This window comes from Lissotriton helveticus, chromosome 1_2, assembly GCF_964261635.1.
Source record: "Lissotriton helveticus chromosome 1_2, aLisHel1.1, whole genome shotgun sequence".
Classification (NCBI taxonomy): domain Eukaryota; kingdom Metazoa; phylum Chordata; class Amphibia; order Caudata; family Salamandridae; genus Lissotriton; species Lissotriton helveticus.
This window is the reverse complement of record NC_136058.1, coordinates 344,905,579-345,049,757: the sequence shown is the minus strand read 5'-3', so window position 1 is coordinate 345,049,757 and position 144,179 is coordinate 344,905,579. Positions and strand designations below refer to the sequence as shown.

The 144,179-nt window shown below is 43.9% G+C and overlaps 1 long non-coding RNA gene across 1 annotated transcript; it reads right to left on the bottom strand.

Annotated features, from left to right (window-relative positions):
- Nucleotides 1-45,580: 45,580 nt before the first annotated feature.
- LOC144807898 (uncharacterized) lies at nt 45,581-136,522 on the bottom strand. Its single transcript, XR_013606512.1, has 4 exons — nt 136,480-136,522; nt 110,950-111,042; nt 79,327-79,428; nt 45,581-46,209 (listed from the first exon to the last, which is right to left on the bottom strand). It is a non-coding gene; the product is annotated as an uncharacterized LOC144807898 (long non-coding RNA).
- Between the last annotated feature and the right edge of the window lie 7,657 nt (nt 136,523-144,179).

Sequence of the window (144,179 nt, the reverse complement as noted above, 5' to 3'; positions counted from 1 at the left end):
CTTCTCCAATTTTCCCTGGGCAAAGAACTGTTTTCCTGCCTGGGTTCATTTGTTGACAAGTTAAGCATCTCTGGCAAAGAATCTCTGCGACATTCCTGAACCTTGCATTAAACCAATCTTGTCGGAAATGTCTAATCATAGCATCTCTGCCCATGTGTGTGTCTCCATGATACATTCTAGCCATTGATGCAAGTATACAGCCAGGTAACACAGGTCTTCCATCTAGGTAAGTCCACACCCCATCATCAGCTCTTCTCTGACAACCTATTTTTTCAGACTCTTCCTTTTCTTTTGTATCGGCTTCATTTTGTAATTCTCTCACTTCCTCCCATGTTTCTATGCCCCCTAGTAGCATAAGTTGGCAGCTGATTCCACAGGTACGAATTAACTTGTTTACTGCTATTTTGTATTTAGCTAAATGTTGGGCAACTCGGTCAGCATAACGGTTCCCAGCTGTCACCTTATCATTTCCTGACTGGTGAGCAGCGCACTTGACCACAGCCACTTCTTTTGGCAATTGAATTGCTTCAAATAATTCTTTTATGAGATTTCCATTTTTAATAGGGGTTCCTGAAGAAGTTATGAAATACCTTTGCATCCAGAGCTGGGCAAAGTCATGCACAACCCCGTAACTATACTGGCTGTCAGTGTAAATGGTTACTCTCTAATTTTTCCCAATTTTGCAAGATTCAATTAAAGCCACCAATTCAGCTATTTGTGCAGACATGACTCCTGGTAAATAGGATGCTTCGACTATTCCAGTTAATGTGCATACAGCATAAGCAGCGCTCAATCCTCCTTCCTCGTGGCACATACTTGAGCCGTCTGCAAACAGTTCAGGTTCTGCATTCTCTAAGGGTTCTTCCTTTATGTCTGCACGAGGCTTGGTTCTTAGTTTAGTGACATCAAGGCATTCATGTTTCAACTTCATCTTTTACATCTTCGAAATGTGAATCAGGCAACAGAGTTGCAGGTTTTAAGACAGTACATCTGACTATCGTACATTTTCTGCACCAAATATAACTCGCTCATATTTAGTCAGCCGACTAGGAGAAAGATACTGAGTTTGAGTTCGTTTTAGCAGAATTACGACTGCATGTGGGACATATTTACAAGGCTATGCTCTCGCAACTACAATAAAGTATCACAGAAACAGTACAATGACTAATGAGAATCAAAGAACAGAAGCAGATTCTTTGGTGTGTTCCTAGTCACAGCAAGATGATGGTTTATTTTCTCCAGACTTGAGGAATATCACAAAAAGCCGACACGTGTTTCGTCGTGTACAGTTCAGTCAACACGACTCTTCAGGGCTTAGAGCTCAACTCAAAAGTATGGGTTGAAAGTTAGTCTGGACTTCGTGTTCGTGTTCTATATAAGTAGATAGGAGAGAGACACTAGTTTTTCAGAATCAGTTTGTGACTGATTAGGAAGCGTATGTCCAAAAGAGTCACGTGCAAAAAGCACTTTTTTCTTATATTCTGCCTTATTGGTTAGAAGAAAATCTTCGAGTGTTAGCACTCTGAATACTGGTGTGTATCAGGCGGTAGCCGGGAGGGGATCCATCTGTTGAGATGCTCGCAGGGAACGGGTGCGTTTCCTCTGTGGCGGTGCGCCGTGGTATGGTATCCCTCCTCCTTTGGTTCCCGGTCGTCGTCTCTCGTGTACGAACCATGTGGGACATACACTGTTACAGGGTGTCCCATTACAAGAGATTCACTTTGTTCCAGACTCATGCATGTTGCAGCTACAGCTTTTAGACACCCTGGCAATGCAGATGCCACTGGGTCCAAAGGAGCAGAGAAATATACCACAGGACGTCGCATTAGGCCATGTCTCTGTGTTAAGACTGAGAGTACACAATTGTCTCTCACATCACAGTATAATTCAAATTCTTTTGGAATAATCCGGCATACCTAACGCAGGTGCTTCACACAGACAGTTTCGTAATTTCAAGAAAGCTGTCATGCTTTCATCATCCCACTCCCGATCTTTTGCTCTTTTCTTTGTCAATTGTATCAATGCTTTGGCTAGTACTGCAATCCACTGCCTGCAATATACTACAACTCCAAGAAACATCCTTATTTCTTTCTGAGTTTGTGGTAACTGGATATTTCTTATTATTTTGATTCTTTCTGAAGTCACTCTTCTGACTCCTCTTTCTATTTGGTGTCCCAAATATTTGACCGAAGTTGTGCAAAATTGTAATTTTTCTGGGGACACTTTATGTCCACCTTCAGCCAGGTAATTCAATAATGCAATTGAAACAATGATGCAATCACTTCAAGTTTTTGATGCGACTAATAAGTCATCAATTTATTGTACCAAGACAGACTGTGTTGGGCAACACCAGAGATTCAAGACATTTTTTCAAAATCTGATTAAAGATCGGTGGACTTTCAGTTTACCCTTGTGGAACACGATTCCAAACATAAACATGCTTGTCAAATTTGAACGAAAATAAAAACTGGCTATCTGGATGCAATGTAATGGAGAAAAAGACATGGCATAAATCAATTACAGAGAACCATCCTGCGCTCCATGGTATCTGATATAAGATTACTGCTGGATTCGGACAACATGGTACAACAATTTTATAAATTGTCCTCAAATCTTGGACCACCCTATATTTGCAGTTAGTCTTCTTTATACCAATTATAGGCGAATTACAGGGACTACTCATATTTTCTTTTAATAAGCCTTGCTCAATGAATCGTTCAATCTCTGCTGCAATACCACCTTTAATTTCTGGACTCATTTTGTACTGTCGGGTATTCAGGTAGACTGCACCTTCTTTTACAGTTACTTTTACTGGGCCTACATTTGCCATTAATCCTACTCTTTTGCGGTAAAATCCCACACATCAGGATTTACTGTGGTTCTGGATCTCAACGTGTCATTCACTTCTGTTCCCTGCTTAGCTAACATGATCTTGTATACTCTGTATTCATCAGGAGGCTGAATTGTAACACCATCCAGTGTGCAAAAATATTGTGCAATTCATTTTGCAAAATACATTTATTTTATTTATTTATATGCTTATATAGCGCTAGAATCAACCACCGAAGGGGTATCTCTGCGCTTAAGCTTAACATGAGGTAGATGTGTGGCCCCAGCAAGCTAACAGGTACCGCAAAGAGTAGTTTTAAGCACCTTCCTAAATTGTAAATGGTCTAACCATTGTCTCAGATGTAGGGGTAGCTCATTCCAGTAATGGCCAAGATAGGTGAGAGCCCTTCCTCCCAGTCTTGCTCTTCTGACTCGCGGTACCATCAGCATCTGTTTAGTGCTTGAGCAAAGAGATCTCCGGGGGCTTGAATTTCTCAGAAAGATAAGAGGGGCCTGAGCTATACAATGCCTTATGTATGGTGCAGCAGATTTTAAACTTGACCCTTTGGCGGATGGGAAGCCAGTGTAGTTTCATCAGAAGAGGGCGGGAGGGAGTTCTCGGGGGAGCGTTAAGGACCAGTCGTGCTGCCGAGTTCTGAACTACCTGTAATCTGGCCAATGAAGCTTCATTGGCCGAGACTAACAGGCCGTTACAGTAGTAAAGGCGACTCAATATGAGTGCCTGGACAGGGGTTTTCCAGGAGGAATCAGGGAGTAGAGGGAAGATTCGGCATAGTAGGCCCATTACATGGAAGCAAGACCCCGCAGTTTGAGCCGTATGCTCCTTCATTGTGAGTGCCTGATCTAGCCGGATCCCCAAGTGTTTGACCACTGTCTTGGGTACAGGATGGGGGCCTAGATCTGTCTGCCACCAGTCCGGTGTCAACAAGAGGGGTGCCTCTCTAAAGAGCATGATTTCTGTTTTTCACCCATTACACTGGAGGAAATTATTCCTCATCCAGTGTGATATTGCTCTCATTCCATTGGAGAAGGCCGCCCGAACTTCTGAGGTGAGTTTGTTGAATGGGAAAAGTAATTGGGTGTCATCGGCATATGATATGGGGATGAACCCATGAGACCTCAGGAGATTGGCCAAGGGAGCAACATAGATGTTAAATAATGTGGGGCTCAGGCATGAGCCCTGAGGTACTCCCTTGGACAATTTTGTTGGGGCAGATCGGTGAGGTCCTAGGTTAACAACCTGAGTGCGGTCAGATAGAAAGCTCTTCATCCATTGTAAAGCCATTTTTCTTAATCCGGCAATCTTTTAGTCCGGATGTTATGGGAGACTTTGTCGAATGCTGCAGACAATTCCAACAGCACCAGAATCATGGAGTGGCCATTATCTAGGGTCATCCTGATGTTGTCTGTGACCACTAGTAATGTTCATTCGGTGCTGTATTTGCACCTGAAACTGGACTGGGAAGGGTCTAGAAAACCAGCTTGTTCGACAAAATAGGAGAGGTAGGAGTTTACATGTTTTTCCAACAGCTTACTGGTAAACGGAAGGAGCGCGATAGGGCGGAGGTTGGAGAGTTCCGTCCATGGGAGTTTGGTATTCTTACGAATCGGCCTAACCTGGGCGATTTTCCACTCTAATGTTACGTGCCCTTCTTTTAAGGAGAGGTTCATAGGACTCTGCATGGTGGAAGACACATTTTTGGCCAGGGAAGGGAGGATCTTTGCAGGAATGTAATCAGCGGGAGAGACGGATGTAATTTTATTAATCAATAATTCAACCTCCATTAATGAAATTGTAGGGAAGGTCTCTAATGTCTGATTATCAGTAAGATTAGGCTGATATGTAATCATTTGGGTCTCTGGCATATCTCCTGCTCCAATAATTTTTTCCTAGATGAGCTCTATCTTTTGAGCAAGATAGATGGCAGTTTCATTACATAGTAATTGAGTGGGGGCCTCTATACTCTCACAGGCTTTGGGGTTCACAAAAGATTGAAGAATTTGGTATAGCGTTTTGGAACAGTTGCCGGCCATGGCTAACTGAGAAGTATATACGATTTACGTGATGCTTTTATGTTTTTATGGTAGCTAGATAGGGCGAACTGGAATTGAGCCTTGTCAGAGTCATTATGGGAAAGGCGCCACAGTCTCTCCAGCTTCCTGCAGAGTTGTATTTGAGCTCGCAATTGGCTAGAGAACCAAACTGCCTGTGGTCTGTTAGGAGGACTAGGTACCTATTTCAGAGGTGCAATATAGTCAATAGCTGTGGAGACTGCCGAATTATATTTGAACAGGGCTTCTTCAATATTATCTGATGTCACAATTTTTAGCCTCTGAAAGACAGCTTGAAAGTTCTCCTCTGTGACTTTCTTTCACTGTCTGCAGTAGGAATGATTTTTATGTTTGATTATTTCTAAGTCAATGGGATCAGAGATAGCAAATTCAATAACACAATGATCAGACCAGGTAAGTTGTTGAGGGGCTTCACAATCAATTGTAGAGGAGTTGGAAAAAATAATATCTAAGGTATGTCTGGCTTTGTGGGTTGGACCTTCGTTGAGCTTGGATAAGCCTAGCAGAGATAAGTCAGTCAGAAGTGTCTGTGCATCTGGGTTCGAAGAGCATTCACTGTGAACATTAACATCTCCTAAGAGTAGAATTTTTTTACATGAGTTTACATAAGGAACTAGTAGTTCGACCAGGTGCAGAGAGAAGTCAGCTAGGGGTCCTGGGGATGATAAACTAATGCCCCTTTCCAACTTGCTTGCAGGGAGGATTCAATTCTGAAGACCTTGATCTCCATGTTAGCATCCTCATGCTGATCCAAAACGGAGATCTGAATTTCTTCTCTATGTACGATGGCAATTCCCCCTCCCGTTTTAGAGGTTCTATCTAATCTAACCATCTTATATCCTTCTGGTATTCCTAGTGTGATGGCTGGTACGCTGTGAGATTTAAGCAAGGTCTCAGTTAAAAAGCCCAACTCAGGTTGGACCGAGGATAATAGGTCCCATACTTCTATGGCATGTTTAGGCTTAGATCTAATGTTGCATAAGAGATTTGTCCATCCCTTCCGTATGGGTTTAGCAGGGATGACGATATCTTGGTCAGAGGAGGGGTGACTTGCCTGAAATCGACAGGCCCGACAGCCAAATGGGCCTTCTGTATATGGCCAGGATTCCTGCTGACGTCCCTAAAGGGGATTAGTCTGTAAATTCATTAGTTGTTGTTTAGTGTAATGTAAACTAACAAGTTTACGGGACTCGAGTAACACACCACGAACTTGTGCATTCCTCTAAAATTGCCAATACACATCTCCATTGGTTCTGTAATTATTGTCCTAATTTGTTTATTAGAAACGCCCACTACTTGGATCGCTTCTCCCGAGAGGGGTAGGTTTGGGATGTCTGCTGTTCTCACAGTAGAACGGGTAGCACCTATAAATGGACCTGACTGATCTACTGGCAGGGATGCACCAAGTACCCATTCCTCTCCCCCCCTCTCAGGCGCCGTCATTGGGATTCTGCTTCAAAAAATGAATCCTGCGAAAGAAACTGTGGTGTTATAGAATTTTTCTTACCACTTCCCTCCCGGATTCCGGTGTCCACACTGTACTTGGTTTGACTCACAAAATCCGGCATAGGGTCAGGTGGCAATTCACTCTGTACTACCTGCTGTGGTTGCCTCATTAATACTTCATTCTGCGTCTGTGGATTTAAATTTTGAGTTTGGATATTATTAGTTTATATACGTTTATACTAGCTTTTCCATTGCCCCAATTTTCCGTACCAGTGTTAAGGGAAACTTTTTCTTTGACTCTTCTTGGCCCATCTGCCCTCTTGGTTTACCCCCACTATTGTTACCTCGTCCTTGCCCCTTCCCTGAGTTTTCTGCCTGATTGCTTAGCTGAAATTCTTGCTGTTCTGCTAATTTAACTTGGGCTCACATTACATGTTCTTCTAATTTCTTTGGTCTATTGTCAATCTCATCCCCACAATATTTTGCACACTTAAGAATTTAATCGATGGGCTTCGCTTGCCAGCACAACATGTGCTGTTTACTCATTTGTGAAATTTCCAACCTTAGCCCAGACACAAATCGATACACAAAATGTGTCATGTCTTTGTTTTCAATGTTCTCAAACCTACTGTACTGTTTAAACACCTGTAAGAGAAGTTCATAAAATGCATGTATTGACTCATCTTTTTCTTGGTGGTTCTTTCTATTTTTATCCAGTCAGTTTCTTTTGGTGGAATTTTCCCTTTTAGAAAAGTAAGTACTTGATGATATTTTTTCATCACATCGTCTGACGGGGCTCCTGTTTTTGCATCTCTTGGGTACTCATCATTAGGCCAAGCTACAGTGATTTTACATTTTGCCCATAAATCAGCAGGCACAACAATGGCAAATAAACAACTAAATGCTTCAGCAAAACCTTCAAAACGTTCGCAAACCTTTCAACTTGCCTGTACCATTCTACTGGTTTCTCTCTAAGCTTTGAGTCATTTGTGGAAGATAAAATAACTTGTCCGGTCCATGGAACATGTGCATATCCTCCTGCCGGAAATTCTCTCATTGGGCACAACCTCTCAACTTTTTATGCTTCTTTCATTAAGTATTCAGATGTCATTTTATTTGCCTGCGCTTCTTCCTTTTTCTTTGTCCACCTTACTTTCCATCTATCTAAGTCTCCCCATTTTTGCAATAATATAAATAATTCTTTTATTTGTAACTTCCTCCCTGACACATTCATATTTTCTAAGTCTTAGTCAGAGAATTCTGCTCTATATGGTTTCTGCAATACTTTAGGCTTTACCTATGTCGATTCCAATTTCAAAAGCCAAATTCTTCAGTTTTTCATGAAATATTTTCGTATTTCAGGTGATACTTCTGCATATGAATTACAATTCTTCTTCACTGAAAGTATTTAATCTTTCTATCCCTACATTTACAGCAATCATTTCTTCCAATTCTACTGGTAATATAAATATATCCAATACCTTTGGTTCTGTTTTTTGGCTTTTTTATATCTCCGGTCCATCTTTCTATTTCTTCTGGGGTTACTACAGTAGCACTTCTTGTTCCTGTGGGTGTTTCTATCGGTACCTCTTTTGAACATCCTGGTGTAACTTTTCTGAATGAATCGTTGGATTGTAATGATTTTGACGCACATGTATTAATGTGCTCCCAATGTTATAGTAACATTTGTTATACTGGGCACCCGAGAAGATATAACGGGGTGTCCTTCTAGTACATTCGTGTTTATTCAGGTTTAATTGGTGCTATACTTGAGACACTAACATGTAAATATGTTTTATATCTCTTCCTATAGAAAGCATAATTCCACTCATTGCTCCTTATCGAGAGGATCGTCTTTTGGTAATACCACTATCAATGATAAATTTGGACCATTTTTAGGTAGGTTCTTCACGTGTTCGAGAACTGTTGGGGTCTTCTCATTAACTTACTCTATGGTGGTGGTGTAACTCTATGTGACAATTTTTCGGTTAGGGAGGGTTAACCTCTACAACAATTGGTGCCCAACTCTTCGGTGTCAGGTTTCCTGTTCTGCTCTTTTCCTCCTTTCCTTCTTAAGAAAAAGTCTCAAGTGTGAAAGAAATGTAGCTTTACTCTGACTTGACTTCTGTTTTTGAATCTAGGTTCTAATACAGTGTCAATGAGAATGACTGTATTATTTCTATGTACTCTAATGTTTGAGGTGATTTTAAGGGTCTTGCTTGGAGAGATATTTTAACTTTAATATCATTGAGACATGTATTGATATCTTAAATGTATCCATTTTTGAATCATTGATGACCCAGATGGACTCTATTGATTGGTTGTATATCTGTTTTTCCAGCCTTGAAAAAGTCTCAGTACCAACATGTACAGATGAAACACGTGTTGGCTGCTTTGTTTGCTGGGAACTATTATTGAGAAGAAAATCAATAAATTACACGTTTTGCTACGATAAGAATTTTGTGGATTGCCCTTCTTGTCCTACATACCGGTTATGAAAAGTTACAGACTTGAATGGCCTGGTTAATAGGCTAATATAACACTATCTACTTGCAACAAAGATTGATTTTTGTGAGTCACTTGAATACTAATTGGTGTGCTTTTATTGGCTTTTTCTGTTTGCTATTTATGTGCATGTTTTACATGCCAATTGTACCTTTGGGTAGTGAGTGACTCAAGCCAGCTTAGCACCCTGCTGTACTTACAGAAAATTCACCTAATATCCACACCTTTTACTGTGATATATCTTTACATCATTTCTCATTGAGGTGTGGTTCTCCCGTTCAGGGAACGCTACTACCCATTTTGTGGAAATGTGCGTTAACATGTGAGGTTCAAAGCGTCCATCGTAAATACTACTGCGCAGCTGCAAAGATTTCCCACCAAAGCAAAGCATGTCATCCTACTTAGGTGCAGTAGGCGCATGCGCAGAAGAGCTCCCGCGTTTTCAGAAGCCATCTTTAGTCACTCGGGTTACTGGTTAGTAAAGCACATTTAAAAGCTTCCCCTAGATAAATTAAATGTTGTGTTGTGCATTTGTTAGTACTATAAACACCACAGAGAAAGAAAGGGTCAAAGGGATATTTAAAGACCTGCCCAGGTTTGCATCCCCTAACATTCAATTCTAATAACACAAGAAACCGGGGGTCTCAAAAAAGGGGGGGGGCAATAGATTGGTTCAATGGCCGGGACTCCTTACTAAGTGAGTCAGGACTCAAATTCCTGTCCAGACTAAATGAATGAGAAACAACAGTAGATAAAAACCACGACACAAGTGATTGCCGGTGAGACTCAAATCTAAGTCAATGGATTCCCATCAATATATCGTGATGATCAATTTTCTCATTTGGTCATCCAAAAGTTGGGATGGTATGTCTCTTGATCATAGAGACTACTTCCATACCCACTGTATCAGACTGAGATGGGTCAAACCCAAAATCACTTTCTGACCATGAGAAATAGATTACATTGGAAATAGTGCAGTGCAAAAACAAAAAAGTGTGTGATGGATAAAGTAGGGTGAAGAGACAGAAAAAAGCTTTTTATTAGAGTATTGGCTCAACCCCTAATTAGAAACAAGAACAGTGCAAAACAGCAGTTTCAAAAAATAACTGCAGACGGCCCAACATGTTCCCAGCCTGTAGGGACCAAATCCCACGGCTTTCTTCAGGGCCTCTGCTCTCCCACTCTGGTCTGAACATACTACCTCCTGTATCCATCTAAATTTTTTGAAAACATTGCTTACATTCTATCCTTTCTAAATGGGTTTCTTGCAGCAGTATTATTTGGGCCGCGCTATCCTTACAAAATTCAGCAACACGTGACACTTTTTTCCTAGATCTTAATCCATTTACGTTCCATGTTAATATATTAATTATTTTAGCTTTTTCTATGTTCATCTCATTGAATAAAGAGAATCCTGAATGCCACCCACAACATCAACTCCATCTCGTTCATCCCAATGGAAAGAATTAGAAACTACATCAATGAGGACAATTGTTTTTGTTTTTTTCTCCCACTGTACCCCACACCCATTACCCCTTACCCCCCAACCGCTAGGAAACCCCATTCTACCTTTTGGGTGATACAATCCCCCTACCTGAGCCCCCATCTTGAAAAGACCGAGACAGAGGAGACAACCAAAAAAACCAAAACAAGAAAACTAGACCAAACTACACACTACTCCTTATGTATATTTTCCTTATTTTTTGTTTTATCCTACCAAACATGCAATAGCTCATTTAACCATCTGTTGTATAAACATATCAACTTACTCAGGATCGATGATATTATGCATCTTATTCTGCCACATCATTTTCAACATGGCCGCACATTTTTCTTGAAGTTTTCCTCTCTGGGTTTAGCCTAAAAGGGTCCCGATGGGCCCTCTGAATCTCACCCTTCAGTTCAATGTCCAATCTATCAGACACAATTTCTCTGAAGAGGGTACAAATAAGGGTCTTAACTTCTCCTTTCTCAGCTCCCTCAGGGATTTTTAAACACCTCCGGTTGTTGAGATGAGATTGTGTTTCTAATCTTTCTATATCCTCTTGTAATGTTCTGTTCTGTTTCCTTAACCATTCAATGTCTTTTGAGTTTTCCAAAACGGTTACTGACAGTGATATAACCTCTCCTTCCAAAGTACTGCTACGTTGCACAATGTCCCCTTTTGGTTAGACTTCGATACCTCGAATTTCTCAAGAATATCTTGCCTTTAGTTCAGAAACAATCTTTCCATGGTTTTTTCTTCGCCTCCACCTCTTCGATCTGTCATGCCCTCTTCATAATTCTCCCCCTGTTTCAAACTATCCATCCCTCCATGGAGAGATTCTAATCTTATGTGAGCCATGCTGGGTGGGCTAGGACTAGGACCCAAGTTAGAGTTCGAATTATGGCTGGCATCAAGCTTGGGCATATACTGAGGCCAGAGCCATGCTCATTAGTTTGTTCCTTGGCATTATCAAACTGCTGCCCATCAACATTAGAAGTCAACCCAGCTAAAGCAGAGAATCTTTTATCCACAGGAAGGGGAGCTGGAATCATATGCATTGGGGCTTTCTTCCCCTTAGTTTGTGAGCTAGCAACATGCTCCATAATTTTGAAGTATGACTTCAAAGAGGGAGGTGGTTTCATTGGGGCACGCAGCTCCTTCTGCCCACACCACCGAGGTTTTCCTGTGCCCTTTAAAACATTCTTTTTGGTGAGACTGGAGTGACAACAATAGCCTCCCCAGAAAGATTATCCCGGGTCAGCCCTCCTTTCCCGCCTTTACCGTTTTTCCTCCCATCTGGTAGTGATCTTAACTGGTACCTGCTCCTCACTTGGGCCTTCGATGCTAATGGTGTGGTATCCGTTACTTTCTCCAATAATCCTTGCCCCAAACCCTGCTCAGCTAAGGGAGTTTTTAAAGGTGAATTAGTTCCTTCACCAATGTTTACTTTCTCCAATAATCCTTGCCCAAACCCAGTTTAGCTAAGGGAGTTGTTAAAGGGGAAGTAGTTCCTTCACCAATGTTTTTCCACTGTCGTGGGGAACAGTGATCCCGTTACTCCTACGTTAAAAATCGTGATCAGATTGAGTGACTTTAGGGGACAACTCTTCCATCGACCTACTCACTCTTGAAACCCCCCCCCCTGTGCCTGTATGATCTCTGTCTTCTCCAGCCAACTCCCAACCGTCCACCATTGGAAGGGTGCACTCGGTAAGTTTTGAAAGAAGAAAAAAGACTTAGCTTTGCGTTCATGACATCCGCTGCTTTTACAGAACTCTGCCAATATTTCTGCGTCTTTCCCTTGAAGCAACTCGTATCGAGGTCCAACCACGCTTTCTCTAACGACCCGGAAGCCGATCGTCAGTAGCACAGCTCTGGTCTTACGCAACAACCCGTCCGCACGATGCCAGGCGCCATGACCTACCTCCGCTGCCTCTGCTGCTTGACTCATGAAAGTCAGAACTGTAGTGCAATTCTCATTCTTACATTGGCTTGAATTAGGTCAAAGTTTCCTTAAATCATAGAGCTAAATCTCCGCACCTCACCCTGTGATAGTCTACGTAATTTTGCCTGTTTTAATTCTCCTTTGCCTCCTCCTCTCTCCTCTCTACCTGGGAGCTCCCGTGACCGGCGTCAGCCCGCCACCATGTTTCCTCCCAAATGGCATCAGAAATTATTCCGGGGAATCTAGATCCTATTTTAGGTTGTGTATCTGACGATGGTCATACCGGGAGGAAGCATAGTAAGTTCATTTACAGCTCTCTCCTCAGGCATCAAAATTAATCTCTGAAATCTGATAAATACATCAAAGGATGCTTACTCATTCCAATATGGTTTGATCACAAGTGCTCGATTGCTAACCACTGCGGTGACCAGCCTATGTAAAAGGTATCATCCCCTAGTATATGGTACAGATGTACCCAGGGCATAGGTATCCCAGAGGCCTCCCATGGGCTGAAGCATGCATTGTGTCACCCATGAGAGGCCATTCAAAGTGACACCACAGGTCTGCTACTGTAACCTGTATAAGATGGTGCTTGCACCTCTTACTTTAGATAGAGGTTCACTAAATCTATCTATATCATTACATCAGTCACCCGTATTGCAGGCCTTATGAATCCTGAAGGCAGGGTGCTGGGTTTTATGTGAGAGGGTGCCCCTGCATGAGTAGGACCCCTCTGTAGCATTCGAAGACCATTCTCCCGGTTTGTCTGTGATGCAGCCAGACATATAGGTTAAGGTGCATTATAACCTTGCAGTCAATGCTATCTTTAAAAAGGCTGCTTAGAAACATGTTGTGTTTGGTGTCAAACATCTTGGAATCATACCTCCACACCAGTACCAGTGTGCGAGGTATGATTTCACCCTCCAGATGTAAGCTGCATGGTTCACTGCAGCTTTCTCGACCTGGGCTGCACAAAATGGATGCTGCCAGTCACAGACACATTACTGCCCTCCTGCTGTTGAGCCAAGCTTGAGTAGAGGCATGCATGATAATAGGCATCCTGTCATAGGGAGGTGAAACCACCTCCTAGACAGGGTTTAGTAGATTGGGGCTGAAAGTGCCTGAAAGTCTGCACTGGGGGCACATTTGAAGTCCCTGTGCATAGTCCAGCGCAAACTAGTTCTGGGAGCCATTGGCTCCTGATCTGGTGCAAAACTGTACAAATGACATGGGTGTAGCCACCCCTGTGTCCTGTGCCTCCCATAGAAGGGACATCTGAATCTGTCCTACCCTCTCGTGTCAGTATAAGAGGGCTTGCCTGACCATAGCTCTTTGAATTTTACCTGGACAAAATTCTGCTAAGAAGATACCAAGTACTTCAACTGTCTGCAAGATGTTGGACTGAAGAATCTCCCTTGGAGTGAAGGAGTTACTCCCCTGCATCAGCTGGTACCTAAGCGCATCTGACCGGCTTGCTGCTTCCAAGCTCCTGAGGACTCCAAAGATTTCAGCAACACAGAAGGGGGGTTTCCGAAGGTTGCTGAGGTCGATCTGCCCTCTCAGCAATTCTGAGGCCAGTATCCCTCATGGGGATGGCGTGACTTGAACCCCTGTGCACCACACACATTTTCAGTTGCATACGCTTGTTGGCAATTCCCGAGCTTGTGCATTGGCCTCCGTGTAGTCTTGACCCCAAGCAGTATTTTCACCAGAGAACTCCAGCCTCCTCACACCGAGTGCTCCATGGGCTGGTACTTTGCAAACTTGCTTGACATCTCCTCGTGATCCCTGGTCCATTGGCTTGTGGGTCCTGACGATGGTCACCTTGTTTGTTCTTGGGTTTTCCTGGTTGCTCCAGACGTGCTCTGACTTTCCATTGCTTGGAGAGTCCCCTGGGCCTTGCTGGTCCACACCATAACCTGTTTGCCCTTCCTACATGGGTTGCATATGAGAATGCCTGTTGGTGCTCCAGCTGGACATCGACCCCTCAGCACTCATCATTCTTTGTGAGAAAGCCCACCTCTGGCTCCTGGTCATTTTAGATGTCTCCGGGTCCTCATGGCTGCAGAGTCAAGCAACCCCTCATCACTCCTGAAGTATCCAACATTGGTGGGCATTCGACTACCGAGCCCCTGGTCACCTGAAGTGACCCAGACTTTGTCCCCTCTGCTTTCAGGTTCCTTCCTTCCAGAATCCAGGCTTAGATTCCACCGGACACTTTTCACCTTCACGGCAGGAGTACTTCCTACCAGCACTCCATTGAAAACGACGGAGGTTTCCAACACAACTTGACCCCTATGCACCCAGCACTTCTGGGATAGGTAACTCAGGTACCTTGATATCCACAGGTGGGTTGGCTATAGAACCTCTTATGTTCAAAAGGCTTTGCTTGAATTCCTCCTAGATGTGTCCTTAAACTGTAACTTTGCAACCGTGACTTTCTCATAGATTTGTATGAAGCATGCTGTTGTGTTTCCTCACTGCACCCTTCCTACGTGGGTTCCCTGTGTAACTACCTTGAGTGGTTCTTTGGGGTCCCAGGGATTCTACGTTCTCTAGGCACTGTGTCTATTCAAGTCGTGATTGTAATGCCATTTTTAGGTCTCGGCCTGACGTCAGCAGCGCATGCGCTGCGCTCGTCATACGAAACTTCTTGGAATCTCAATGATTCCAGAAGCCTCGTCTCAGCTCTGCCTTCAGCTGTCATTCATGAGCATCCTTTGGCGTCACAAATTATGCCTAAAGCAGTGCAATGTTTGCACTGAAGGCATGCCATATCATTCCTTGTTGCCACCCTGTCTCCTTTTAGGCACGCCCACTGGGATTGGATCGTTTACGGGCGGATTTACACTCTTTCCTTTAAAGGGCTAGAAGCGCTTTTTTTCTAATTTGCAGCGCCGCCCACAAGCTTGTAATGGCCACTGACAGCCTCTCCTGCTTCAGCTCCCACTCTCGCAAAACGTGGAATTCTGCTGCATCATCAATGCACCTTATCTCTCTGGTGTTTAGCTTTTTAAAGCAATCTATTCATGCATTCATTTGCGCATTATGATGAGCTGACAAGTATATATCGTGTGAGGCGGGGTTGGACCATTGAGGTGTGTTTGAATGGTCAGATCCTTTAGAGCAAGAGAACTAGGTCAGTAGAACTGCTTTAGAGTCAGAGAACCAGGTCAGCAGAGCTGCTCTAGAGCCTAATAACCAGGTCAGCAAGGCTGCTCTAGAGGCAGAGAACCAGGTCAGCAGAGCTGCTCTAGAGCCAGAGAACCAGGTCAGCGGAGCTGCTCTAGAGGGAGATAACCAGGTCAGCAGAGCCACTTTAGAGCCATGGAACTAGGTCAGGAGAGCTGGTGTAGAGCCAGAGAACTAGATCAGCAGAGTTGCTCTAGAGCCTAAGAACCAGGTCTGCAGAGCTGCTCTAAACGCAGAGAACCAGGTCAGCAGAGCTGCTCAAGAGCAAGAGAACCAGGTCAGCAGGGCTGCTTCAGAGGAGATAACCAGCTCAGCAGAGCTGATTTAGAGCCATAGAACCAGGTGAGCAGAGCTGCTTTAGAGTCAGAGAATCCGGTCAGCAGAGCTGCTTTAGAGTCATAGAACAGGTCAGCTGAGCTGCTTTAGTGCCAGAGAACCAGGTGAGCAGAACTGTTGTACAGCCAGAGAGACAGGTCAGCAGAGCTGCTTTAGAGCCAGAGAACCAGGCCAGCAGAGCTTCTGTAAAGCGAGAGAAACTAGGTCCGCAGAGCTGCTTCAGAGCCAGAGAACAAGGTCAGCAGAGCTGTTGTAGATCCAGAGAACCATGTCAGCAGAGCTACTCTAGAGGCATAGAACCAGGTCAGCAGAGCTGCTCTAGAGGCATAAACCAGATCAGCAGAGCTGCTCTAGAGCCAGAGATCCAGGTCAGCAGGGCTGCTTCAGAGGGAGAGAACCAGGTCAGCAGAGCTGATTTAGAGCCATAGAACCAGGTCAGCAGAGCCACTTTAGAGCCAGAGAACCAGGTCAGCAGAGCTGCTTTAGAGCCATAGAAACCAGGTCAGCAGAGCTGCTTTGGAGGGAGAGAACCAGGTCAGCAGAGCTGCTCTAGAGGGAGATAACCAGGTCAGCAGAGCCACTTTAGAGCCATGGAACTAGGTCAGGAGAGCTGGTGTAGAGCCAGAGAACTAGATCAGCAGAGTTGCTCTAGAGCCTAAGAACCAGGTCTGCAGAGCTGCTCTAAACGCAGAGAACCAGGTCAGCAGAGCTGCTCAAGAGCAAGAGAACCAGGTCAGCAGGGCTGCTTCAGAGGAGATAACCAGCTCAGCAGAGCTGATTTAGAGCCATAGAACCAGGTGAGCAGAGCTGCTTTAGAGTCAGAGAATCCGGTCAGCAGAGCTGCTTTAGAGTCATAGAACAGGTCAGCTGAGCTGCTTTAGTGTCAGAGAACCAGATGAGCAGAACTGTTGTACAGCCAGAGAGACAGGTTAGCAGAGCTGCTTTAGAGCCAGAGAACCAGGCCAGCAGAGCTTCTGTAAAGCGAGAGAAACTAGGTCCGCAGAGCTGCTTCAGAGCCAGAGAACAAGGTCAGCAGAGCCGTTGTAGATCCAGAGAACCAGGTCAGCAGAGCTACTCTAGAGGCATAGAACCAGGTCAGCAAAGCTGCTCTAGAGGCATAAACCAGGTCAGCAGAGCTGCTCTAGAGCCAGAGATCCAGGTCAGCAGGGCTGCTTCAGAGGGAGAGAACCAGGTCAGCAGAGCCACTTTAGAGCCAGAGAACCAGGTCAGCAGAGCCGTTGTAGAGCCAGAGAACCAGGTCAGCAGAGCTGTTGTAGAGCCAGAGAACCAGGTCAGCGGAGCTTCTCTAGAGGCAGAGAACCAGGTAAGCAGAGCTGCTTTATAGCCAGAGAACCAGGTCAGCAGAGCTGCTCTAGAGCCAGAGTACCAGGTCAGCATAGCTGCTTCAGAGCCAGAGAACCAGGTCTGCAGTGCGGCTCTAGAGCCTAAGAACCAGGTCAGCAGAGCCTTTCTAGAGCCAGAGAACCAGGTAAGCAGAGCTGCTGTAGAGCCAGAGAAACCAGGTCAGCTGAGCTGCTTTAGAGGGAAAGAACCAGGTCGGCAGAGCTGCTTTAGAGGGAGAGAACCAGGTCAGCAGAGCTGCTTCAGAGCCAGAGAACCAGTTCAGCAGAGCGGCTCTAGAGCCTAAGAACCAGGTCAGCAGAGCCCTTCTAGAGCCAGAGAACCAGGTCAACAGAGCTGCTTTAGAGCCAGAGAAACAGGTCAGCAGAGCTGCTCTAGAGCCAGAGAAGCAGGTCAGCAGAACTGCTTTAGAGCCCTAGAAACGGGTTGACAGAGCTGCTTTAGAGCCAGAGAACCAGGTCAGCAGCTGTTGTAGAGCCAGAGAACCAGGTCAGCAGAGCTGCTCTAGAGCCAGAGAACCAGGTCAGCAGAGCTGCTCTAGAGGCAGAGAACCAGGTCAACAGAGCTGCTTTAGAGCCAGAGAAACAGGTCAGCAGAGCTGCTCTAGAGCCAGAGAAGCAGGTCAGCAGAACTGCTTTAGAGCCCTAGAAACGGGTTGACAGAGCTGCTCTAGAGCCGGAGAACCAGGTCAGCAGGGCTGCTGTAGAGCCAGAGAACCAGGTCAGCAGAACTGCTTTAAAGCCAGAGAACAAGGTCAGCAGAGCTGCTCTAGCTGACACTGACTGACTGACACTGACTGATTGACACTGACTGACACTGATTGACTGACACAGACTGACACTGATTGACACTGACTGACTGACACTGACTGACACTGACTGACTGACACTAACTGACACTGATTGACTGACACAGACTGACACTGATTGACACTGACTGACTGACACTGACTGACACTGACTGACTGACACTGACTGACATTGACTGACACTGACACTGACTGACACTGACTGACTGACAATGACTGACTGACACTGACTGACACTGACTAACTGACAATGACTATCTGACATTGACTGACAATGACTGACTGACACTGACTGACTGACACTCACTGACTGACTGACTGACATTGACTGACTGACTGACACTGACTGATGGACACTGACTGACACTGACTGACTGACACTGACTGACTGACTGACACTGACTGACATTGACTGACACTGACTGACTCTAACTGACACTGACTGACTGACTGACACCGACTGACATTGACTGAAACTGACTGACTGACACTGACTGAAACTGACTGACTGACACTGACTGACTGACTCTGACTGACACTGTCTGACTGACTGACACTGACTGACTCTGACTGACTGACAATGACTGACTGACACTGACTGACTGACTGACTGACACTGACTGACTGATAATGACTGACTGTTACTGACTGACACTGACTGACTGACACTGACTGACAATGACTGACTGATACTGACTGACACTGACTGACACTGACTGTCTAACACTAACTGACACTGACTGACTGACAATGACTGACTGACACTGACTGACTGACACTGACTGATTGACACTGACTGGCTGACACTGACTGACTGACACTGACTGACACTAACTGACACTGACTGACACTGAATGACACTGCCTGACACTGACTGACACTGACTGACTGACACAGACTGACACTGACTGACTGACACTGACTGACAAGAACTCAAACGTACACACTGACGCTGACTGACTGACTCTGACTGCCACTGACTGACTGCCACTGACTGACACTGTCTGACACTGACTGACACTGACACTGACTGACTGACAATGACTGACTGACAATGACTGATTGACACTGACTGACACTAACTGACTGACACTAACTGATTGCGTGACACTGACTGACACTGACTGAATTACTTTGACTGACACTGATTGATACTGACGAACTGACACTGACTGACTGACACTGACTGACACTGACTGACTGACTGACTGACACTGACTGACTAACACTGACTGACTAACACTGACTGACAATGACTGACTGACACTGACTAACATTAGGTCTCACTTTTCATTAAGTTAAAGCCATTTGCTTTGCTATACAACACCATTAGCAAAGCAAATGGCTTTAACTTAATCAAAGGCGAGAGCTATTGCATTTTCAATGCTTGTTTTGGTATATGGTTCGGTCTCCCCCTGGAGCCCGCTGTGTATTGTGCTACTTATGACTGTTGAATTGATCTAGTACTGTGTGCTTCCTCTTCTATTCTCATGTACAGGATTAATAGAAAGTGTTATATTAATAAATACATATTTTTATATAACTATTGAGCGGTTCTCCTTTCATTTAGTCATTCAGGAGGTGATATTCTGGTAAAACAAGCTGCTTTACATTCCTTCAAGATTAAGCCTGAAGGCTGCTTTCCACAGCTACCACTAGGATAGCTTTCCAAAGGTTATCTTTGACCTCATGCATCATAAGGCTCGTTTGAACTGGTGCAAGGTGCCCACTTCAATTCGTGGACATCATCTACCAAGCCAATTTCACACATTGGTATGTAGCGGTTGGGATTCAAGCCTGCATTGTTTTACCAGATACATCTCACTGAGTGATTAACTAAAAACCACTAAAGTATTAGGCACATATAATACTCAGGATTAGAATAAGTAAGGTTTACTGAATTTAGGGTTGGGTAAGTTAAGGGTCCAGCACACCCTTTCTCCAACCTAAAAAAGTTTAGATCCCAGTAGGTTAGGCAGGAGCATACATCACACCACACTAGTAATGTCTTTGAGAGGAGAAACCAAAGGTTCTCTGCCTTCCAAGTACAATGGGTATGGGTTCCAGGAATTCAATCTCATGTGTGTTGCTAGGAAGATAAAGACAGGAAGAAATGCAAACACCCAATGTCTCATCGAGGTGTTACTCTTGGATGACCTTTGAAAGATCTCTGTGTCAGATGAGGTAGAAAGAGTGGGTGGGGCAGGGAATGAAGACAGGCCAGCAATTCTCACCTTCTTCGGCCTAGAATCAAACCCTGACCAGGAGGATCAAAATGATTCTAAACTGGACAATCAAGATCAGGAAGAGAATGGAGAAGGCCTTGAGGGCCCTCTCTTTAATCGTCCTGGTATAGTGGCAGAGTTTGTTTTGGAGACCTAGGTCTCCCTCTGTAGAATTTCGACATTCCGGTACTTCTGTAGGGACTTCCATATCTCAAAATAGAAGAAATTCTTATGAGAGACAATGCCAATTTCTGGAGCTTGAGAAAGTCAAGTTGAGGCTCCGGCAAGAGCAATTGGCACTAGAATCCCCAGAACTCCAGAAGGCTAGGAACAGATATGGACTAGAGTTCCATGGTGGTACCAACAGTGTCCCTAGGGTTAAAGAGTACACCCATGATCATAGGCACCTGAACAAGATAGTCCCTCACTACCAGAGTGGGGATGACATCCACAATTGGATAACTGCTACAGAGAGGGCCTGTAAAGAACTGAGGGGCCCTCAGGAGCAGCGGGCAGGAGTAGTGGAGGAGTGTGGCTCACTAATTAGAGCGGCAGACCCTGATGCAGAGGTCTGGCCCGGGACCAGGGTTCCATTCCCGACGCGGCAGGTCCTGAGCCCAAAATGTCCACGGACTCGATAATTCTCGCCTCGGTGCCTATTCTAATCATGGGGTCCCACGCTGCAACTCTGGGCAATAGTTGCTTAATCTCCACTACGGCGGCCCACCCGCTGCGGGATGCCTGGCTTTCACCCTGGGGATACCCAGTAGGTGTTATCTCACAGGGAAAAAGCCGGGACGGGTTCCCAAGGCAAGCGCCTTGATGCCTTCGGGTGATACGTGCGCTATATAAGTCGCAATACATTTACATCTTGTGTCTCTCCTTTTTTGACAAAGGTACAGATAAGCTCCTCAGTGTTAGAGAAGAGGATGCTAACAACTATTCAGTCCTGAAGAGTGCTGTCATTGATGGGTTTGGCTTAATCCTATACTGTTCAGACACTGAACAGTACATGATTAAGTTCAGAGACACCAAAAAGACACAAAATCAGGACTGGATAGGCTTTGTAGATTGTGGTAGTAAGGCTCTGGAAGGCTGGTCACTTGGCAGTAAAGTGAATGATTTTAAAGGATTGTACAATTTAATTATAAAGGAGCAGATCCTTAATAATTGCCAAAATCAGTTGTTGCATCAGTACCTGGTTGATTTTGATCTGACTTCCCCCCAAGAATTGGGAAATAAGGCAGATAAGTGGATCAGAACCAAAGGTGAAGCAGAAAACTCAGAATCAAGGTGGTGACCAAAAGAAGCAAGATAATAAAACTCCAGCTAAGGGTGGGGAGAAGGGTAAAGACCAAGGGCCATATGTATCAATGTTAGGTTTTGCGATTCTCAAATAGCGAATTTTTAGGAATCGCTATTTGAAAATTGCAAAACGCTATGTATGTTGGATTTGCAATAAATTTTGCGAATCCTACATATTCCTTAATTGAGAATCGCAAATTGCAATAAGCAATTTAGGAATACCTCCCCTTTGAATGAATGGGAAGACATTCTCAATTTGCGATTCTCAATTAGAGAATCACAAATTGAGAATGCAATTTCAAGTGTGCCAGGGTGTCAAAAGGACACCCTGTTGCACCCCTGAAATGGGCATGTGTGTGCGCCACATGTTACTTTGACAAAAATGCACAAATGTGCATTTTTGAAAGAAATCGCAAATTACCACCAGCCTGTAGTTGGTGGTAATTTGTGATTCCTTTTGCCATATTTGCACAACTTGGGTGCCTCATACATTCCATTTAAGTAATGCATTTGCAAAATAAGAAATCGCAAATTTTGTCATTTCATATTTTGCGAGCCAGTTTTTTTTTTATACATACCATTAAGCCTAACTGCGATCACAAACGCCGAAATTCTGCGAATTGCGGCATTTTCAATCACAATTTTGAATGATACATATGGCCCCAAAAGTCTTCACAAGGGCCCCAAAAACCTGCATCTGTGGGGAAGTCACAATCTAACAAGAGTAAAGGCAAGAAGAAACCTTGGTGCTTCCTATGTAAGGAGAAAACCCATTGGACAAGAGATGCCAATTGTTTAAGGGCCAAGGATCCTCCCACCATCACCACCACTGACCCTAAGGTAATTGTCCCCCCTAGTTCAGCTTCAATTGGTGGTAGTGGGGACAGGGGTTTATTAGGGTTAACCCTGGGATCTGAGATCGGTTCTGAACTTCAATTCAGGCTGTTTTAGTCTGTGATGGAGGCATGGATATTGCCTCCTTATTTGTCAGTATGAGTAATCTGGGAAAATACAGACAACAGCCTTTGATAAATGGAAAGGAGACCATGGCATATAGGGACACAGGAGCAAGTGTCACAATGGTGACAAAAGATCTTGTGGGCCCTGACCAGCTCATACATGGTGATATGAACTAAGTGACCAATGTTAACAATGTCAGGATAGACCCTTCCTTGGCAGTTGTTAATTTCAGCTGGGGAGGGGTAACTGGCCCTAAGAAGGTTGTGGTTAGCTGAGACCTCCCAGTGGAATGCTTGTTGGGCAATGATTTGGAAACTTCAGTGTGGGCTGACGTGGAACTCAGGACACATGCAGCAATGTTGGGTATCTTTGTAGATGTGTTTGCAGTGACAAGGTCACAGGCAAAACTTTCTTCCACTGAACAGGCCCTGGATCCTGGAATAAGGTCCCTTCCAAGAGAAGGAGCAGTAGGGGTAAGGCAGTGTCTTCTCCCTGCCTCAGAGTGAGGATAAGTCTCCGGAGGGAGATGATCTCAGTCCCTACGGAGGTACTGTCTCAGAGGAACTTGAACCTGATCAGGTTATGTTCTTGGGGACAGGTCACCCTTCCAGGGCAGATCTGAATCAGGAGCAGTGGAGAAGTGTGGCTCAATGGTTAGAGCGGCAGACCCTGATGCAGAGGTCTAGCCCGGGACCAGGGTTCAATGCCCCGCCTCGGCAGGTCTTGGGCTCAAAAATTCCACGGACCTGATAATTATCACCTCGGTGCCTATTCCAATCATGGAGTCCCACTCTGCAACTCTGGGCAATAGCTTGCTTAATCTCCACAACGACCCCCACAACGCTAAGGATGCCTGGCCTCCACCTTGGGGGAGCCCAGGAGTGGACACCTCACAGGGAGAGCCAGGATGGGTTCCACAGCGGTATTAGTACATGTGCCTTGAGACCCTTGCGGGTGAGTAGAGCGCTATACAAGTATCAATTTACATTTACAATTTACAGAGCCCTCTCTTGAACCCTTCAGACAGCAGGCTGCTGCTGTGGCTGCTGGGAGTGCCAGTGAGTCCCACAGGATCTTCTGGGATGAAGGACTACTTTACTCAGAGGGTAGAGAACCCAAGTCTGGTACTACCAGAAGATTGCTTATACTTAAGCATGGGTGGATTTTGCGAATTGGCAATCCGCGAAATTGCGTATTTACGGATTCGCAATCCGCAAAATTCACGAGAGTTTGCGTTTTTTTGTGTTCGCAAGTGTTTCTGCCATTTTGCAAGGGTTTTTTACCAGTTCGCAAACGCGAACTTACTTGTCGGGTAGCAACGGTTGCGACCATATTGTTTCTACGTCTGGTTCATCACAGCACCCTCTGTTTCACCACTGCCACCCTCTGGCTCACCCATGCCACCCTCTAGTTCATCACTGTAGATTATGGGGGGAAAAGCACACTTGCCCTGCCTCAACTGACATGACTAAGAGCGGACTCCTGAGGCGGGAGCCGGGAGTAAGACAGCTTGTTTTAAAAATATTTTGTGTCACAGATAACTTGCATTTTAGAAATTATTGTCACAGATTCCTTGTGTGCTAATTTTACTTACCGGACTAAATAGTCGTGTACGCAGCGGAGCCAGCGCTGACGCTACACGCATTCTCCCCCTCGCGCCCTCCCGTCACGAGCGGAGGCCACGCCCCCTTCAGGACACGCCCCCAAACAAACACTCACGCATATAAGGCGCCGTGTTAGGGCACCAAGCAAAGACTAAGAGCGGACTCCTGAGGCGGAAGCCGGGAGTAAGACAGCTTGTTTTAAAAATATTTTGTGTCACAGATAACTTGCATTTTAGAAATTATTGTCACAGATTACTTGTGTGCTAGTTTTACTTACCGGACTAAATAGTCGTGTACGCAGCGGAGCCAGCGCTGACGCTACACGCATTCTCCCCCTCGCGCCCTCCCGCCACGAGCGGAGGCCACGCCCCCTTCAGGACACGCCCCCAAACAAACACTCGCGCATATAAGGCGCCGTGTTAGGGCACCAAGCAAAGACTAAGAGCGGACTCCTGAGGCGGAAGCCGGGAGTAAGACAGCTTGTTTTAAAAATATTTTGTGTCACAGATAACTTGCATTTTAGAAATTATTGTCACAGATTACTTGTGTGCTAATTTTTCTTACCGGACTAAATAGTCGTGTACGCAGCGGAGCCAGCGCTGACGCTACACGCATTCTCCCCCTCGCGCCCTCACGCCAGGAGCGGAGGCCACGCCCCCTTCAGGACACGCCCCCAAACAAACACTCGCGCATATAAGGCGCCGTGTTAGGGCACCAAGCAAAGACTAAGAGCGGACTCCTGAGGCGGAAGCCGGGAGTAAGACAGCTTGTTTTAAAAATATTTTGTGTCACAGATAACTTGCATTTTAGAAATTATTGTCACAGATTACTTGTGTGCTAATTTTACTTACCGGACTAAATAGTCGTGTACGCAGCGGAGCCAGCGCTGACGCTACACGCATTCTCCCCCTCGCGCCCTTCCGCCACGAGCGGAGGCCACGCCCCCTTCAGGACACGCCCCCCCGTTCCACAATCCTAGAGCAACATAAATTATGTGTAATCCTCGGTCGCGCAGCGGGCGAGCGCAGCGGGCGCGACGTTTGCGCGCCGAAGCGCCTAAGGCAAGCCCGTCTGCGCCCGTCCGCGACCGACCGGGACTAGGGGCTATACCCCCTACAGGCTTTAGCTCATCCACGTCCAAACCTATCTGTTATACACGCAGTGAACTACTAGCTCTCAACAAAGCCACCATGGGTGTTAGACCTCTCCCATGTATCCAAACCGGCCCTGGCCTATCCTATGGACCTATCTCTTGTCCCTCATGTCGATGGTCAAGCATGGACCAATCCTCAACTGATCACCACTCATCTTCCACTAATAATCAGTTGGAATTTAAATGCCTATATCTTAATGCTAGGTCTCTACCTAAACATGCACTGGACATCTGGGACATGTTGACATCTAGGACCCCTGACTTGGTTTTTATCACCGAAACCTGGCTATCTGACGCCAGCGCTCCAGATCTGGCCAACGCCCTTCCCCCTGAATACAAAATAATTACACAAAATAGACTAGGCAAAAAAAAAGGAGGTGGAGTCGCTGTGATTTTCAGAGACCACCTAACATGTCTCGTGGAAACGATAACTATCTACCCCGAACATGAGATACTACCATTTAAAATCCTTTTGGAGGGCCTTATCATACTAGCCGGTGCAGTTGTCTATAACCCCCCAGGGCAACAAACCAGTGTTGGTGCTAAATTATTGAACCAACTACTACCACTCTGCTTAAAACATAAAAATTATGTGGTCGTTGGCGACTTCAACGTCCATTATGAAAATACTAATGCCCCCGGATCCTCCCAGTTGAAATATGACATGGAAATCCTACAACTCAAACAGTGGGTCGAGGGCCCTACGCACTCAGCAGGGCACACCCTGGATCTTCTCTTCACGAACATTGAGTCGACCACTATGAAGGAAATCCTCCCCCTGTCTTGGTCTGACCACTCCATGCTATCTTTCTCATTTAAACTCCTCGGCAAACCCGTGAAGTCCAGACCCACTCCCTCCATCACCAATAGAGCCTGGAGACTAATCAATGACTCCAATTTTCAAAACCACTTCCTTGAGACAGATGTCACCTTGTGTGATGACTCTTCCATTTGCAGTAACGTCACTCTTCTAGAAACTGGAATTCGCCAAACGCTAGACAAACTAGCGCCCCTGCGGGTATTAAGGAAAAAAACAACTACCAGAGAAAAATGGTATACCCCTCTCCTCAAAAGCCTTAAAAAGGAATGCCAAAAAACCGAACATCGATGGAGACAAACAAAGGATTCGGAAACCAGAGCAAAATATGTCACCAAGCGGAAACAATACATCCTAGCCATTCGAGACGCAAAAAAAGTATACTTCAGTCAACGAATCCATGAAAATCAAAATTCCGCAAAAGAACTGTTCAAAATTGTAAAGGAGCTCAGCAATCCATCCAGTACCTCACAAATCCTCACCCCCTCAACTGAGGCCTGTGAACGTATTAGCACTTTCTTCGCTGATAAAATTAATAAAATATACTCTACCTTCGCCTCCTCATATACCTCTACCTTATCCGACAACCCTGATGAGAATTCGCTAACATCAGACAAAGGCAATTTCCAACCAGACACAGGCAATCCTCCATGTCTTACTAGTTTTCAACCATTCTCCGAAAACGAGGTACTATCGGTACTAAAGACAATTAAATCTGGCTCTCCTGTGGACCCATGCCCCCACTTTGTGTTTTCCAAAATTGCATCAACGCTCTGCCCTTTCATCACCAAACTTTTTAACCAATCACTCACCACCGCGTCTTTTCCGGAAGCCTGGAAACACGCATCCGTGACCCCCCATTTGAAGAAAGCCGGATCCGATATCTCCAATCCAGAGAATTACAGGCCAATCTCCCAGCTCCCTTATCTCTCCAAAGCTTTGTAAAAACTGGTTAATATACAACTGTCCCGATATCTGGAAGATAATTCACTCCTGGACCCCACCCAGACCAGCTTTAGAGCCAACAATAGTACCGAGGCAACGCTGCTGGCAGTGTCGGACAGTGTGAGATGCATCACAGATCAAGGGTGATCTGTGGCTCTGATACTGCTCGACCTGTCAGCAGCGTTTGACACGGTATCTCACGATTGCCTTTTAAACACCCTCCTGAGCAAAGGAGTGCAAGCTACAGCATTAAGCTGGATTAAATCATTTCTCAGCAATCGCATCCAAGCAGTTCACATGGGCCAATTCCATTCAAAACCCTACCCCATCTTCTGTGGAGTCCCACAAGGGGCCTCACTGAGCCCCACTCTCTTCAATGTCTATGTTTAATCTCTGGCTGACATTGGAAGAAAGTGGGGCATCGGCATATGTTCCTATGCCGACGATACACAGCTGATGGTGACAATAGATGAAGGGTCGGAGACAGCTAAAAAAAAGCTACATGGCTGTCTCTCTGAAATGGCAGAATGGATGCGCAACCATTGCCTAAAACTAAATGCCGGCAAATCGGAGATACTACTGTTCGGAGGAGCCAAACTCACATGGAACGCCACATGGTGGCCACCATCATTGGGGTCAGCCCCTATCCCGAAACAGCACGCCAGAAATCTCGGTATCATTATGGACGACGCCCTGTCCATGAAGGACCATATACGATCACTCTGGGGTAAAGGATTCGCAATACTCAAACTTCTGGCAAAAATCTTCTCTTGGATACCTCTGGACTGTCGACGTACAGTCACTCAGGCCCTCCTAGTCAGCCGCCTGGATTATGGCAATGCCCTGTTCGAAGGGATGAACGAACAACTGTTCTCCCGCCTACAGGTCCTACAAAACCAGGCGGCTAAACTAGTATGTAACAAAGGCAAGCGAGACTCAGCATCCGCATGCCTCAAAAAACTTCACTGGCTACCGATGCGCCAGAGGGCCACTTTTAAATTACTCTGTCATGCGCACAGCTCTTCATAAAACGGGCCCCACCATCCTCCAAGGGAAAATTGAATTCTATATCCCCAACAGGAACCTAAGATCGAATCACTTAGCCCTGGCCAAATCTAAGCGTATTCACAAGGCAAGGACAGGCGGACGCGCCTTCTCATAGTTGGCTGCCAAAAGGTGGAATGAGTTACCTGTAGATCTCAGACATACCACAAACTACCTTCACTTCCGCCAAAAATTAAAAACTCACCTTTTTCCCAAAAACTAATTCCCCAGCATAGTCCTCAGTAGTCTCCTTTGTTTTACAGCGCCGTGATATCTCATGGGATGAGTGCCGCGCTTTACAAATATCAGAAATAAATAAATAAATAAATGAATGAATTAGGGGCTGATTAATGTGTCACTGAATTTGAACTTCCAGACTGGCACCTGCTTCCTTATCTGTAATTGCTTTCTGTTGCAGTGTAATTTTTTTGACAGGACCTTTGTTGTATACTTGTAGCTATTCTCTGAGCCTGCTGTGAGGGTCAGAGCAGGGTCATAGAATAGTTGCAAGTAGGCAACTGAACTCTGAAGGGGCCCCTCAGGAAGCACTACAGGGAATGGTTACTAATGATAAGATTGAACTTTTGCACCTGCTGAGTGCTTTCAGTTTTGCAAAAATCCAAATATCCAGCAGCATCCACAAAAAGTAATCCTTCCAGGTCAAGATCCAAATCAAAGTGACCAGCACACGAAGAAAGCACTGGGAGGAGGCTGCTGGACAGGAACAGGAAGTTGGAGACTGTGGGGCACTTCCTTCCTCCCACCCCCCCCCAAAATGGACTCCTTGCAAAAGAAAAGTGCAGGCAAATGTCAAGCTGAGGAGTTATTCTGATAAAAATCATAATTTTCAAGGTTTATGCTGCCTGCTGGTGGATTTCTTGTGCGAAATTGCAAATTTTGCAATCTCGCAATTGCGAGATTGTCGCTGCCCGCCGCATCTACGTGTTCGCAAGTGTTTACTCCCGCGAAATTGTATAGTATTCTAGTTGGCAAGTGCGACCAAGCAAAAAATCCACTTCGCACGGATTTACGAATTTTCGGCAAGTTCGCGAGAGTTCGCGGATTGCGAATTTGCCGAAAATCCGCAAAATCCGCGAGCGGAACGGATTTTACGCCCATGCTTAGTTATACTTCTGAAGTTTATGGGCTTCCCATTGACATTGGCACATGACATCCCTTTAGTAGGACACGTTGGCCAAAGTAAGTCTTGAGACAGGCTTGTCAAACCACCTAAATTAGGCATAGTGGACTATGTACTTGGTCTCCGCTCCCGGATCGCTAAATACATGAAGAAGGCATCCACAAACCTTGAGGCTAGTCAGGAACTACAAAAAGCCTGGCATTTCCAAAAGGCTGTTTTGACTGTGTATCAGCCACGACAGAAGGTGTGGGTGTTGGAGCCCGTGACCCCAGCAGCTCTCCAAGACAAGTGGAGTGGCCCCCATACCATTCTTGAGCAGAAGGGAGAGGTTACCTACCTGGTGGACCTTGGAACACCCAAGAACCCCCACAGGGTGGTCCATGTGAACAGGCTCAAGCCAAGTCATATGTGGACATGGCAGACACAGGCTTTCTCATGGCTACTGATGAGGGACAGGAGCAAGAGAGTGGTCCACTCCCTGACCTCCTCTCACAGAACCCTTATGATGGTTAAGTCGATGGTGTAGCCTTGGCAGGCAGCCTCACTGAACAGAAAAGAAGGTCCTCAATCAGTTAGAGACACATATTTTCACTGACTCTAAGTCAGACTACCTAGTGTACACTTGAGGTGGACACAGGTGAGTATCTGCCTGTTCAAAATAAGACTGACAGACAACATGACCATGTCATGGACTGCATCAGGACTGAAGTCCAGACAGTGTTGGGACTGGGAGTAATTGAGCCCTCAGACATCCCTTGGGCTAGTTCATTAGTCTTGGTACCAAAACCTCACACCCACGGTGGTAAGAGAGAGATGAGGTTCTGTGTTGATTACAGGGGACTCAATGCAGTCACTAGGACTGATGCTCATCCAATTCCTAGGGCAGATGAGCTTATTGACACTTTGGCCTCAGCCAAGTTCTTAAGTACATTTGACCTCACAGCTGGTTACTGGCAAATCAGGTTAGCTGAGGATGCTAAACCAAAAACAGTATTTCAACCCCTAGTGGGCATATATTGTAATGCCTTTTGGATTGCAAAATGCACCTGCCACATTTCAAAGGCTGGTGAATAAAGTTTGCACAGGCCTGGAAGCCTATAGTGCTGCTTATCTTGATAATATTGCTATCTTTAGCTCCACCTGGGTGGATCACCTGGTCCACCTGAGAAATGTTCTGGAGGCCTGCAAAAGGCAGGCCTCACTATCAAGGCCACCAAGTGCCAAGTAGGGCAGAGTAAGGTTGTGTACCTGGGCCACCTTGTGGGTGGAGGCCAGGTTAAACCATTGCAGAGAAAACTCCAGACCATCATGGACTCAGTTGCTCAAACTACCCAGCCTGGGGTCAGAGCTTTCTTGGGCCTGACTGGGTACTACAGAAGGTTTGTTACGGGTTATGGATCTATAGTTAGCCCCTTAAATGGTCTTACCGCAACAAGAATGCCTAAGAAAGTTCAGTGGACAGTTAGCTGTCAAAAGGCAATTCATGACCTGAAGCAGGCCATGTGCCCTGCTTCCATTCTGCAAAGTTATGATAATTCCAAACAATTTATTGTTCAAACAGATGCATCTGATTTGGGGATAGGGGCTTGGTTATCACAATTGAATGAAGAGTGTCAGGATCAGCCAATAGCTTTCATAAGCAGAAGGCTGGCCACCAGAGAGAATCGTTGGTCAGCTATTGAGAGGAAAGCCTTGCTGTGGTTTGGGCTCTGAAGAAGCTGAGGCCATACTTGTTTGGCACTCACTTCATCGTTCAGACAGACCATAAGCCCCTCTTATGGCTAAAACAGATGAAGGGTGAAACCCCCAAGCTCTTGAGATGGTCCATTTCCCTACAGGGAATGGACAGTACAGTGGAACATAGACCTGGGAGTAACCATGCCAATGCAGATAGAGTCTCCAGATATTTCCACTTAGAAAATAAATGAAGACTCAACTGGTCAAGGTTAGTTTCATTAAATTGTGGGCGGGGTGGGGGTTATGTAGGAAAGTAGGATCTGCTTCTTATGGTTACCCCCACTTTTTGCTGATGACTCACTGTTTTTGGACAAGTCTGACTGGGATCCTGATATCCAGGACCCAGTCTATCCGCTTTCTCCCTTAAATCACAATGTATGTACTTTAGGTACACTCCTGATTGGATACTGGAGTACCTTTATCAGTCCCTACTATATGTACACATAAAGGCATAGGTACCCTAGAGGCCTCCCATGGGCTACAGCATGTATTGTGCCACCCATGAGAGACCATTCAAAATTACACCAAAGGTCTGCTACTGCTACCTGTGTAAGATGGTGCTTGCACCTCTTACTGTAGCTATAGGTTCATTATATCTATCAATATTACTACACCTAAAACCTATCAGTTACCCCTATAGCAGGCCTTATCAATCCTAAAGGCAGGGTGCTGGGTTTTATGTGAGAGGGTGCCCCTGCATGAGTAGAGCGGTACAAAAGGGAGTGGTTATGGACGGAGCATCTGCACCAATCAAACACTCATACCCAGTCAAAATGCTCCGTCCATCACCAACCCCTTTTGTACCACTTTGTTCGCCATAAGTTGGCTAGGGTATGCTCAGACGCGAGTCCTTTGCTCACTTTGCCACTGGATTCAAGCAAGCCTGGCTGAAGACGGCTGGAATGCCAGAAAACAGTCCTAGGAAGCTTGTTTCCGGTCCTGGGAAGGCATGGCTTGGCAGTTCGGGCTGGACTGTTCCCATGAGGCACAGGGTCAGACTGATTTGCATATGGCCATGTCTGAACTGAGGTGGCAGAGTGGGCTAAAGAACGGATATGGATTAAACCCAGATCTGTTGACTGGGTGTGAGTGTTTGATTGGTTCAGATGCTCCGTCCATCACCACCCCCTTTTGTACCGCCCTGCATGAGTAGGGCCCCTCTGTAGCCTTCGGAGACCATTGTCCCGGGTTGTCTGTGATGCAGCCAGACATATAGGTTAAGGTGCATTATAACCTTGCGGTAAATGTTATCTTTAAAACAGCGTGTTAGAAACTTGTTGTGTTTGGTGTCAAACACCTTGGAATCATACCTCCACACCAGTACTGGTGTGGAGGTATGATTCCACCTTCCAAAAGTAAGCTTCATGGTTCTACCCGGTACCAGCTTTCTCAACTTGGGAGGAACACACTGGATGTTGCCAGCCAAAGACACATTTCTGCCCTCCTGCTGCTGAGCCAAGGTCGAGCAGAGGAAGGCATGACAATAGCCATCCTGTCACAGGGAGGTGTAACCACCTCCCAGGCAGGATTTAGTATATTGGGGCTGGGTGTGTGCACTCTGAGAGTGCCAGAAAGGCTGCACTGGGTGCACATTTGGTGTCCCTGTGCATAGTCCAGCTCAAACCAGTTCTGGGAGCCATTGGCTCCCGCTCTGGCATGAAACTGGACAAAGGTCATGGGTGTAGGTACCCTTCTGTCCTGCCCGTCCCATAGGAGGGACCTCTGAATCTGTCCTACCCTCTCGCGTGGGCATAAGAGGGCTTACCTGACCGTAGCTCTTTGGATTTCACCTGGACAAGATTCTGCTAAGAAGATACCAAGTCCTTCGACTGTCTGCACGACACTGGATGACTGAAGAATCTCTCTTGGAGTAAAGGAGTTACTCCCCTGCACTAGCATGCACCTAAGCGCATCTGACCGGCTTGCTGCTCCAAAGATCCTGTGGACTCTGACGATTTCAGCAACACAGGAGGTGGGTTACTGAAGGTCCCTGAGGTAGATCTGCCCTCTCAGCAATTCTGAGGCCAATATTCCTCATGGGGACTGCTTGACCCAAACCCCTGTGCACAGCTTACAATTGCAGATGCATATGCTTGTTGGTGATTCCCGAGCTTGTGTATTGGAGTCCGTGTATTCCTAACCCCAAGCTGTATTTTCTCCAAAGAATCAGGCCTCATCACACCGAGCGCTCCGTGGGCCGGTACTTTGCAAACTTGCTTGAGGTCTACCTGCGATCCATGGCCCATTGGCCTGTTGGTCCTAGCAGAGGTCACCTTGTTTGTTCTTGGGATTTCCTCTTTGCTGAAAACGTGCCCTGACTCTCCATTGCTTTAAGAGACCCCTGGAGCTTGCTGGTCGACACCGTAAGCTGTTTGTTCTACCAGCGTTGGTTGCATTTGCCAAGGCTTGTTGGTGCTACAGCCTGACATCGACCCCTCAGCACTCGTCATCCTCCATGGGTCAGCTCACCTCCGGATCCTGGTTGTCCTGGACATCTCCGGGTCCTCAAGGCTGCAGAGTCAAGCAACTCCTCATCTCTACTGAAGCATCTGATATCGGTGGGCATTCGACTACCGAGCCCCTGATCACCTCCAGTGACCCAGACTCTTTCCCCTCTGCTTTCAGGTTCCTTCCTTCCAGAATCCAGGCTTCGATTCCACCGGACACTTTTCACCTTCAGGGCAATACTTCTGCACAGCACTCCATTGAAAACAACGGAGTTTTCTCACACCATTTGAACCCTATGCACCCGGCTCCTCTGGGATAGGTAACTCAGGTACCTTGGTATCCACAGGTGGGTTGGCACTAGAACCTCTTATGTTCCAAAGAGTTTGCTTGAAGTCCTTCTAGAAGTGTACTTAAAATGTCACTTTGCAATTACAACTTTCTCAAAGGGTTGTATGGAGCACGCAGTTGTGTTTCCTTACTGTCTCCGTCTTCCGAGGGCTCCCCGTGTCAGTACCTTGGGTGGTTCCTTGGGTTCCCAGCGATTCTACGTGCTCTAGGCACGGTGTCTATTGAGGTCGTGATTCTTATAACATTTTTTAGGATATGGTTCGGTCTCCCCCTGGAGTCCGCTGTTTATTGTGCTACTTGTTACGATTGATCCAGTATTGTGTGCTTTGTGTTCTATCCTCGTGTAGAAGATAGTAGAGAGTGTTATATTAATAAATACATATTATTATATAACTACTTCGTGGTTCTCCTTTCATTTAGTCATTCGGGAGATGATATTCAGGTGAACAAGCTGCTTTACATTCCTTCAAAATTAAGCCTGAAGGCTGCTCTCAACAGCCACCACTAGAATACCTTTCTAAAGGTTATCTCTGACCTCATACATGATAAGGGTCGTTTGGACTGGCCCAAGGTGCCCACTTTAATTAGTGGACATCCTATACCTGGCCAACTTTTCACACTGGTGAAGTCAGCATCAGCCAAGAGTCGCAAATCTAGTTAGGATACGGCCTCAGCTTTGATATCAATTAACAAAACTTGGACGCTGATTACCTACAACATCAGCAGTGAGGCATCGAAAGGCACATTTCCCCCGATGTATTCCACAGGGAGTCTGGACACATGTGCAAGCAAGCCAGCAGAGCCAAATCCTGCTGTGGATGGGAGCCTCCATAAGCTTGAGTTGCAATACAGCAAAGCGCAGGGGGAAAGGCACCTGGTCCAGAAGGCATACCCATCAACCTAATAAAGTGTGACACCAGTTTATGGGCGGTCCCATTGACTAATGTTTTCAATAATTAAAATTGTGCATCCTTACCAGACTCATGGGCCTCATCGACAATAGTACCAATATTCAAGAAGTGCGATCAATCTTCACCCAGCTGCTATCACCCAATTTCCATCATAGACATACAAGCCAAAATCTTTGGAAGGGTCCTATACAATAAGATTATTGAGTGGGTGGAAGACAATAAGATTTTTTGATACATGTCAATACGGCTTTCGAAAACACATTGTAATGCAGCAGCAGGGCCTGAACTTAGCTTAATTCTGGGTAAGTGTACCATGGCGAAATGCGACACCATGTATTTTGTGTTCATGGACCTCACCTTGGCCATTGACTGTGTGCATTGGTCAAGGTTATGGCAAACTGTATTGGAAGTGGGGATGGATTTGCCACTTTTACATATTTTTAGATTCAAACACACAAATACACTAGCTACAGTGAGGTTCAGACAGAGTAGAGAACTTACAAGGGAGATCCATGTTGGGTGAGGGGTGCAAAAGGGTGCGTGCTGGCTCCTTAGCTGCTCATTATGTACATAAATAAGCTTGGCACCAATTTAACAGCATTTACATCTGATGCTCCATTGGTGCTTGGCAAGCCATGCCCAGTTTTGTTAAATGTAGACAATGCGGTGTTATTAGCACACACGCCCAGAGCTTTGCGTTTATTGGTCCACTCTTTTGTGGAATCATGGGCACACTTGACCTGTTGACTATTTTTTCCAATTCTTTTGTCTTGGCTTGTGGCCCCAAGAGTATCCCACTAATATCTATATTGGTAGGAACAAAAAGCCTATCCACCACTAACGCAGTCTCTTATTTGTGGGTGGTTTTCAGCTCAACTGGTTTTTAGAGACCCAACATAGTAAAGCGGAGAATCAAGCTATCTAGGGCAGTTGGTTCACTTTACAGTTTACCAACCCCTTCCGGGGGTCGTGCATTTGCTCTTATGTTACAAATTTATTCCACACAATGTGTAACGGTCGCTAGGTGGGATGGGTATGCCCAGACGTGGGTCCCTTGCTTACTGTGCCACTGGGTTGAAGCTAGCCTGGCTGATGAAGCATGACATACCCTGAAACTGGTCCCAGGATGCTTGGTTCTGGTCCAAGGAGGACCTGGCTTGGCAGTTTGAGGCACAGTGTCAAGACTGACTTGCATATGTCTGGATCCAAACTGGGGTGGTGTAGTGGGCAAAAGAATGATGGATTTAACCCAGATCTCTTGACTGGGGGAGAATGTTGGAATCATTCAGCATTCCGTCCATAATTTTTTGCAGTCACATTGTTTGCCCTAAATTGGCAGGGTATGTCCAGACGTGGGTCCCTTGCTCACTAAAGAATGATGATGGATTCAGCCCAGATCTGTGACTGAGGGTGAGTTTCTGAAAAGTTTCAGCGCTCTGTCCATCATCTCCTTGTGTTTGGTTTGTGGGGGACTATCGTGCCAAAACAGGTAAAGCTGTGCTGAAAAAGAATGCTTTCGGGATGGATAATTCTCTGCAGAAAGACCTGCTATGGTTTGGCCAAGAAGGGCTCTCTATGAATGAAATGAAATTTGATTTATAAAGCGCATGACTGCCCGGGAGCGTCCCAGCGCTATAGAACAGAGGACGACTGAGAAAGGGCCTAGGTCTTACACATCCTGAGGAAAGAGAAATGTTTTAAGGAGCTTTCGGAATTTCAAGTAACTTGGTTCGGTTCGCAGCATAACTGGGAGGGCATTGCACAGGGTCGCAGTATTGACCGAGAATCAACGCCCTCCAGTCCGAACCTTCTTGACTCTTTGAACTATGGTCAAAATTCCATGGTCCGAACGCACGGCCCTGATAGCCTTCTACGGACGGACCAAGCTCCCTAGAATAGGGGGCCCCTTGTTCTGAAGAGTTTTATGGGCAATGCACAGGGACTTTAATTTAATCCTTTCCCGTATTGGCAGCCAGTGGAGGGCTTTGAGTGCAGGTTTGGCCGATACTCTACGAGATGTGCCAGTAAGCAGCCTAGCCGCCGAGTTCTGAGCAGTCTGCTCCATCTGAGGGCCCAGTCATCGAGGGCGAGCTTAGACCATACTCTCTCTAAGGTCTGTGGCGCCTGTGACCGCGGTTGGTCAGTATTAGTTTGCCAGGTAAATGGGACCAAAAAATAGTCAGAACAGGGTAGAGGACTGGGGGGACTTGATACTAAATGTAAAATGTTCGAAAAGATCAGGTCAAGGAGATGCCCCATGATATGCGTAGCGTCCTTGTTTTTCAGAAGGAGCTCAAACGATTTTAACTCTCATTTGAGGTCTGTTGCCACCTTATCAGATGAATCGTCAACATGGAAATTTAAATCCCCTAGTACCATAAAATTAGATGATACAGAGGTAAGAGCGATCATAGTTTCTAATAGAGATCCCCAAAATTGCCCTGGGCTGCCAGGAGGGCGATATATGAGAAGGCCAGATTGAGATTTGTTGGGGGTGATCTGCAAACTAAAATTGACACTTTCACAGTCAGCGATTCCACCCTCAAGTATTCTGCAAACAAATCTATCCCTATACACTATGGCCAGCCCGCCTCCCTCCCCAAGGGTTCTGTTGTGGAACTGCATAAGAAATCCCTGAGGCAGCGCACTAACAATATCTGCCTCTGAATTAGGGGACAGCCAAGTTTCTGTTAGAATCAATATGTCCAGTTTAACGTCCTGGATCAGTAGGTTAATTTCTACAGAGTGCTTTGTTACAGATCTGCAATTTAACAGTGCCAAATTAAGGTGTCTCTTAGTCTGTTCGATGGTACTCTCGTCTGAGATAGATTTAGCAGGACGATTACCTTTCGGGAGGGGGTCATCTGGGCTGAATGTCAGTTGCTCTGAGAAGGACGTTCTGGGTCTTAATTGAAGAAGCATTTCACGCGAGATGTGTATCTTGTGCTCAGATGAAATGGCCAAGGTTTCTGACCCTAGGCCCGGACTGTCCCGGACGGGCCCAGACGGACCCAGACGGGCTTACCTCCGGCGCGCCATCGGAGCGCCCAATTCGCCCGCCCGCTGCGCGGACGGGAGGTGACGTGCATTCTATAGTGCCTAGGCCCCAAATCGGCCTGAGCACTAGACCGCTGACCTGGTCCTCCCGCAAGATGGCGCCCGAAGTCTGCGCCAGGGGGAATAAGGCCGGTGGATGTCACGAGCCCAAACTCGGCTCGGTGCAGATGTAAGAGATCCCTGGGGGGCAGTCACGACAGTGAGTGATGCGCAGTAAGTGCACGAGTAAAATAAACAAAAAAGCACAAAGAAATGCGTGAATTAAAAATTGCAGCAGAAGCACCACAAATGTATACAATTAAAAGGTAAGAGTGCCCTGACTCCCGGCTTCCATCTCAGGAGTCCTTGTTCTATAGATACGATTCTGTTTGCAAGAGTCCAATTTATACGAGATCAGTGAGCATCCCACATGAGCCGAATCCTCCAATTTGTGCTTTTTGAGGCATTTTAATGAGAGAGATATGCAAGGCAGTGATATGGGTGTCCAAATACAGGATTCCCAAGTTTAACCATCCTTCATCCCTCCTCCAAGAGAAAGGTATTGCTCTGTAATCCACTCTTCAGGTGTGGGATCTGTAGGTAGAAGTATTCATCAGATGTAAAAATTGCTTACCGTCCCTTAACAATCTTTCTGGTAGATCCTCTTTCTACCTGCAGATTCTTCAACGATCTGCCTACCTCTTAGGTTGATGTGTTATAGGTTACTAAGATCCTAGTTTATGTTTCAGTGATTTACTACTCTCTCTATGTTAGTCCGGTCTTTCCCCTCCAAAGCAGGGAAAAAATTGATCGAAACTGACATTACTCTGCTGGGATGGGCATGATATAGATTTGGAGATGCCACCTGATACTACTTCTGGTATCATTTCGAAGTCAGCATCCCCTACCAACGATGTGAAGGCTTTGAAGTTTTATGGTTCCATTCTAACAACTGGGGATGCTCTACAGGTGAGGAATCTGCAGGTAGATAGAGTATTCACCAGAAAGATTGTTACCACAGGTATGCCACTTTTTTTGTAAAGTAGGAAGTATCAGGGTTGTGGGCAGGGCTTGGTTATTTATCCTTTTCTTCCTCCTGCTCAAGTGCGCAGGTTAAACTGCCATGTTTCCATCGACAGAAATGAAAGTGTAAATATGGCAGGCGGTATATTGGTTTTCTGTTGGACCACCCACGATTTCATAGAAGTCAACAGAGGAGGTAAGGTGACAGACTGGTGATTTTCGTTCATCAAACTGCCAAACTCTATATTGGGTTTGCAACCCACCAATGCAGGAGATGGTTGAACAGTTGTTTTGTGACAGCGTAACCACATCCACAGACTCTAAATCAGGCCTCTAATGTCCCTGGTGTTGCATCAGAGTGAAGGTCAGGTTATTAACAAAAAAAGTCAGTTGAAGAGAAAGTGAGAGTTACAGCCTTGCTCCAGGAAACCCGATCACATTGATGAGATAGTCAATCAAGTTGCAGTCCATACTTAACACTCTAATTCTTCATCCTATCATTTAGCTTTATTAAAGCCTACTCATACAAACACAGGATTCAGTCTAAAATGAGTTCTTAACAATCAGTGGGAATGAACAAGAACCATATGATATGCTTCATTCCTTTATTACGTTATCAACTGGAAAGGTTATGACCTCCTATATAGGACATAGGAAGCTGCATCACAAGTATTTACTAAAAAGGCTGAGCTGTTCCTAAGGCTGAGGAATGTACGTCTCCCTGTGGTGTGCAGGATGTTGTAGGGCCTCGTGGAGTCCTACGATTGGGCATCCATTTTGTTGGATATAATGCCCTCACACACCCTTGCAGGTGTCATGCTTCATCATCTGGGCTGCTCCTCGTTCGGGTCGGCGGTTCAATACCCAACGGAATTCTCAACAAGGGCACATTACTTAGGTTCCTCTGACACTGGGGACCGATAACGCACCTTGCTATATTAACATGCATCAGTCAGTGAAACACAAGGGCAATACGAAGGTCATACCTCTCCAACATTAGTGGGGGCACAACCACAAGGGGACACCTGTTACAAAGGGAGGGTCTCTCTGTGGTAGATCTTTATAGGGATATGGAGCAACCGCCACCTTTATCCATTTCATGAAGGTTAAGGAACTTTAGCCTGTGACAAACACTACTAGTTACAAGCCTTTAACCATGGTTTCCTCCCACGACCAGCCAGATGTCAGATGACTATACCCGCTGTATAACCCGCCGGATACTGTTGTTGTCTGTATACATAACCTTTTAGGTGAGTAAGAAGTCATACCACCCAAGTTGTTGATGTTACATTGTGTTTTTAACTAAGAGTTTTTTACAGTTGTCCACAGGAGCATGCCCACCATGTTGCTCACTAAGGATTTGCACGAACACTTGTTCATTGTTGTTGAACTCACATGCTAGCAGAACCTGATCTAGCATGACACAAGAAATGTACATTATCACCTGATGTTTTATTTTGTACCTGTTGTGATTTTCTCCTTTTCTCCCAATCTAGGTAGATGCAGCTTAACACAGGTACAACACAGGAAACACTATTTCTCTGTTAGCTATTTAACTTGAATGTATTCTGAATGTTAGATACTCATCATACTGACGTAGACAGTTGATACCTTAGATTTACTTTTTACTTGTAGGTCCTTAAGAATCGCTAGCCACTGCACTAGAGCGAGAAACATGTCGACCGATTATAGCACACACTAAATCGTGATTCGTAAATTGGAAGCATAATATTCCAGCGAGTACCGGTTAGTTTCATTTTTAATTAGAGCAGGGGACCCCCAGAATAAAGTCATTCCTGGTACTCCTAGCTTTATTTTAACCCACACTTACACGTCTACGCACTTCTGACACCACACCCGCACTTAATCTAAACGGCAGTTGGATAAAAGATCTCCACCAAAGAGCCCCTCTTTGAGGTGTCGCCCATTTGGTATTGCAAAGCTGACCCAACGAGGAGCAGCCCAGATGATGAAGCAAGACACCTGCAAGGGTGTGTGAGGGCATTACATCCAACAAAATGGATGCCCAATCGTAGTACCCCACGAGGCCCTACAACATCCTGCACTCCACAGGGACACGTGCAATCCTCAACCTTAGGAACAGCCCAGCCTTTTTTGTAATTACTCTTCATTTGAGGGTCCAAGCTGAGGCTGGACCTACCACTCACTAGGAGTGGTGATTGCCGTTCTTCAAAAGATTTCTCCCCCTTGTTGTAAACTAAGCTGCATCACTAGTCATGACAAGGTAATTAGTGAAAAACTTGGATTCCTGTGACCAGAAGACATCTCTCCTACATCACTTTGAGGAGACGGGTGATGTCAGGCCCAAGTGGTCACCAAGGGATTAGAAAGCAGGCCACCCTTATGCCAGAAATAAGCTTGTCCAGTGTGGGCTAACACATATATGAAAGTGCTTGCTTACTTCCTCTCTTGTGGAAAACATTCTACCACCAGTCCCATACAAAATGGACGTTCATCGACAACAACACTCAGATCATTGCATCTCTCCAGCTCACAAAGGCAGGCTGGTGGGGGATGCAGTGCGTCACATGGAAAGGGCATTAGTTAATTTTGTTCAGTGTATTAGGTGCCTGGGATAGTATCCTCTGTTGCATAAGTAGTTATCCTTTTTCCACTTCACCTGTCTCTCTGCCTGGAGCCTTGGCATCATAGACCTTTACTTGTGATTCAAGTCCTTGTGGTACACTTTGGAACTTCACTTACTTGATTCCTCTGCCTGGAGCATTGGATTGCTAGGTGACTATTCACAAAGATAAACGAACAGGGAGAGGTGTGGCGCACGGCGACTGACGCTGGAATCTGGGGATCATGGTTCGATCCCCGGCGCCTGGGGCAGAGACCCTTACGGGTGATTGTTCGCGCTTTACATATGTGGATTATTATTATTATTATTATTACACATGAGTAAATCTATATGTGTAAGGTTAAACATACACATTTGAATAACTTTGCTACATTAGTGAAGTCAACATTTGCAAGTGTAAAGTTAGTCAAAAGTGAAGAGGATAGAGCCTAATTTACAAGTGTAAAGTTACTCCTTGCAACTTTTCACATGTAGACATAGATATCTGCCATCGGGATGAATATTTCTCTGTTATAAATTTTAAGGGAACAATTTAAAGTTAATTAAATATAAAAAAGAAAAATAGTAAAAATATTTTCATTATAATATAAGTTGAAATTAATTTAACATATGTATTTTACATATAAAACAAAATAAAAGACTATTTAACATTGTCATACTTCTTAATCAAAGTTTATAATTATTTTGAATGCATTAAATTAAATTAAAATAATTTTAAATATGCCGGAAAAAAACACTGACATTATAACATTTATATGGATATATGGTGTAATAAAAATTAAAAAAAGTTGATAACATGTTTTTATTTATTTGTAATCACCGTTATATTCATTTTTACATTTTTACATTTAAAAAAGTTATTAACATTTTATTATTAACTAATAATTATTTTTTAATTTATATTGTTTTTTCATATCATATCAAATTACATGTATTTGTATTTTTAAAAGGTTAAAATAAGGTAATTTAATTTAGCATGAGTTCCAATGCATTTTTATTTTAAGTACTTGTACATTATTTTTAAGGACGGGTTTTGCACTACCAGTGGATGGCCATGTGTGGTGCTGGACTTACACCAGGTCTGAGCAGGAGTACATTTACTACTGTTTCTGGTTGTAATTATAGAAGTGCAGTTTGTAAATAGCAATGAGGGGAATTTTCGGTGGGTGGGTGGGTAAATGGTTGCATGTCCAACTCTAAATCCCCTATTAATCTTTCCTAAACCCCTTCGAATTCCTCCTATTTAGTAGTACGTTTTCCCCATTTACCAGCCACATCCCCCTGTCTCCCGCATTTACTGCTAAAATGAATAACTTTTGCATGTAAAAGAGGCAGAGGCATTGACCTCCAAATATAGGTTTGTGAAATGCTTTTGTTGCACGTTAGTGGTATTATTGTAGTGCCACAAAGCACCTTGCTGCACTGCCCTACACCAAATTGAAAGGGCAGAAATGCACCGTATTTAAGAAATCCAGTGCATTCCTGTCCTTTCTGCTTGTGCTGGTGCCGTTTGGGCAGTACTCACTGTTATGTGTAGTTTTTACTCTACAGTAGGAATTGCATTTGTAGACAACACAAATGTTGGAATGGTGCCGGACTGATTCCAAGCACCCCCTCAGGATATGTTGTCCGATTGGCCAGCTTGCTCACAGTGCCACTTTGAGCACCTCTAACCTAGACAGGTAGGAAATGGTTCTGGCCTCCACTGAACATATCAACCTTGATAATTCAGGAATCGTCGTAACAGATCTAGAGCCCTTTTGCATAGTCACTCGTGCTCTCTTTCTCTCAGACAAATATATACAGAGTACACATATGAACGTTGTCAATGTTTATTGAACCAACGTGATTCTTGTACAAAATATATCTGCTACAGTGATAAATAGACAGTAGCAAATGAAAGTATCAGGACAGTGAACAGAATAAAAAATTCCACCGTCGTGCCTAAACAACGTACATATGCAAGCATATAAAAAAATCACAATCTGGCGTACTCCTACTATGTGTACCTAACCTAAGCTTTTATAGTGTGTGTGTGTGTGTGTGTGTGTGTGTTCTGCCAAGAATCCCCAATCTGAATGATCCAACCCCATTACCTTATTGGAATGAATATAGACCATGTCTTGGTCACGAGCTGGACATATCAGCAGACTGCTGGGCCAAAGCATCAACGTGTAGAGACCTTGCAAATGACTACAAAATGCTCCTCTGCTAACACCTAGAAATTTATGTTTTTATAACAAAAGGTATCCTTGCCTTGGACTGAGATCTTGATCAGGCTGCCATGTTTGTGTGTTATAGATAGGCATGTTGCCAATGATTAAAAAACAATAAGAACATTTATACGTGTGAATAAGCCTTGTACATGGTGTCAAGGTAGCCTGATAGTGTTCTTGCTAAGTTGATTCTGCATGCAAGTATAGTTTCCAAGAAACTAATCCAGACTGTCATGGATGCAAATGTGTGTCAGAAATCTTAGTGAAAAAGTGAAGGAAATTTAGGGAAAGACCAGTCTCTATGTAAAATGGCAGTATTTCCTTCCAGGCCTAACTTGGGGGCGGATTAGGATGCTGGGTCAGGCTGCCAGATGTGGGGCGGTCCCGCACCGCTAATTAGGATGCGACCGACCGCCCTGGCAGTCGCATTCTGCATATTCGACATTGCGGCGGGTGCCTGACACCTTATGCATGGCAATGTAGTGGGGTACCATAAGTACCCCCAAGTGCAGCCGTCAACCCCCCACGCTCCTGGGGGCCCTGTAACGGGCCCCAAAAGCAGTGCCTGCCAGCCTTTCATGACGGTATAGCCGCCATGGAAAGTCCTGTGAAACCCAGCATCCTAGTATGCAGGCGGTGCCTGCTAGGCACCGCCACCATATTGAGGTCGGGACGATTGCCGATAGGGGGCAAAGTGGCAGACTGACTTTCTGTCCACCGCATTACCCACCGTCATTGTAATCTGGCGGTGGGTAAATCAGGTTACAATGGCATGATTGTCGCCACTGCCGTGTTACACCATCATACTCGGCCCCTAGGACACATGGCAGCACCCTTGCACCATGGTGCAAGGTGTCTCTGTGGCAGGGAGGATTGTTTTTGTGCCGAAAGGGGTACCTTCCCCACATACAAAATCCTAAGAGGCGTGTTCCTCTTTCTGTGTGTGCTGCATAGTGTAGCGCACATGGAAAGATGAAAAAAGGAGGCAAAATTCACATATTTCTCCTTGTTATGCCTCACCTTCCAAGGTGTATGTATTTGACGCTTCTGCAGGTTTACATCACTTTGTTTATCTGGGGCAGCATCAAATTCCTTGGGTGTTGCACAGGAAAACCCAATGCGACGCCCATGGAATGCCTCCTGGGTGCAGAATAAGACAACTCTGCAATTTGCGCTGCGTCACCTTACTCATGATTCATGAGGGTGGCTTTCCATGGCTTCATAAATCTTTATGAGAGCCCTGCATCGCACATGTACCACTTTACGTGCACACATGAAGCAGGGCTCTCATAAATAAGATCCCAATTGTTCTCCCACCCTAAAGTGAAGCAAAGGAGCCACAGGTTGTTGGGATGGAGTCCTGCAAACTGTGGTACTGTACAAGATAATGACACTTCAATATCACTAATGTTGTTGTGAATCTGAACAGATGCTCTAGGTTTGCCAGTCCAAATCTCAGCATTCATTCAATGTTAATTAGTTGTGGGACAAACATCAACATGCAATAATGATTACTGAGTAATGGGGGAATCGAAGAATTCTATTATGAATAATGAGTGATGGGGCGAGCATGATAATACGTGAAGGATTCCTGAGTGATGGGACAAATCTGAACATGTAATCGTGATAATCCTTGGAAAACTGTGGGCATTCTTGAGAGTGTTGCTCACCTCTTACTTATGCTTGCACATGCATCATGGTAGTAATTCCTAATATATTGTGGGCATTCTTGGCACTTTGGTGCCCTATCCTGCTAAAATTATTGAACTAACATAATATTGATAATTAGTGGTATTTTAATAATAAAATGCTGAGAGAGGCTGTCCTTATATTCACTAATCCATCCATCAATTTATGTTCACCACTTTCATCCTCCATGCATCCATGCAGTCACTTCTTCGAGAATTCATCTATGAATTAATATATGCACTCCCTCACCAAGCTCTCAGTGAGATTCTTATCCATTGACACATTCTTACATTTCCCGCTCATCCATTCATTCAACTACGTTACCATGCTCAGAGAGTCTGAATCAAGAGAATTACTTTCTTTTCAGGTTAATAATGAGGGTTTAATCACAAAAGCTAAGTTTATGGAGAAAATATAATTGGGGGAAAATACAAACCTACATTGTCTAAGCAGCTGCACAGTCAGAAAGAACTTTCAATAGTTAACACTGTTACAGAGAAGAAGCAGAAAGGAAGTCTAGAAAAATACTTTTTCAAAATGATAGAATTGGAATTTGCAGATTTCAAGAAAACAAGCTGAGGGGTCTTTCAAGAAACATGCTAGATATATTGTTGACATCCGCTTTATCAGCATTATAGGGCTTTCCATCCCACTGAAAAGGAAATGCCAGGAATAATAATACTTACAGAAAAAAAATAAGGAATACTTATTCAATAACGTAATTTCTTTGACAAAGAAAACTAGAGAATTGTATTCTTGACATGAGGGCAGAAGTATACCGCATGCTTGAGTTAAACTCAGAGACCAACTTGTTTAACTGTTGTCGTTTGCTCCGAATCTATGATGGCTGTTACTTTGGAGTCCATATTTGTGTCACCGGTGCATTGTTGCACAAGTCATCAGAACAACAGGTGAATTTGTAGCCGTAAAGCATCAAGAGTTCGACGGGGGGTTTGTGGCCTTTACAATCTGCCATCGTTGTGCATTTTTTATATTCCACTGTAAAAAACAACAATCTAATTAGTTCATTCTATTTTCATTTGTTTCAACAAGGAAAGGACATGAATTGGGAATAAAATATGGTATTTCCTCCTCTTCTCCTTCCTCCTCCCATTGTGCCCATTCTCTAGTGCTGCTCACACTTCCTACAGCTGTTTTCTCTTTCTATCCCTGGAATAGGGATTTCCCCATAAATACACAGGCTTTTCCCCAGCACTACCTATTCTTTTATGTGCCCTTGTCAGTTCCTGAGGGCTGAGGGGCTTTTCAAGGGGGTAATGAGAGGTTGATTAGGATGGTGGAAGGACCATCATAGCCAGCCATGCGGTGGCGGTCCTCCCGTCCACCGACTGCCAGTTTCCCCCTCCGCATTAGGATGGCGGGGGGAATCGTCTCTTGACCGTGGCGGACTAAAAGTCTGTCCGCCACTTGTCCGCCATAAGCAATCATTCAGATTGCCTGCAGACGGTCCAGGGACCATAAAATGGTGATGGTGCCTAGCAGGCACCGTCCACTAAATTATGATGGTGGTAATTGCAGGCCTTTCCATGGCGGCATTGAGGCATGTGGGGATTACTTTGGGGGTCCCATTGCGGGCCCTCATGTGTTGGGGGAAAGTGAGGGTGCACTTGGGGAGTACCCATGGTACCCCACTTCATTTCACAACACTACTTGGCAGGCACTGTGTGGTGCCTGCCACGTAGTGCAGTGAAATGCACAACATGGTTTTTTGCTTCGCGGCGGGTGCTGCTGTGTGGAGCATCCGCTGCAATGTTAAAAACCAAAATGCGACCGCCACCATGGCGGTTGCATCCTGATTTGGTATGTGAGACCGCAGCATGTATTGCGGGCGGTCCCAATTTACCACAGGATGGCAAACGGACTCAAATCCGTCCGCCATCCTAATGAGCCCCTGATACCCCTATATCGAAGAAATTGTTTAGTGGTAAGAATGTTCTATTTTATTTTGTTAAACTTTGCTTCTAATGTTTGTTAAGGGCTGGTTTAAATCTCCCCTCGGTGGCAGTACACCAGCTCAGGGTGCAAGATTCCTCTTCTCTCCCCTGTTGTGGCTCTGAGGGGATGGTGGGCTACAAGCGCTTCTCTTACTTATGTCAAATACTGCCTTCGTTCTTTTGGGAATTGAACAGTTTGTTTAATTATAGTGGCGCTTCATTTTAGATAGTTTCTTGATGGCCAAGGGTGCCCCGTAGTAGAACCTACTTCTCGGTAGTGTCTGAATATGTGGTCCCTATGGCTGATGTAGCTTCCTTTCTACTCTGTTAGAGTTCTAATATGCTCCTCTTGAAAAGAAAAATAAAGTCGGAAAGGGAGGGGTCAAGTAAAGACAGTTCAAATACAAACAAGCTTTATTTTGGCTACATACGGAATCATAAAAGTACATAAAAAAATCTAAAGTTAAAAAAATAAAATAAATAATTACGATCTGAACCATTGAGCAGCTACATTGCAAGAACAAGGGTGATATATGGCACAAAAAAGTGACAGTGCATCAAAACTATAGAGAGCTAAACAGGATGAGTTATTCTACAAGATCAAGTTCCAAGGTGACATAACATTAAATCAATACAGTCACGCCTTTAAACCATTACAATATACAGAATATATTATAAAGAAAGTGGCATCATGGTAGCTAAAACAATATAGATTACCTTTTTGCAAGTAATAAATGAGAACATGAAACCTTGGCTTTGAGTGCTGGACGGAATATAAGCATTAGAGTAAACCCTGCCCCTTGGGAACTTACAGAGGCCTATGGATCTCTCTTTTAAGGGAAACCTTAGGCTTCTGGATGTTTGCTTGTCTTTTAATATGGATCAGGCACTTGGTGGGCCTCTCAGTTAAGGACCCAGATGGGTATTTAAGTGGACCATCTCACCGGTGCCTACTTGAGGCTATAATGTGGAAGCATCTCAGGAAATCACACTGTTCTCCTTCCTGACACTGAGAGATACCTACATTGAGTCAAGAACAGGGAACCAGGATCTCGGGATTCCTCTGTGTCTGATAAGGATCTGCAGAAGATTGTGAGGTGCCTTTTTGAGACACATAATCGCCACTGTAAGAAGAATTAATTGCCTCAGGATTCTCCTGTCTCCAGGCAGATCCTGCTTCTGTCTCTGTCCTCCTGCGCCTCCTGGGCTTCTCCAGCGTATGATGGAGAAGTGGCAGGTTTTCTGGTTGATCTGTCTGATCCTAGACCGAAATGTATTTTGATAGAGAAGCTGAAGTCGGTGTTCTCCTACCTCTCTCACAATCTTCAGCTGCCTGTGGAGCAGGATTAGTGAAGCACAAGTGGGGAGCAGTTTCATCAGTTCCATAGGCTCTCTTCTCCCAGGGTGCCTGTAATTACTAGTTTTTAAAATATCTTGAAGAAAGAAAGGAAGGACCCTACTAGAGTCTCAGTTCCTATATTCATGGGGGAAACTTGATCCTTTGGCAAAAGGAGTGACTGTTCTGCCTCAATGACAGGTGGTGAACCTCCTTCTAGCGTATTTATTGGGTAAACCATCCCTTCTCACTGAGAATGTTGTCCTTTCAAGCCCTGCAGATTCAAAGGCTGAGGGCGCTAGCAAGAGATTTCATACAGGTCTTAGTCTTGCTTTAAGTGTGGGGATCTGTTGGATATATGTCTCTCAATCATTAGTCAAGGACTTTTAGTTTCTCTCTCTGATGCTGCATTCACGCTGGTAAGTATTTCTCAAAGCTATTGGGAAAATGGGAGAGCCAGGCCCATTTCTTGTTGGATGTTATGCTAGCATCAGTCATGGCTTAGCAAGCTCAGTTGCTGCTGGGCATCAATTGAACTGTAGGAACTGGTAGCAGCCCCCAAAAAACTGTCTGTTGAGAATCTCATTCTTGGGGACCAAACTCTCTGATGATACGTGCTAGGAACTTCAGCTTAAATCCTTTAAGAGTCAGAAGCAAATGACGCCTTTTGTCACAAACAGAAATCTTGGAAAAGGGGCAGGAAGAAGTATGAGCATGAGTCAAAAGACTGACTTCTACCAGAATAAGAACTGTTTTCACCCTAAGGAAAATCAATCAGCCGGGAGAGGCAATAAAACATTGAGGTCCTGACTATGCCAGAACCTCTACCGGGCCAGTGGGAGGTCATCTGCAGTTTTGTCATCAAATATCAGGAGATTTAATATCATATATGCATATTCAGCAGCTTGTTTCTTAGTGATACTTCATAGAATTACTTCCAGATTTTTAAGACCCATATTTTGTTCAGACGGTTTGGCCCAGGAATATGATAAAGATGGAAGCCCTCTGGGACAGTATATCCCTTGTACAGGTCAACGGAAGCTATTCACTCTGTCTCTGGATCTGCGTTGCTCCTCCAAGGATTTGCTTGTTCAGAAGGCTTCAGGAGAATTCAGAATGATTATAAACTTGCCATTACTGAACCAGTATATCATGACTATGAATTTCAAGATGAACACTCTGAAACAGGTCAGTACTCTCATATCCTAGGGAATTTTCCTATAAAAATCGACTTACAAGATACCTACCTGCATAGTCTCATAGCTCTGCCCCCTAATGTCAAAGGACACACAGATGATGGACGGAATGCAGAGCAATTCAAACATTAACCCCCAGTTAAGAGATATGCGTTAAATACATCGTTCTTTTGCTCACCTTTGAGGAAAATGAAATTTTGCCTGACCAAGATGTCCCCTACGTATACCCTATGTTACATGCGTATGTGCATGTCACCCATGCATATTTCCTTGTAGTGGCCTGAATCACTAGGCCTCTGCATTCATGTCCTGCATTATAATGCCAGTCATCAAGTTTCCCAAACATTCAGTTAGCATGAAGGCCCATGTATTTTGCATTGTGCACTTTTAAATAAATATCGTACTGAACCCTTTTTGTGGTTCAGTCTGAATCACCAGTCCCTGAATTAGTGTTTTCACAACTCCTGACACACTGAAGGCTGCAGTTACGTATCTCTGACCTCGCATGCTTCTAGCCCAGCCGAGCGAAGGGTTGCCAAGACAGTATTATGAATAACAGTTATCTGCATGCCCGGTTAACAAGAATAAACAGAACCCGTCAGCGAAGATAGGGCCTAGCCTCTCTGTCTCCATTAAAATAAATCACAGTGCTTGCATCTCCAAAAAGCTCACAGCCCCATGTAATGAACGAAGAAATATATGCCCTTTATGATCCTTAGTGATGCATTTCCCTTTGCTTCAGATAATACATCCCGGACTCAAGATATCAGATAGTACCAGATGTGCTGGTCGCCTTGACACTAAAGATCTCTCTACTAGACTGAAAGTCAGCTCTCCTCCCAGCTGCACGTCAATTGCACGTCATGACAAGTTGCACACAAGTAGGGCAAAGTTCCAGCTGGTCATGCAAACTCCTCCTCTGTGTACCACCCACCTATGACACCTACCTATCACCTACCTATGACTCATAAAGTGTACACCCTCATGTACGCCCACATGCTCTTATCTCATTTTCTGTCTTGCTCTGCCTCGAGCTCCCTATGTACAAGGAGTAAAAAGTATATATACTGTTCTTTGTTATTAAATGTTAGAAGACCCTTCCTGAACCTCAGTGGTGATGGAACAGATTCTCCCTTAACTCGAGTTATTGGAATAAAGCCCTTTTAACTTGGACACCATGGAGTCTCTGCCTCTCATTTGATACATGCTAATTGTTAATGCCTAGAAATTATGCCAGGGTAATTATTTTATTTACCACATTATTTTGGCGCCCGAATGCAGGGACTATCCCTTTCCCCATGCGCCGGCTACGTAGGTCCAGCATTTGCCCCCTTCTACAGCCGTGACGGACTCCGAAGTGCACGCAGCGGGATTTCCTTCTTACTCCCTCAGGCCCACGGAGGAGATGAACTGCGACCAGGCGTCCACACGAGGCGGTGAGGATCGCGGATCATCCCAACCAGAGCCCAACCCGTGAGAGAGCAAGGTCCGAGGTCTCCAGAGGTCCACCTGTTCCAAGGCGCATGCGTAGAAGTTCGAGGCCTTCAAGTTTCAAGTCCTGCTTCCCGGTGAGTACCACTATGGGGAATGCATAAAGTTTCAAGACGGGTCCACTGTAAAAGGTGGAAACGGTCAAGACGGGTCCACTGTAAAAGGTGGAAACGGTCAAGACGGGTTCACGTTATTCGTGAAAACGGTAGAGACGTGCCTCATTTACATGAGCGCGGTCAAGACGGGCCCATGGTAAACGTGGGCACGGTCAAGACGTGTCTCATTTCTGAGACCGGTATGGTTGTACTGTATTCCAGTGCACAACGTTTTTCAAGTACATGTTTAATTTCTCTGTATTAGTTTAGATCATGTTTGTTTTAATGTTGTGATGTTTTAGTGTGAATGATTGTTGATTGTTTCAGTTTATTTTTGTGTATTGTATTTCCATTGTGTTGGTTTCAACATGCCACTGTTTTCGAAATTGCGTCAGATAGGGACCAGAAAAGGTATACTAGAAGAGTCAGTTAACATCCCGCCTAGAGACACACCTGGTCATTATATGTATAATAAGCATGGATTAGACGCCATCTTGTTCTTAGACTTATGGGTAGACTATACAAAAGACCTGGAGGAAAAGTATAGATGGCCCCTCTCAGGAACATGGGATCCTGAATGCATTATGAGAGTAGAGGAATCGCTGTGGAAAAAGAAATCAAGACCCTCTCAGAAAGATGCCATTGAATTGTGGTGCAAAGAGTCACATAGGAGAATAGAGAAAGAATTGAATAAAGCAGATAGAACTAGACTAGCAGGGGAAAAAGCCAAAGAGTGGAGTTCCTTGTAAATAGCTCCTTGTAAATATGGTCTATGAAGAGCATGTCATTATTATGACTTGTTGAGTTTCTTGTGAATAGCGCCATGTGGTTATGGTTTGTGTAGAGCCTGTTATCATTACGTTAGGCAGGAGAGAGCTGGATCTCTTTCAAGTGCTTGGAGAAAACGTTTTGAAGATGTGCGTACGTGTTATGTGATAACGTGGAGAAATGAGTTCATGACTTTCCCATGTACTGCAGTCTTTGGGGAAAGATTGTGCTTCAGCTGCCAAAGAGTTAATATCTTGTATTTAGAAGGCTGTATTTGTTTTAACATGCTGTTTAACAAGGTGTTGAGGGATTTTGGCGTTTTTTTGGTGTTTGCGGGGGGCGTGTTTATGAGTGGAAATTCGTACCCGTTCCAGTGGATGGATTTGGTTGCTTTTTGGTGAGGATTTAGGGAATCGCTTGGACTACTGTGATGCCAAATTTGAAAAGGATCTGAGCTGTGGAAGTGGTGGAAAAAGCATGTTTTGTGCGGAGGTGCGATTTGCCATGTTATCCAATGGGCGTATTTCTGAAAAATGAGAAATTATTTTGGGGGTGTTCCAGGTGCGCTAGGGGCCCGGGGGTTGGATCAGCGGTAGAGGAGGTGGATGGCCAGATGTGCTGCATTTTGGGGATTTTTGGCTTGGGCGGAAGGGTGTGTTTGGCTAATGTGTATTTTTGGAAAATGGAGCTGTTTTGATTTGTGCGTGCTTTTAGGCCGAGATTTCGTGGTGTGCTAAATAGTTCTTAACTGAGTCTGCGGGATCGGCTGAAACTTGGGAGTGTCTAGTTTTGCGGCAAAGTAGTTTGAAGGAAATTGCTGGAGGGGAAGGTGTCTTTTTGGCGTAGTTTGGAAGTGCGTTTTAGCACGATTTCATGGCTGTGTAGCTAACAAGCATGGTTATGTGAGCTGACACTAAAAGTCAGTGTGTATTTAGTTGATTGATGGTTTGATTTTTTTACTTTTTCATTGGTTGCTGGGTCTGCCTATGTGCTTTGTCAGCTTGCTGATTGAAATGGTAACATTTTGCATGGAGAGTAAAGAAGTGTTCATTTAACATTCTATTTCAAATGCGTCCGTGTATGTGTGTAGGTTTGCCTTGGAAAACTTGATTTAATGTGTTTTGACTCAGAGGTCGGTAAGCTGTAAAATAAACCAGTCAGATTGAGATAAGGGTTTGCATGGAGGGTGCTTTAATGTTTTCGCGGTTGAGAAGAAAATATGAAACAGACCCATCATAGAAATGTGCTTTTAATTAGTGTAATGCAACAGAGTGTTTTTTTTTAAATAAGAAATTAGTTCTGAAAATATACATTATTTTTTCCCAATGCAAGCTGCCCTTTAGAATAGCGTGTGACAGTTAAACTTCAATTAGAAAACAAGGTTCATTGAAAAATAATGATTCTGGCCCTTTTTAATAGGTAGAATAGAAGAGCTTGCACACTTAGGGGCCGATTAGGATGGCGGTTTTTCCGCATCCTCCGGGCCGGCGGAAGTGTCCGCCGGCCTGGAGGATGCGGAAAAACCGCAGCGGAGACTCCAAAGACCCACCGCCAAATTAGGATGGCTGGTGGGTCTGGAATTCCGTCCGCCGCTTTTCCGCCGCGGTCGGCTTCCGACCGCGGCGGAAAAGCTATAACATGGCAGGCGGTGTCTATGAGACACCGTCCGCCATATTATGATGTTGGTGTAAATATGCTTTTCCACGGCGGCTTTTCCGCCATGGAAAAGCATACGGACATTCACTTTGGGGGCCCGTTGCGGGCCCCCTGGGTGAATGGGGGGTGGGGGGTGCACATGGGGGGTACCTATGGTACCCCCCTGCATTTGCGTACACAAAGCAGCAGGCACCGTGCGGTGCCTGCCGCTTTGTGCATGTAAATGCAACACATGCATTTTTAACATTGCGGCGGGTGCAGCTTGAAGCTGCACCCGCCGCAATGTAAAAAATAGAGGATGTGACCGCCACCCTGGCGGTCACATCCTAATTGCCATGGAGGGACCGCCGCTGCCCATGCGGACGGTCCCTCCTACTCAGGGGTGGCGGACGGACGCAAGTCCGTCCGCCATCCTAATCGGCCCCTTAATTATGAAAATCGTGGTTCTGCAATGCAAAATTATGGAGTTTTCACATGTTATTTTCAGAAAGTAAAATGTGATGTGGTTCCCATGCCATGTTGTTCTGTTTCCTTTTTTTTTCCTTTGCAGCTAGTATCAATATTTTATGATATAATTATTTTAAAATGCTAGCATGTGTCTAAGTTACGAAATAGAAAATATGTCCTTATTAATTACTGATTTTAGGATGCTTTTTATCACGTTTTAAATTTGCTTCAGTTAAAGTTAGAGAATGTTGGTTAAGCTCCCTGGCCTGGGTACAGATATGTTTTGAATTACAGAAAGTGTTTTTCGACCTTGAAGTGGCTCAGGCTGAACCATAGTTCAGCCAGGCCCTGTAGTGGCCTGGTTCCAGGGAAGATTATTTTGTAAAGGGAGGGCTTTTCCCTCTGCAGTGCCTGTCTTGTTATCATTGGCCATACTCCAATTCCTGTCCGCGAAAGAAATGTTTATATTAGGTGGGGGTCAGTTGCTCCTCCTTACAGCCAGCACTGAAAGCTTCATTGGCTTCAGATGAGGTATGCTTGCAAATGAATAGTTTTTCCTTCGTAGTGTAAACAGAATAATTGGCAGGAGTTTTGCCCTTGCAATGAGTTCAGCATTTGGCAGTCATTCAATTTTAGATCACAATGGAGCTCGGCTTCTACTTGTTATGCTTGGAGTTGATTCAAGACTCTGAGCGCGAACATCTTTCTAGAGGGAGGGGCTGCTTCTCAAAGGAGCGAGGAGTAGCTAGGCCCAAGCCCTTCTGTCTATGCAAGAAAAATCTAGATTTTATTCAAATACATTTAGGGAACATATTGTAGGTAGTATGGTCATACTATTCCCAAGTTTTAGAGTAGGATTTTTTTTTTCTAAACTAGCAGAGCTTTTGGAAAGAGGTTTCCCCAAAATAAAAATCGTGCTTTTGAATTGGAAATGTATTTTTGCTAGATTGATGACAGAGAGCCCTAGCATTTACAGTCAAGCATTGAAAGGACAGCTGGACAGTATTTATATGCCTCCCAACACAGCACTGATACAGTATGTAGGTGACATCCTAATTACAGCACGTTCAGAAAAAGAATGCGAGGGTGCATCACTGACAGTTATGCACTTTCTGACAGACAAGGGGCACAATGTTTCCCCTCAAAGCTGCAAGTCTGTGAAAAGCAAGTGGTGTACCTTGGACACTTGCTTTCCAAGGAGGGTAGACAGCTAACACAACCTTTCACAGCCAAAGACACAAAAGGAAGTACGTGCCTTTATTGGCCTCACTTCATACTGCAGGCAATGGATTCCCCAGTATGCCTTTCTAGCCAAGCCACTCCGACTGTCCTCCCTTGGACACAGGAACACACCTTGGCATTTGAGGAATTAAAAAGAGCATTATGTCAAGCGCCAGTTTTAGCGACCACATATTTTAGTGTGCCACATGCAGTGGAAGTTCTCTTAAACAGGACACAGACACAACATTTGACTGTAGCAAGACTGACAGGATATGAACTGACATTATTTCAACCACACATAGAGACACAAAGAATAGACACACTATCAGCACAAGCAGCAGAGCTCATCGCTCTGACACAAGCCTGCATAAGAGCTAAGCACTTGAGAGTAAACATTTATACAGACTCACAATATGCCTTTGGCGTAGTCTTGACCTCCCATGGGACCAAGATCCAGCACGGCTAGCTCATTCAAGCCCTGTTAGAAGCAATACATTTATATACAGCCATTTCTATCCTGAAGCTCACACCAAAGTTACAGACACCATTTCCCAGGGTAATGACCTGGCAGACCGAACAGCTAAACTTACAGCCCAGACACCAACAGACACAACAAGGACAGAGGTACCATTACTGACAACATGTATGACAGTCAGGGATCCCACTCAAGATGTACTCGACATACAGACACATGCCACTGCAGATGAGATAAAGAAATGGATGGAACAAGGAGGGGTCCAGACTGACCAAGGTTGGCTGACTAAGGGAAAAAGCACATGGTTTCTCCCAGATTCTATGGTACAAGTAATCATAAATACAGCCCATAGTCCAGCACACTTAGGAGAAAAAGCAATGTTAGACAGCTTACAGAACATCTGGTTTAACAAGCACATGCGTGCAGCAGCGAAGCAGAAAGTACGAACATGTATGATCTGTTGTCAGTTCAATCCAGGTAAAGGCATTCCGGTGGAACAAGGCGGATTTCATCCTCCTGACCACCCTTTTGAGGTCCTCCAGATGGATTATATCCAAATGAACAGATGTAGAGGTTACAAGTATGTTTTAGTAGTAGTGTGTGCACTATCTAGATGGACAGAAGCATATCCAGTTCCAGATTATACTGCTGTGACAACAGCCAGGCAATTAGTGCGCGAGTTCTTCCCCAGATATTGCCCTGTGTCATCTATTCCGATAACGGTCAGCCATTTTCCTCTGAATTAATGAAACAAGTGTCTCTTCTGTTACGATATACTTGGAAATTCCATTGTGTAAGACACCCTGAAGCAACAGGCCATGTAGAAAGACATATTCAGACAATCAAAACAAAAACTTGCTAAAAGAAAATAACTGATGTTGACAGTAACATGCTGACAGATTACCTGGCTTCCTTGATGTCTGCACTACTTTCTTGTTGTTCACAGGTTGCTGCCGCCTTCCCTGACAACACCCAGGTCAAGGAACACGCCATTGTCCCTGGTGATTTCATTCTTGTGAGGAACTTTGACCGATCTAGCCCCCTTGAGCCACGCTGGAAGACACCGAAGTTGGCGTTACTAACCACGAGGACCGGAGTGGAAGTGGAAGGACGCAAGGGGACGCGCAGCATTGAGAAAAATATCTTGGAATATCTGGAAAATTAAAAATTAAGGACAATACAGACTTTGCGCCGTTTGCGCCGCCTTTGCTAGAAAAGACTCCACAGCAGGAGTATAAATCTAAGTTAAGATCTAGTAAGTCAGACGTAGTTTAATTGTCTAAGTCCACTCGGTGGTGAATCGGTTAGACTAAGATTTCTGACATGTATAAGATCACATACGAGAATAGTAAGAAGAGAAAAATGAGAGAAAAGTACTGCAAGTTATTACGCAGTAGATGTATAGTTACTTTGATCATTCTTTTTATTCTGTGTCAGTTTATTACTACATGTTTTCTTTCCTGTTTCCTCACATATACACTCTTCCAGTAACAGCACCATAGAGCATACATTTAGTGAACTGCCACCTCATGAACTGTCATATCGACTTGCTCTGCGTAACAATACAGTCATTCGTATGTTACACCATTCTCACCAGACCAGCAATGCAACTGATTGCTGGGTATGTGGCCAACTGCCTCCTTATCAAAAGACGAAGGGGGTTCTGCCATTCTATCCTTTACCGTTCTCACACAATGGTTCATGTGGAGCATGGTTTGCTTTAATGACCTCAATAGATAGAAAGTACATAGCTTATCCAGGTGGCTGGATATATGGAAACCTGAATAAAGTACTGAATGAAGCATGCTTTCCAGACAAAGACGGATTTCCTCAAAGGAAGGGAACCGATCTAGAGAATGAAGAGTACGAGCAGGGAAATGCATCCGTTAATTTTATAATGTTAAATGTTCAGCCCAAGCAAAATACATGTCCACCGTTTATTTCAGTTCTACCAGCAAAAGGTGATTTATGTGTTAAAAAGAAAGGCTCAGTACATATGGGACACAGCGAGTGTAACGCTGTGGTAGAGTTTAATGATAAAGGACTTTCTTCTTTCAAAACATCACGCCATACCTATTTCATTTGCGGTCAGACAGCCTATGTACATCTGCCCTTAGACTGGGGTGGGACATGTTATATAGCGTTCCTGCTTCCACCCGTTTTTCTAGCCCCATCCAATTATCATAGAGATTCACGACTAGAACATGTTGGACAAAAGAGGGAGACAGATTCCGCAGGGATTGATCAGACTGAAACAGCTTGGGAGCAATATACAGATTTCAACAAAGGATTCTTTTTTTTCATAGGTCCCGTCCAAAACAGTAAACTGATATGCAGGTTAACAAGGACTCTTGAAACAGTTGTAAATATAACTGCATCTGCCCTGGCGAACTTGACCCAGGAGCAGTCTGCCATTAGACTTGTCGTTCTTCAAAACCGGCTCGTTCTAGACGTCATCTTGGCGGATAGGGGCGGAGCTTGTAGAGTGATCTGATCTAGTTGTTGCATTTTCATCCCAAATAACGCGCCATCTGTGTATGCAGCAATAACAAGACTCCACAAGATTGCTCATGATATACATCAAGACCCAGGCACATGGACTTGGTCCAGTTGGCTCTGGGGTATGATATCTGCTTGGGGATGGAAAGTGTTGTCCTTCCTAGGAATGATCCTACTCATGATATTTGGTTGCTGTCTCTGTCTGCAGTGTGGCCCGGCCATTTGCGGCCTGTGTGCAACTGCATGTGTTCCACATCCAAGTATACAAAGGATTAAGGACGAGCAAATGATGCTGTATGATCAACAATACGGTCTCATGAATATAGATGTATCCTAAAGGGTTAAGTAGGGGACAAGGAGGGAATGAGGAAAATGAAATTTTGCCTGACCAAGATGTCCCCTACGTATGCCCTATGTTACATGCGTATGTGCATGTCACCCGTGCATATTTCCTTGTAGTGGCCTGAATCACTAGGCCTCTGCATTCATGTCCTGCATTATAATGCCAGTCATCAAGTTTCCCAAACATTTAGTTAGCATGAAGGCCCATGTATTTTGCATTGTGCACTTTTAAATAAATATCGTACTGAACCCTTTTTGTGGTTCAGTCTGAATCACCAGTCCCTGAATTAGTGTTTTCATAACTCCTGACACACTGAAGGCTGCAGTTACGTATCTCTGACCTCGCATGCTTCTAGCCCAGCCGACCGAAGGGTTGCCAAGACAGTATTATGAATAACAGTTATCTGCATGCCCGGTTAACAAGAATAAACAGAACCCGTCAGCGAAGATAGGGCCTAGCCTCTCTGTCTCCATTAAAATAAATCACAGTGCTTGCATCTCCAAAAAGCTCACAGCCCCATGTAATGAACGAAGAAATATATGCCCTTTATGATCCTTAGTGATGCATTTCCCTTTGCTTCAGATAATACATCCCGGACTCAAGATATCAGATAGTACCAGATGTGCTGGTCGCCTTGACACTAAAGAGCTCTCTACTAGACTGAAAGTCAGCTCTCCTCCCAGCTGCACGTCAATTGCACGTCATGACAAGTTGCACACAAGTAGGGCAAAGTTCCAGCTGGTCATGCAAACTCCTCCTCTGTGTACCACCCACCTATGACACCTACCTATCACCTACCTATGACTCATAAAGTGTACACCCTCATGTACGCCCACATGCTCTTATCTCATTTTCTGTCTTGCTCTGCCTCGAGCTCCCTATGTACAAGGAGTAAAAAGTATATATACTGTTCTTTGTTATTAAATGTTAGAAGACCCTTCCTGAACCTCAGTGGTGAAGGAACAGATTCTCCCTTAACTCGAGTTATTGGAATAAAGCCCTTTTAACTTGGACACCACGGACTCTCTGCCTCTCATTTGATACATGCTAATTGTTAATGCCTAGAAATTATGCCAGGGTAATTATTTTATTTACCACACCTTGCCACCCCATTTGAGACCCAGCCATATGCAAACCAGTCTTGACCCTCTGACTCATGGGAACAGTCCAGCCCGAACTGCTAAGCCAGGTCCTCCCTGAACCGAAACCAAGCATCCTGGGACCAGTGTCTAGGCATCTCTCATCAGTCAGGCTAGCTTGAATCCAGTGGCACAGTGAGCCTGAGACACACACATAGGCATACCCAGTGCACTTAGGGCGAGAAAGCGAAAGACACACAGCTGATGGATGGAATACAGAGCAAATCAAACAATCACCCCATTCAAGAGATCTGGGTTAAATCCATTGTTCTTTTGGTCACCATGCCACTGCAGTTTGGACCCAGCCATATGGAAATCAGTATTTACCCTATGCCTCATGGGAACAGTCCAGCCCGTACTACCAAGACAGGTCATCCCTGGACCGGAAACAAGCATCCTGGGACTGGTTTCAGGGCATTACCCCATATCAGCCAGGTTAGCTTGAATCCAGTGGCACTATGAGCCCAGGACCCATGTCTGGGCATATCCGGTACACTTAGGGCAAGAAATCAAAAGACACACAGATGATGGACGTAATGCAGAGCAAATTAAACATGTACCCCCAGGCAAGAGAATCTGGGATAAATCCTTCGTTTTTTTGCTCACCATGCCACCCCAGTTTAGACCCAGCCACATGCAAATCAGTCTTGACCTTGTGCCTCATGGGAACAGTCCAGCCCAAACTCCAAACTGCCAAGCCAGGTCCTCCCTGGCCTAGAAACAAGCATCTTGGGACCGGTTTCGGGGCATCACCCCAAATCAGCCAGGCTAGCTTGAATTGAGTGCCATAGTGTTCCCAGGTCCCACGTCTGGGCATACCCGACGCACTTAGGGCAAGAAAGTCTGCTGCTTCAAACAGGGAATCGCTCTTTGCATACTCCAATCCTGTGGTTTCAGCAAAGTGCAAGGAAACAGCTTTTTGCAAGTTCTCCCCACTTTTTGCCCGCATTTGGACTATTAGCTGCTTTTTTTTAAATATGAGACTGCACTGCGCCTGCTAAACAGACCTCAGTGCCAGTATTCTAACCCTATACCAAATATATGTCAAATTGGCTACACCCAATTGGATGGTACTGACTTACTTATAGGTCCCTCGTAGGTGGTACCCAGGGTACCATGGGCATGTAAGTAGGCCTGGGCGGTAAATTCCGTTCAACTCTCGGAATTTGCGGAATTTGGGTAATTTGGGTAATTTCTCATTCTGCGGAGAACGCGGAATTGCCAAAAATTCTGCGAGCCGCCGTATGGCTGAATTTCTTGCTTATTTGCGCTTTCGAAATGCGTGTTTGTGAGCTATTTCTCCCAGAGCATGCAAACAGCGTTCGCGAACAGGAAAAAAGCATCGCGAACGCGCAAAACAAGCAAATCCGCATGTTTGCAGAACTTTTGTGTGCTCGCTGAGATTTTTTTACCGTTTTGCAGAGCTTTGTGTATCGCGATTCCGCAAATTCCACCCAGCCCTACATGTAAGGCAGAGTGTTCACCCAGGGCTGCAGCATTGTCTGTACCACTCTGCACGTAACATATCAGACTGAATGGGAAGTTTGACTTTGCCATTACAACTAAAGACAAAGCCACCACTACCCTTGAGAGTATATGTTGTCTCCCGTAAAGTAAGCATATGAAGCCCATGGCAGGGAGCCATATATATTTAAGTAAGACATATGATTTTTAAAACAGCCTATTTTTCAATTGTCCTTTTGCTGTGGAAATGTTAGGAGCCCCACGTGGCTAACACAGGGTTAAACGGTTAGCACCTCAACACATCTAACTCCTGATTGGGACTACATTACAGGGTCAAGTAAAGTATTACATTAATTGTGGCATTAAATTCGACCTATTTCCCAGGCTGGATTTAATGTCACTATTATAGTTAAGCAACTTTTAAAAACTTATCGCTCTCCACTCCAGCTTGTTCAGTGACTTCACAAAGGCCCTGACACTTAAAAACATTTCCGACCACCTGGGGAGATGTGTAAAGGACTCTCAGGCTCAGGAACAAAGGAAGCAGCTGCAGCGTGAGGGCTTACCTCCTCTCCCAGTATGGCCACTCAGGGTGCTAATCCCCAAGACAAGTTTAAAATGTGAAAACGCCTTTTGAAGTGCAGCTGGTAACAAAATCCCTGACCAGGATGCCTTTTGATCTTACAGAGAATTAGGAGACAGAGCTAAGTAAGGGAACCCTGTGTTCAAGCCAGTTTTGCTCTGGAGCTTGCAGCCTTCTAGCAGTCACACCCCTAGGGTGGGCTACCCTGCGACCCATGACAAAGGAAGGGTCATGCCATTTTGAAAGGGTCAATAATAGAGTACTAGGGGATTGCCAGGTGCCACACAACACAGTAACATGGTCACTAGAAAGGAGGGGAACCAGTAACCAATTGGCAAGTGACCTTGTGGTCTTCTAGGTGCTTGTTTCTGGAATAAATATGGCACCCCCGGTACCCTTCTCCTCACTTACATTGGAGAAGAAGCGAAGAGTGAAGAAGGACTGCCCTGCTGCCCTGCTGCCCTAGAACCTCACAAAGAAAGGCTGCACCATCAAGAAGACTTAAACCTACAGCACTTTTGGGCTAAGGAGAACTGTGGCGCAGCAGTCAGTATGGCTGACTCTTGTGCGCAGGACCGACAGCAGCCCAGCACCATGTGACCCTGGTCAATAGCTCACTTAATTCTCCCCGTCGCCTTGGGACCCTTAGGGGTGATTAGTTTGTGCTTTACAAATACCGGATTATGTTTTTTTTTTTATGCCAGTAGCAGGGGTTGGTTCAACAGTGGTATGGGCTGAAAAACTCAGAGTCTTTGGCAGGGTTCAGAACTGGAAAGATGCTGCCACAGGGGGAACTAACAGCTGTTTGGAGAGTAGTTCAGTACTTTGCATTTGTGTCGAAGGGAAGAACTCTGGTTGTTCATACTGCCAATACTGTGGCAAGGTCCTACTTGAACGGTCATTTAGGTTTGGGTCTCATCTCTCTGAAACAGGTGGTGCAAAAGATTTTCACATCAATCAATCAATCAAGGCATTTATATAGCGCACTACTCACCCAGAGGGTCTCAAGGCGCTGGGGGAGGGGAGTCCGCTACTGCTCGAACAGACAGGTCTTGAGTTGCTTCCTGAAGGCGAGGTGGTCCTGGGTCAGGCGGAGGTGGGTCGGGAGGGAGTTCCATGTCTTGGCGGCGAGGTTTGAGAAGGACCGTCCCCCTGTGGTGGCTCTTCGGATACGGGGGACGGTGGCGAGGGCGCGGCCGGTCGATCGAAGCTGGCGTTTGGGAGCGTAGAAGTTGAGGCGGCTGTTGAGGTATCCTGGGCCTTGGTTGTGTAGGGCTTTGTGTGCATGGGTGAGGAGTCGGAAGGTGATTCTCTTGTTGACCGGGAGCCAGTGCAGGTCTCTCAGGTGTCCGGAGATGTGGCTGCAGCGGGGGATGTCCAGGATGAGACGTGCTGAGGCGTTCTGGATCCGCTGGAGTTTCTTCTGGAGCTTGGCGGTGGTTCCGGCGTAGAGGGAGTTGCCGTAGTCCAGGCGGCTGGTGACGAGGGCCTGGGTGACCATCTTCCTGTCTCGGTGGGGATCCACCGGAAGATCTTACGTAGCATGCGCAGGATGTTGAAGCACAACGAGGAGACGGCGTTGACTTGTCTGGTCATGGAGAGGGAGGAGTCCAGGATGAAGCCTAGGTTGCGTGCGTGGTCTGTTGGTTTGGGTGCGCTGCCTAGGGCGGGGGGCCACCAGGAGTCGTCCCAGGCGGAGGGTAAGGATCCCAGGATGATACCTCTTTCATCCCTTCGTGAAGGTTGGCTCTGGCGGTGGCGGGGTCGTTGGTGAGGGAGAGAATCAGCTGGGTGTCGTCGGCGTAGGAGATGATGTTGAGGTTGTGCTGGCGTGCGATGTCTGCGAGGGGGCTCATGTAGACGTTGAAGAGGGTTGGACTGAGCGAGGAGCCTTGAGGAACTCCGCAGATGACTTCGGTGGCTTCAGATCTGAACGGGGGGAGGCGGACTCTCTGTGTCCTTCTGGCGGGGAAGGAGATGATCCACTCCAGTGCCTTCTCCTGGATTCCGACGTTGCTGAGTCGCTGCACTAGTGTACGGTGGCAGACCATGTCGAAGGCCGCAGAGAGGTCTAGGAGGATGAGGGCTGCTGTTTTTCCGTTGTCAAGCAGTGCTCGGATGTCATCGGTGGCTGCGATCAGGGCGGTCTCGGTGCTGTGGTTGGCCCGGAAGCCGGACTGCGAGAGGTCGAGGGATCCGTTCGTCTCAAGGAAGGCGGCCAGCTGCTTGTTGACGGTCTTCTCAACGACTTTAGCAGGGAACGGGAGCAGCGAGATGGGGCGGTAGTTCTTGAGGTCGGTGGGGTCCGCTGATGGTTTCTTTAGTAGAGCGCTGAGTTCGGCGTGCTTCCAGCTCTCCGGGAAGGTAGCGGTGTCGAAGGAGGTGTTGATGATGTCCCGCAGGTGGGGTGCGATGACAGCGTCGGCCTTGTTGAAGATGTGGTGAGGGCAGGGGTCGATAGGAGATCCGGAATGGATGGAGTTCATCGTGCGGACGGTGTCTTCGGTGCTGATCGGGGTCCAGGCGCGGAGGGTGGTGGTGGGGGGCGGTGGTTCAGTCATGCCGTGCGTCGGTTGAGTGCTGAAGCTGTTGTGTATGTCCGCGATCTTGTTGTGGAAGTAGGAGGCGAGGAAGTTGCAGAGGTCTTGCGAAGGGGTGATGTCATTGTTTCCGGCGTTGGGGTTGGAGAGCTCTTTAACGATGTTGAAGAGTTCCTTGCTGTTGTGTGCGTTGTTGTCCAGTCGTTCCTTGAATGCGGTTTTCTTGGTGGCGTGGATGAGTTGGTGGTGTTTTCGGGTGGCGAGCTTGAGGGCAGTCATGTTGTCCGGTGTTGGGTCTCTGCGCCATGTTCTCTCGAGGGCTCGGCAGTTCTTCTTGGAGCTCTTGAGTTCGTCGGTGAACCATGGGGCTTTCTTGCTACCGGGTCTGCTAGGCGGGGTCTTCCGAGGGGCAAGGTCATCTGCGCAGTTGCTGATCCACTTCGCGAGGTTGGTGGCCGCCTGGCTTGGGTTCGTTGCGCTGGTGGGTGGGTTCTTGCTCAGGGAAGTCGCAAGCTGGTCGGCTGTGATCTTGTTCCAGCTTCTGCGTGCAGCCTGTTGCTGGTGGTGGTGGATCATGGTCCTTCTGAAGCTGAAGGGGACGCAGCTGTGGTCCGTCCAGTTGAGTCCGGTGGCGTGGCTGAAGGCGATGTCCTTGCAGGATGAGAAGACGGGGTCGAGTGTGTGTCCGGCGTAGTGGGTGAGGGTGGTCACCAGCTGCTTGAGTCCGAGGTTTGCGAGGTTGTCCTGCAGGGTGGTGGTGTTGCGGTCGTTGTTGTTCTCCAGGTGGAAGTTGAGGTCCCCGAGGAGGATGTAGTCGGCGGAGAGGAGGGCGTGCGGGCTGATGAAGTCGGCGAGGAGGAGTTTAATCTACTTGATCTCAGAGCCAATTACATCATGGGGTGTCCATAAACACTCAGGTGGATTACCTGTGCAGAATGTTTCCTTTGACCTCAGCATCTTAATCTTCTGGCAGATTTCAGAAGGTGAGGGTGTCATATAAGTCACCTATTCATATCAATGCTCAACTCCTGAATTTTCTGTCAATGTTTCAGAATCATCCAGATATGGCAATATATGCCTTGGCCAGCTCTTGGCCCTTCAGTCAATTCAATTGTTTACAAGTCAGCTGGCAAGAATCTAGAAGGAATTATGTTCGTTCTGCCATTTCGGAAAAGGTGTTTCTGCTCTTGAGGAGGTTGGCATTTGGGCCGTAATTTATAATGCCATTGAGCACTGCTCGCCTGTTGCAGCCACAACTACCCTACATTCTCTGGCCTAATTCTGTTGGTCTGGAGAAGGAGAGGGAGGAGTTATTGAAAAAGGCCTCTCTTTTTCTATTTCCAGATCAGTGCAAGCTTCCAGACGATAATCCACTAATAAGGTTTGATTCTTCATGCAGAGAGACAGATTTTTCTCTCCAGTTAAGACTTCAGTTCCTATTATCCTCCTCCAGTTCCTCCAGTTCCTAGAGTGATTTGAGAAGAGAATGTCTGTGGCCACCCTCAGATTGCAATGATCTGCAATAAAGTCATTCAGATGTCCATGGAATGAGCTGTTTGCAGCTAAACCTTTAGTGTCTAGGCTTTCTAAAGACGTTGATATCATAAGACAAGAATTTGTAACCCACATAGAGCAGAGTCTTACGGGAGAGGTGACCACCACCTGCAAGGGCCAGGGGCCTATGGAACATGTCTTTGGCAAAAGGAGATGTAGGATGGCTGCTACTGGTAAGGGCCTGAGGACTGAGCTGGCCTCATCCACGTATGGTCAAGCTGTCCAATGTGACAGCCATTGGAGCAGCGCATCCTGGAAGAATGCTTCAAGGCACTGGACCCCAAAGCCTTTTTGGTCCACTGGCAGTTGCAATTTGGTCAGGGCAACGTGCCAATGTCTGGATCCCCATGTTACTGTACAGAGGAGAGTGTTCCGTTCCCTGAAGAAGGAGTCTAACCTGGAGATTCACAAAGTAGTACAGAAGAAAGTGCAGGACACCTATTTTCGCTAGTACGATTTTACCAATAGGTGCCTTTTGGAAGGGACCGCAAAAAGTGCAATTAGTACCGTATACCTGCAAGGCCTTGTGGAGGTTCCCCTCATAAGGGTCCAGGGGTGTTTGGTAGAGGCAGACCACCAAGTACTGCGTCGTCTGTGCGTACCAATTTAGGCAGGTGTCACCAACGTATATGTCCTGAGGCGGTTGACCATGTTTGTGCAAGTACCGGCCAATGGAATGCCCAACTCCTGAACTCTCTCATTTAACTGCACAGCCAGAGACTCCATTATCAGAACCAATAGCAGGGGGAGAGTGGACATCACTACCTCGTCCGTCAACACCCAGGAAGCAAGTCGAAACAAAATTAACTAGGCGGATCTTGGACTTTGGGTTGGGGTACAATAGTTTTGTGTAAGCTAAAAGCTATGGTCTGATTTGATTGTGAGTGAGCACTGCAAACAGGCAATGTCAGACCATGGTATTGAATGTCTTTTTTAAATCAACAATGGGGCAAGTCCCCCATGGGAACTACCCCCTTACCTGGTCCTACAAATTGAGAGGCGGCGGATATTCTGGGAAGTGCTACGACCCGGAGCGAAGCTGTTTTGAATGGGCTCCACCAGCTCCTGGAGGATCTCAGCATATCGTTCAGTTAGAATTTAGCATAGGAATTTATAATCTCTCCGAGAATAGCAATGGGTCTGAAAGAAGCTAGTTGTGTGGGGTCCTTGTCTGGCTTGGAGAGGGATACCAGGATGAACTCACAAAGCAATGGAGGAAGCTCTCCACCCCCTAGCACAGCTCTGTACATATCCGACAACTCGGTTGCTAGGAGTGATGAAAAAGTATGGTAATACTCAAGGGGGAGGCTGTCTAAGCCAGGTTCTTTGTTCCAGCCAAGGTCACAGATCAGTTTTTTTTCCGCTGTGTTTGTGGTATCCATGTCCAAAGAGAGCCTTTTGAGGATCTAGATGCGAGGAGAACAATGCCCACCAGGAACATGTCCACATGCTCTGCCGGAAGCTCTGGTGGCGCCCAGTAAATGAATGAGTAATACTCATAGAATGATTGCAGTGTACCAGCCTGGTTGTGGACTGTAACACCTGAAAGATTGACCACTTTGATTATGGGATGAGTCACTGACACCTGTCCGACTAGCAAAGCTAGGAGTTTGCCATGTTTGTTGAGTTCCCGATGGACTTTACCTGCGTGTGATGTGAAGTTATAGTTCCGTACGTTTTCAAGGAGAGCAGGGTATGCAATTTTCACATCTACTAGCTTGCGGGACTAGCATGAATCAGTGTCTATTGATTAACCTTGATTAGCTAGTGCCCACTAAGCTGCCCCTATGCCACTCTCCAAGGTCCTGTGGATTACTGCTATCTGCTGGATACAGGCTCCCCTCACGACCACCTTGAAGGCACCCCATTCTGTCCTAGTAGAAGCTGTAATTGTGGTTTTAGCAGAGTACTGCCTGATGCATACCCCCTTCTCTTCCTGGAATACCCGGTCATTAAGACAGTCTCACAGCAGTTTCCAAGTGGGTGTGGGAGGCGGGAGGGCCATTTGAGGTCCTTTGCATGCACGTATAGATCAGAGACTTTTCTTCCCAGCTAGTCCACATGCTGAATGAGGGGTAGGAGACATGGAGAGTGGAGGAAACGGTAAAACTGCATGTGCTGGCTATGCGGAATGAAATGGAAGGAATAAAGCCAGAATGTAAGAGGTCGGAACACCATGCTTCTGGAAGCACCCAGTAGAGTATGCAGGTTTGAAAATGATCCACCTGTGCATTTAGAGGGGAATGCGGCAGGGGATGATGGGATCTATATAGGGCTAGGTCAAGACTGCAGTCATAATCTCCGCCTTACACCCATGGTGACTCAGTGGTATGGGCAAATGCAGACGAGAGAGTATCCCAGATGGCCCCTGCTCGGCCTTGGGCGCATAAACACTTCTAATTAGAACTGGCTGGTAATCTAGGTGGCCCTTGAGAAGGGCGTAATGGCCATTGCTGTCTACTGTCATACCGGTTTCCGGAAAGGGGACCCCAGTATGAATCCACATGGATACGTTGAACAGGTTGTCGTCGAAAAAAGCCCCTTCAGTTCCTGTGCAAATGGTCCAACTCTCCGGCCGTGACATGTGTCTCTTGAGTAAAATACCCTGCGCCTGCTAGCTTTTGATGTAGGAGCAGACGGCATAGCATCTTCTAGTGGTGTGTATGTCATGGATGTTTAAGGTGAAGGATCGGATGTCAGTGCTGTGAGCCATATTGATGCGCAAGTGGTGCGAGCACGGGGTGCCTTATGTCAGACCCAGAATTGCCAGATCCGAGCCCTGGGAACCATGAGTCTTCTACATGCCAAAATGTTGTTGTTGTGAGAAAGGAGATGGTTAAGGGGAACTGTGTCAACTGGGGAGGGAGAACATCTCAATGCTGAGAGCTTACCACAACAGGTGGTGCACCCAAACTGAGCATATAAATCTCACAGTGAATTTTACCTCCGATAGGAATCAAGAGATTCTTCTCCATTACTTACCTCCAGATAATACCAATAAAGACCTTTGATGCATCTCCTGGAAGTAGTAAGTGCTATAAGAACTACTTTAAGAGATTTAATAAAGGGTCTCTGATGCCCACTTTGTAAATTTCAAACCTGTTAAGAGAGGGGAAAAAACAACTTCTTCCACTACAGCACAATGGGTATGATCAGTTAGCTCCACAGCTTATCTGGGTTGTGGGAAGGGGATCACTGGGAAAATGAATACTCAGTCATCTAGAGGATTGATATCGTCCTGGGCTGAATGGGCAGAGGTTTATTTTAGGGAGATTTGTAAGGCTGCAACGTAGGCCTCACCTTCAACATATATTTATCATGATAGATTGCATGTTAATCGGGACTACGAGTTACACTTTGGGTTAAAGCTTATTTTGGGTCCAATGTCCGCTTGTAAAAATTGTTTGCTTTCCTTTTTTATGTTTGTTGAGGTACCAGAGATCAGATAAATATTTGTGTTCGACACAAATTTATGTATGATTTTAATGCATCAGGAGTATGAAATGGATTTTAAGTACGTTTCTTCCAGCTTTATTCAGCTTTTATTCTTTAGTTTGTTCTTTTGACTGATGAATGGAAGGGGTAAGCTTGGTCAAACCTCATTAGGTAAGGAATGGGATGAAGAAGAAAAAGAAGAACTAATAGACAAATTACTTATGAGTAATCTTCATTACTAGGATTCTCTCTTACTCATCCTATTGCTTACAAAACCTTCATCCTGCCCTGGTGTACTTCATATCCTTTTTTCCTGAGGGCTAGATGGTAAACAGGCAGTCCTGGGAGAAAAAAGGAGATTCATGGGTAAATCCTTATCCCAAGGATAGAAAGAGAAAACATCTTTATCTAGTAGTTAGCTGTACTGGAGAACAGGCACATTCACTCATCATATATGTACTGGGAGGAGTAGGAAAGAATTGGAGTAATGAATATTACCAGTAAGTAATTTGAGCACCATATTGCATGGGAAGGAGAAGGAGTGTGTGTGTTTCACAATTCATCTCTTCCTGGCTTTGTAGGCAAATTAACCAAGGCCACAGTTGTATTTTCTAGTGACCTCTGCCTCTCAAAAATTATTTAGTATTCTTAGACTTCCTTTTAGGTCTCGCCTAGACAGCGCGCATGGGCTGTCTCTCTGAGACATTTAGTAATTAGCATGTGTGTGGAAACTTTAGCTGTTGATCTCGTATTGGTGAGTTCGCTTGTCTTTTTCTTTGTCTTTCTGTTGACAGGTTAATATGTGTGTTTCTCCCTCCTTTTTTTGTGGGGGAATGCCTAGACAGCACAGCCAAACTACTGTTTTCATGCTATCAGTGGATTGAAGTGTTTCTGTTGTTACTTTTTTTTGTTGGTGGTTGCTAGCTTACGTTAAACATGGATGTAGTGTATTTGCACTAGTCGTAATTATGAGGCCAGAGACATTGGGCGTGGCGTGGTTACAGTTGTCTTTTTAGTGGTTTATGATAAACGAAAATGTACAGTTTGCGTGTTTAATAAGTATATAGGCAACTTTGTAACACCGCGGGTACAACTTTACCATTTTCCTGTGTATACCTTTGGTGTGTTTAATAAGTCTATAGGCTACTTTGTAACACTGCATGTGTTTGTAGTTAGCTGCAATTGTTTGCACTTTTAATAGGGTATAATATAGGCAATATGAAATAAAAAAAATTCCGCTGGCGCATGTAATAAGTATATAGGCACCTTTGTAACGCTGCAAGCACAACTTTAGCATTTTTCTGTGGTTACCATTCCTGTGTCTAATCAGTATATAGGCAACTTTGTAACACAGTGAGCAAAACTTTAGCATTTAGAATAGATTAAAATGTGTGTTGTTTAGTTTGTTTACGCATAATTAGCCTGCTTTTGTTTTGTTTTTTACTTTTAGGCTGCTTTTGTTCCCTAAACATATGTTTATCTATTATATTATATTAGCACAGTAACAAACGCACCGTGAAAGCATTTTTTTTCTACTGTTTAATTTATGGCAAAGAGATGCAGGGTTTTTGATTAGGCAAAAACTTTACATAGGATTTTGTAAAAAAATTTTGAGACTAAAAACGAAAGAGGTTTCGGTGCTTTTAGCATGCGCCAGCTGTACACAAAATGTTTCTTTTTATTTAACCTGTTTACATGCGAGCACAACTTTAGCATCCTGCTGTGGTTGATTTGCATCCCACAGATGCTGCCGACGAATAGATTACAATCTGGCTCGCTCAGCTTCTTTGCCCTTAATTAACCTGTCCTGGTTTCCTTTTTGAAGTGTAGGATTTTACACCGAAACATCACACTATAGCAGATTTTCTGGCTGCTTTTTTCCCCCAAACATACGTTTATGTATTGCATTATATTAACACAGTAACAAACACCCTGTGAAAGCAATTTTTAAAAAAACTATGTTTTGAGCGTAATGTAACCAATGGATTTTGCTTTTATTTAATGCTATAAAGTTTGTTTGTGTGGAGCTGCAAGCATTTAGCTAAAGGCATTCTTTAGTGGTTGATTTGTAACTAAAGAATTGTGGGTGTTTTACTTACAAAATCTCTTTATACTGTATATTTATTCTGTTACTTTGCGTAACACAGAGCATATGATTTAAATGTTAATAGTGTTTTAGCTACAGCCGCTTTCCCACTGTTTAATTTGTAAGACAAGCGATGCATGCGTTTTTATAAGGCGGCAGATTCACATAGCGTGTTTTTTGTTTACCCTGCATAACATAAATGAGACAAACTGTAGAAATAAGGGTGGGATGTTGTTAAAGGTCCAAACTTGCAACGTACGAGTTTGGCAAACATGTTTAATTGTTTAGTTGTACTTAGTAACCTTTTATTGGGGAAGAAACATTTAGGGGCACATTAGGCGCCCGCCATCCCATCGTAAAAAGGGACCAACCGCCATAAGGGCAGGGTACCGTGGGTTCCATTAGGATGCATCCGCCACAGTGGTGAACGCATCCTGCATTCCTAACATTGTGGTGGGAGGTGCACTCAGCACCGCCCGCCACAATGCCAGGAAGGCATGTCGTGCACTTCCATGCACAACATGGCAGGTGCTGCCATGTTGTACTTGGAAGTGCAGGGGGGTACCCTCCATGTGCACCTCCCTCCCCCCAGAGTCCCTGGGGGCCTGCAACGGGCCCCCACAAGCAACGCCCATATGCCTTTCCATGGCGACAATGCCGCCACGGAAAGGCATGCTTCCACCCTTGTAGTAATATGGTTGGAGGTGTCTAACAGACACAGCCACCATATAAACTTCTTTCCTGCCCTGTAGGCAATCGTGCGGATTGCCTACCAGCGGAAAACCGACAGACGGTCTTCCCGTCCGCCGGGGTCCCCCCGCCATGGTAATGTGGCGGGGGGGGAAATAGTAGGGGGCGGATGTTGTTGCCGTGCGGAACGTCACCACCATACGGGCAGTGGCTATCCTCCTGTTCTCCTAATGTGCCCCCTAATATTTATATACACATAATGACTAAATATTAACTTAGGTGGAGTTACGCTTAAATGTATTTTTGTGTGTAGTAGGCAATACGCAGCTACTGTCACCCTTCTAGTGCTTGTGAATGGTTTAAGCAGAAGGTGTACTTTGAAAACAATATCTGTGCAGCGCGACCCTTAACATACAGACAAGGCACCGTAAATCTGCCTTATTTTTGCGTATAATTTAGTCAACGCTGACATATATTTTGGTGCTTGTTGGCCAAGTAATTTTAGTGGTCTTGCATATAGATTTACGTGTACAATGTACGCAAATGTACATTAATATTTATGCGACAAAGCTTCTGTTACCTGCAAGTACTGTGTTTTTGAACACAGGCATGTGTAGTCATTAATGAAGGTGTACAGTGGTGTTACTGACCCGGTCCCCCCACCGTATTACCCGTGTATGGTTTTTTGAGTTGCATTTTTTGGAGCATAGGCTAGTCAACTTGTAGGTACACACCCTCTCTAAAGCTTGCCATGCCACAAATAGACACAGTGCTTGTATCTGCATTCCACTGAGCCGCTGTGCTCTATGCTTCCTTGTGGTGCACACAAGGGTGTATGCTAGGAAGATATGAGGCAATAGGGCTTGCCAGGTACATGTAACAGACTAGTGCCCCACAAGGTGGTGGTGGTGGGGGAGGTGGGGATTTGAAGCTTGTACTTTTCGTAGCTATATGTGACATTTATTGTCTTATGTTTGCCTACTGCTTATTATTAATGCCTTTAAAGCGATATTTGTGCGGCCTTTGGACTCTGTGTGTGTCCTTTTCAGGCCCTGTTTACTGATATGTGAGCCTTTTAAACATAATAATGTGTGTAACAAAGAGCATATGGACTAAACTTTCACAGTGTTTTAGCTGAAGGTGCTTTTTGTAAAGTTGCCTTTTTTGGGTGCATAATTTAGTTAACCCGCCCATATATTTTTGTGTTTTCCGTACACATAATTTTCAGTGAACTTGTAGATAGATTTACATGGGCAATGTATGCGAATCAACAGCAAGATGTATGCGGCAAAGCTACAGTTACAGGTAAGTAATGTATTTTTGAAGACAGGCATGTGTAGTAGTTCATGAAGGTACTGCTACTGACCAGTGCCCCCACCGCATTACCATTGTACGGTTTTTTGAGCCACATCCATTTGGACAAACGCTAGTTACGCTGTATGTACACACCATTTCTAAAGCTCGCTATGCCATAAACAGACCACAGTGCTTGTATTTGCATTCCAGTGAGCTGCTGTGCACTGTGCTTCCTTTTTATGCAAACAGGGGCTTATGCTGTGGAGATATTAGGCAATAGGGTTTGTTATGTACATTTAACAGCTTACAGCATCACAACTTGGTGGTGATGGTGGGGGAGGCGGGGAGACGAAACATGTCATTTTGTTTGCTTTCTGTGACTTTTATTCTGTTTTGTGTGCCTTTTGATCACAATTTCCAGTGCTTCTTCATTTCTCAAAAAAGAGGTGCTGGGGCTTTTATTATGCGGCAGCTTTACACAAAATGTTTTTGAGAGTTAATCTGTCCAAAAACTGTAGAAATAAGGGCGCGATATTGCTAAAGGACCAAACTTGCAACGTACGAGTTTGGAAAACATGTTTTTGGGGTTTAGTTGTACCTAGTAACCCTTTTATTGTGGACAAAGCACTTAATATTTTTTATACAAATAATAAATGATTATTAAGTTAAGTGGAGCTATGCTATATATTTTCTTTGGTGTGTCTCAGTAATTCGTAGCTCCTGCCGCCGTACTAGTGCTTGTGAATAGTTTAAGCAGAATCTGTACTTTGAAAATGATTTGGTTTAAGAGTTTTGTAGAGTGGCCTTTGGCATACAGGCAAAGCACTGTAACATTGCCTTTTTATTAGCATGATTCAGTCACCCCGGCCACATACGTTGGTGCTCGCCAGCTATATATATTTAGTGGCTTTGTGGATAGATTTACGTGTGCAATGTACGGGAATCTACATCATGATTTATATGGACAAGCTACTGTTACCGGTAAGTATGTGTTTTTAAGTACAGGCATGTGTCGTCGTTAATGAAGGTGTGCGGTGGTGCTAGTGACCCGCTCCCCCCCCCCCCCCCCCCACCGCATTACCTGTGTACGGATTTTTTAGCCACATCTTCTTGGACAGACACTAGTCACCCACTCTAAAGCTCGCCATGCCACAGACAGATATAGCTACCGCGCCCTCCTAGTGCTTCTCAATGATTTATGCTGAATCTGTACTTTTAAAACCATACGTGTATAAAAGATAAAAGATTTTCTGCGCGACCCTTTATCACATACAGAGAGGGGACCATGAATGTGGCTTTTTTTGGCGCATAATTTTGTCAACCCAGCCACATATGTTGGTGCTCGCCGGCCACATAATTCTAGTGGCTTTGCAGAAAGATTTACGTGTGCAAAGTACAGATTCTACATCAGGATTTATGCGGCAAAGCTACTTTTACTGGCAAGTACTGTGTTTTTGCACACATGTATGTGTAGTAGTTAATGAAGGTGTGCAGTGGTGTTACTGACTCGGTCCCCCCACCGTACCCCCACCGTATTACCCGTGTGCGGATGTTCTAGCCGTATTTTTTTGACCAGACGCTAGTCATGCATGCTGTATGTACACACCCTCTCTAAAGCTCGCCATGCCACAGACAGACCACAGTGCTTGTATCTGCAATCCACTGAGTCGCTGTGCTCTGTGCTTCCTTGTGGTGCACACAGGGGTTTATGCTGTGGAGATATAAGGCAATAGGGCTCGCTCTGTATATTTAATAGTATAGATCACCACAAGGTGGTGGTGGTGGAGGTGAGGATGCCAAACATGTACTTTTCTTCGCTATATGTGACTTTTATTCTCTCATGTGTGCATTTTGATCATTATTTGTGCCTTTAAAGTGCTTCTTGTGTAACCTTTGTAATGTGTGTGTGTCCATTCCAGGCCACACTAGCCTTCTTTACCCACATATGAGCCTTTTAAACGTACTGTTTGCCTTTTACACTTCACTGTCACATTGTGCCTTTTTTTTTTACCTTTTAGGAGAGTCCTTTAAATTCATATGTGTTTTTTATTCTTATGTACATTTTGGTTTCATTGCACAGGAAACACGTAGCTACTGCCGCATTCATATTGCTTAATTTGCAACAAAGGAAGTGGACTAAACTTTGATAGTGTTTTAGTTGCAGCTACGTTCCTACTGCTTAATTTGTGACAAAGAGATGCCGGTTTTCTGATCAGGCAAAAACTTTACACAGTACCTTTTATTAAAAGTTAAAGACTAAAATCCAAAGCGGTTCCGGGGCTTTTATAATGCGCTACCAGTACACAACATGTTTTTTTTTTTTATTTAACCTGCCTACATGCGAGCACAACTTTAGCATCCTGCTGTGGTTGATTTGCATCCCACAGATGCTGCAGACGAATAGATTACAATCTGTCTCACTCAGCTTCTTTGCCCTTAATTAGCCTGTCCTGGTTTCCTTTCTGAAGTGTAGGATTTTACACTGAAATATCACAGTATAGCAGACTCTCTGTCTGCTTTTTTCTGCCAAACATATGTTTATCTATTCCATTATATTAACATAGTTACAAACTCACCGTGAAAGCAATTTTATAAAAGCTTGGGGGCATATTATCAACAAATAGCGATATTTATCACTAAGGAGGGTCACCGGATTTTATCACTGAGATAACGTGCTATTAGCAACGTTTATCTCAAAAGCGATAACATTTCCGGCGATAGCGGCGAAATCCGTGAATATCACTGAGGATACGGTGATCTTCATGCATTATCGCTAACAGGGTCTTAGCCATTATATCCACCTCCCATTGGATATAATGGCTAAGAACTGGTCTGAGCAGGCATTAGTTTTTGGAGATATTCACGCCTAGCACGAATATTTCCATCGCCACGTCTGTGTTGGTAATAGGCGATGGCGATGTTAGCTACTGCTTTCAGTCGCTAACAGGTTGGGTACGCCCACTTTGCATGTCATTAGAGATAAATATCGCTGACATGCAAAGCGGGCCCCAAACCGCTCGCTATCGCCTACAAGCTGTCGCTAACTGCTGTTAGCGACAGCTTGCTAATAGGGCGATAGAACTATCATCTCTTAGCGGCCGAAAACTGCCGCTCAAGTGGCGATAATTTCCTATTGCCCCCCTTGATAATATGCCCCTAAGTTTTGAGCGTAATTTAACAAATTTATTCTGCTTTTATTCACCGCTACAAATGTTGTTTGTGTGGAGCTGTAAACATGTAGCTACAGCCGTCCTTTTACTGGTAAATTTGTAACAAAGGAATTGTGGGTCTTTTAATTACAAAATCTCTTTATACTGTATATTTATTTTGTTACATTGGTTAACACAGAGCATATAATTAAATGTTAAAAGTGTTTTAGCTACAGCTGCCTTCCCACTGTTTAATTTGTAAAGGAAGAGGTGCATGTGTTTTTCTTAGGCAGAATATTCATATAGCGTGTTTTCTGTTTAGCCTGCATAACATAAATGAAACAAACAAGAGAAATAGATATATGGGATATTGTTAAAGGTCCAAACTTGCAACGTACAAGTTTGGCAAACATGTTTTATGCTTTATTTGTACTTTGTAACCTTTTATTGTGTACAAAGCACCTAATATTTATATACACATAATGACTATTATATTTTTATATGGCTTTGCAGATAGACTAACGTGTGCAAAGTGTAGATGTTACAGCAGGATGTATGCGGCAAAGCTACTTTTACCGGTAAGTAATGTGTTTTTGCACACAGGCATGTGTAATAGTTAATGAAGGTGTGCAGTGGTGTTACTGACCCGGTCCCCCCACCGTAATACCCGTGTATGGATTTTTTAGGTGCATTTTTTGTCACTCTGAATGTACATACTCTTTCTAAAGCTCGCCATGCCACAAACAGACATAGCTACAGACGCCCTCCAAATGCTTCTAAATGGTTTATGCTGAACCTGTACTTTTAAAACAATATGTGTATAAAAGATTTACAGCGCGACCTCTAGCATACAGACAAGGCACCATCATTTTGCCTTTTGTTTGTGCATAATTTAGTCAACGCGGCCACATAATTTGGTGCTCGCCGGCCATATAATTCCAGTGGCCTTGCAGATAGATTTTCATGTGTAAATACGGGAATCTACATTAGGTTTTATTTGGCAGAGCTACTGTTACTGGGAAGTAATGTGTTTTTGAAGACAGGCATGTTTAGTAGTTATTGAAGGAGTGCAGTGCTGCTACTGACTCATCCCCCATTCATCCCCCCACTGTATTACTCGTGTATGGATTTTTGAGTCACATCATTTTGGACAGACGCCAGTTACCCTATATGTACACACCCTCTCTAAACACACCCTTTCTAAAGCTTGCTATGCCACAAACAGACCACAGTGCTTGTATTTGCTTTCCACTGAACCGCTGTGCTCTGTGCTTCCTTGTGGTGCACACAGGAGCTTATGCTGTGGAGATATAAGGCAATAGGGTTCACCATGTACATTTAACATACTGGGAGTTGCAGTCCTGGTTTTCATCCATCCCCCACACTTGATTTCCATGTTTTGTAACAGGGGGTCTTGGAATGGAAGCCTGGTCTCGGCATGTCATCGGACAAGGCTGGACACTAAGTTCTGGGGTCCTGTAGTGATGGTGTAGGGTTGTGTTGAACAGAGTGGGTAGCACTCATTTTGAGGTAGTATATAGTGCTGGAAGCCTGGTTTGTCTGTGATGTTATAGTGTTTGCATAATGACAAAAGTGAGGCCTGAAGGAAGACCACAAACCAGTTGTGTACGGTTGCTTATGTTTGCACATGGTAATGTTTGCTTGTGCAGATCCGTTCAAGTCTCCATGGGACTGCCGAACTGAGTGACTGTGTAAGTTTGTGTGTGGGTCGTACACATGCCTTTTGGGTTGCCTACAGGTTGAGTTGCCCAGATTGTGTTTCTGTCCAGCAGCATAGGGAGGTGTCCACGTGGATATAATTCTGTTGTTGGACTTTGTGTGGGTTACACAAGACACTCGGTTGTTGGGTAGAGGTTGTGCTGATCAGTGTGTTCTCTGTAGGCATATGGATTTGTCCATGTGGCTTTAATGCCCTTGTAGGTCTGTTTGTGATTTCCAAAAGGCACTCTTGTGTTGGGCAGAGGTTGTTTTTGTTCTTCTATACACAAATGGAGAACTCACGGTGGCTGACATGCTGGTTCAACTGCAGGTCTGTGTGTGCATTACACAAGGCTTTAAGGGATTGTATTGAGTTTGTGTGAGGTGGTTTGTTTGTTCTTTCATAGGCCTGTGAAGGGTGGCGGCCTCATGAAATGTGGCCTCATGAGCTCCTATGGAGTTTGTGTTTTGTATTCTGTGAGTTTTCGTTTACCACTGTGGGGGTCTGTATGTGGCTGTGTTAGTATTTAGCTGGTCTGAGAGAATTAGGTTGTCCTGAATGCTTTGTGTTTGCTGGAGTGTGTGGTGGGTGTCTGAGACATTGAGCTTCTATTGTGTGTAGGGGGATCTGTGTGCCGACCTGTGTTTGGCTCCATCGATGAATGGTTCTCTGAGACTACGAGCTTCTCTAGCAGTAATAAGTGTATTTCTTAAGCACAAGTGTATTGCGGAGCTCTTTCTGATCAGACAGCTAAAGTCTGGAACCAACTCCCTCTGCTGGTTAGGTCTCAAACCAACCATACTAAATTTAGGACACTTAAAAATGGGGCTATTCAAACAATATCCTTGAATTTGAGTATTTGGGGAATGTTTGTCTTTGCAGCATAATCAGCTGTCTTAGCTTGTACAAATCAGTGTCAAGAGGCCCTTCTGTTGCTGTTTGTGCTTTATAAACTTTTCAAATAAATAAAATACTCACATAGCCCCATACGCTGGTGTAAACACGCATCCATATTACGATCACAATACACGATCTTCTCCACACCTCCCGGGTTGTAAAAGTGACATCTTATGGCTCCACCTACAGGGGTGAGGAAAGGAGAGGAGAGGGGAAGGGGAGGTGACGGGATGGCACAGCAGGGCAGTGGAGTGGATTGGAGAGGAGCGGAGAAGGAGACCAAAATTAGACATATGTCAGCCTTAAATGAGTGTGAGAAATGGGCAGACATAAAGGAAGTGTGACAAAGAAGGATTCCCTACAGGGTAAGGAGAAGGAAGGCTGAAAGACATCAAGAACATTTTTGAAAGTGAGAGAATGAGAGACAGAGAAAGTAACATATGAAGAAGACATTAAATACCCAGATCTATGAACCGAAAAGTAGGAATTACAAAAACAGGGTATGGTGAATAAAAGAGATACGATTAATAAATACATTTTTCATCTAGAATTTTTAGCTCCTTCTTTAACATACTCTTCACCCCTACACTTTCCTTAAACTGATGAGCCAGGATAAACTATGTTGGGAGATGGGGTGGTTGATTAACATATGAAACACCCTTCTGAGATAGCTACAATGATCATCATCCAAAAATAAATTTTTTGGGTCATAAACCTTAAAATATTCTTCTAAAAAAAACATACAATAACACATAATTTGTTTTCGTAGTATTAATAAAGTGCACCATAGCATAGGGTCAGAAGACGAGAAACTCCACATAAAATTGGATCAGAGTACAGTCCAGTGATAAAAACCTAAAAATCGGTCTACTAGTCATCTGACTGAGTTTAAAAGTCTACTGATTGAACCTGTAGATCTAGTGTTATAGAGGGCACCACCGCCTCCACAAACATATGTGCATAATAGTAATTGTCGTGTTCAGCTAAATGACCCAGGCTGAAACAGGTAAGTGATGCTTTGATTTTTCATTTTTTTCCTGCCTTGTGCCCACATGCACGTCCGTTCCTTCTGCCCTCGTTCAATCTAATGCCCGCCCTACTCCCTGACCGGAAGTGGTGTCCGGTCTCTGTCCCCTCTCCTAGGTCCAAGTGCAGGGTCCTAGTGCCCCCTGATCCCACGTCACAACACCTCCCCCTTGTCACGGAAGAATGTGAAGAGAGAGAGAGAGATCCTGTGTATTGTGTCAAAAGAGAGAGAGAGGAGAGAGAGAGAGAGAGAGAGAGAGAGAGAAAGAGAGAGAGAGAGAGAGAGAGAGAGAGAGAGAGATGGAAAATGGAAAGAATGGAGAGATATGAGGTCATCCCCTTCGCTATATTTCTTTGATCAATCTTTTTGTCCTTATGCTCACTCTTTTTGAACAAGTTCCTTCCTTTTCTTTTTGTGACTCCTATTCTTGTCCTTCATTCTTGTCCGTCCATCTTCTTTCCTTGTCTGTTGCTTTTGTTCTCTCCTGTGCTCCTGTGGTCTCTGCCACTGCGACCTCTCCATCTTCGCCGATGGTCTTCACTCCTTTGAAATGAGAACTGTTTCTTTTTATTCGGTACGGGCCAGCTTCAGCAGTGATCATTGGCCCTTTCACCTCCGTTACTATTATCTGGTCTTTGGAGAATGGACTGTCAGACTTTCTCTGTTGCCGCTGACGCACTATCACTTGGTCTCCTTGCTTGTGGTGCCCTGTGGAGACATGTCTTCTGTCGTCCGCGTAAGCTTTCATCTTCTCTTTTGCCTCCTGGTCTCTGGCAGCAATGCTCCTGTGTTCTGATGGTCTCTCCGCTTCTAGCTGTGGTAGACATGTTCTGTTTGTCCTTGCCACCACTATCTCAGCTGGACATCTCCCTGTGGAGCTGTGGGGGTGTTTCTATAGTCCCGTAATACTTGACAGAGCGCCTGTCCTATAGAGAGCTGTGCCAGTTTTGCTCTTTGAACAGCTTTCTTTATGTTGCCCATGAACCTCTCCACCATGCCATTCGCTTGTGGCCACAGAGGCGTTATCTTCCTGTGATGAATGCCTAGGTAGGTCATGAATCTTTTGAACTCCTCCCTTAAGAATGGAGGACTGTTGTCTGTCTTTAGTGACTCTGGTTATCCCCAGGCTGCACATATGTCATCTAGTACTGGTAGTGTCACGGTTGCTGATGTCAAGGAGACATGGCGTACTATGGGAAACCTCAAGTATTCGTCAATGATCACGAGCAGATAGTGGCCCGTGTCTAACGGCCCTTAGAGGTCTGTCGCCAACGTTGCCAATACTGCCTTTGGAAGTTTTCTGACCTTTGAAATGGTCCGGCTTTGCTGGCTGGCTTGTTGTTTGACAGCTCATGATAGTGTCTTCCACCATCTTGTCTAGACCAGGGAACCATACCTTCTCCGGCAGCATCTTCTTTGTCACCACTATGCCTTTGTGCGCCTCGTGTGCCAAACTGACAGTCTGTCGACGTAGCCCTTTCGGTATTACTATCCTTGTTCCTCACATTAGTATGCCATTTTCAGTCTCTGATAGTTCGTTGTGTATCTACTTGAATGTTATTACTTACTCCTTGTTGACTCGGTCCCCATTGCGCAGTCGTTGTTGATGTGTCTCCATCTTTGCTGTCTTGTTGCTTTCACCACTTGCATTTTGTTGTCCTTTTCTGCCTCTTGTTTTAGTTCAGCCAGTGTTATAGGCGCCAGCGTGTTCTGTCTTAGTACGAAGTTGAGATATTCTTCTGCCATTTAGATCTTCTCTGGTGCCTGTGGTAAGGGGTGTTGAGACATGTAGTCAGCCAGGTTGTGTTCTTTGCTTGGCTTATGCACTATCTTGAAATTGTAGTCCATCAGTCATATGCCCCAGTGCTCCATGCGAGGCGGCATCTTTTCATTCGGATTGCCATATATTGTCAGCAGAGCCTGATGGTCAGTGACAATGGTAAATAGTTTTCCGTAGATGAAAATGTGATAGTGTTTGCATGCCCAGACCACTGCTAAGCTCTCCTTTTCATGTTCGGAGCATGCTCTTTTAACGTCAGATGGACATTTGCTTGCATATGCAACAATTTTTCTTGGTGAGTCTCTCCCTGGCAGGTGTTGTGCTAAGATTGACCCTTATCCTACCGGGCTGGAGTCTACGGTCAACTCAGTGCATAGCAGCAGATTGAAGTAGGTAAGGTGGTCTACTGCCATCATGACCTGTCTGATGGCTTTGAATGCCCAGCCACACTCTTGTGACCAGATGAACTTCTGACCCTGCTTTGTCAGATCCACAGTGGTGTGCTCCCTGTGGCAAAGTCCTTCATGTAGCGGGCAATGTAACTAGCAAGACCAAGAAACGACCTCTCTTCTGCAACATCAATTGGAGGATTTGCCTTTTTTAATGTCTCCACCTTGCTGGGGTCTGGCCACATTCCTTTTTTTTGAGAAGATATGCCCAAAGAATACCAGTTCACTTCTTCCCAGCTCGTGTTTGTCAGCATTTAACGTAAGTCCTGCTTGTTCCAGCTGCAGGCATACTTCACGTAGGGCAGTGTCATGTGCTTCATCGGACCGACTAAACACCAGGATGTCGTCGCTGTATTTTAGACTGTTCTTTACAGGCCTGATCACCTGCCTTATTGTTTCCTGAAATATTTCCGCAGCTGATGATATGCTGAAACTCAGTCCCTTGTAGCGGAACAGGCCCATGTGCGTAGAGAACGTGGTAATGTATCTCGATTGCTTGTTGAGCTACAGTTGATGGTACCCTTTGTACAGGTCCAGCTTCGAGAATCGGCATGCTCCAGTGAGACAGCTTATCATGTCGTTTGGGTGTGGCCCAGGGTGTTGTTCTCTTTCAATGGCTGTGTTTGGTATCCTCATGTCCACGCATTTGCGGATCTTTGAAGTGTTCTTTTTTGGAACCGCCACTATGGGAGACACCGAGGGAATTGGCCCTTCTGCAGGCTCAATGATGTCTTGTGCCAGCAGACTTTGTATTTCCTCTTCGACCTGATGTTGTAGGAGTACGGGCACTCGTTGGTGATGCTGCGCCACAGGTTTAGTCTCTCTAGGCCTTGTAGTATGGCTGGATGTTCTTGTAGAATGTTCCGTTTCTCTGACATGTGGTATGTCATGGCCAGGAAGCCCATTACCTGTGCTGTGACATTGCTCAGTAGACATGGTGCTGGGATGTATCCCCGTACCACAAGTATCTCTTCTCTGCATGCCCGGTCCTTGTACGTTAGTGTTTCTATGAACTTCCCAATGTTTTCCACCGGCTTCTTCGAGCGCCATGTGAAAACATCGACGGTCGATGTTGATAGTGGTGGTCTTATCTTCATCTTTTAGTATTCCGACGTGCACATGATGCTGCACATGGCCCCACTATCAAGCATGAAGCGTGAGCTGTGGCATCCTACATCAACCTCCACAGTTGCTGTTTTCTTTATTTGTTGCTCCTCCAAAGTGTTGATGTATCCTGGCCTTCGTTCCTCCTTGGGTGCATCTGACATCAAATATAGTTGTTCCGCCCTTTCCGGCGCGACTATTCCTCCCGATTCACCTGAGGAACTGCGATTTGCGGTCTCCATGTGCCTGGCATGCCTGCTTGTTGCTGCTCCCGGTCTTGCTCGCACATTTCTAAATTGTCTACTCATGCAGGCACTTGAAAAGTGATTGTCTCTGTTGCACTTTCTGCTTCTTTGGCCCATTGCCGGGCATGCACCAACGTGATGGAAGTCAAGGCCGCACCAGTAGCATGTTCTTTCTTGTCTTTTCATTGGCGGTGGCAATGTGCTGTCTCTTTTCTTGCAGCTTCCCATTACGCGATTCGCTTATTCTGCCCTTCTGTCTTTTCTTTGCTCCATCTCTGTGGCGTGTCTCATTGCTCTTGCTTCTGCTCGGGCCATTGTCAGTATTTTCTCCAGCGTTGTTGGTTCCTTCACAATATGTGCGCGGAACTTCACGGACTGGCAACCTTTGATGATGCGCAGTCGTATCGCTTGTTCATTGTCAAACTTGTCAAATTCACAATACATTACTAGCTTTTGCAGTCTTGTCTCAAAATCGTCGAGGGACTCCTCTGCTTGTTGACACGCTGTGTTAAATGTGTATCTCTCGAAGTAGATGTTTCTTTGCTGGTCAAACTTCTCTGTGAGACACTGTATCAGTCCCTTGTACGTCGCTGTTTTGTCATTGGGGAATGTTGTGAGCAGGTCTTCTACTTCATCTCCTGCGAGATTCAAAAAGAGGTCAACATGTTTGGCCTCTGCGATGTCTGTGGCGCGCATGTAGCACTCAAATTGCTGAATCCAGCATTCCAACCTGATGCCTGTCTGGGGTTCCAATATGCTGAATGGTAGTGGCCTGCGAAATATTGCCTATGCGCCTGGGTTTGTCACTTTCGTTGGCCATTGTTCTCCCTTTCCTTTGTCTTCCTTTTATAATACTGTGTTCCTTCTAGCTTTTTTTGTGCTGCAATTTCCTTTTAATTTATTATTTTCACCTTTTCTTTTCGCTTTTTGTTACTGCCTGTCTTCAAAATGGCCGCCTGGCCCTCTCCAGCCTCTTATTCGCCATACAGCCTGCCAGTGCTTCTATGGGCGAGATTTGCCATCTATTGTATTGCTTGTCTTCAAAATGGACGCCAGGCTTTCCTCAGCTCTTCATTGGCTGTCCCGCCTGACTTCAAGATGGCCGCCGAGGTCTCGCGAGATTTCGAGTTGAATATCAACACGGGACGCTCAGGCTCTCGTTTAGTTATGCGTGCAGCTTTTCCCCGACCGGGCGCTTATTTAGCACTTCAATCACCTCACTCTCACTGATGCGGCCGGGGTGGGCTCCAGATGTTGCCGAGGATGTCGCACACGGACCAGGGTGGGTTCCTGGCTCCGTTTCTGTCATGATCATGGTAGGCCCCCCATATTCAGCGTCTTCTCTTCTTTGGGGCCCGACAGACCAGTGTAGGCTCCCGGTTTTCATCGTCTTCTTGGCTCCCGACATCCTCTTTTTGATCAACGGACCAGGGTGGGCTTCTAGCTCCGCGTGGACTTGGTCGCGAGGTTGTTTCTTGTGGTGGCTCCGGATCCCACCTGCTCGTCGCCAGTTGTTGTGTCCAGCGAAATGACCCACTCTGAGACAGGTAAGTGATGCTTTCATTCTTCATTGTTTTCTTGCCTTGTGCCCACATGCATGTACGTTCCCTCTGCCCTCGTTAAGTCTAGTGCCCGCCCCACTCCCTGACCAGAACTGGTGTCCGGTCAGGTCTCTGTCCCCTCCCCTAGGTCTCAGTGCAGGGTCCTAGTGCCACCTGGCCCCAGGTCACGACAGTAATGATGCATCGAGCTACACACAGCACAAATAAAATACAATGAGGAACATCTGACAGTGCATTCACAGTATAAACTATTATAAATATAACCAAAAAATAATAAAAACACTTTAAATAAAACATCAATTTAATGGCGCCAGTATATGCTAAAAAGATTGAAAACTTTTTACCTTTCCTCTTTCTAATTTAGAATACAATGTGCAAAAATCTGCTCAGGCCAAAAACAATATAAGGGGAACTATTGGTTAAAAATAATCCCAGAGCTTGTTGAAAATTGTGGAAACATAAGGTAAGACACATAGGTCCAAGCTAATTACGTCATACATCGGACAGAAAAATAAAACATGTTCGATACTTTCAACAGCATAATTAGTCCACAGTTCACACAAGGTTCCATTATCGTACCACTTTTTCTACTCGGTTGTATGCATATTGATTTAAGGACTCCAAAATAGAACTTCATGAACAAGGACCTTGCCAATGTTTAAGCGGGATGTTCATGAATTAGGGAATTAAAAGTGTTCTCTGGGGAAGATTTCTTAATGACCCTATGAAATTAATATTTTGAACAACTAGATGGGTTACAGGTAAGTACCGCCAGATTTCAGTCCCACAAAGTGCTGATGTTTGGCCTTTGGCTCATTATACCACAGCTCCCAGTGAAATGGCCCTAGATGTGGCTGCCTTAAAAATGTAAAATAGCAGCTGACCTATGTGTGAGTGTGGCCTTGCTCCTCTCTTGATGTCATCACCAACAAAGTCTGTCATCAAGCTTGATTCCCAGATATTCTGAACTAGTAGCATTGTCTAGCATCTTATCTCTCAGTGTCATTTACACCTTCTAGCTCATACGTGGGTTGAAGATCATTATCCTTGACTTAGAGATGTTTATATTCAAACCCTTAATTATACAATCAGATTGAAGAGAGGCCAATGCATTTCGATGTTACTAGGGGGTCTGGAGATCAGGATTGTATCACCAGCGAACAATAACACCAGAACAGTTAGCCCATTTAACTTAGCTTATGATAAAACAAGTATCTCTATGTTTGTATGCTAAAGAGCATGTAGTACTTTCACAAAAGTGAAACTGAAAAATTAGCAAGCAGTGAGAGAGGTGATGACTTTGGGATCCTCCCTAACCTAGGGAGAGAACCAAGCAGATGTCTTGAAAACAAAAATGCACATCTTATTGAACGATTTGGTGGAGGTCCCATCCTCTTAGGACCACCAAAGCACAGTTATTGGCAAACAAACAATCCCAACCAAAGGCCCTGCAAAGCATTATGGGATGAGATTAGCAGTGGGCAGTGAATATTATAGTATCTAAAGTGACAAAATAATTCTACAAAGAGCTGCAGTTCAACTGGTGGTTACTAGATGTCCCTCACGTGTCAAATGCAAATGCTTGATGAAAGGGTTTCAATAATTTTGCATTTGACACGTGAGGGACATCTTGTAATGACTAGTGGAACTGCAGCTTGATGTAAGAATAATTTCAATGGTTTTTCATTTGACTCATGAGGGACATCTAGTAATGACTAGTTGAACTGCATCTCTTTGTAGAATTATTTTGATATTGTATACTATAATATTCAGTGCCCACTGCTAATCTCGTCCCATAATGCATTGCTGGGCCTTTGGTTGGGATTGTTTTTTTGCCAATAACTGTGCTTGGGACGGTCCTGAGAGGATGGGACCACCACCGAAGTTCAACAAGATGTGCTTTTTGTTTATGGTATTTGTGTTCAAGGCATCGGATGGACCCCAAAATCTTCACCTCTCTCATTGACTGATGTTTTCATTGAAAAAGTTCACTTTTGTGAATTGGTTATATGCCTTTTAGGATGTAAAATTGCTTTATCAAAGCATCTGAGGATGTTGTTGATTTATTTGCTACACTACGTGATTAAGCAAAGTTTTTATACTGTGCTAAGTGCAATTTGCGGAGTGTGAATTAGTACAAACTACGTATGCTCCATTAGCGTAGCATAGTACTATGCCCAGGGTTAGTTATTAGTTACATACATTCAAGGGGAAAGTTATAGTAAAATCAACCCCTGTAAGGCAAGTGTGCTTAATGACACTATTTGCTAAATAATGATCCAAGGTTACAAGAACAGGAGACGTCTTATGGCTCACTGGGACAATTGTAAAGATTACATTTATGTAAAGTTTCTTGCCAAATCCCTACTAGTAATATACCCAAAATGTCCTTGCTGACTAGTGATAGTTATTTATAGTAACATTTTGAAAAGATCTAAGCCTAGATCAATAATCCTCCAGACCCTCTGCCGGAGGTGAAAAGCTCAGCTGTAGATAAATAAAAGTCACGTAGCTTGGGCAGAATGCTGAATTACTTAGTCAAGTCTCTTCAACAAGTCATGTGTGGAAATTATTCACATAGGTGAGCCAGCCCGGGTCATTTAAAGGTTCGCCCACCTCTGTAAAAGTAATAAAGCGTGTACGCTGGGCATGTATAAAGTTACTCTGGATGGAGTTGGACTCATCTGTAATTTGAAGTCCTGTTCAAGTATTGGTCTAGTATTGGACTAGATCCAATGGCAGGCAAATGGGAAAGATTATTGTGTTTATTTGGCTGGTGGTAGAATCAGCTGCTTGGACAAGACAATCCTAGTTGTTGTGTCCCCTAATATTAAAATTGACAAGTCAGTGAATATTGTTTAAGCCTACCAGAGCTGCAGAACAATTTTAATATTCTTTCAGACTCTCTGGACTAATTTCCTCTCTCTATGCAGGAGGTTGGATAAAAAAAAACAAGCAGTAGGACAGCAATATTTGATCCTAGTTGTGTGCTATTCCTACATTGGTTTAAAATGTAACATGCCAAATCATGATGTTTACAAATTATAATAGCACATTCTCCAGGAATACTCTTCTTGGCATACACAATCCACCCCACTCTTCTAACCATCTAATGTCATTGGAGTGATTGTTATGATCCACTGGGTCAGAATTATCACCAGTTGAAAGGTCCACGGACTTGCCATACTTTACCTGAGCCCTGAAGAAGTCAAGGGTTTTACACCCAATGACGAAACACATGTTGATGGGCCTGTGAAGCTACACACCATTAAATTCTACACATCAAGAAAGAACACTTTGTAATTATTCTCGAACAATAACTACATTTTATGTTATTTTACTTTCATGCGTGTGCACAGGACTTGTTGTTCCATTTTATAATGGTAATTTTGGGAATTAATTTATTAATAACTATTTATTAATTGGTTGTTATTTTAATTGATTAGTAATTATGTGAATTGTGTCATTTTTTTAGGAGCGGGTGGTGGGGTTGACAGGGGTAAAGGGTGGGAAGTAATTTAGTTTTAATAATCATTAGTTAATTAATGCTAATTAATTAATTACAATTTAAATTTGGCAATTGTGTAATTGATTTTAGATGTGAGTTGTGGGGTTTACAATGGTAAAGGGTGTGTAGTAAAGTATTTTAAATAAATTAATATGTTGTCATCAATTGATATTAATTCTTAAATTTTAAATTAAATATGGAAATTGTGTAATGACTTTTAGGTGTGGGTTGTGGTGTTTATTGTGGTATAAGGTGGAAAGTAATATATGTTTATGTTTAATTAATTAATAATTAGTTGAGGATTAATATTAATTCATCAATTGATAATTAATTAGGGCAATTGTTTATTTTTAATTTGCGTGTGGATTTTGGTTTTAAAGGGGTAACGAACAGGGAGTAAATTAATTTTCATTTGTTTTAATTTGTTTTTTAATTAATACAATTTTTAATTGATAATTATGTTAATTATGGAGGGACTTTTTAAAATTACGCTGTGTGTTGTGAATTGTGTGGTGTTATAGGGTAGGAAATAAAATAGATTACATTTATGTAATAACTAATGTTTTTCTTTATAAAAAATTATATTCAAAAATAGTTATTTGCTTGTAAAATATTTGGTAAATGTTTTAATATAATCATTGTAGGTATTTGTTATATCTAAAATTGTAATATTTTTCTGTTTTGTAATTTTTTATATTTCTTTAAATGTTTTATTTTTTTGTTTTTAAAAATCTTTTGTGTTGTTGATATTTTGTTTGTTTTCCATTTTGAACTAACACCAGTGGAAATATTATTTTTTTTCTCTTTGCTATCAGACACTTTCCCTACTGTTGCACTAATTGGAGTGGGAATAGTAATTTTTACCCCTCCGCTATCCAACATTTTCCCTACTGTTGCACTTACTGGAGTGGAAATATTAAGTTTTACCCCTCCGCTATCCAACACTTTTGCTACTGTTGAACTAACTGGAGTGGGAATAGTAATAGTTATCCCTCTTCTATCCAACACTTTCTGTACTGTTGCACCCATTGGAGTGGGAACAGTAATTTTTACCCCTCTGCTATCCAATAATTTCCCTACTGTTGCCCTTATTTGAGTGGGAATAGTAATTTTTACCGCTCCGCTATCCAACACTTTTCCTACTGTTACACTCACTGGGGTGGGAATAATAATTTTTACCCCTTTGCTGTCCAACACTATCCTTACTTTTGCCTTCACGGGAGTGGGATTAGTCAATTTTACCAGCCCGCTATCCAACATACTACTGTTGCACTAACTCAAGTGCAAAATCGTACTTTGAAGACTATTACATATTTTAACGTTTTAATTTATAATATATTGTTTGTTAATTAGATTGTATGTTATAAGTGTATGCAAATATATATTTATTTATTTGTATCTTTTTATATATTGATAAAATCCAATGTTTTCCCTACAGTTGCACTTACTAGAGTGGGAATATTAAGTTTCACCCCTCCGCTATCCAGCACTTTCCCTACTGTTGCACTAACTGGAGTGGGAATTGTAATTTTTACCTTTCCTCTATCCAACACGTTCTGTACTGTTGCACCAATTGGAGTGGGAACAGTAATTGTTACCCCTGCGCTATCCAACAATATCCCTACTGTTGCACTTACTGGAGTGGGAATAGTAATTTTTATCCCTCCGCTATCCAACACTTTCCCTACTGTTTTATTCACTGGAGTGTGAATAGTAATTTTTACCCCTCCACTGTCCAACACTTTCCTTACTTTTGCACTCACTGGCGTGGGATTAGTCAGTTTTACTAGTCCGCTATCCAACATACTACTGTTGCACTAACTCAAGTGCAAAATTTTACTTTGAAGACTATTACATATTTTAATGTTTTCATTTATAATATATTGTTTTTAATTAGATTTTATGTTATAAGTGTATGCAAAAATATAATTATTTATTTGTATATGTTTATATATTGATAAAATCATAAAATAGATTACAATTAATACTTTAATTGTTTTAAAGTATGTTTATATGTATATATGTTCAAAAAAATGTAATGAATGTATTTTTTATATTTGTTAAAATGCATATTAAACGTAAATTATTTTGTTTAAATCATTTTATTATTTAATATATTCAACATTGTTTTATATAAGTTAAGCATTCAATATTTTGTGCATCTATATTTTGTACATCCGTATTTTTTTAAAAAAAAATATTCTTACAATTATTAATATAGGATGTTGATATTTTTGATATCGATATTTATGTCTCGATTTTTGTGTATGGGGGTATTTTGGGGGTCGATATTTTGTCAGTGAACCGCGAACACCTACCGTACGTCCAAAAGAGTGAAAGAGTGGCCAGTGTATAAAAAGAGGAAGTTTGGCAAAATAACATAATAGCCTCCACAAGACCACCATTTTTGTTAGAGTCACCCTTTACGCCACCGACAGTGGCATAGTTTGCAAAACAACATCTTGAATGCAACACAGAGATCGCACAAACCAGATTGGACTCCAGAAGGTCCTCCGGTTTGTGGTAAATATGTATCCCCAAGTAAAGAAATATGCAGCTGCCATGCAAGTTGGAAGCCATGCATACTAAACAGCAAGTTTGGAGTTTCAGTGCTAAAAGGGAAGAGACACGACTTAGTCCAGCTCCATAAATGGTAGAAAAGTCAGTAAACAAGCTAGCAGTAGTGGGAGGTATAGGTCAAGCATCATTAAGATAGAGCAGCATGTAATCTGCATAAAGGTAGACAGAGTGTATAAAGTTCCATGATAGCACCCCCCAGGGCACACAGACAATGAGCCAAATGTTTCAGTCAAATTATAAATTAGAGGAGACAACGGGCATTCCTTTCGGGTACCTACTTATGTTGCAACGGGATCTGAGATATGGCAACCAATTTTAACTCTGGTCATGGGATTAGTGTAAATGTTTTAATCAGTCGGAGAAAGCGAGGTCCCAGTCCATATCAGCCAAGCAGTTCAAAAGAAAAATGCCATTTGAGAGAGTAAAAAGACTTGTGCAAGTCCAGGACTAGGCATCTTGAGAGGGGATATTGCTGTGGGGCATGCTCAAGAAGCCGAAAAAGACAGCGAAGCATTAAGGAGGAGTATCTGGCAGGTAAACAAACATTTTGATCTGTGTGAACCAGCTGCGGAACCAAGGAGGCTAGATGATCAACCAGAACCTTTGCCAGAATTTTGTAACCAGTATTTAGTAATGCAAGTGGTCTGTAGGAATGTAGGTCAAGCAGATCTCTATCGGCTTTAGGCAATGAGATGAGTAGGTCATCACACTACGAGGGTGGCAAGGCCACTGCCGTAAGTGCAGTGTCATACAACCTTGTCAGATGGGGTGCCAGTAATGGTGCATATACTTTTTAAAATTTGATCTGTAACCCATCAGGTCCTGGAGTTTTGCTGGTGACAAGTGCACGTATCACTTCAGGCATCAGTGATTTCTTTATTAAATTCCTCCCTGCACTCCATCGAGATCCGTGGCAGGACCACATCAGTCAAAAAGTCACTTATGGCTCCCAAAACAGACACGGATGTATGCAACAGGGTGTAATGACGTTTAAAAGCAGAGAGTATATCACTCTGTGTGTGGAGTGACTACCCTTCATCTGAACAAATGCACAGGAGAGAACGTCTGTCCACTTCCTGATGGCTCAGCAATGGCAGAAGCATACCCGGATAGTTTGCATCAAAATGCGTTCTTTTAATGTGCTCGACATAATTAAGCAAAATGCTCCACAGGTGTGTCGAGTTTAGCAGTGCTGCGAATTTTTCCGGCATGACCCACGGATTTACGCTGATTGATTGAGCTAACGTTGGGCCATAATTAAATGCTCTCCACGGACTTTACTTTCTTGCTGAGATATCCCGGAATGCAAGTTTTATATCATTCCTCGACTCCTGTTATGAGGATGTTTGACTTACTTATTTAATTTTAACGTATTTCACCTGCCGTTCAAATTCTGAATGGTCTGCTTCCAATGCTGTTACCGAAAACGGTCAAATTACTGTTTGTCCTGATGATGACCGCATAGTCATCCAGTGGTTGAAACGCCGTCGACGCATTCTGTGGCCATAACTTGTGAAGGACACATGATATTTGTTTTTGTTGTCCCTTTTGTACATGTAATGTCTGTATGTTAGCCAAATGTTTGGTAATATGAGTTGACTGTTTTTGTTTTGCCAAAACTTTTCTTTGAGCGTTCGTTTTATCTGAAGTGTGTTTTATCTGAATTTACATGTTTAATAAATTAAGAGCATTTTTCTGAAACTAGTTTGGGAATATAGGCTTCTTTCTTTTCTTTTCTTTATGAATTCCCTTTCATTTGAATCTGTATTTTGTTATTTAATTTTTGTACCTGAACCTTCTGTTTGGTGTTACTATCAATTGTCCCTGGTTCAGGGTTATTGCACAGCCTCTGTTGTTGTTAATTATTTTTTCTCAACATAATTAAGACAGCATAACCTCTCCAATAGTGTAAGATGTTCACACTGAAACTGATACCATCTAGCCTGGCAGAGTTAGAAGACCGAGCCAGTTCCTCATGGGTCATCAGGTCCTACCAACCAGGAAATGTCTTTAGTAAGATGATAAATCATATTAAGGGCGTTACCTATACATTGCCCTCAAATTGATACTATGAATGCATCCCATTCTATCAAGGGAGATGAGGTGAACCAGCGGTAACATTGTAGTATTCTATGATATTATCAGTGATGGAAGCAGGAAACAAGGGGTCCTTCAATCTGAGGTTTGTAGTCTCCAACTAGGTATAGGTGCCAAAACGTAGCATAACTGCAAATGGAGCCGGTTATAGAGTGTGATGGCCACGATAGTCTATACATGTTATATGTGGAACAATTCCTGCGTCAAAAAAAAACTGTCATGGTGGACATGAAGTCCATGTGCATGTGAATAGTAAGAATACACTGTGGTATTGGGATGTCGGAGGTGCCATACATCTAATAAGTCCCAGTGTTTTAAGCATGTAGTGAGGATAAGGGCATTGGAAGTGGACAAAGTGCTGTGTCAATCCAGGACCAAGCATCTTTAGGGTCAGCCAAAAATGACGTTGCGCCGTTGATCTGGACACAGAGATGGTAAGGGAAGAGAAGTGTATATTGGACGTGATGTTCCTTCAGCTTATGTTCAACCTCAAGGATAGTGTAACATTTCTGCCGAACCGCTAGAGTGTAGTCCAGGCACATTAACACTCTGACATTGTCAACTATCATGTTTCCCTGCTTACGTGCCTCATTCAAGACAATGTCCATCTCTGTAATGCATAAGGCATGCTATCAACGAACGGAGTGGGGTGCCAGGACAAAGACTTCACTTGGTACCCTATGAGCACGTTCCACCAAAACGTAGAGCAACAATAGTTCCACAGGAATTAAACAGCATATCCAGGTATCTATAAATGTCTCCACATCATTACCCTCAACTCCCTCAAGACAGCCCACCACTCTAATTATATTATGCCTAGACGTGCCCTTGACCACCTTAGCACAATCATCCAGGATGTGGACCTTCTTCTGTAAAGTGGCGAGATGGGATTGCAAGTCCAAAGTTTACGGTTAAAGAGTTGCTGCTGCTTGCTCCCGCAGACCATACCCTTTCCGATATTTTCTGATGGTCATCTTGCATTCATTCATTTCAAAGCTTTATTCGACTTTTAGTCATAAAAGCAACTTCCTAACCATAGTACAATAAATACTAAGCATAAAAAACAGTTAATTAAGAGCATATTAAACAAGAAAAGTCGAATGCTAATAGGATCTAAAATATGTAATCATACATTAAAAAATCATGTGGAAAAAGTTTAAAAGAACATACATCATTAAAGGAGGCAGTTATTAATACATATTAGCTGATGGGCTTTAGCAGCACGTAATCTTATTACCCACGCCCAGGCCAAGAATTTTGCTACGCCTATTGCCAGTAATGTAGAAGAGTCAGATGTTAAGATTCTGAGGGCTTGCGAGCAACAGCGAGTGCCCATATTTTTACAAACTGGTTTTAGCCATTTTCGACGAGGGGTGACATATAAGGGGCAGACAAAAAGCAAATGTGCAATGTCTTCTATTTGATTTTTACAATGATCACAGTGAGCATCCTGCGATGAAGACCAATTTTGTCTGAAAGCATTCACTGGAAGTGTTCCCACACGAAATTGGAAATATAATTTCCTGTCAAATGGACGTTCGATTAAGTCCCAATATTTTTCATATGATGGAAGTTGTTTAGAATCCAAAAAGTGAGATGACAGGGTAGATTGCAGGCCTTTGCGATACAATGTAACATATACCGAGTCCTAATAGATGTCCTTCAGTTGCTTTTTTGTTGGGAATAAGGCAACATCCTTGTTGCCCCACAAGTGATCTAGGCCCAGTTTCCCTAGTGTACCCCGGAGCTCTTTTAGCCAAATAATGCAGTGAAATCGGTCAAAATTCACAACATCAAGAAAAGCTGATGCATAGTGGCTTAACTCTGGGGTTACCATTAGGCGCCTCCAATACAACAAAGGACGTAGGCGAGCAATATCTTCAATGTTTCTCCTACCTAGTTCCATTTTTAGTGGGATTATGGGGGTACTCTGTGGGGCCCCAACAAGCCCTCGCAAAAATCTATTTTCCGCCCGCCCCAAATTACCTAGGTTCGAAAATCCCCATAGCTCAGACCCATATAAGCATGCACTCAGTACCTTCATGCTATAAATTTCGAGCGCACAGTTAATGGGTCTTGTCAAGGATGTGTTATGTTTAATGGAGACCGCACCTGCTAGCTGATTAAATTTTAGTAATGCCATGTCAGTGTGTGACTTCCATTTCATATCATGTTGGAGAATAATGCCTAGGTAAGTAAAGGCATCTACCCTTTCCAGTGGTTCACCCTTAAATTTTATTACCCCCTTGAAAGCCGATTGGGAACTTAGACACATAAATTTAGTTTTGCTAGTGTTTAATTCCAAACCACGGCTATCACAGAAGTCCCCAAAAGCGTCAACCGCTTTCTGTAAACCACTAAGCGTACGTGATAGCAAAAGCGTATCGTCCGCGAACATTAGTACGGGGACGTGTACACCTGCTACCAATGGGGCGTCAGTTGGGGATTTCTTTAAGTATTCCACTATACCGTTTATGTAGATTGAAAAGAGCGTTGGGGCCAGAACACATCCTTGCCTCACCCCCCGTTCAACCGGAAAAGGGGCCGTCACTTCCCCCTGTTTGCCCCACCTTATTTTTGCAAAATTATTTTCGTGGAGGCGGACAAGTAAAGTAAGGAGCTCTCTGCTAATTCCCACATTGGCCAGTGTTTCCCACAGTTTTTCTCTCGGGACCAGATCAAATGCGGATTTTAGGTCCCCAAAGACTGCATACAGTCTGCTATTTCGGAGTGTAACATTTCTCCAGTAGATGGCTAGGAAATAAAAAACGTGGTCAACACTGCTAGTCAAAGGGCGAAAGCCCGCTTGGAATGGCGACAATATATTTTGGTCTTCGATCCACTGCTGTAATTTATTCTGGACCAATCGACCCATTATTTTCTGTGCAGTGTCAATTAAGCTAATGGGTCTATAATTTTTTGCCTGTGTTATATCCCCCTTTTTGAATATAGGGATAATTTCAGCCCCTTTCCACGAGGCAGGGACTTCACCACCCATTGCTATTGCATTGGCCAACCAAGTAAAATATGTGCACCAAGATGGCCGGTCGGATAGAAAAACATCTGCTGGGATGCCATCCATGCCTGGTGCTTTTCCGCATGACACACAGTCGAGTGCCAGGCTAACCTCTTTTTCAGTAAATATTTGATCTTTATAAAAGACAGTTTCGGGGAGAGATATGGCTGCATATCTCGGGTTTCTAGCATACTGGGGTTGGAAAAAATCATTCCATCTTTCCTGAGACACATGGTTTTGTGGTTGAGCTGCTACCCCACATCTATTCCATTTAACCAAGGCCCAAAACCGCTTTGAATCTTTGTTAGTACAGGCCTGTTTTAGCTCGCTCCAACCCTCCTCGTCCCAGCGCCTCTTAGCTTGCTTTTGTGTCTGCCTATAGACGTCTCTTGCCTTTTTGACGGCCGTAGGGTTTCCTGTTTTCAATTCTATACTTAGATTTTGCCTTGCTAGTCTGCAGTTTTTATCATACCAGCCTTGGACGGGTTGGTATTTTTTAGAAACAGTTGGATCTACTGTTTTAAGAAAAAAGCTTTGGAGTTTAATAAACAAATTTTTGTGGGCCTCCATCATGTATTCCACGAAGTTAGAGTTCCCATGGAGCAACTTGATAGCACTAACCTCGTCTTTTACTAAATTTTTCAGCTGTTCTAATTTCCTTTCATTCCCTAGCAGCGTTCCCCATTTCAGATGTCTTTGGTTATTAGAACACACAACATCTTGTGTTATTATCTGCTTATTATTTATGGGTACATTAGCTTCATGATAGGGGTGAAATATCATATACAGAGGATGGTGGTCACTCTCCAAGCGTGGTACAACTGCCATATCTATTAATTTGGACCATGCTCTTACATCGATTAAAAAATAATCGATCCTGCTAGTTGCACGACCATTGTCAAAAGTAAAATTTCCATTTAGATCAGATTGTGTCCTCCCATTCGTAGCTCTTAATCCTCTGGAGAGGCAGAGGCTCTTAATCCGGATAGCCGTGGCACTCCATCTTTTTATGGGGGGAATCTCTAGTTGCGGTATTCCCCACCTACTATCTTCCTCCTCCGTTAGACTTCTATCCTCTTCTCCCAGGGGCTCAAAAGTTGAATTGAAATCACCACCCACAACAATATGAGGGTTGGGTGGAAGAATTTCAACATCCTGTTCTAATGTTGTGAAAACATCAGATGGAATACCTGTACCAACCCCCCTAGCATAGAGATTATACAAAGCTACCTCTTGGCCGTTAGGCCATCTAATATTCAATGCTAGGATGTCGTTGGATATTATGAGTCTTTGTGATATGGTGCAAATCAGTGCTTGACGAACCCATATCCTCCAGAGGGACGCCCCTTTTCTCCTCTAACTGCAGGTTTATAGAAGTTTAAGTACCCCATACGAAATACAGGGTTAATTGACCAAGTTTCTTGCATCATAACTATGTCATGTCTGTCAATATAGTCCACCCATTCGGGAGTTAAAAGCTTACTCGCTATTCCTGCTACATTCCAAGATATAAAAGTCAATGGTCGTTCTCCTAGAGTTGGACCAAGTGTTAGTGTCACCTCCCTACGTTCCCTAGGGTCCTTAATTAACAGTTCCCCTTGCTCAAGCCTTATATCATCTCCAACTATTCGGCTATTGTCAGTTGAGCCATCTAGCCCAGTTATAGGTGTATTGCTGTTTATATTTGTAGGGGCCTTGTGATCTAGTGCTCGTTTTTTTGTATGTTGATATAGTAAATTATCTAGTTGGCATATTTGATTAGTCGACTGATGTTTCACCATTTGTCCTTTGTCTATTGTGAGTCAATCGCACTCATTCAGATTGGATAGTGGTGAAAATCTATTATCTAGGTTTAATCCCCATACATTTGGTGGACCCTCCCTTGTTCTTCTACCGGCCAATGTTGACCATTTGGTTCGCAGAACACTCGGTTTTGAAGCCAAGCCTTTCCTATTGTAGAAGAAATCCAGGGAGAGTGGAATTAGTCCTGCCGTTCTCCGTTGAGGAGGAAATAGATTGTTCAGGATTTCCGGCACCACTTCGGGGCTTTTAAGATTCACGACTACACAATCCCCAGGAAATTTCTTGTTCCCACTCCCTATCCATTTTACCCGTTTTGCAGTTAGCAGATCTTCTGCCAGCTTGTGTTTACCCCCGGGACCCATATGCCTGTTGTTGCTTAGCCATTGTAATGCCTTATTTAGTAATGAATCGGGGTGTTCTATCTGGCCTGTATTTAGAGGGGGGACGTTGGCGAGTACCAAAATAAGGGGTGAAGCTTCTACAATTAGCTCCACAGAATTATTTTCCAGATTAAATCCCTGCAGTGTACAGTCCCCTACAGGATCTGTGGGGACAGCACCAGGGAGATTGATTTGTTCTTGGCCAGACTTCTGATTTTCCTGCTGTGTTTGTGGTGGCTCTTCTACACCTAGGCTTGCAATTTCTAATGAAGGTTTTTCGGCAAGTTTTTCTTTAAGGGTTGTCGGTAACTCCTCCACTCTATCATGTGTTATTTTTAAATTAGCCTCCATTTTATTTATTTTAGCCGTGAGATGGTCAATTTTTGACAGTAAGGGTTTTACTAGTTGGCTTAACTTAATGTCCAGCATGCCCATAATTTTTCTTAATAGACCATCATCCCACCCATGTCTCACATCTCCTTCACCCACATTCCCATCTACGATATTCTTATTAGGCGGGGTGGCTGGCCTTTTCCTACTTGATCTTAGCCCCTCCCTTTTTGAGGCAGCCTTAGAAGTGTCTTTTGTTACTCTCGGGGCCGGAACAGGGGGCGGTGGAGAAATTGGATCTATTACCTCTATATCTGGGGCTGGGTCATGCATAGAAACATCTAGAGCCCCCGCTATCGCTTCCACATTAGTAACTAGATTTTCCTCAAGTGACACATTTTGTGAAAACCCCACACCCGGCCCAAGTGGAGCTGGAGATAAGTCAATTGGGGTATCTAGAAAAATTAAGTCAGTTAGTGAGTTCTCGTTTTGGGGCAAAGTCAAGGAGGTACCTAGGCCCAACGAGGACCTTCGTTCATTGTTAATTTTTTCAACAACTTGTACCAGGTAGTTGTCCATGGTGTTGGTCGGGGCGATGACATTCCTTGCCTTAGACATTGATAGTGTTCTTTTTAGCCTTGAACCCGATGTAGTCAGTCTAGTCAGTAAAAATGAACAAACTTCGTTACCTTCCTGTGCGGCTTCTCAAAGGACCTTGTTCAGAGCAGGCAAGTAGAAATGGTAAGGACCGATTTACTTTAGGACGCTGAAGGTGGATCGTATATCCCGAATGTCTAAGTGGTGGCTCTTATCTCATCTGTGCAATAGATGACAGGGGGGTGGCCCGTCCCGTCACCTTTGGTCCCCTGAGGGCCACAGAGGGCCCGCCCTTTGCCCGGGCTTCGCTCCGGGCGTCCCGCTCGCGTCCCGCGAGACGGCGGTGTCGCTGTTTTTATGCGCCTCCTGGCGCTTCCTTTGCAGGCGGACCCCAGCAGGGACTCTGGGTGTTGTAGTCCCCTCGCCGGTCTCCGCTCGGCGGCTCCCGCTGTAGATGGTGAAAAGCGGTGGAGCGGCGGGAGACTGGCGGGCGGGTCCGCGAAGGGCTAGGCAACAACAAGTACTTCTATTTATGCAGGAACACAGCGTAGGCTTTAATGCAGAGTAGCAGGAACAGGAAACCCACAATCAATGGCGGTGTCGCTGTTTTTATGCGCCTCCTGGCGCTTCCTTTGCACGCGGACCCCAGCAGGGACTCTGGGTGTTGTAGTCCCCTCGCCGGTCTCCGCTCGGCGGCTCCCGCTGTCGATGGTGAAAAGCGGTGGAGCGGCGGGAGACTGGCGGGCGGGTCCGCGAAGGGCTAGGCAACAACAAGTACTTCTATTTATGCAGGAACACAGCGTAGGCTTTAATGCAGAGTAGCAGGAACAGGAAACCCACAATCAATGGCGGTGTCGCTGTTTTTATGCGCCTCCTGGCGCTTCCTTTGCACGCGGACCCCAGCAGGGACTCTGGGTGTTGTAGTCCCCTCGCCGGTCTCCGCTCGGCGGCTCCCGCTGTAGATGGTGAAAAGCGGTGGAGCTGCGGGAGACTGGCGGGCGGGTCCACGAAGGGCTAGGCAACAACAAGTACTTCTATTTATGCAGGAACACAGCGTAGGCTTTAATGCAGAGTAGCAGGAACAGGAAACCCACAATCAATGGCGGTGTCGCTGTTTTTATGCGCCTCCTGGCGCTTCCTTTGCACGCGGACCCCAGCAGGGACTCTGGGTGTTGTAGTCCCCTCGCCGGTCTCCGCTCGGCGGCTCCCGCTGTAGATGGTGAAAAGCGGTGGAGCGGCGGGAGACTGGCGGGCGGGTCCGCGAAGGGCTAGGCAACAACAAGTACTTCTATTTATGCAGGAACACAGCGTAGGCTTTAATGCAGAGTAGCAGGAACAGGAAACCAGTAGGGTGAGGTCTGTGGTGATGGCATCAATCTTCGACTCCAGAGATATGCAAGACAGTTCAATTTGCCAGTAACTGACTCTGCAGCCTGTAGGGTCAGTGGCTTGCTGAGAGCTCAGTGGTGGTTTGGATTGACATGAGCGTGCAGCAGAAGCACCAGTTCTAGGGCGCACCATTGTGACATTTTGCTTTTAGGGGGAGTGTAATAAAGGGGTCTGTATGTTGCAATTATGAGCCCACTTGTGAGTGCCGAAGCAAACTACAACAGATTACAGCACAAGCAGTCCAGTATGGAGGTCAAACAGCAAGATATAAGGAAGAGCACAGAGTAAGTCAACTTTTGCACCATATCCTAAATGGAATTGCAGGCAAAGTTAAACAAGGAGAGTGCCAGGTGTGGTAAGTCTCATGATTGAGAATAGCAATGCAGGCAGTCAAGGAAGATTCAAAGAAAAGTGTGGTGACAACGCTTTACAGGACACAGCAGCGGATTGTGCGCACTGGCGCAACAGCTCTCATGAAGTTCCTGGGAATTTCAGAGACCTGAATGTGGTGATATTGTACATGGCACAAAAGAGCATTTAACAGTTCTATTACCCCCAAGAGATACCCAAGGATGTGGGCACTGGAGTCGAAGCACGTGGGTGACAGGAACAGCCAGTGTGTGATTTAGCAGACAACAAAATGCAGCGCTAAACCATCAGAGCATCCAGCCCACAGTGCAAGGGTCCCCAAATTAAAGTGACAGGTGGCACACATCACCAATGAGACGCTAGAGTCAGCAACTAGCAGGGGGGTAACTAAGGCAGGAAGGGAAGTAGGAAAGTCCGTGCAGAGGGATTGCTTGGTCGTCTCGGAGCCTGATTTCCAGTAGGGAGGCAGGATGTGGTGCACACCCCCAGGACTAAGCAAATCATATCTACAAATTCATCAAGCTACCACAGTCTCATATGGGCATACCCACCCCGCTCTGCAGCAACACCAGAGTATTATTTTTTTTAACATTTTTCGTGGAGTTTTATATAGCGCGAACTAGACCCGAACCGAATCAGGTATCAGAGCGCTTTACATAGCACAAGTTACGTTTTTTACATGAGGACACACTTTCCTTTCTTTTTTAGGCACGGGGAGATTAAGTGATTTGCCAGAATCACAGGAGGTTTTGGCGTCGTTACCGAGACTCGAACCCAGATCCCAAGGTCCGAGGTTGAGCGCCTTAGCCGTTAGGCCAGCTCCTCTCCCCAAGAGTAGACATGAGGGCCCCAGAGAGTCAGTGTCCTGCAGTGTAGCAGCCAAAGCAGGCTGCTAATGGTAGGCCTCCCTCAGGGGGCCAATAGTGTACTGAGGTCTGGTGGGCAGCCCCACAAGCTTAACACCTCCCATCAGGTTCAATCGCTTTGGGGACCAAGAGCTCTGTCCAGCAGCAAGTCCGGCTTATGCACCATAAATCCTAGCACCGAGAGCGAGGCATTGATGAAGGCAAGTCTCCCAGGACCCAGCAGTGTCCAGAGTCCATTGAGACCAGGGGTCTCAATGGTTGCACGATGAAAGACAGTGACCAGGGCTTCATGGTCCAATATTCTTTATCATAGCCACTAAAGCAAACAAACAATAACAGGTATCTCCAGGTTCCCAGCAGTGTATGAAGGTCAGTTGAGCAGTGTCACAGACTCACCACGGATTGTTAAACTCAGGCTCACCGTCGTCCAAAGACTCCGCTCAGTGGTAGCGGCAGGCTTAGCACAAGCACTGTGTGGCGCAGCATGGGGCACCACTGAAAGTACGGCCCCTGGAGCCCACCACCTCCCCCAAGCAGCTGAAGCGGGGTTCTGGCAGTTCCCTCAGTAACAGTAGGAAGTTGGGGGTCCAGATAGCCACCCGCCGATGTGTATTGGTCAGGATCGTGTCTGCCATCTTGGCATCCTCAGCCATGCCCCCGTGTACTCAAATCTAATTATCCTGTATTCCAAGACAAGACAAACTATCCTGCATTCTAAGATTAAAACAGCCAAGAAAAATTATCAGAATCATAACACAAAAGAAGTGCAAGAACCAACTTCCTTTGACTCTGACCACCTTTGGCTTTGAGGTGACTGGGTAATACGTTTTTAACACTAAAACAGGTTCCTGGCTCCTGAGTCTAATGCTCAATCCACGTGGCATTGAGAAACTGCTAAAGCTAAGAGGATGATTCTGCTTGATCCCTCTGCGTCCATTGATATGTACAGCCATGAGATCTTAGTAAACAAGCTCCAGAACCTGGGAATAAAAGGCACAGCAATAGATCTCCTGAAATCGTTTCCGACAAATCGACACAAAAATGTGGGAATGGGCAATTTTGTTTCCAGGCAGTTTTCTCTACTGTGTGGAGTTCCACAGGGATCAGCTCTGAGCCCAACACTTTTTAACGTCTATGTTATGCCACTTACATCAAGGTTTTACCTTGGCATCGTATGCAGATGACACCCAATTTGTGGTGTCACTGACTAACTGTGATAACAACCCAGGTGAGGCATTCAGCTCATGTATTAGCAAGGTAAGTAACTGGACGGATTGCAATTGCCTGAAGTGGAATGCCTCAAAGAACTAGGTCATAATCTTTGGCAATAAACCTTCTCTCTGGACACCAGATTGGTGACCGCCTGAGCTGGACTCACTACCTACACCCTCAATCAAGGTTAAGAACCTATGAGTAATGTTAAACAGTGAACTGAAATTCAAAGTAAATAAAATTATATCTTCATGCTTTTGCTCCATAAGGTTGATAAGAACATTTTTTTAAAAACCTGTCCCCAGAACTTTTAAAAACAGTGACAATGGCTATGGTCTTTATGAGAATTGATTAATTTAATAGCCTCTACCTCACTCTAACATCAGGCCTTATGAATAGACTCCAGATGTTGCTACATGCCTCTGCCCGTTTCATCTTTAAAATTTCCAAATACGAATCAGCAAGAGAAGCTATTAGAAAACTGCACTGTTTGCCAGCCAGACAATGTTGCAAGTTCAAGGACCTCTGTCTTGCATTTAAATCTCTGCACATACTTGGGCCTGACCAGTTTAAGAAAAAACTTAAATGGTACATAACCGCAAGAGCATTACGCTCAGGATCCGCCAGGAACATGTTGGTGCCTCCCTTTAAAAAGGATACCTGGGGGGGAGGAGTTTTTACAGGACCACTACAATGCTCTGGAATAATTTGCCATTGATTCTAAAAACAGCTCCTTCCCTACTCAGCTTCAGAAAAGCCTTAAAACCTGTCTTTTCATACAGGATAGATAAAAGCACCTCTACCCCTTTGCTTTACCTGTATTGGCTGTTTCTGTTACCCAAGATCATCAAAATCTATAGCGCCAAGACGCCCCTGGGCATGAGCAGCTCTTTATAAATTATATTTACATTACATTACTGGATTTTCTAATTTTTCCAATATTAATTGTATACAGAAATCTTGGAAAATGACTAAATCACATTTAAATACATTTGCTTGGTTTGAGCAATTCTGTTCATAAAGTTTAAAAGGGGGGGCCAAGTCGTAGTTTACTTTTTTGGGTAAGTACTAAATTAGGGTTTATTAGGGAAATAAATATTGATGAATTCCAAATATTTGCTTACGGTTTAACTTCTGTTTTACTAAGCATATTGCTTTTTGCAATAGTTACTTATAATCAATATGGCCTATTTACAAAGGCAGTTTAACACTTGAGTAAATCTTCATGTGTAAATGTAATCTAAAATGTAGTATTGTTACTACTTTTAACTATTCACCACTTCCAAGTCTAAAGACACTAGAACATTGATTCCTAACCGTTTAACAGTCTATGGACCACACTGAGTTACTATTGGAATCAGGAACCCCCATTGAATCATTGTTGGGATCTAGGGTCCCACACTGATGGAAGCCAGGGACTCCTGTCTAAGCATGTTCGATGATTACAAGCAATCAATCAATCATGGTTTATAAAGCGAGTCTAATCACCGTGAGAGTCTCAAGGCGCGGGGGGGAGGGTTCCTGATCCATTTGAGCACTGGGGTTCAGTCAAAGAGCCAGGTCTAGAGATCCTTCCTGAATTGGGTCAGCGACTTGGCTTACCTGAGGAGGAGAGGCAGGGTATTTTAGGTCTTTTTTACATGGTAAGTGAAGTATCTTCCTCCGGTCCTGGTCTTGGTCTTGCTGATCCGTGGGACTGTGGACAAGGACACTTGGGTGGAGTGGAGGTGTCTGGTGGGTACGTGGAATAAGAGCCGTTGGTTCAGATATGCTGGTCCTGGGTGGCTTTGTAGGCGCGTGTGAGGAGGTTGAAAGTAACTATTTTGTTGACTGGGAGCCAGTGGACTACTCGCAGGAATTCAATGGTGTGGCTGTAGCAGGGGATGTTGAGGACCAGTCTAGCTACGGCGGATTGAACGTTCCGTAGTTTCCTGAGTAGTTATTGGATGACGCCTGCATAGAGTGTGTTGACTTAGTGGAGTCATCTGCTCGAGTGCGTGGTGACCATCTTTCTGTATTCGGTGGGGATCCATCTGAAGGTCTTTCAAAGCAGGCAAAGTGGGTGGTAGCATGATGAGGAGACAGCGTTGGTTTGGTAATTCATTGTGCGTGAGGAGTCCAGTGTGATGCAGAGGTTTTGTGTGTGGTCCGTGGGTGTGGGGTGTGTTCCTAGCGTGGCTGGCCACCAGGAGTCATCCCAAACCGAGGGTATAGGCCCCAGGAGGAGGACTTTGGTCTTGCCCAAGTTACATAAGTTGGCAGGGTACGCCCAGATGGGGGTCCCTTCCTTACTTTGCCACTGGATTCATGGCCTGGCTGATGACGGCTGATTAGCCAGAAACCGGTCCCAGGATGCTTGTTTCTGGTCCAGGGAAGACATGGCTTGGCAGTTCGGGCTGGACTGTTCCCATGAGGCACAGGGTAAGACCGATTTGCATATGGCCATGTCTGAACTGGGGTGGTGGAGTGAGCCAAAGAATGATGATGGATTAAACCCAGATGAGTTGACTGGGGGTGAGTGCTTTTAATGTTCAACACTCCGTCCATCATCCCTTTGGTTTTGCTTTGTTCGCCCTTCCTCCTCAATAGAACGGTGGACGGTGTTACTAGGGTCTCTACAAGGAGGTATGGCTTTCTGAAACACATTTAACAGTCAATCGTTAGAGTCTGAATTTGAAGGTCCATCTAGTGGGAGGTCACCTAGCCCCGCAGAGCAACCCTGTCCAGATACGAGAGTGAAACGTCTAAACTGTATTAGGGAATGGTCTGGGGAAGATGTATAAAACTCAGGGGCTAGCAAGTTTTCAACCAGGTCATAGTCCTTCAATATTAGCTATATTCAATCTAGAGGGTTTGACCAGGAGGAAAGTCTGCAGGATCTAGAGATATCTTCTCTGACAAACAAGCGACAACACCTGACATGGCAGATCCAGTGTATTGTCTTGTTTGTGAGGGAATCTGCGCTTTCCCTATTGTTCCTACTGTCATATTTAGGGACATTAACCATGTAGATTTTTGGCACCTGATGCAAATCTATGCCCGGCGGTATAATACATTGTTGCCTATGATTATTTAAAGGGATCCCTACGCCTAATGTGGCAGAATGCCTAATTTGCATCTGAGATATATCTGGTTTTAAAGTAGTTGCATAAACGGGACCACCCAGTGGTGGGAGTTCTATGTTAAATCTATTTTCTTCTCCCGTGTTGTGGCAGTGTGGAGTATTGGTCTTGCTCCGAGCACCCTTAGATGTGTAACTGGGCAATATTCCTGACTAGTTGTCTGCTTACATTGTTCACGCTGCTTTACCCTACGGTTAGAAATTTCTGTATGAGGAGGAATCCTTTGTGTCAAGAAGTCAACCTTCGAGGTCAGTTCTACCAATTTTATTCGCATCAGTGCTACCTCTACTTTTAATTCTCTAATAAGAGAGGGTAGTCCCTGAAGATCGATGATGCTATGTGGGTAAGATAAAGGAAGAGGGCTACGTGGCAGCAACAGGGGATTATTCAGGTAATCATCCACCCTTTCTTGCTCTTGTAGCTCTATAAGGAGTGTAAACCTATTTGTGCAAACAACCGATATTTCCACAGCCTCAATGGTGCCAGCATTATCCTCTCCTGAAGATGGACTTTTAACTACGGATCCCTCTTATTGGGGCTCTAAGATGTCTCCCTTACTAGTTTTATGAAACATTGCGGGAATTGTTATACGTTGGCCTGTGGTGAGTTTAACCAGATGGGGAGAGCCTGTGACTGATTCAATGCTAGGGGCTTGATTAGGTGTATCGTTACTTAAGATGTCCTTGCATTCACCGATCAACAAATCTATTCTGTCTAAGGTACAATTTTTAGATGTTGCCTTCTGCTTCAGTGATTTTAAGCTTTTAAGCGATTTAGCTGTGGGCAAGCTCCTCTCTCCTGGGGAGGAGAACTGAAGGCTCTGGCTTGTGGGACAAGCAGTCTCTAACAGGTGGCAGAGATTCGGCATCCCACCCCACGCTGGTCACACGCGCTTTTAAGCACTTTAGCTGCAGGCAAGCTCCTCCCTCCTGGGGGGAGCACTGAAGGCGAGGGCTTGTGGGACAGGCAGTCCCCAACAGGTGGCAGAGATACTATTCTCACTCCAGCAAGTGAAACAGCAGGGAAAGTGTTGGATAGCGGGTGGGGAAAAATTACTATTCCCACTCCAGCAAGTGCAACAGTAGGGAAAATGTTGGATAGCGGGTGGGTAAAAATTTCTATTCAGACTCCAGAGAGTGCAACAGTAGGAAAAGTGTTGGATAGCGGGAAGTTAAAAAATACTATTCCCACTCCAGCGAGTGCAACAGTAGGGAAAGTGTTGGATAGCGGGTGGGTAAAAATTATTATTCCCACTCCAGAGAGTGCAACAGTAGGGAAAGTGTTGGATAGCGGGAGGGTAAAAATTACTATTCCCACTCCGGCGAGTGCAACAGTAGGGAAAGTGTTGGATAGCCGGTGGGTAAAAATTACGATTCCCACTCCAGCGAGTGCAACTGTAGGGAAAGTGTTAGATAGTGGGTGGGAAATTTTTCAAAATTAATTTACCTCCCACCATTTTCCCCTATAAACTTCACCTACAATATTGTAAAATATTAATAAATTAACATATTTAATTAACAATTAATTCATTAACTAATAACAATTAACAATAACATTAATACCCATCAAATCTAAATGAATTCACGCAATTAACACTATAAAATAACTTTTAATAAATATTATATAAAAACTAATAAAAATTACATTAACATTAAATTACTTCCCAAAACACTCCCCTATAAACCCTCAACCTGCTCATAAAAAAGTACACAATTAACATATTTACACATTAATGATTAATAATCAATATGTAATTAATTACTAAATAATAACAAAAATAACACAATGAACATAGTTATCAATTAATTATTAATTGTCATTGATCAATTTATATTTAATTAATTAATAATACACAATTAACTTAATTAACAATATAAATTATTACAATATAAATTATTAATTAATACAATTATAGACGCTCCTTCCATTTAAATTTTTCTTAAATATTTAAAAACATTTTACTAACATACAAAACACTAAAAAAATCGATATTATTAACACCGATATTGTGTTAATTGACATTACTAACTTCGATATTGTTAAAGTCAATATTCTTAACCACTATATTTTTGGAAGTCGATATCCTGTCCACTCGATATTAAAAATGTAATATGTTGTTCATTCAATATTTTTAATTTGTTATTAAGACAATTTACTAGTATTACTATAGCAATAATATCGACAAACAAAATGTAAGAAGGTAATTAATATTTAGGTAAGTATAGATCTACTATTCTTATCTCTAAATCTGTGTACTTTGAAGATAAGTATATCATCAAGGAATACTGATGGAGAGTAAAGTTTAGCACACATATTCTTACCCATCTATTCTTCTCTTGGTGTTTTGGTGATTCATAATTTTGATACAATATTAAGGTAGCATGAAATTAAAGACTCAATATTCTGGGACCATACTGCTTGGGATGCACCATCCTGCTCCTTAATCTATGTTTTTTCTGTGACAAATAAGGTCACTGCTTGTGGGCCATTGGGTTTCATCATCCTTCGGGGACAGATCTTTGGTAGTCCTCTCGTACCAGAGTTCAAGAAGTGCTGGAAGGGAGCTTGTGGTAGGCGTAATCAAGTGTTCCTTTCCGGGATACATTGCCACATTCACATGCAGCATATCTAGAAATGTGGCTGGTGTTCTGTGGCATTTCATATGAACAGCAGGGGGTGAGGGAGATTTAGCAATAAGCCTATTTTCCACCACCCCATGGGAGTTAAAAGAAGAGTGTTGAGTTGCCTACAGGTGAAATCAGGCTCTAGGCATGTTGTGAAGGCACCAGGAAAAATGATAGATTTAGCACTTTAATTTGAAAGGAAAAGAGTGGCTTTGAGTTCAGATGTAACTCATGCTGCCCTGCAGTGGATTGACCATATCAAGATACAATTTGTGTGCCAGTCTGTAACGTTTGTTCACCTAGAGTGGAAGAGATTCTGATGATAGTTAAGTATGAAGAGATCTCCTGGTGCTGGTACAAGAGATTCCATTGAAAGACAAGATAGGTGATGTAGCAACACATAAAATGATGGACAGAATGCTGAACATTTTTAGACATTCATCCTAAGTCACAGATCTGCATTAAATTCATAGTTTTTTTGCTCGCTATGCCACTGTAGTTTGGAACACAGCCTTATGCAAATCAGTCTTGACCCTGCTCCCCCATCCGAACAGTCCAGCCCGAACTGCCAAGCCAGGTCCTTCCAGGACCAGACAACAATTTTCCTGGGACCAGTCATCCTCAGTGGCAAGGGTGTGCCAAGAAGAGGGCCCCGTGCTCGCTATACCCACTGTATTTAAGCTAGCCTGGCTGAAGAGGGGTGATACTCCTAAACTGGCTCCAGGATGCTTTTTGTCCTGGTAGGACTTGGCCTGGTAGTTTATGCTCGACAGGACGATTCTCATGTGAGCAGGGTCAAGAATGATTCGCATTTGGCTGGATTCAAACTGGGGTGGTGTGGCACACAAAAGAATGATGGATTGAACCCATGACGGGGGTGAATGCTTAACAATGTTCAGCATTCTGTCCATCATCTTTTTGTGTTGCTGGATAGGTGATGTAAACATCTCATCCTGTGTGTTCACCACAGATTGGAGATACTGTTGGGCACATGTCACCCACATTAAATGGCTTGAAAGATGAATGATGCCCCTGTATTTAAATGCAATTAAAATGTTCCAGGAGGAATGGAAAGTGGTTTCCGTTTGATTCTTTGACAGATTCCTTTGTTGAAATTAATAGCATACTCAATATCTGCCAGAAAGCCTCCTGTACACTGTTTTCTTAAATGTGTATAAAACGTCATGCACATATGACAGAGACAGTGGTTCAAGTTCCTAATACTGTAATGAGCCCTGGTTATCTACTGCTCTATTGATAATCAGACTGTGCAGTGATGAGCTATAATTCATATCAGCAATCCCCCTTGCTACTCAAACAGGATTACGGACCAACTCACTCCCACACCTTCTTCACCCCTATCCTTTGACCTCCTTGTGTCCAAAATACTGTTGCACAAATGTTTGTACAATGACATTTAGGAAGAAAACAACACTCAAAACACACCAAGTAGGCATTGAATCAGGGTGTGCTTAGACATTCAAAATTCTAATGACTGGCCAAGTATTTTAAAATGCAATCCAACAAACTAGTACCTTTTCCAAATGACCCATTGAATTTCCACAGCTGGAATTACCCAAACCCTATCTGAAACAAACATTTGATTATTAATAGATAAAAACAATAGTTTTGCATCAAACTTACTTGAGCACACATAGGCTCCAAGGAGCAGAAGAAGACTGGCAGGCTTCATTGCTGTGTTGTGGGTGGTAATTCTGGTTCTTCACAACTGAAACCCTGAAAACAGAGTAACAAACATTTTGGTGCTCTATGTGCATACTTCTTGGCAACAATGATAGTAAGAATACTAGCAGAGCCAGAATAATTAGAATTGTTCAGTATTTCAAGACCATTAAGTCTCAGGACTTCTCTCTATTATTTTTGCCTGTTATCTGCGGTTCTTAATTTCAACATCTTGCCGCAAAGGGAAGACCCAGTCACCAGAACGTGGTAAACTATGCTTTGAAAGACCTCCCATGTCATGGTCACATGCTCAAGCATGCTACTGCTATTTTGTTAGGAGCTCAAACAAGAATAAGCGAAATTCCAAGACACCAATTTTGAGTACATATCCAAAAAAAGAAAGGGATCCAATCAAAATAAACTGTGCTAATGGTGAGAATGTGTCGTACAGGATGGATGTACTTTGACATTCCCTTGAGAGTGAATTCACTGTACTAGACAATCAGAGAACATGTTCTTCCTTCTTTCAAAAGTAGCCATACTCTTCTTCACATTGCCGCACAGCAATGTTGATGAGCAAAGTGAATTTTCAAGAACAACAAAGAATAAAAACATATTTCATTCCAGTTTGGCTTTGCGTAGAACCCTGTCTTTTATGAAATTAAATTAAATAAGCATTTTTTAAATGCACTACTACCCAAGGCTTTCTAGGCGCCAGACCAAAAAGGAGGAGAGCAAAACTACTCAGTAGAAGATGATAGGTGAAGATCAGTGTTTCTATTGGTTAAAAATCAGTGGTACTTTTAAGGTTGAGTGTTTGAAGTGATGGGGACCACAGCATGATAGCTTGAGCAGGAGCTTCATTAGAGATGCAGGTACACAGGTCTAGTGGGCCCAGGTATGCACCGACTGAAAGATGAGTTGGTCTAATCCTCTGTGCTCACACATTCCAATACCGAATTACACTGGATAGAAGGTCATGGCAATCTCATCATTCCATACCATATAGAACAAGAAGAGGGGATACAGTAACATGCAAAACAGTAATATGCAGGAAACCCTATAATATGCAGGACACAACAGATCTCCCACCTTTTTAAAAACAAAAATATAAAAAAAGAAAGAGAAAAAACAACAACTAGTCAAGCAGTTTGGAACAAATTTTTCTAGCTCTACAACTTCTCCTTAAAGTTGACACAGCAGGAGACAATGAGTATGGCATATTACCATATTGTGATATCTTGGCTAGGCGTGCAACATTCCACCATTGACCATTATCAAGACGAACAGCTTGTTTCTTATTTCAGCAATGTGGCGAGATACTCTGAATTTTGACTTTCCTTTTTGCAATAACAAAGGGTCTTTGACCCTGACCAAATCTCCTAGAGCGAACTCAATCACTCTCCTCTTACCAGAGTGACAGAGCTTTCATATCTAGAGCGATTGGAATTATCAGACGTAATCTTAGCCCTGGAAGCTTCAGAGAATGCATTACAGTCACCCTTGATAGCTTTCAGTTTCCAAAAGGGGCACTCAGAAGAAGAAACTTTCCTGCCCCTCATCAATTCAAAGGGAATGACACCAGAAACGGAGTGGGGAGTCGCCCTATACGCCCAAATCATATTTCTGATGGCAGTTTCACAATCACCATTGTCATTGAGCGTACTCTGCAAACATTCAACCAGAACCCTAGTAAACCTATCAACTGTGCCATTCGATTGAGGGTGATAAAAGTGGGTGCGCAGAAGCTTGACACCCAGTTTGGCAAGAAACTCTTGCATGGAGACTGAGATGAACTGTACCTCATTGTCGGTTAGAAGTTCCTCCAGGACACCCTCTCTGGAGAAAACATCCTGTAAAAAATGAATGACGGCCTTGGACTTGGATTCAAAGACACATCTTACATCCACCCACCTGGAAAGATGATCAATGAGAACAATAAAATACCTCATGCAGTTAGGCAAAACATGAAAGGGACCAAGAAGGTCAACCACAACTCTTTGCCAATCCCTAGCTGGGCATGGGACAGGCTTAGGAATGGGAGTGCTAGTAGTGAGATATTTTTCACTATAGCAGCATTGGACACACTTCCTAAGTTGTAAATATCTCGGTCCATACTGGGCCACCAAATATCTTTTCTAATCCTACGCTTTGAGGCATGCCCAAATGACCAGAGTAAGCTGTTTTCATTGTTCTCACTCTGAAGACGTATGAAGGAACAAGTTTGATCCCTCTAAACAACAAATCCTGCTCAATGAAAAGTTTGTCAGAGATTTTGCAGTATGGTTGTAAATCTATAGAAAGGGATTTCTCTATGGGCCATCCTTTGATGACAAAATCCATTACTTGTCGCAAGATGGTGTCATTGGCGAGGCATCTTGCCACAGTGACATGTCAGGACAAATGACTGTGTCGTCAACATTGGCAAAGATACATTCTTCAATATCGTCTGGAATATCAGGTTTAGAGTGAGAACTGTGCAAGGGGAGCCTGGACAGGAAGTCCACTTTAACATTCATACCACCGGATATTTGGAGGACAGCAAAGTTAAACTCCAGCAGTTTGGTGGACAACCTAGCCAGTCTGGCCATAGATTTTTTTATCTTGCAGCCAGAAATAATTTCTACTAAAGTTTTATGGTCAGTTCTCAACCAAAACTTCCTCCCCAAACATAGGACTTACATTTTTCGCCCCACCCGCAAGCCAGCATTTCTTTTTCTATCACTGAGTACCTCAAGTCCCCATCGCTCATCTTCCTGGACGCAAACCCTACAGTGGTCCCCCAGCACCCATACCATAAGCGCTCGAATCAACAGTGATAAAAGTGTCTCGGCCTTCCGCGTAAGCTTGGAGAGCCAGTGCAGAAATCTTTTTAAAAAATATACGGCCAAAGTGTTATTGGCATGTGGCTGTCCAAATCAATTCAGAGCCTTTTTTTAAGAGATTCCTAAAGCACTCACTGAGACAAGAGAAGTTCTTAAGGAACTTGGAATAGAATTCGCATAGCCCAAGGAAGAAACGTAACTGGTCTCTGTCCGTGGGGTATCGTGCATTGACAATACCATCAACAGACGGGGCTTGGGTCTGACACCATCCTTGGTGAGGACATGAGCAACTATAGAGATCTCTATCCTAAGTTTAGTAGGACGGAATATACGATTGATTTTCTTATATATGATTTGTTCTATCTTTAAACTGTATTATCTAGACACAGGAGTAAGCTTTTGACCATTTTCTAAAAGATAGACACGGTCTGTTCCCCTGTCTTTAGTATTCAAAATTGTGTCTCTTTTGTGTACACTAAATAGGTACAATAGACATTATTATTAAAAAATACCGATTTTTATACATCACCCATTCCAACATGGCGGCTGAAAAACGAATAGGTTGAGACCACCTTTTCTCTACTATCTTTATAATTGAACGTCCTTTCCTTTTTTTTTCCAATTTGCTTACGCGACCAGCAGGCAAATAAATAGGCCGAATAAACAATACTATTAAGAACATGGACTCTTAGATACCATCTTGCCCACCAAGATGACCGATAAATAAATAGTGCGGGCACTCACTTTTAATTAATGGGACTGGGCTGAATGTGGCGAACAGTTGATGGGCCACGGTATTTTAATGGTGCTATTTTCGAATGATACGTATACGTTATATTTATAAATAATTAGAACAATTTTTTACATTCAATTTAAGTACTTCCAAGATGGATGCTCTGCTCAATGACTGTTGGATCTACTTTCTATGGATGGTTTGACATCCGGCCTTTGAAACTCTTAGATTACTTCCGGCTCGCCGGACGTTGATCGGTGTGAATGACATATATAAAGAAACCAGTAAGTATTGGAAACTTGCGAACTTGGTTGCATTTGCAGAGAGGACGTTCAGGCACGCGGTAAGCCACACATCGCCGTTCGGGGTAAAATCTTATCGGGGGCTTAGACTATATTCTGTTTTGGCTAACACTAGAACGCTGTAGTGATTCCTTTCTAAACGACTTTGTCTTTTCTGATATTGTCTCCGTAGATGTTGGACAATGAATTGCCAACTATCGAGTATTACACTCAGATTTGTTTTGCATCGCTGGGGGTTCAGTATACGACAAATGCATATAGCATCCTTTTTTCTATGATTAATTTAAGTATAAAATACCGTGCTTACGAGGGCGGCCAAGCCATAAATTTATATTGATATACTTTGCTCGTCTAGTTTAAACACATATACTGACGGACAAAGAGAACGGGCTTTTGAACGATCTATTTTTACTCGTTTTACGGTTTATATTTTCTTACGATAGGCATATCAGAGCCCATCACCTACGCCCTTCAATCGGAAATGTTCTAATATGTGAGTACTTGGTGCTTCCTTTTTTTTGATTATGTCAACAGTAGAATAGGGTTTGGGAAAAATTTAATCACCAGCAACTCACATACTGTGACTTATTTTCTTTGAACGAATAGTTTCCAAGGAATATAAACGCTCATGACCTGAAAAATGAGTTTGAGGTCGTTATCCTGTGTACCAAAGAAAAGGGAAACTAAGGACCAAATTAAAATAAACATTTTAGTGTTTTAAGGGTAAGGCCTGGCAAGTTCTAATAAATGTTTTTTTTAGGATACACTATAGACACATGGTATCAGTATGATTATATTTCTGTCCCCATTTTTTCAGGATAACCAATTCAGAGGAATAAATATAACTTGAGAACTCTGACTCAAGTTCCCCACACTTTACGGTGGCCCCTTGACGCATTTTTTAACATGTGAGTTTTCTTATACAAGACTATAAGACACAGTTTCAACTAACTTTACCATTATGGAATTCTCACCATTATTAAATCTCCCCTGCATTATACAACTCTTCCGTCATTTTAGATCCGTGTTTCCGAGACTAATAATACGTAGACTATGGGCTGGACTTACGAACCACAATAAATAGGAGCTACAAAAAACATGGATAAAGTGAGTGTTATCAATTTGGAATATTATAGTAGGGTACACTAATGGTAGAATGAAATAGTAAAACCACCTGTCTATCATATATTTACTATATAGGTCATTCGTTAAATGAATTCCGAAATCTTGGAAATCAGCGAGAAAAATACAGATACAGACACCTACCTTGCCCTATAAATATTCGGAAGGTTACCTCTTTCTCAATTACAATTTTGGGTGATGGTTACTTGCACTCCTTTTCACAAACAAGTGAATAGGTATCTTCAACTTCTTTGTCACATATAGGGTGTATTAATATCTGACTGCTCTTGAGATCTCTTTCTTTTATATCTGGTCTTTTGCTACCTTCCTGCAGCCTAGGACAGAAGTGTCCATTTGTGAAACAGAATTTTAGATGACATATATTTATAAGAATTTTAAATATAATAAATTATTATTTTTGCAGCCTTGAGGAAGTCACATGACCTGACGAAACACGTGTCGGCTGTTGTTTTTTGGGGATCAGGAAGAGGACATACAGATACCAATTGTCCTGTATATTTTGTTTACCATCCTTTCTTGGCCAGTTTTTCATCAATGAAATTTGTATTATCTTTTGTCTGATTTATAAATTATTTTGATTGTGCTCACCAATGTGTGTTAATAAAATCCATGTATATATAAGGACCAAAATTGTTACTTGTGGTTGAATGTTTAGGATTTACGCACAAAGCAAGTCTTATTCTCTAATATATAAGCAATTAACCGCTACCGCGCTAGCGGGTTTTCCCGCTGTGCGCTGATTTTTGAAAAACGCGCGGTTTGTGACAAAGCCAGCTCGTCATCCGTGTAGCGCAGGTAACGCCCATGACGAGCTGGCTTTGTCATCCGCATCGAAGGGGTTAAATTGTTACAACTGAGTGCCGGGATATTGGTTTATATAGCTTGAATTACTTAGGGACCATCTTTGATATCCCTCTGTATATGTGCAACTAGGTAGGAGGGTGTTTTTTTGTCCCGAGAGGCACCGACCCTAAATGTAATTATGCCGTTGACTTATATTTTTTTACTCCTTAAATTTATGGCCTAATCTGTTTATACTGTCAAATGAGGTGCGCCTCAGTTGCATTACTGCCAGTGAAATTACACAACATGAGCAAGATATTTAATTTCATTCTAAGAAAACATACATTTGTCTTCCCTCAAGGTAACACCAGTGTTTTGGAGAATCTGTAGAACAAGATCCAATATTTGGTTGTGTTCAAGCTCTGTGTTGGTGTGCACCAAGATATCCTCCTGAAAGATTACAACATTGGGGACATTAAGGAATATCTTAGTCATTTCTTTCGGGAACATAGAAGCTGCCGAGGCCAGTCCAAACGGCATGCGGCAAAACTGAAATGTACCATCACGTGTCACAAAAGCAGTGAAATGGCGGGATTGCTCAACAAGAACTACTTGATCCAGCTTTGAGAACCATTTGGACCGACCAACAGAAGTAAGGAGATCCCTATACAAGGTAATAGAAAGTTGTCCACTCAGATTGCTTTGTTGCGAGATCTTAAATCCACACATAAGCGTGGTTCTCCAGACCTTTTTTTAGCCAAAACAATAGGGGACAACCAGAGAGTGGCACCAACATGCTCAAATATGCCATCATTGAGCATCTTGTTAAGCATAGTGGTGAGATCGCTCCTTACACTGTGAGGAACATTCCTTAATTTGTGTTTAACAGGGGGTACAATTTCTTTAATCTTGATGGAAAGGATAAAGTCTTTAATTTTCCCAATCTTATTTACAAAGATTGGTGCACATTTTTCTTTCCATTGGGAAGAATCAGAAATGGAGTTTACCAAAGAAACTGGATTCTTCTGACCAGGTCTAATAATCATGCCAAATTCAAACTGGTGCCACCACCCCAGTACGTTAATCCCTTTAAGAGTGACATAAACTTTGCCAGGGATAGTTCTGTCTTGAAAGGAAAAGTAGCCAGCAAGGTCAAACTTGCTACCCTCAAATACAGAAGTGATGACATCAGGGAGTAGCACACCATGTGAGACGAAGTTTGATTATATTTATCAATGTAAATGAAGGTAATTCTAGCATCCGGGTCAATGAGTAGCCGAATCTCATGAGACTGAATGGACACATGGACAAAGGGAACCCCAAATATCTTTTCTGTGTGAACATTGTTTATATCCAAATACTCAACTGAGACAACAGATAAGGACAACTCTTCGACTCTATTGTCCAAATCATCTGAAGTCTCGTTGGGAACTAATTCTTGAACACTCCTAATAGTGAAGTGTCTGCCACCCCTACAGACCTTCCCAAAATGGACAGTTTTTTTTTACATTTGCAGCACTCTTGGGAAATGGCAAGGACAGATTCTGAAATTAGAAAGGTGGGAGGGTGAGCCACACCTGTAGCACTGCAAGCTAGAGGAAGGTTGTGCAGGAACTGTATTCTTTTTGTTACAATCTGGTGGAACTTTACCTTTTATTAACTTGACATCGCTGAGAGGTTGTCGCAGGCTAAGGGAGGGAGGAGCTAGCAGCTGCGAAAGTGGAAGAGGTATTGATCGCCAACTGTTTTGAGTCCAATTCTGGGTGTTCAATGGTCTTAGCGATGTCAATTGTTTCACCCAGAGAAGGATTTTTGCAGGAAAGTAATTACTGTTGGATTTTTTTAAATAGCACCTGCAAACAATTTGGTCTCTTATTAACTGAGGGGTAAAGTCATCAAAGTCACAATAGCTTGATAAAACTTTTAAAGCTGTAACATAAGTGTCAATGGATTTGTTAGGAGTTTGGACACGAGTAAAGAATTTGTGGATGTGCACAAGCAAATTGACTTTGCCCTCAAAATAGGTGCTAATTTGCTTGAGGGCTACCTGGTATTCATCCATGTCACCACTATCATGACCAGTGTATGCAGGTAAATGATCAATAACATTTTGCCACTCTACACCCAAGTAATACTATAGGAGGCTACGTTTCCTGTCAGGTTTGAATTTCATGCCATCAATTGCGCCCAAATAGGCATTGAAGGTTCTGAAGCAGAGCCGCCACTTTCAAGGAGGTTCACCAGGATCCTGTAGAAAATAACTTGGAGGTGTGACAGTTTGCATGATTCAGCAAATGAGGGCACAGAAGTAAGGAAAGACGACAGTGGAAGGAAAGTAAAGAGAAAAGTGTGAAAAGTAATGGAATCAAAGAGGCAAGAAGGAGTAAAGAGAAGAAAGGAAAAGAAACAAATACAAGAAAGAAGCAGGAAAAAAATTGGAATCTTTAAATTCTTGTAAGCAATATACTTGGATGAAGAGGTGGTGCCAGAAATGCAGGGATAAGGAGCAAGTAACACTGTAAATTGCAATAAAGTTCAACAATGAAAAAATAAATGAGTGAGAAACACAGTTGTATAAATATGGAAGAAATGCACAGGAAGTAGTGTGTAGATCACGGAATCCACAGGAGCTATAATGAGGTTGGCGTTCCAGTGTGTAACAGGAAACACACAGAAAGTGACCTCAGGACTTGCTCACAGTACGGCCGGAATGGTTTCCCACGGTCGGAGTATGCACAAAAAAGCTGGCGTGCTAGTGCTCAAACAGAAGTGAGCACAATGCAGGAAGTGACGCAATGAATCACAGAGGACAAGACCAGATTGCACTCCAACGGTAAGGATGCCCAAGCAAGACAAGGACTTAAAGAGCCAGAGCGGTATCCCACAGCTGAAGCGAAGAGAAACAGATGGCAGGCAGCGCACATGGAGGAGTCCAGATGGGATGAGAGACTCATGAGCCGGAGTGGTATCCCACAGCTGTAGAGTAAAGAAGCAAGAGGCAGGCATCGCATATCAAGGTAATGTGCTGCGATTGTGATGTAAGCTGAGGCTCGAGCAGAGTCGGAGCGCGAGAGGCAAGGCTCAAGAGAGTGCACACTCAGGGATTTAATAATACACAGCGGAGCGTGTAGGGGCACTTGCAAAGCAGGCAACAGTCAATTTAAGCCACAAATACTTTGAAGGTAGGATCGCTGCACATACAAATGCTGAAGGGACAAGAGCAAGCAAAAGGAAAGGCAGTCCTGCTCACGGGGCGATTTAAAATAAAGTAGAGGAAAAAAAATGAGGTGGCTAGATGAGTTGGCTAAGGAGGAAGGACGAATATGTAATTAAGTCCAACACCGGAAAAACGCTCATGGAGAATTAGATGCATGGAGATAGGCAGCTGTGGATTGAAAAAAAAAAAAAATATTTAAAAAAAACGCCTCTGGGCCCGAAAGGAAGAAAAGCAAAGTCAAGGTAGAGGAACATTTTTCAGGGAATTCAGTTTGCTCCACAGTTAGTGCCTGGGAATTCAGTTTGCTCCACAGTTAGTGCCTGGGAATTCAGTTTGCTTCACAGTTAGTGCCTGGGAATTCAGTTTGCTTCACAGTTAGTGCCTGGGAATTCAGTTTTTCACAGTTAGTGCCTGGGAAATCAGTTTGCTTCACAGTTAGTGCCTGGGAATTCAGTTTGCTTCACGGTTAGTGCCTGGGAATTCAGTTTGCTTCACAGTTAGTGCCTGGGAATTCAGTTTGCTCCATAGTTCGCTCCAAGTCCCAAGATCATCGCCAAATGAAATGATGGGGCCCACAGCATGAAAGCTTGAGCAGGAACTTAATTAGAGATGCAGGTACACAGGTCTAACGGGCCCTGAGGATCAGCACCAACTGAACGATGAGGTGTTCTAATCCTCTGTGCTCACACATTCCAAGACAGAATTACACTGGATAGAAGGTCATAGCAATCTCATCATTCCATACCATAAAGAACAAGAAGAGGGGGCACAGTAATATGCATAGCAGTACTATGCAGGAACCACAGTAATATGCATGACACCACAGTGTTCCTCAGTCTGGCCATGCAGACTAAAAAACTGCTCACACCCCAGGAGGATCTCTTGAATCTTGGAATTACAAGGATAATAGAGGATGCAGATCGAAGAGGTCTAGATGGGATATAGGAATTACATTTTTGTTTGAGATATTTAAGGCCAGTATCATGTAAGGACTTAAATGCAATGCATATTGCCTTAAAGTCAATACACTTCCTGATCGGAAGCCAGTGCAGCTGTTTTAGAGAGTTCGATACTGATTTATATTTGAGGATACCCAGCAGTAGCCTGGCACCTGCGTTCTGAATGGCCTGTAACGTTTTCTGAATTCTTTTCTGAATGTTCATAAATATAGCATTGCAGTAGTCTACCTTTGATACAATAAGAGCGGACACTTCAGTTTCCTGTAGTACCGCCAGAATAAAAGGGAGAACTTTCATAAACAATTTCAACATGTAAAAAGAGGCAGACGTGATGTTATGTGATTATTCTGACCTTCAAATGACAATGACAATTAACTTTTGCCACTGTGTCGGGAGGGTGCCAAGTTCATGGGGCTATCATCTTGGAGGTAAAAAGGAGGAGTTCCTACCATATCATGATTTCAGTTTTAGAGTAGTTTAGTTTTAAGCAGTTTTTGCTCATCCATCTCCCTATGTGCAGAATGCAGTTATAAAATCTGGTGTCAATGACCTCTGGGTTGCTAGCCACCTACACTACAATTTGGATGTCATCTGCATAGGACACAAGCGTGAAGCCATATGATTTGGTCAGAGTCACCAGTGGAGTCACTTAAAGGTTAAACAAGGTAGGGCTTAGAGCCAACCAGTGTGGTACTCCACAAGGCAGGGAAAAAGAGAGTGAGCTGAGATTATCCAGTCACTCACCACCTGATGTCGTCCTGAGAGAAAAGATTTTAGGTTAATTTTTCAAAGTCTCAAGCCTTGTTGTGAAGCATTTTACAGATATTCTCCCTCCTAAAAGAGTTACATGGAACCACAAATTAAGATGTTAGCTGCGTGTGTTATTTTATTAAACACTAAGGGCCATATGTAGGTAGCTTAATACCAGTCGGTAACAGCCAAAATTCAGTAAATTTCCCGTTACCAACCGGTATTTAGCTTTTTCTAATGTAGGTGGCTGGATTTAAGGATTCAGTAATTTACCGATTCGGTAATTTAAGGAATCGGTAAATTATCGAATCCTTAAAATACCGAATCGGTAAATTATCGAATCCTTAAATCCTATGTAGGGAGCACTCAAGTGAGTGCATTTTTGATTTAAGAATTCGTTATTTACCACCAACTACAAGTTGGTGGTAAATATCGAATACCTTTAAAAAAGCAATTTTGTGCTTTTTTAAAAGTGCCATGTGGCAGACGTACATGCCCTTAGGGAATGTGTGTGTGCCACATGTGCACACATGCACGATTCAGGGGTGCAACAGGGTGTCAACGTGACACCCTGCCACCTTTCAATATGCTCCCCCTATTACCGATTCGGTATTCACTGAATCGGTAATAGTGAATGACTTCCCATTCATTCCTATGGGCCTCCAGGCCCATAGGAATGAATCAAACACTCACACCCAGTCAACAGATCTGGGTTTAATCCATCACCGTTCTTTAGCCCACTCTGCCACCCCAGTTCAGACATGGCCATAGGCAAATCAGTCTGACCCTGTGCCTCATGGGAACAGTCAAGCCCGAACTGCCAAGCCATGTCTTCCCTGGACCAGAAACAAGCTTCCTAGGACCGGTTTCTGGCATTTCAGCCGTCTTCAGCCAGGCTTGCTTGAATCCAGTGGCAAAGTGAGCAAGGGACTCACGTCTGAGCATACCCTGCCAACTTATGGCGAACAAAGCGGTACAAAATGCCAGAAACCGGTTACATGGCTGTTGCTGTGAGTGTCCCCAGGCAACACCCGTGGCTTTTGACACAGCCCCAGATTTACAACACAGCGTAAATCCTGGACCGTGCCAAAACTAATGTTTTCCCAAAGCAGGCGTAACTATTAGAAATGTTTACATTTCTCCTCATTTTTGTTTAGCTCTTTCCACATGTGCTGCATTCTGCAGCAGACACAGAACTAGGAAAATGCCTCCTTTATTTTGTTTTTGTGCTGGAAGGTGTCCCTTACGCCACAAAAATAATCATGCCAACAACACAGACACCCTTGCACCATGGTGTAAGGGTGCCTGCATTAACGCTGCAGTTTGTGCCCCGACAGAAAGGACAGGAATGTGGTGTATCTTTTAGATACTGTGCATTCCTGCCTTTTTCATTTGCCATGGGGTGGGGCAACTAGAAGACTTGCGGTGCTGCTTAATGCTAAAATATTGTAAACATGCCCTTCATCTGTATCCATATCTACCAACCCTGGATTTGAAAAAATGAGGAATGGACGCAAAATATTGTTCTAAACATTAATTCCTTATTCCAAGCATTGAGGGACACAAGGGATGATATATTGTGATGCAGCCCTTCACTGTCAGGTGCCAGCCATTATAATTGCTTTATTGGTAATTACATTATGGTAATTAGAGTGGGTTGCCCATGACAGTGCTCTTCTAAGGAACTATTACAGCAGGGGAGCTCTTGTGTGACAGTTGCTTTGCTTTGAAGTTGACTGTTTGGAGTCCGGGCAAAGTATGTAACTACGTGCAGTTAGTATTAAGTTTGATACATTGCCAGGCCCCACACAATATCAAAAAAGAAAGAGAAAAAACAACAACTAGTCAAGCAGTTTGGAACAAATTTTTCTAGCTCAACAACTTCTCCTTAAAGTTGACACAGCAGGAGACAATGAGTATGGCATATTACCACATTGTGATATCTTGGCTAGGCGTGCAACATTCCACCATTGACCATTATCAAGACGAACAGCTTGTTTCTTATTTCAGCCATGTGGCGAGATACTCTGAATTTTGACTTTCCTTTTTGCAATAACAAAGGGTCTTTGACCCTGACCAAATCTCCTAGAGCGAACTCAATCACTCTCCTCTTACCAGAGTGACAGAGCTTTTCATATCTAGAGTGATTGGAATTATCAGACGTAATCTTAGCCCTGGAAGCTTCAGAGAATACATTACAGTCACCCTTGATAGCTTTCCGTTTCCAAAAGGGGCACTGAGAAGAAGAAACTTTCCTGCCCCTCATCAATTCAAAGGGAATGACACCAGAAACGGAGTGGGGAGTCGCCCTATACGCCCAAATCATATTTCTGATGCCAGTTTCACAATCACCATTGTCATTGAGCTTACTCTGCACACATTCAACCAGAACCCTAGTAAACTTATCAACTGTGTCATTCGATTGAGGGTGATAAAAGTGGGTGCGCAGAAGCTTGACACCCAGTTTGGCAAGAAACTCTTGCATGGAGACTGAGATGAACTGTACCCCATTGTCGGTTAGAAGTTCCTCCAGGACGCCCTCTCTGGAGAAAACATCCTGTAAAAAATGAATGACGGCCTTGGACTTGGATTCAAAGACACATCTTACATCCACCCACCTGGAAAGATGATCAATGAGAACAATAAAATACCTCATGCAGTTAGGCAAAACATGAAAGGGACCAAGAAGGTCAACCACAACTCTTTGCCAATCTCTAGCTGGGCATGGGACAGGCTTGGGAATGGGAGTGCTAGTAGTGAGATATTTTTCACTATAGCAGCATTGGACACACTTCCTAAGTTATAAATATCTCGGTCCATACTGGGCCACCAAATATCTTTTCTAATCCTACGCTTTGAGGCATTCATGCCCAAATGACCAGAGTAAGCTGTTTTCATTGTTCTCACTCTGAAGACGTATGAAGGAACAAGTTTGATCCCTCTAAACAACAAATCCTGCTCAATGAAAAGTTTGTCAGAGATTTTGCAGTATGGTTGTAAATCTATAGAAAGGGATTTCTCTATGGGCCATCCTTTGATGACAAAATCCATTACTTGTCGCAAGATGGTGTCATTGGCGAGGCATCTTGCCACAGAGACATGTCAGGACAAATGACTGTGTCGTCAACATTGGCGATGATAATTCTTCAATATCGTCTGGAATATCAGGTTTAGAGTGAGAACTGTCCAAGGGGGACCTGGACAGGAAGTCCACTTTAACATTCTTACCACCGGATATTTGGAGGACAGCAAAGTTAAACTCCAGCAGTTTGGTGGACAACCTAGCCAGTCTGGCCATAGATTTTTTTATCTTGCAGCCAGAAATAATTTCTACTAAAGGTTTATGGTCAGTTCTCAACCAAAACTTCCTCCCCAAACATAGGACTTACATTTTTCAACGCCCCACCCGCAAGCCAGCATTTCTTTTTCTATCACTGAGTACCTCAAGTCCCCATCTCTCAGCTTCCTAGAAGCAAACCCTACAGTGGTCCCCCAGCACCCATACCATAAGCGCTCGAATCAACAGTGATAAAAGTGTCTCGGCCTTCCGCGTAACCTTGGAGAGCCAGTGCAGAAAAAATTAAAAAAAATATACGGCCAAAGTGTTCTTGGCATGTGGCTGTCCAAATCAATTCAGAGCCTTTTTTTAAGAGATTCCTAAAGCACTCACTGAGACAAGAGAAGTTCTTAAGGAACTTGGAATAGAATTCGCATAGCCCAAGGAAGAAACGTAACTGGTCTCTGTCCGTGGGGTATGGTGCATTGACAATACCATCAACAGACGGGGCTTGTGTCTGACACCATCCTTGGTGAGGACATGAGCAACTATAGAGATCTCTATTCTAAGTTTAGTAGGACGGAATATACGATTGATTTTCTTATATATGATTTGTTCTATCTTTAAACTGTATTATCTAGACACAGGAGTAAGCTTTTGACCATTTTCTAAAAGATAGACACGGTCTGTTCCCCTGTCTTTAGTATTCAAAATTGTGTCTCTTTTGTGTACACTAAATAGGTACAATAGACATTATTATGAAAAAATACCGATTTTTATACATCACCCATTCCAACATGGCGGCCGAAAAATGAATAGGTTGAGACCACCTTTTCTCTACTATCTTTATAATTAAACGTCCTTTCCTTTTTTTTCCCAATTTGCTTACGCGACCAGCAGGCAAATAAATAGGCCGAATAAACAATACTATTAAGAACATGGACTCTTAGATACCATCTTGCCCACCAAGATGACCGATAAATAAATAGTGCGGGCACTCACTTTTAATTAATGGGACTGGGCTGAATGTGGCGAACAGTTGATGGGCCACGGTATTTTAATGGTGCTATTTTCGAATGATACGTATACGTTATATTTATAAATAATTAGAACCATTTTTTACATTCAACTTAAGTACTTCCAAGATGGATGCTCTGCTAAATGACTGTTGGATCTACTTTCTATGGATGGTTTGACATCCGGCCTTTGAAACTCTTAGATTACTTCCGGCTCGCCGGACGTTGATCGGTGTGAATGACATATGTAAACAAACCAGTAAGTATTGGAAACTTGCGAACTTGGTTGCATTTGCAGAGAGGACGTTCAGGCACGCGGTAAGCCACATATCGCTGTTCGGGGTAAAATCTTATCGGGGGCTTAGACTATTGTCTGTTTTGGCTAACATTAGAACGCTGTAGTGATTCCTTTCTAAACGACTTTGTCTTTTCTGATATTGTCTCCGTAGATGTTGGACAATGAATTGCCAACTATCGAGTATTACACTCAGATTTGTTTTGCATCGCTGGGGGTTCAGAATACGACAAATGCATATAGTATCCTTTTTTCTATGATTAATTTAAGTATAAAATACCGTGCTTACTAGGGCGGCCAAGCCATAAATTTATATTGATATACTTTGCTCGTCTAGTTTAAACACATATACGGACGGACAAAGAGAACGGGCCTTTGAACGATCTATTTTTACTCGTTTTATGGTTTATATTTTCTTACGATAGGCATATCAGAGCCCATCACCTACGCCCTTCAATCGGAAATGTTCTAATATGTGAGTACTTGGTGCTTCCTTTTTTTTGACTATGTCAACAGTAGAATAGGGTTTGGGAAAAATGTAATCACCAGCAACTCACATACTGTGACTTATTTTCTTTGAACGAATAGTTTCCAAGGAATATAAACGCTCATGACCTGAAAAACGAGTTCGAGGTTGTTATCCTGTGTACCAAAGAAAAGGGAAACTAAGGACCAAATTAAAATAAACATTTTAGTGTTTTAAGGGTAAGGCCTGGCAAGTTCTAATAAACGTTTTTTTTAGGATACACTATAGACACATGGTATCAGTATGATTATATTTCTGTCCCCATTTTTTCAGGATAACCAATTCAGAGGAATAAATATAACTTGAGAACTCTGACTCAAGTTCCCCACACTTTACGGTGGCCCCTTGACGCATTTTTTAACATGTGAGTTTTCTTATACAAGACTATAAGACACAGTTTCAACTAACTTTACCATTATGGAATTCTCACCATTATTAAATCTCCCCTGCATTATACAACTCTTCCGTCATTTTGGGTCCGTGTTTCAGAGACTAATAATACGTAGACTATGGGCTGGACTTACGAACCACAATAAATAGGAGCTACAAATCACATGGATAAAGTGAGTGTTATCAATTTGGAATATTATAGTAGGGTACACTAATGGTAGAATGAAATAGTAAAACCACCTGTCTATCATATATTTACTATATAGGTAATTCGTTAAATGAATTTCGAAATCTTGGAAATCAGCAAGAAAAATACAGATACAGACACCTACCTTGTCCTATAAATATTCAGAAGGTTAGCTCTTTCTCAATTACAATTTTGGGTGATGGTTACTTGCACTCCTTTTCACAAACAAGTGAATAGGTATCTTCAACTTCTTTGTCACATAAAGGGTGTATTAATATCTGACTGCTCTTGAGATCTCTTTCTTTTATATCTGGTCTTTTGCTACCTTCCTGCAGCCTAGGACAGAAGTGTCCATTTGTGAAACAGAATTTTAGATGACATATATTTATAAGAATTTTAAATATAATAAATTATTATTTTTGCAGCCTTGAGGAAGTCACATGACGTGACGAAACACGTGTCGGCTGTTGTTTCTTGTGGATCAGGAAGAGGACGACATACAAATACCAATTGTCCTGTATATTTTGTTTACCATCCTTTCTTGGCCAGTTTTTCATCAATGAAATTTGTATTATCTTTTGTCTGAATTATAAATTATTTTGATTGTGCTCACCAATGTGTGTTAATAAAATCCATGTATATATAAGAACCAAAATTGTTACTTGTGGTTGAATGTTTAGGATTTACGCACAAAACAAGTCTTATTCTCTAATATATAAGCAATTAACCGCTACCGCGCTAGCGGGTTTTCCCGCTGTGCGCTGATTTTTGAAAAACGCGCGGTTTGTGACAAAGCCAGCTCGTCATCCGTGTAGCGCAGGTAACGCCCATGACGAGCTGGCTTTGTCATCCGCATCGAAGGGGTTACATTTTTACAACTGAGTGCCGGGATATTGGTTTATATAGCTTGAATTACTTAGGGACTATCTTTGATATCCCTCTGTATATGTGCACCTAGGTAGGAGAGTGTTTTTTGTCCCGAGAGGCACCAACCCTAAATGTAATTATGCCGATGACTTATATTTTTTTACTCCTTAAATTTATGGCCTCATCTGTTTATACTGTCAAATGAGGTGCGCCTCAGTTGCATTACTGCCAGTGAAATTACACAACATGAGCAAGATATTTAATTTCATTCAAAGAAAACATACATTTGTCTTCCCTTAAGGTAACACCAGTGTTTTGGAGAATCTGTAGAACAAGATCCAATATTTGGTGTGTTCAAGCTCTGTGTTGGTGTGCACCAAGATATCCTCCTGAAAGATTACAACATTGGGGACGTTAAGTAACATCTTAGTCATTTCTTTCTGGAACATAGAAGCTGCCGAGGCCAGTCCAGACGGCATGCGGCAAAACTGAAATGTACCATCACGTGTCACAAAAGCAGTGAAATGGCGGGATTGCTCAACAAGAACTACTTGATCCAGCTTTGAGAACCATTTGGACCGACCAACAGAAGTAAGGAGATCCCTATACGAGGTAATAGAAAGTTGTCCACTCAGATTGCTTTGTTGTGAGATCTTAAATCCACACATAAGCGTGGTTCTCCAGACCTTTTTTTAGCCAAAACAATAGGGGACAACCAGAGAGTGGCACCAACATGCTCAAATATGCCATCATTGAGCATCTTGTTAAGCATAGTGGTGAGATCGCTCCTTACACTATGAGGAACATTCCTTAATTTGTGTTTAACAGGGGGTACAATTTCTTTAATCTTGATGGAAAGGATAAAGTCTTTAATTTTCCCAATCTTATTTACAAAGATTGGTGCAAATTTTTCTTTCCATTGGGAAGAATCAGAAATGGAGTTTACCAAAGAAACTGGATTCTTCTGACCAGGTCTAATAATCATGTCAAATTCAAACTGGTAGAGATATCAATATAGGACTAGCTATGTTGTGTTAGAGGAAACTCAGAAGGTATATCTGTAGGCAAACCCTTAGGTTTGGTCATGAAGCCCTCACACACCAACCTAGTTGGTGTCATGCTTCATCATCGGGCCCACCACAGTGACACCGAATGTGTCCCGGGTGTGCTGCGACTCCAGATTACTGAGGAGCTGGTATTCTTTACTGAGTGTGCAGTGTTGGTGAGAATGAAGATGAAAGGTTTTAAAAGCTATACAGGTGGTCCCAGTTCCCGAGGGTAAGAGGTAAATTTAATACCTGGGCCCCTGTTAGCAAGATAAAAAGGCTGTGGACGATGTGGAGTATATTAGGGGCTCCTACGTCCTTGTGGTCTACATGTTTCAGCCAGGCCTTTTGATTAAAACTGGCTTTCCTCAGGACCAAATGAGTATGTGTGGGTGAAAATAAACTATATTAAGTGAAAGTGTGTGGTAAAAAAGTGTTGCACTCGCTAAGGTGCCGTACGTGTAAGAGGGGGATTCCCTCTGCTTTAACTTGCTACTTGCTGTTAAAGCCTCATGGGTCACTTGGCAGGGAGGGAAAGAAGATCGGTATTTCCGATCAGCGGTTCCTGCGACCTATCGTCCTGCTCCAGTGTCCCTCCCTGCCAAGTGACCCATGAGGCTTTAACAGCAAGTAGCAAGTTAAAGCAGAGGGAATCCCCCTCTTACACGTACGGCACCTTAGCGAGTGCAACACTTTTTTACCACACACTTTCACTTAATATAGTTTATTTTCACCCACACATACTCATTTGGTCCTGAGGAAAGCCAGTTTTAATCAAAAGGCCTGGCTGAAACATGTAGACCACAAGGACGTAGGAGCCCCTAATATACTCCACATCGTCCACAGCCTTTTTATCTTGCTAACAGGGGCCCAGGTATTAAATTTACCTCTTACCCTCGGGAACTGGGACCACCTGTATAGCTTTTAAAACCTTTCATCTTCATTCTCACCAACACTGCACACTCAGTAAAGAATACCAGCTCCTCAGTAATCTGGAGTCGCAGCACACCCGGGACACATTCGGTGTCACTGTGGTGGGCCCGATGATGAAGCATGACACCAACTAGGTTGGTGTGTGAGGGCTTCATGACCAAACCTAAGGGTTTGCCTACAGATATACCTTCTGAGTTTCCTCTAACACAACATAGCTAGTCCTATATTGATATCTCTACATATAACCAGGGGACCCGGACTGGCTTACCTAGTCCTCTCTCTCCCTTTTGATTTGCTCCCAAATTCAAACTGGTGCCACCACCCCAGTACGTTAATCCCTTTAAGAGTGACATAAACTTTGCCATGGATAGTTCTGTCTTGAAAGGAAAAGTAGCCAGCAAGGTCAAACTTGCTACCCTCAAATACAGAAGTGATGACATCAGGGAGTAGCACACCATGTGAGACCAAGTTTGATTATATTTATCAATGGAAATGAAGGTAATTCTAGCATCCGAGTCAATGAGTAGCCGAATCTCATGAGTCTGAATGGACACATGGACAAAGGGAACCCCAAATATCTTTTCTGTGTGAACATTGTTTATATCCAAATACTCAACTGAGACAACAGATAAGGACAACTCTTCGACTCTATTGTCCAAATCATCTGAAGTCTCGTTGGGAACTAATTCTTGAACACTTCTAATAGTGAAGTGTCTGCCACCCCTACAGACCTTCCCAAAATGGCCAGTTTTTTTTTTACATTTGCAGCACTCTTGGGAAATGGCAAGGACAGATTCTGAAATTAGAAAAGTGGGAGGGTGATCCACACCTGTAGCACTGCAAGCTAGAGGAAGGTTGTGCAGGAACTGTATTCTTTTTGTTACTATCTGGTGGAACTTTACCTTTTATTAACTTGACATCGCTGAGAGGTTGTCTCAGGCTAAGGGAGGAGCTAGCAGCTGCGACAGTGGAAGAGGTATTGATCGCCAACTGTTTTGAGTCCAATTCTGGGTGTTCAATGGTCTTAGCGATGTCAATTGTTTCATCCAGAGAAGGATTTTTGCAGGAAAGTAATTACTGTTGGATTTTTTTAAATAGCACCTGCAAACAATTTGGTCTCTTATTAACTGAGGGGTAAAGTCATCAAAGTCACAATAGCTTGATAAATCTTTTAAAGCTGTAACATAAGTGTCAATGGATTTGTTAGGAGTTTGGACACGAGTAAAGAATTTGTGGATGTGCACAAGCAAATTGACTTTGCCCTCAAAATAGGTGCTAATTTGCTTGAGGGCTACCTGGTATTCATCTATGTCACCACTATCATGACCAGTGTATGCAGGTAAATGATCAAAAACATTTTGCCACTCTACACCCAAGTAATACTATAGGAGGCTACGTTTCCTGTCAGGTTTGAATTTCATGCCATCAATTGCGCCCAAATAGGCATTGACGGTTCTGAAGCAGAGCCGCCACTTTCAAGGAGGTTCACCAGGATCCTGTAGAAAATAACTTGGAGGTGTGACAGTTTGCATGATTCAGCAAATGAGGGCACAGAGGTAAGGAAAGACGACAGTGGAAGGAAAGTGAAGAGAAAAGTGTGAAAAGTAATGGAATCAAAGAGGCAAGAAGGAGTAAAGAGAAGAAAGGAAAAGAAACAAATACAAGAAAGAAGCAGGAAAAAAATTGGAATCTTTAAATTCTTGTAAGCAATAAACTTGGATGAAGAGGTGGTGCCAGAAATGCAGGGATAAGGAGCAAGTAACACTGTAAATTGCAATAAAGTTCAACAATGAAAAAATAAATGAGTGAGAAACACAGTTGTATAAATATGGAGGAAATGCACAGGAAGTAGTGTGTAGATCACGGAATTCACAGGAGCTATAATGAGGTTGGCGTGCCAGTGTGTAACAGGAAACACACAGGAAGTGACCTCAGGACTTGCTCACAGTACGGCCGGAATGGTTTCCCACGGTCGGAGTATGCACAAAAAAGCTGGCGTGCTAGTGCTCAAACGGAAGTGAGCACAATGCAGGAAGTGACGCAATGAATCACAGAGGACAAGACCAGATTGCACTCCAACGGTTAGGATGTCCAAGCAAGACAAGGACTTAAAGAGCCAGAGCGGTATCCCACAGCTGAAGCAAAGAGAAACAGATGGCAGGCAGCGCACATGGAGGAGTCCAGATGGGATGAGAGTCTCATGAGCCGGAGCGGTATCCCACAGCTGTAGAGTAAAGAAGCAAGAGGCAGGCATCGCGTATCAAGGTAATGTGCTGCGATTGTGATGTAAGCTGAGGCTCGAGAAGAGTCGGAGCGCGAGAGGCAAGGCTCAAGAGAGTGAACACTCAGGGATTTAATAATAAACAGTGGAGCGTGTAGGGGCACTTGCAAAGCAGGCAACAGTCAATTTAAGCCACAAATACTTTGAAGGTAGGATCGCTGCACATACAAATGCTGAAGGGACAAGAGCAAGCAAAAGGAAAGGCAGTCCTGCTCACGGGGCGATTTAAAATAAAGTAGAGGAAAAAAAATTAGGTGGCTAGATGAGTTGGCTAAGGAGGAAGGACGAATATGTAATTAAGTCCAACACCGGGAAAACGCTCATGGAGAATTAGATGCATAGAGATAGGCAGCTGTGGATTGAATAAAAAAAAAAATAATAAAAACAAACGCCTCTGGGCCCGAAAGGAAGAAAAGCAAAGTCAAGGTAGAGGAACATTTTTCAGGGAATTCAGTTTGCTCCACAGTTAGTGCCTGGGAATTCAGTTTGCTCCACAGTTAGTGCCTGGGAATTCAGTTTGCTTCACAGTTAGTGCCTGGGAATTCAGTTTGCTTCACAGTTAGTGCCTGGGAATTCAGTTTGCTTCACAGTTAGTGCCTGGGAATTCAGTTTGCTTCACGGTTAGTGCCTGGGAATTCAGTTCGCTTCACAGTTAGTGCCTGGGAATTCAGTTTGCTCCATAGTTCGCTCCAAGTCCCAAGATCATCGCCAAATGAAATGATGGGGCCCACAGCATGAAAGCTTGAGCAGGAACCTAATTATAGATGCAAGTACACAGGTCTAGCGTGCCCAGAGGATCAGCAGCAACTGAAAGATGAGGTGTTCTAATCCTCTGTGCTCACACATTCCAAGACAGAATTACACTGGATAGAAGGTCATAGCAATCTCATCATTCCATACCATAAAGAACAAGAAGAGGGGACACAGTAAAATACAAAGCAGTGCTATGCAGGAAACACAGTAATATGCAGGACACCACAGGGTTCCACAGTCTAGCCATGCAAACCATGAAACTGCTCACACCCCAGGAGGATCCTTGGAACCTTGGAATCACAAGGATAATAGAGGATCCAGATCGAAGAGGTCTAGATGGGATATAGGATTGACATTTTTGTTTGAGATATTTAAGGCCAGTATCATGTAAGGACTTAAATGCAATGCATATTGCCTTAAAGTCAATACCCTTCCTGATCGGAAGCCAGTGCAGCTGTTTTAGAGAGTTCGATACTGATTTATATTTGAGGATACCCAGCAGTAGCCTGGCACCTGCGTTCTGAATGGCCTGTAACGTTTTCAGAATTCTTTTCTGAATGTTCATAAAGATAGCATTGCAGTAGTCTACCTTTGATACAATAAGAGCGGACACTTCAGTTTTCTGTAGTACCGCCAGAATAAAAGGGAGAACTTTCATAAACAATTTAAACATGTTAAAAGAGGCAGACATGATGTTATGTGATTATTCTGACCTTCAAATGACAATGACAATTAACTTTTGCCACTGTGTCGGGAGGGTGCCAAGTTCATGGGGCTATCATCTTGGAGGTAAGAAGGAGGAGTTCCTACCATATCATGATTTCAGTTTTAGAGTAGTTTAGTTTTAAGCAGTTTTTGCTCATCCATCTCCCTATGTGCAGAATGCAGTTATAAAATCTGGTGTCAATGACCTCTGGGTTGCTAGCCACCTACAGTACAATTTGGATGTCATCTGCATAGGACACAAGCGTGAAGCCATATGATTTGATCAGAGTCACCAGTGGAGTCACTTAAAGGTTAAACAAGGTAGGGCTTAGAGCCAACCAGTGTGGTACTCCACAAGGCAGGGAAAAAGAGAGTGAACTGAGATTATCCAGTCACTCACCACCTGATGTCGTCCTGAGAGAAAAGATTTTAGGTTAATTTTTCAAAGTCTCAAGCCTTGTTGTGAAGCATTTCACAGATATTCTCCCTCCTAAAAGAGTTACATGGAACCACTAATTAAGATGTTAGCTGCGTGTGTTATTTTATTAAACACTAAGGGCCATATGTAGGTAGCTTAATACCAGTCGGTAACAGCCAAAATTCGGTAAATTTCCCGTTACCAACCGGTATTTAGCTTTTTCTAATGTAGGTGGCTGGATTTAAGGATTCAGTAATTTATCGATTCGGTAATTTAAGGAATCGGTAAATTATCGAATCCTTAAAATACCGAATCGGTAAATTATCGAATCCTTAAATCCTATGTAGGGAGCACTCAAGTGAGTGCATTTTTGATTTAAGAATTCGTTATTTACCACCAACTACAAGTTGGTGGTAAATATCGGATACCTTTAAAAAAGCAATTTTGTGCTTTTTTTAAAGTGCCATGTGGCAGACGTACATGCCTTTAGGGAATGTGTGTGTGCCACATGTGCACACATGCACGATTTAGGGGTGCAACAGGGTGTCAACGTGACACCCTGCCACCTTTCAATATGCTCCCCCTATTACCGATTCGGTATTCACTGAATCGGTAATAGTGAATGACTTCCCATTCATTCCTATGGGCCTTCAGGCCCATAGGAATGAATCAAACACTCACACCCAGTCAACAGATCTGGGTTTAATCAATCACCGTTCTTTAGCCCACTCTGCCACCCCAGTTCAGACATGGCCATAGGCAAATCAGTCTGACCCTGTGCCTCATGGGAACAGTCAAGCCCGAACTGCCAAGCCATGTCTTCCCTGGACCAGAAACAAGCTTCCTAGGACCGGTTTCTGGCATACAGCCGTCTTCAGCCAGGCTTGCTTGAATCCAGTGGCAAAGTGAGCAAGGGACTCACGTCTGAGCATACCCTGCCAACTTATGGCGAACAAAGCGGTACAAAATGCCAGAAACCGGTTACATGGCTGTTGCTGTGAGTGTCCCCAGGCAACACCCGTGGCTTTTGACACAGCCCCAGATTTACAACACAGCGTAAATCCTGGACCGTGCCAAAACTAATGTTTTCCCAAAGCAGGCGTAACTATTAGAAATGTTTACATTTCTCCTCATTTTTGTTTAGCTCTTTCCACATGTGCTGCATTCTGCAGCAGACACAGAACTAGGAAAATGCCTCCTTTATTTTGTTTTTGTGCTGGAAGGTGTCCCTTACGCCACAAAAATAATCATGCCAACAACACAGACACCCTTGCACCATGGTGTAAGGGTGCCTGCATTAACGCTCAGCTGCAGTTTGTGCCCCGACAGAAAGGACAGGAATGTGGTGTCTCTTTTAGATACTGTGCATTCCTGCCTTTTTCATTTGCCATGGGGTGGGGCAACTAGAAGACTTGCGGTGCTGCTCAATGCCAAAATATTTTAAACATGCCCTTCACCTGTATCCATATCTACCAACCCTGGATTTGAAAAAATGAGGAATGGACGCAAAATATTGTTCTAAACATTAATTCCTTATTCCAAGCATTGAGGGACACAAGGGATGATATATTGTGATGCAGCCCTTCACTGTCAGGTGCCAGCCATTATAATTGCTTTATTGGTAATTACATTATGGTAATTAGAGTGGGTTGCCCATGACAGTGCTCTTCTAAGGAACTATTACAGCAGGGGAGCTCTTGTGTGACAGTTGCTTTGCTTTGAAGTTGACTGTTTGGAGTCCGGGCAAAGTATGTAACTACGTGCAGTTAGTATTAAGTTTGATACATTGCCAGGCCCCACACAGTACTTCAAAAGACAACTGCACCTGTTTGCGTTTTTTCCTGCCTGGAGCAGCGGATCAGCCATAATTCTACTCGGGTGGGGAAAAATAGGTTAAATGACTGTGTTCTGCTTACCTCAAGGGAATTTCACCCACCTCTACTGGGCTGTTCACTGATTAATCCCTTTGCCTGCTTCTCGGTTTGCTAGCACCAAGACACCATCGGTAATTGTGCGCTGTATACATTTATAACATAACATCTAGTCACACTGTCTTGCTGCCAAAGCCCCCCTATTAGCGCTTACCTGTGGGTGTCTTGTGGTTGTCGTCTACTGTCCTGGGCTCTCTCTGCAGTTCTCACTGTGCCCGGGGCCCTGGCTTATATAAGACTGCAACTGATGATGAAGGCCAGTGGCAAATAAACAAGAAGCACATTTTCAATAGCACACACGCTGGCATCTCAGACTACCTCGCTGATCAGGTGGTGACGCTAGAAAGAAGCTTGAATGCATCATCATTCCTCTTCTGTTTGTGCGTCCCTATCATGTGTTTAAAGGTGTGTTCTCCCGTCGCTTCAGTGATTTGCATATCTGGCTCAGTGAAATGGGCATGTGTCCTAGGATTAATAAACACCATAGGTTCATGTTGGTGTGTCTTCTGAAAAGTAGAAAAGACCATCCAGACTCGTCTTTCTTTCACTGCTACTATTTGTAAAGTTTTTCCCTGCTGGATTACAAATTAGAACCCAACAACCTAAACCAAATCGATACTTTACTTCCACCTAAACTGAAACACTACACCTAAGCTTGACATAATAATTTTACATGCTTTGCATTTTATCTACTTCGTTATATGTAATATTTGTTTGAATATAATATAGATGCTTTGTATTAGGTGTTTTGAAATATACCCCATAGAAAATACTTTACAAAATATTTGAATCCTACCTTGCTGGCCTTGCTTGAAGCGTGTCAGAACTAAAGGTGACACATAGAGCTCTGACAAAACACTTGAGTGTGATCCTGGAGTGCCCTCCACATTCAAGACCTGCTATGCCCATGGTATTGCAAACTTGTTCAATAAAGTATGCTAAATCAACCAGGCAGTCCCTTTTGTGCTCACTCCTTAACGCACTGGCACATTCTGTCCCTAACTCATTAACTTACTCAATAACTCACCTACTCCCTCCCTCACACACTTTCTCATTCCCATACTCACCTCCAGGCTTACTCCCTCACTCGCAGAATCACCACGTACACACTCCATCGTATACTGAACTGCAACCCTCATATTGGACAACATATCTGACCCCTTACATCTGGTCGTATGACAAAGCCGTGTATGAATTTACCCCATATGCCTTTACAACCCAATCACTGCCCCATCTGCATAATTACCACAAGTTACTTTACCAAGCAAGTCCTTAAAATGATTTGCTTTAGGGGGTGCTGGACTTTGGAATAGTATAAATTACTATTCCAACTCCACTCTACGCAACAGTAGGGAAGGTGTTGTTTTTAAAGATCCAAAACCAGTCCACCAATGTGCCACCTAAAGCAAGACGTTACAACAACTTGCGTGGTAAAGTAACGCATGGTAACATCGCAGCCGGGGTAATGACTGCATTGTGAAGGCATGTTGTTGTTGTGACTGTGGGGTAAAGGATGTTTCCTATACCTATAATAAGAAAAATATAAAGCAGAACATTAAAGAATGTTTTCCCAAGGTCCATATTCTCTCCATTATGAAGACAGATTAATTTGTCTAAGTCTTCCGGAGATTCAAAAGACAAGGATTTCTCCTTGTAAGTAACCCTCAATAGGCAAGGATGCACCAGGCCATATCTAGCATTCATGGAATGTAGAGCAAGATGTAGTATAAGAAATTCCTTCCCTTGAGTAGCTGTCTCTCTGGAGTCATCCTGTGAAAAAAAGACCTTCTGACCAGACCACAGCATTAGCTTTCTTTGTTTAGCCACCGAGAGGACACTCATCAGATCAGAGCACTGAAAAAAGAAAGACCAATAATGTCTCTTTATTTTCCGATAAAGATGATGTTGAAGTTTTAGGGTCAACACAATGTGCTTTTGGGAGATTGAGATTGGCTGCATCCTTCTTGCCAACAATTTTTGAAATTTTTAATAATACTGTTTTCCAAGTCTTCAGTAAATGTCCCTGGACATCATCTCAATCTCATCAGTCATATCTTGGATGTCACTAATTCGTTGTTCTACCTCAGACAACTTAGAATCCAGGCTTGACCATTCCTCCTCAATCCGTTGAAGTGTAGAGTTCGTTTCCATCAACAACAACTTTAAATACTTTATTTCCTCCATTAAGTTTTCTACTGTTAGAGGTAAGAGTGTATTCGTTGGAGAGGTAGGATCCTTTTTTGCCTCTTATTATGTTACTGTTAGAGTCCTTGCAGTGAAGTTGTGTTGGACTTGGCCCTTCCTGCTGGGTCATCCCTAAACTTTTTGCCTTTTTCCTCCTATATTTCCACTGACCTGTTTTTGTTGGTTTAGTGACTCTGGGCACTTTACCACTGCTGACCAGTGCTAAAGTGCATATGCTCTCCCTGTTGTAAATTGTTACATTGATTGGTGTCCATGTTTGGCTAATTTGGTTTACTGTCAGTCCCTAGTCAAGTGCACCAGGAGTGCCAGGGCTGGTAAATACAAATACTGCTAGTGGGCCTGCAGCGCTGGTTGTGCCACCCACAGAAGCAGCCTTAAAGTGTGTCTAGGGTCTGCCATTGCAGAACCTGCGTGCAGTCTGGTACTGTCATGCTGGCTGGGCAAGTGCACACACTTGCCAGCCCCTAAACCTTCCCTTAACTTCATATTAGTCACCCCTATGGTAGGCCCAAGGGCAGGGTGCATTGTAAGTGTAAGGTAGGACATGCTCTGATGTGTGTGGCCTGTCCTAATAGTGAATTACTGCCAAATTTGTTTTTCACTATTGCAAGGCTACCTGTTCCCTTTAGGCCAGATGGGCTGCTGGAATTATTACACTCTATAATCCCAGCAGGCTCAGGGAACATGGTAGAAAATAATGTTTAGTATGCCTGAACTCAGAATAATAAAATACTTCTTTTAGTAAAGTTTATTTTAATATCCTGTGTTTGCAAATGCTACTTTTAGAAAGTTAGTATTTGCTTGCCTAACCATTTCAGCCCGCCTCTGCTTGGATGTGTATCTGACTGTCTGGGTTGTGTGAGTGACAGGGCTGGGGGGATGACAGGTGGTGAATGCAAGGATTACACCTTAGTGGGAGGTAGGAGTGGCCCTGGACTCTTCATCAGGCTGTGCTCTGCCACCACAATGCTGGCTCCTCCCCCCTGGGGGGCGACTGATGACTCAGCCTGCACCTGGCCCAGGAAGGGCGAAGCACTGTCAACAAGGTACTCCTGGCAGCCCCTGTCCCCACGATGCTGGCTCCGCCTGCCTGGGGAGCGTCTGATGTGCCTGCCCGAACACTGAAAGCAACAGCCAGAGTACACCCAACAAGTGCTCAGAGACTGAAAAGAATTATGCAGAGGCCCCCCTGGCCTGAAAAGACAAAGGAAATGGTGTATAAAAGTAGGAGCCCTGCTCCTTGTAAATCAGATCCTGTTTGCGCTACAGAAGAAACTCTGCCCGAAGAGAAGGACCTGGAAAGACTACAAGGAGGAGTGCTGTCTCTGGCCTGTGTTGGGTGCCTTGCTGCAGAAGGAGAGAAAGGAAAGACTGAAAGAGACTTTTACTTTAATTGAACTTTGTGCCAAACTTCTACTAAAGATCTCCAAGGGCTTGCTGTGGAACTTGCACCCTGACCGGCGCCCCAGGAACAGTGGGCGCTAACCCTCCTGACCAAGGCAACTGCTGTGTGTGCTGCTCATCGCTGCAGCGCTGATCGAGGAGACTGAGAGCGTCTACATCCCCTGCACATCGTAACCGTGGGCTGAGCGATTCGCAGCAACAACGTGAGGCCCAGCCCGCCGCTGGCCCGAACATCGTGACTGCGTCTGCATTAGGTCCCACGAGAACAAAGTACAGGAGGACCCGTCCGGTCCAAGCATCGAGAACTATTGAGCCCAGCGCCGTAGATTCCCCCACAAAGAAGGACTACCGCCCTGCATCGCTCTCGCCGATCGGCGCCTTGCCCTAACCAGCCCCCGCGGTGAAGCGCACAGCTGTGACCGGCACTTTGGCTGGGTACGTCCCGCACTCGGGGACCGTACTGCCACTGTCGCAACACACAGAGCCGCCGCCGTCTGGACCGAAGCGAACACTGAGGAGAAGGACCCTACCCGCACCAAGCACCGCCGCCCCGGGTGACCCGTGTCCTGCCCAGCCTCAAGCCGCAGCTCGCCTCACCCGACCGGGGAGCAACCCGACGTGGGACAGCCCCCCCACTTTTCAGCCGTCCACTTCAAGACATCGCCAAGACAACAAAAACTCAAGGTACTGTGTTCGGTGCGCCGCGCTCTAGACTGCGGTGTCTGTGAGGCGCGCCCTCCCCGGGAGAGCTTTGTTCCACTCTTAGTGTCAACCCCGTGCGCTTGTCTCTGCTGGAAGCTGTCCGGAGCGTACGCCGGCCCCAGTTGGGTACGTCTCGTTCTGCGGGACTCACAGGGTTCGCACCGTACGCTTGCTCACGCGAGAAGCATGAGGTTTAAGGGAGTACCACCGGTAATACCGAACGAAGTGCACAGGAGCGCTGCAAAGCGCACAGAAGGGCTAGAAGGCCCCGAACCTTGCATTTTTAGCGAACATTGCCTTGTGAAGAACTACTTTGAAAAGCTATTACAAGTAACTGGAACCGCTATTGAATAACCAAGACTGTATTTAAAAGCCTGCGTGAAGAAACTTATATAAAGATATATTTTTCCTAAAATACAGTTTGGTGTCATTGTGTGGTGGGTTAGTGGTGATTGTTATGATACTGCAAAGGTTTAACCCTATGTACTCCAGAGTATATCCTAGACTGCTTGCGCACACTACCTAGAGGGTGAGCAGGGGTTATTTCTGGGAGTAATCCTTTGCCCTGACTTAGAGGAGAGGGTCCCTGCTTGTCGCCAGTGCTGCACTGCGCCAACCAGAGACCCCCAATTCTAACAAGTTGCATGGTCATAATTAATGACACAGTTTTTTATGTAAGAGGAAGAAGCATAGTCCGTGCTCGAAGACATGAGGACAAAGTGATTATGACCTAAAGGAATTTTACAGCCTCTAATGTGATGCCCAAACATGTAAGGGGAATCTTGACGAGCCAATAGCCAAGACTATAAATATATGATAAGGAATTATAAATAGCAGTCAGTTTTTGATGAAAATCAGCAATTTTACAACTACCCATCGGTACCTCTCAGTCAGTATATGATATGGAAGAGCAGTACCTTATTTCGCCTGAGCAAAGACCCAAAACAACTTCTCCATCTCCAAATGTATTGTGCAGTAGCCAGAAAAAAATTCTTTAATACAATGCAAATGTGAGGTCGAGCAAGCGTGAACTTCAAAGCGCTACCGCGGGCCATGAAGGTTAAAAAATGGTGGCCATGGCAGCCCGACATGAGGAAATGGGAGTGGAGCAAAAACACTATGCAAAAAGGCAGTAAAACGGTCTGTAAAGGAACCGACTCACTCCCTGCATGCTCCACTGCCGCCATGGCATTCCTCAGGTAAAAATGAGAGGCACCCTCTGGTGAGGCTTCAACAGGTATCTCCAAGGCGCCAAGACTCATGCCATGATGGTCATCTTGTGGGCAATCCGGCCACGCCCTCGTCTCTCCTATCTTTTCTTTGCGATTATCTCCGTCCTGAATCAGGACATCTCCGCACATGAAACTATACAATTTTGTTGTAGGTGGGAGAGAAAGAGGGAAATTACTGTAACTTGGGGAATACTTACAACTAATGGGTAAGGATTAAGGGAGGTGTTTAGGGAGGGTTAGGGAGGAGTTTAGAAAGGAAAAAACAACGACCCTCAAATGAGTAACCCCCTAAAATATTCACAACCTGCCCTTCTAAATTTACTACCAAGGAGCCAAACTTTCATAACTATACTCCAGCCCAGGGCTGGAGGGAATCCAGCACTAGACATCGCCAGTCACTGGTACTTCAAAACCCTCCAGTTGAAACATTTGGAGTTAGGGGCCACGCAGAAACGCATGTAAAACAAATCTAAAATATGTCAACTATATAAAAATATTAATGCATTTAATTTAAGGTCGTCTCTAAATAAATAAAACATGAATTTAAGATAATGTTTATTGATTTACATGTATTGCAATTAATATCATACATCCCTTTAACAAATGTTAATACATCATCAAGAAATATATATATATATTTTTAGTTGGGAATCTTTCTTAAATTTCAACTTCAAAAAAATATTGGTATTTTAAATTAATATATACAATTTTTAGATTAAGTTAACACTACTGTAACTAATTAAATTGTTCTACATTAAATAATATATAAATATAATATTTCTATTTTTTTTAAGTTTAATAAACAGTTATTGGCCAATTCACAAAGTTAAACTTACACCAGTAAATCTACATGTGTAAGTTTAGTCATACAGATTTTACAGTTTTAAGCGTAAGTGTAAATTTACTCAGAAGTGTAGATTTACATGTCCCTATTTAGTGAAACAGGGAGTGGACTAAAGTTATAAGTGCAAAGTCGTTACAACTAAAGCAGGAGTGGTAGTACCACACAATATTTTCTATGCATTTCTATTTTATATCCTTGTCACCATTATTTTTTTTGGTATTCAAGTACCATTGGTTGGCGATGAGTTTGTTGGACTTACTCAAGTTCCAAACTAAAGTAAATTTGCTAAAGTTTGGGTCTTTTAAAAAGAAATTAGCAATGCCTGTTTGGGCACGGTAAAGCCAGCTCCTAAGGGAGTCCTCTGAGCCCGCCCCCCAACCCATCCTTCCATGATTCACAGCAGAACCTCCCTGGGGTCTTGTTGGAGTGGACTGTATAATGCATCCTAAAATTTGTATCTCCCCTCAATATCCTGGATGAGGGGGCATTCCTAAATTATGTGTTAGAATGTTTCCACTGCCTCCTGGCACCTAACACAAAGGGAGCGGCTTACCTGACCCATTCTTCATATACTCTCAGGCTGTAATAAATCCTGTGAATTAGTCGTAAATTGGGTGAATAACGCAGTGACCATTTATAACATAGGAGTCTAGAGTGGTAGCATTTTGCATCTTTGTGTCTGGATGTGCCTATTGCTAAGCTAGTCTATATTTGTCAACATTCAGCTGTCCCAAAGTCTGTAGTCTAATGAGGCAATAGAGGTCTCTGTTGTTCGCATTCAGGTTTTACATCACTGGGCTTAATATTGTGTTAAATCTGTGTGCCATCTCTTTGAGCTTGTATGATAATTTCTCACATGCAATTAAGTATCAGCGGTGCTGGAGACATAATTCTATTGTCAGCTTTATTGGGTTGCTTCGTAGGCTCAGTATCATTTGTTTGACCACTAGGAACAAGTGGGAAATATGCTTCCCTTTAGTCGAGTACAATGGGTATGTGGGCACTGCAGGGGTGCCTAAGAGTATTGTTGTTGAAACACTCAAAAACCACAATGAGAAGAAGTACACACAGGCAGATATTACACCGAGGTCAATTCACCATTTGATTTTCTTCCAGAAATCCGCCCAAACACAAACTGAATAGTCCGACTTTGAAAAAACAGTTTAAGAACTGAAATTACTGCAGATTCCAGTTTTGAACATCAATGAGAAAGGTACACCCCCCAGCAATAACAACTTTATAGGGTTGGTGAGCAGGGATTAGAGTAAAATTCAAAAATTATGTTTTATGTTACATTTTTTCACCATTGACCAAGTCCAGATCCTGAGGAGAACCCGAGAAATTGTGAAGGGTTCTAAACACGTTGACCCAGCCGGTTGGAGGAAGGCAATTTTTTAATAAAACATTAGAAAGTAGGAAATACAGAAAAATGTGTGTTCCTACAATACCAAACCCCCACTAGCTTAC